This window comes from Struthio camelus, chromosome 3, assembly GCF_040807025.1.
Source record: "Struthio camelus isolate bStrCam1 chromosome 3, bStrCam1.hap1, whole genome shotgun sequence".
Lineage (NCBI taxonomy): Eukaryota > Metazoa > Chordata > Aves > Struthioniformes > Struthionidae > Struthio > Struthio camelus.
The window spans coordinates 84,767,976-84,912,154 of record NC_090944.1 but is presented as its reverse complement, the minus strand read 5'-3'; the positions used below and the strand labels follow the sequence as shown (position 1 = coordinate 84,912,154).

General features: G+C 43.5%; 1 protein-coding gene across 3 annotated transcripts; it reads right to left on the bottom strand.

Moving 5' to 3' along the window:
- Positions 1 to 48,731: 48,731 nt before the first annotated feature.
- Positions 48,732 to 130,377, bottom strand: FNDC1 (fibronectin type III domain containing 1). Of its 3 annotated transcripts, none has more exons than XM_068938828.1 (20): positions 130,170 to 130,377; positions 99,747 to 99,956; positions 97,501 to 97,599; positions 95,665 to 95,782; positions 93,668 to 93,855; positions 93,012 to 93,119; positions 89,519 to 89,707; positions 86,562 to 88,754; positions 83,499 to 83,614; positions 81,508 to 81,619; positions 78,122 to 78,502; positions 73,080 to 73,148; positions 71,470 to 71,631; positions 67,820 to 68,050; positions 65,699 to 65,807; positions 55,589 to 55,668; positions 53,477 to 53,506; positions 51,027 to 51,188; positions 49,836 to 49,958; positions 48,732 to 48,951 (listed from the first exon to the last, which is right to left on the bottom strand). In XM_068938828.1, the coding sequence occupies exons 1-20, from the start codon at positions 130,273 to 130,275 to the stop codon at positions 48,836 to 48,838; spliced, it is 4,902 nt and encodes a 1,633-aa protein (XP_068794929.1). In that variant the 5' UTR covers positions 130,276 to 130,377; the 3' UTR covers positions 48,732 to 48,835. The 3 variants fall into 3 exon arrangements, with proteins under 3 accessions (XP_068794929.1, XP_068794931.1, XP_068794930.1); XM_068938830.1 differs by having other exon boundaries at positions 73,080 to 73,145; positions 89,519 to 89,772; positions 130,170 to 130,373; XM_068938829.1 differs by having other exon boundaries at positions 73,080 to 73,145; positions 130,170 to 130,340.
- Between the last annotated feature and the right edge of the window lie 13,802 nt (positions 130,378 to 144,179).

Sequence of the window (144,179 nt, the reverse complement as noted above, 5' to 3'; positions counted from 1 at the left end):
ATAAGTTGCATCTGTGTTTTCATTAAAGGGAAAAGCCTCTGCTACTCAAGACTGAGTGTATCGACTTAGAAACCCTTCAAAGGCATGTCCATGCATGTAGTCTTGCTCTAGGCACCTCTGGTAACCATTTCAAGAGCAATGAAGCAGACTTTTTTCATCCCTCCATTGAGCTTCTTGCACGGGACACCTGTAAAGCTGGAGCAAATTAGCTGAGCCAGTATTTTCACTAGCTGAACAAGTCATGCCAAAGCCCATGCTGAACGTCTCAGCAGTGGAGGCAAATTGAAAGTTGCCACCCCAAGAAGGTGGGGCAGGTCTGGAGCCATGAGGCATTATCACTCCTATCACAAGAGAGAAAAATGGAAGAAGAAAGAAAGGGACCAGGAGGGAAAATGAAGGAAAACGATGACCCCCACAGTTGTCACATTCCCTCACCTCCTGTCCCCTCCCACCAGTGGCTAGAGACCAGGCACAGAGAAAATACGCAGTGGGACCCTGGCCCACCTGCCAGGTGTCTGTTACCCTCCATAAGTAGCCACAGACCCAGCTTTGACTCATACTAGGCCTAAAGCCAGCCCTGAGTCATACTTGTCCTACTTTGCTGTGTCCAAGAATCCAGAATTCCTTCATATAATCCTTCCTGGCCTTTTTGCATGAGCAGTTGCCCCTGACTGCAGGTTACAGCATCCAGTCGGTGTGAAGGCTTTATAGATACAACAAGGAGGCATGAAAGGAGGCATGGGAATCATGGAAACAGCTATATTCTGATGCTTCTCAGCAGTCTGTGTGTCCTGGGGGGCCAGGAGAGCTCAGCAGCGGAGGACAGACACCATAAACACCTCTCAATCACTTGCACTATGGAAATGAAGAATTCCTTTCTTTCCTGCAGTGGTTCCTATTCTGCCTGTCTGAGCACCTGCAATGGCAGTTTCAAAACACATTAATACAGATCACTGTCATTTTGCCACTCCTAATGGCAAACCATTCCTGTGCTACTAGGAGTGATAGCATTTAAAATCCCATACAACTGAGTCATTACCGCAACATAGATAAGGCTGTGAAGACTGTGTTCTAGTATCTGTGTAAGTTTATATCACAAGAAAACAGCCTTTAGAAGCATTATAAATTCCTATATTCCTACAACAAACAAAAGCTTCATTTATGCCTTATAATTTTATGGATCTGAAATTCCTTTACTATTAATCCTTCTATATTTTTCTATATGAGCAAAATTCTCAGAAGACTTTTTAAAAATGAGAGGAAACTGATTAAAGGCAAGCACTTCAGGCCAGACTCACATGTTAAAAGTGATTTTCTCAATTCCAGAACGTGGAAAGTTTTAAATACTCCGATGCAATCCATTCTGGTGTCTGAAGATGCCTGTTCATTTATGCAGCCCAAACTTTTTTACGCTAACAAAAAGCTTGGCAGCACCCTAAATTGGTCTAATTTGATGTTATTTCTTTCATGGCCTGCCAGCATGACATTTAAGGAGGCTGGCATCTCCATGATGGCACCTGTAGGTTGTCCTCCAGAGACAACTCAGCAGGTGACAAAAAATCATCACATCTAGTTCTCAGCTCATCACCATAGCTGGGGTTGAGAGGGGACTGCTCAGTAGCTATCATTGCCAAAGATACTAAAGGGATGCTTTGCAGGATTTGTTTGGGGTTTGTCCTTCTTTCATTAACTGTAATCTGAATTATCAGGGGAGATACTAATTAGTATTTATCCAGCCTCTTGGCAAACTTTACAACCCGTTTTGAACTGGCCCTGCCAGATAGCAGGACTTGGTGCAGCCAGTGTAAGGCCAGTGTGGGTCGGTCGCGGTTCTGCAGGCATATCCTCCGTTTGAGCTCAATAATGGAGCCTCATCTGCTCCTGCCTTGTCAAGTGACGCTGGGAAGGATGACTCCGGTTGCTTGACAGTGCTTGTCACCTGATACTTTACTTTTCTGGAGCCTCACGTGCTAGTCTCCCTCAGTCTCTGAGATTTTTGCAACCCCTCTGAGATTTTTGCAACCTGATACTGCTGACAACAGGGACAGTTGGAGGGAAAGCTGTGCCTTGTGTGCCCTACACAGGAGAGTGGTTTATACAGCCCTTTTTTGAAACAAGTATCCTTTTCATTCTGTGGTTCTTTGCATACGGACTGCAGGGTTTCATCATCAAAATGAACACATTTTTAATATCCAGTTAAGCCATGTCCGAGGCGTCTTTATACTCCCCTCCAGCTGCATATTTTCCCTCCATTATCTTTCTGGTATCAGCAAACGGAAAGGTTTAGAGATGACTGTGATTGCTCCTGATACACCAGCCAGCTTATTTTAGTGGCCTGCTCTAATTCTGTGGTTCAATGCTGGCAGCCAGACAGAGAGACAAAAAAAAAAAAAAAAAGAGTATCATTTCCAAGTGAATTCCCAAGAGTGCCTTCAATTAGAGGGTTGTTTTTTGACCTTTTGCAGGCTTCATTAAAGCCCCTATCACTTTTCCAGAAAAAACAATTTGAAAACAGATGGAAGTAAATGAAAAATTTATGGTTGCAATCCTGAATGGCTCAAAATGAGCAGTTTTGAACGATCTCTGCTGAGTACCCGTGTGCAATTAAAAGGATGCTTGTGAAGTGTTCATGCTGTGAAGTAAAAATACTTGCCTATAACCCACTGGCAACCGCCTCACGAGAGAAAAAACATATACTCTATTAACTCAGTTGGTATAGAGCTTTGCATGTAAACTATAAAGTGACTTAGAAAGGGGGAGCCTGTGGAGACTGGTGTTAATCAGTGATGATGCTAACCAGCAAAAATACAGGAAAGAATTATTTCCTAAAAAGGGCTTTATAAAATACTCAACAAAACTCTGAGAAAAAGTAGGAAACAGGTTTGGGAAAGGCTCAACAAATTTATCTCATGGGTATAAAAACTGAGAAGTGCTGGAGGTATAGGATAGCTGTCAGGTCACTAGCATAAGTCAATACTCAGAAGAGGTGACGTACAAAAATTAAATGGTGTTAGCTTAAAGAATATATGTGATACTACGTTATTTTTTGCTCCATATGAGACTCTGCCTAAATCCCTCTTTAGAGCTGGCTTAAGGCCTTTCTAATATCTGGAAGAGTTATTTTCCAACTAACAGTGCTGGAACGTTTTGTTGGAATTGCTCTGTATTTCCACCTGCTTGATGCAGTGTGCTGTGCGTGTTCCACATTCATGGTTAAACAGTGCTCTCATTATTGTATGGCCTGACAAGCAGTCATCGCTGAAAAAGAGCTACAGCCCAATCCTACTCCCTCACTTTTAGAGATGAACCCAAACCAATGAACCTGACAAAGCAGGGTTACATTTAGTTTAGATTCCTTTAATCTATTTTATATCTCTTCCCATCATATGCTCTATTCAATGGTTTCAAACATTGTTTAGATAATAGTCAGTGGCAGAAAGAATACAGATAATTTCGATCAGTTCGGCAGGCCAAAGACTTTTCTTTAAGCTACGTGAAATGTGATAGAATGAAAATGGTGACAGTCTGTTGCATTTTAGATAATTCACAGAAGAGCTTTCAGGTTTCAGAGCTGGAATAAAATACAGATTTACTCCTTGTTGTTGAAATCAGTGGCATCATGCTGATATAACACTGAATGAATACTGTGCAGAGTCAGGCCTCTAGTTCTCACTGAGCAAGCTCAGAAGCTATACTGCATAAATCATTCCCAGGATAATGCTTGATCACCCACCTATCCTTACACAAACTAATTGAGCCTTTGGCCACCAAAAAAAGAATGCCTCTTCTCTATAACAGTGTTATATAGAGAGAGGGAATAATGCTGGTGCTTTTGTCAATAAGACCACTTTTTGTAGACTCTTTGCCAGTAAGGCTTTCCGTTTTGTTTTAGTATGCAGACAAAAGGAATCTGACACTTCAGCATTGCAGCATATTCCTGATTCATGGGTATTTTCTTTTCAAATCATTGTCTCTGAAATTATTCTTATTCTTCTCTGTTTCAGATATGCTTGCAAATGACCACGTCCCCTGTTGGCATTTATACCACACATGAGAAGTCACTTGTTATCAATAGCACGGAGCGGGGACTCTGCTTTACCTCGTGTGGCAGGAGCCTGTACTGCAATGCTGAAGTTTGGGAATTCAAACCTTCCCAGTCACCCAGGGGGAGAATCACTACTAGCAGGTAAAATGGAAATGCACAGCCAAAACCAGCTCCGCTGTGACCCGAGGTGTCGCTTTCCTAGAGGGCTTGTGTGTCTAAATGGTTGTATACATGATATACACATCCTAGACCCATATATTTATAGGTCTGTTCCAGTTAAATGATGAAGCTCATGTCAGCCTGGTCAAACTATTTAGATACCCCCTCACACACACATACGTGGCCCTGTCTGTGATGTGTAGTCACAACCTATTTTGCTAACACAAAGGTGGAGAAAGTAGGTGAGTCTCAGCGACATAGGAAACCTGAGACTTTGATAGCCAGGAGCTGACATGGGAAAGCAGAAGAAACGTAAAAGAAAGAAAGAAGATTTTGCCTGAATCTGCAGCACAGATGTTACCCTGCTCTAAAATACACAACCACTTAATTGTGCTTATTCAAGTCTTCATTTGAAGTCCAGGAAACTTAAGGAATGATTTTAAAAAGTTCACCTCTGTATTCTCAGTTGCCTAAGAATTGATTTTGGAGGTCATTATAATACAAAAAGTCTATTATTTCCTATACCTTTTTATTCATCAGCACTGGTAATCTGTGGCTGGCTAGCGCAAAGGCTGTGCGTCTTGTCTGTTTAGCCTTTAGGTCTGTGAAAGGAGCATATGCTTAACTGTATGAAGAACATATGAATCAATTTCCTTGTAGCCAGCTGCTTTCTTTATTACTCTGGAAATATTCTTTCACAGTCATTAGTACCCACATGATGGAAAGCTCAGCTAACAATATGACTAAACAGTTCTTCATCTGGAATGAGATTAAAAGTGATGCTTTATTACGCCAGTCACTGTGTATTTATGCAGAGGGAGATGCAGTTACCAATGCTTCTATCATGACCAACATTAGATCGTACAGTCGCATAACTCTTGACATTTTCGGCTGTGTATATTTCTAAATGCCAGCTCTCTATGTAAATAAAAAAATCCAAGAACATGCCTTCCTATAGAAAAACACAGCTAACATTGGGATTTTTAAAGATCTTCACTTTCTTTCGATGTACGAGCGTTTGAAAATTATTGCCTGACCTATGACTTTTGCCATGTGCTTTTACAAACAGTTCTTAAGCAGATTTTAATAGTTACTTTTTTTAGAGAGGATAACAGAATATGTTTCAGAGTAGATCCTAACTTATTCCTCTGCTGCTTGTATGTGCCCAGTCAGACTAAACAGATACACACTGAGTTATGCATAAAAATAGTCGCTTCTTCCTGCAGGGCAATGAAAGGGAAGTGGGAAGGTGGAACTTTTGAACTTGCTTGTGACAGGCTAGATACTTGCAAAAGGAGGGTTCTTAGGCCAATAATTATCTTCTACTGCTTCTTAATATCAGCCAGTAGTCTCTCTTAAAAAAAAAAAATAGGAAACAAACAACAATAACAGCTATACACTTACAACTCATGACATCAGCAAATTCTGCTTCTCTGGAGATGTCCCAAGCAGTCTCCCAGCTCTGGATATCTTCAGAGCCCTTCTGCTTCCCTGCCTGGGTGCTGCTGCCCACACGGGGCTGCACAGGAGTGCACTGCACTCACCATTGGCCCCATGTGGCTGGTCCCCAGAAGAAGAGATCGAGACAGAATCAGCCAAAGTCGGCAAGATCCTTCTTTGCTGGGAGGAGACATGCAGCCACATAGACTTTCTGTTGTACCCCAGACTAAATTCCCAAGACCTTCTTCAGCAAATGGGTCCCTGCTCTCATGGGCTTGCCCTAGGGAAAAAAACTTGCAGCAGGGTAGAGCAGCCCTAGCAGGAGATCCCCGCTACTCTAAAGGGATCCTTCTTTAGGCTTAGCACTTCTCTCTCAAACTCTTTGTAGCTTATGCCTCATTAGGCCTATGTGAGTCAGAAGCCATCTGCCAGACAAGAAATTTGAGGGGAGAGATTAAAAGAGGCACCCAACTCTTAAGAAAGTACCAGGCCAGTATTAAAACTTGTGCTACTAAAGCACTCCCCATACCATTCCCTTTTCTCATTAGAGCAATATGTCTTTCAGTTTAAGAAGGGGCACTAGGCAACACAGAGCAAGAAAAGGAAACTGTTTGCTGTTAGGTGAAATTAGGAGTTGAAACTGGGAGCAGATGGAAGGAGTTTCCAGAGTGAACATGAATTGCTTCCTGTGAGAACCAGTCCCCCACTGGCCGCAGAGGGGTGCCTGTCGAGGAAGGCGAGGCACCCTCACCAGTTGCTGAAGCTAGCTCCAGCACTATTCCCTTCTGCAAGCTTAAGAAACTCTACCCAGTCTCTTCTCTTCAAGAAAAGCACATGTAGCCAGCAGAGATACATTTATTTAAAGAAATACTGTGTAAAGAGAAAGAAAACATTTGTTCTGTGCATCCAGACATCCACCTTTTTCTCTTTATATTAGCCAAGACTTTGGAGAAATACCTAAAAATGGAGAGTTATAAATGCATTAAGTCCAAGTGTGTATTAGCAAGCAGCACAAAGTTGTTAACACTTCATGCCAGTATTCCCCCGCTCTGTGCTTCTTCTGCATGATCCAGAAGCTTTGGGACAATTGCTGTAATTCATTTTTTTAAATAGATGACAGGTTACATGGCAATGATATTATACTCTTTATTGAATCCCTGAAACTGGCCCATTGCTTGCTCTTGATTCATTTAGTAACTCTTGTGTTGAACTGAAACAGATGGAATCAGCACAAATGTGATGTTGTTAACGTTCAGCACTTGGCGAATAAAAGTGCTTTGTTGCTAGGAGAGCAAATTCTAACAGCACATTTTTAAAATAGAAATTAATGTTTTACCCTTAGCATGTTGTGATCCAGTGTCTTGTGTCTCTAGAAATTAATTTCTCTCCTCAGAGCAAAAAATTCCACTCCTGGAGTCCAAACTTTCCTGACTGCTTAGGAGCTATGAGAGTACAGTATACAGGAAAAAATGAGGCTTATCCATAACCCAGTTATTTCTCAATGTTAAGAGAAGGATATTGATTGTCTCCACTTTGAAATACCTCTGCAAAAGCAAAAGGCCTTTGTTAGTTAGGAAACCATACTCTTTGTCTCTGATCTATGGCTATCTTGCTGGGATAATTAATAGTCCATAATCAAATACGGCCAACAACGCATACTTATATGAAGGACTGGAAGAAGTCATATTACTCCAGTCTAGAGCCACCTGGAAAATGACCATGAAGCATACATACAGACCAAACCTGATTCTGCTTTGCTCCAGAGCTGACTGCAGTGACAGGTGCTGACAAGACATGACAAAGACAGAAGGTGAGTGCTCTCTATGCACCAGCTATGTTCAAAAGAAATCAGATTATGCACTTACCTGTTCCTGAGATTTATCTCTGGAACTGGGGCTCTAACCCTAATAAAGAGGTGGCCGTGTGGCTATGCAGTCTAAAAAGAGTGCATGTGAGAGCAGTAGAAGGCTATGTGAACACCACCATTGTGATAAGTGACTCTCACCAAAAAGCGAAGGCAGTCACACAAATGCTTTCTGAAGTAAGTGTTTGACAGCAAGTTAACATATTTTGCAGAAGGGAAGGGTGCTAAAACTAGCTTCAGCCATGGCTGAGGGTGTATTACCTTCCTCAATAGGCACCCCTCTGCAGCCAAGGGGAACTGAATCTAACATGAAGCAATTCATGTTCATTCTGGTAACGTATTTGACAGCAAATTAAATGCAGAAGGAAAAAAAAATCTCCCTGAACACCCATTTGATAATCCCAGATGAGCACTGCAAACCAGTGGAGCTGTTTGCCCAAGAATTGCAACAGTGGTGTTAGTTGGCCACAGTCAACAGAGTATCCAGCTGAACCAGGCTTCAGCGTCAGCTGGCTGCTCAGCTGGGAAATCCACTGCTACCCGCTTTGCTGGGGCTGGTTTCACGCTGCTACACACTACTGCCTCAGGAGCATCTTACTACAGTGTGGATGAAAACTAGAGTCAAACCTTCTGCTGTACCCCTCAAACTGCACCCCTGCATCTCTGTTTTCTGGGATTTTTAACAAGGCAATTGTTCAACATGGGCAGATGACAAGTAAGTGAAATTGTTTATTGCAGCAGACAAAAAAAGAGCCCGGAGGTTTGCTCTGATCCAACCTCATGTGTGGCAGCCGCAGACTGCAGTGTGACTTCTTTGAACGTGAAGAAAGATTTCCACACATCACTTACCTTACCACAGAACCTTACCCACCAAAGCAGAGCAATGCAGGCATGGAAAAGGGCTTATTTCCAGAGCAAAGGTGGTCTGTTCCCTTTCTGTGGGTTAGCTACACTTTCCAGCTGAGAGGAGCAGCTGTACTTCACCCGGAATGCCAGCCCTGGGGGTGTACTAGCAATGGGACACCTGAAAAATAGGTACTTTGTCACTTAGTCTGTTTGGGACAGCAGTAGAAGTCTAGCTATGTTGTACTGCCTGGCTTGTGTCTGATATTGCTCATAAAACACCTTGTCAAGCGAGACAGCTCCTAAGCCCCTTTCTACATTCTCCCTTTGTCTCTGACTCTTTCTGTTTTCTTCCTTTCTTCAAAATTCCACAGGCTTAAACAGCACTAAGTCTGAACCTGACAAATCAGCCAGCATCCTTCCTGTCAAAACCTCCACGGATCCATTCACTTTGAAAGTGCAGGTGTTGTAATACGAATGGCTTGTCAGGGACTTGGACCCCACGTGAATGTTTCCATTATACTTTTACGAAACAAAGGATCCAGAACAAAAAATAAAATTACATGCTCTGCACAAGCCTGATAGGGGTGCTGGAGTTCTCTGCAGGACTGTAGAAAGAAGTTTTCAGTTTATTTACACTCATTAATGATGGGTTCAGTGCATCTGAGCAAATCAGCCAACAACAGGTCTCAGTTCTGAGATTGCCAAGGCCTGATTTAACAAAGAAATTTGCAGAATCCAGTCATGCACCGTAAAATACAACATCAGTCCTATAGGAAAGAAATAGAAGATAACACTTCCCAGACTATATAAGCAATCAGGATTTTCCTCCATTGAACCCCCTGAAAGCTATGAGTGCTTGAAGCCTCTGAAAAGATGAAGCCAACCTCACGGCTCTCAGATGTGCATACGGCCTTGTTCCTTGCCTCTGCCTCAGCTGCTTTGCTGGTGGCTTTTGATGCAAGGCAGTCACAGCCTTGGCTCAGAGCTGCTTAATTTTACCGCCCCAGGGCTGTGCAAAGCACAGCTTGCCAGTTGGTCCTGCTGGCCCTGCATGTGAAATTATCTTTTCTGCTCGGATAACCCACTTCAAATATAATAAAAATTTGTTTTTCCTCGAAGGTGGTCTCATTTATTGAATTCACCTCAAGGCAGGTTAAGTAATCTCATCAGGCAATGTGTTCTACATATAGGCATGTCAGTATCAAAATGCAGTCATATATGTCCCGATACTCTGCAGCTTCTCTCTGAGACTGTATCCAAGACTTCATAGGCTTTGTAAGAATAAATTGGCTCCATTTTTCTGAGACATTTTTCTTTCCTTTCATGGAGTTGCACAACTTGAGGCCTTGAGACAGCTTAATCACTTTTCTGACTCAAAGTACCTGTGTGGTCCTGTATTGTAAGTTGATAGGTGGCTTCAATAAGTTGAAAATGTTTTCTGCATTCGAAAAGACTTCTGGCCTTCCTTGAGCTGTTGCTTGCTTGCAGCATGAATCTTCTATGCTTCAGAGCTGTGCTGATGTCATCCAGTCAGATTTAAAAACGAAGGCAAAGGCCTCTTACATCTTCCATTTGATTGACAAGTCAAATTAAGCCACATCAGACCCCATAGGAGGGGCCCATGAGGCACTGATATGACTAACACTGGGGTGCCGTTGCACTCCCCAGGCACTTAATCCACAGGCTGAGGCTGTTTTTGAGGGTGAGCAGATTCGGCCAGGGAAGGAGATGGTGTCGGGCGCCACTTGAGAAAGGGATAGAGGGGAGGCAGGACATGGAGACAGAGGAAGGGAGAGCTATGCAAACCTCCGTGGGAAGATGAGGAGGTGTCTGCAGCCAGCAGCAAGAGAGAGGGTAGAAGAAAGCAGTATCTGAGACCCTGTGGGAGAAGAGAGGATGTCTGAGAAATGGGGGGTAAATTTGGTAAGCAGTATAAAGAACATTTCTTTTCCTTTCCAAGTATTGATTGCTTTTACAGTACAAAATTAACTAGTGTAGTCCAGGACAATTACAAGCTTCATTAAAGCCATGGAAGCTGTCTGACTGAAGAGCTGTCAAGCTTTTCTGTCTACGGCAAAGAGCAGGAGGTTGAAGAGCTCCTGCAAGCTACACTGCAGGCAGCTTTAGTGACCAACAGGGCTTTCCTCTGCCAGAGGGCTGGGCTGTATATGCTGGAGAGGGAGAGCCAGGAGAATACATGCCTGACGTGAGTCAGGTAACACTTCACGCATCACGGGGCTGGCAGACGTAGGAACCACTGAGTAGGCAGGCATTGCTGCTGCCCTGTGTCCTTGGGGGACCAGGGCTCCCCATGCTCCCTTAGGGATGTACAGAAAGATCACATTAGATGGGCTCAATGTATATAGCTGATTCTCATCCTAATGGAAACAGTTCTGAGCTTCAGACTTCCTGTAAATACTGAGGGTGGGTGGACAGTACGACCATCTGGGGCAATGCAAAGAAATACCCTTTAGGTATTTTTCAGCCTAGAAGAATATCTTCGTGGCTGGAGTGGGGTGAGGGGGTGGGAAGAAGGGAATGATCACACACTCCGTGCCAAGAATAACCGAGATATGCAAATAGATGGCTTTGCCTATCTAAATGAAAGCACAGTAGTTCAGCCAGTCTCAAATCTGCACCTGTCAGATAAAATGTTCATCAGTGTGTACCCAGCACAATATTTCCGATTGCTGGTGGTGCAGAGGACTTCTTGCAACCAGACTGCAAACCACCAGTTCTATATTCAGTCTCTACCAAATGTTTGACCAGTGCATACTTCCTCTTCTGTGAGACATGGAATTGGATTTGAAGAATATTTTAATGCTTGAAAAAAATCTGTACAGCCACGTTCTATTTAACAGTCTAGCTTCACATGGAAAATGTGTTGTTTTTTCCATTATGTTAATTTTTCACAGTTCTGCCTGCCAGTTGCAGCTCCTCGCTTTTAAGCTACTGAGGAGCCTCAGCATTTGTTCTTCTGGGCACCCACACCATTTGCAGATTCTTTAAAAGCAAGACCTACGAAATACTCTTTTTGTAAAATGACTGGCTGTCTTCTAGGGTTGGAGTCAATTAATGAAACAGGCCCTCAATGTACTGCTGACATGATGTTGCAAGAAGAGTAGATTGAGGGCTTGTCCATTCACTCTCAGGTTAGTGGAGTGTTCTCTCGTACCAACGTTAACAGCAGTATATTCCCCACCGCACTGGGTGGGGAGTGAAGTCAGTCCTTCTAATAAACGGCAAGCTGGAAAAACAGTCTCAAATATGGCTGCCAGCCTAGCTGCTTTTTAAAGATGCATTAGAATAAAGTCTCCTGATGTGGAAAACAAATCAAAGTTTTAACAAGGCAAAACTGCAAGGAAAATCTCCGAGCAAATCCCTGATGGCATTTTTCAGCTGGTAACTCTAGAACCTTAGGTTTTGTGGCTGGCAAGAGAAGAATTCAACAGATGTCTGGGAATTAAGCCCAGGTTATGTGAGAATGATTGTCACTCTCTGGCTATCCTGTCAAAGTTTGCCCATGGAACTTTTTGGGGGTATTGCTTTTGGTCGTTGGTGAGTCTCACATAGGAAATAGCACACCCTACCAATTGCTGCTAGTATTCAGGTAGGCAGTAAAGCCCAGACTGAAAGATTATCTCTTGCAAAGCTTCTCCAAATGAAGCTTGTCGTTTTCCCTGGACAGCTGAGTTGAAGGTTTCACCAAGTGATGCACACATTGAGCTCTGCATTTTCATTGCTTTTGAGGTGTTGTGAAACATGCCATCTTTTCATGGTAATGGCAAGATGCGGAAAGGAAGAAGTGGCCGGCACAATATGATGTATAAATGTGTTATTGGTATGATGTATAAATGTGTTATTGGTGACTAAGACGCAGTCTCTATTTCATCATTTGCTCTGGCAGTGTTGCCTATATGTCATGGGCCATACTCACCTCAGCAACAGAAGCAACTTGGAGACTAATGTGCTGGGAACGAAGACATAACCTCTAAGGTAGAGCAGGGCCCAAGAGCTGGGCTGGCAGACCCAGTCTGGGAGATGCATCAAATCAGTGGCTGTCTCAGCCCCCTGAGTCCCATCTAGGGCTGCACATTTCCATCCTTGGCGGATCCCCCCTGAGAAACCCAAAGAAGCAGAGATGGCAGAGCAATGCATGTTTGTGTAACCTTCTCGCCACCTGTACCTTGGTGGTACAGTGCCAATATGCATATGGCATAAACCAGTCAAGCCCTTCCTCAATGAACTGAATGAGCACCAAAACAGGAAGTGAACAGGAATGAATCATGCCACACTTTAGCGTATCTGTCCCTTGGCCTGGATATGAATACATCAATCAAGCTCTTTTCATACTCTTTTTTTTGTTTTTCCTTTTCATCAAGTTGGTCTTCCTCAGACATTTTGTCTCTCTCCATTTTCCCCCCTTTAGCCAGGTTAGTGACAACAGCACTAAGATAAATGTGTTTACAGATTGGAACTGGGCTGATATTTCAAATTCTTCTTCACTGCAAACAATTACATGACTTCACCCCCTGGCCACACAATAGAAAGACGAGGGGCTGCCAGCAGTGACGTCAGGCTGCGTGCAGGCAACGACAGCTCCCACCTCATTGCTGGCCCTGGGAGAGTTTGAACGCATCAAGGGATGCAGATGTTGCACGCCGCTTGCAAGCAGGAACTGTGCGGAGCAGGTTAGGCAGTAGGGCTGGGGGTAGGCTGCGTGTGTGCATGTCTGCCCTGAGTGCATCCAGCCTGGTGACTCTGGGCTGCTCCAGGTGCCTCTGGCAAATTTGCATCATACTTGGGTACCACAGCCTGACTTTTCTGTTCAGAGCATGTGCAATGTCTGCAATACCCTGACCTGAAGCACCTTAAGGTGTAATAAAGATTTTTGCCTGGTCCCTGAAGGACAGCCTTTCCAACTATTTCTAACCTCCAAAGTGAAGAAATGGTAGTGAACTCCCTTCTAAACAAACAGTTGTGGCAGGGAGCTCTGCGAGCATTTGGTATCCAGCAATAACAGGGTTTTCTTTCCTCCAGGTTTCAGACTTCGAGAGGGCAGAGGGGCAACTTAAGTTGTTTTATAGACACTTTCCTTATGACCGTGGAGAAAGGGAAAATGCCCAGGTCTATTTTCACTTCATAAATCCTTTGCTATTGCATGGCCTGAGGACATTGACAGTATCTTTGCGCTCGCCTTCTGCTCTCCTGAGGCACATCATTTTTGTGGCTTTTGGTTTTGACTGCTGAAGGCCTGGAGTTTGTTATAAGGTGTTGGGTAGTATGCTGTGGCTGCTGAGTGCAGTGCATGGTGTCTGCTGGCCCTCCCAAAACAAATAGCTCTGACATGACTGCCGGTGGACACCCAGGACAGGACCTAGCAGCCTAGGTGGTCTCTTTGTTTTTTCCTTCCCTTCTTGCACTCATTCATAGCCATGTGAGATGTGAGGACTGGTGGTATATTTCACTGTCTTCCTTTAGTGTGAACCGCCAGCCCTGGAGCAAGTCACTCATGCCCCCTCACTATATCCCAAAATGTGAGTTTCTGAATGTCTGCTTTGTAGTCTCAAACATCCATCTGTGGTCACTTCCTGGAGTGGAGTCACGAATCTTGGAGTGCCCATGAATTGGTCAGTGCAAGGCCAAATGCAGGTTTTAATGCGTATTACAGGAATGCAGAAAACAAAGCATACAAGTTTATCAGTGAAACAGGCCTCTGTATACTCTTTCTGATTAGTTCAAATGCTGAATGTGGTGTATGGGAGTAAGAAACAACAGCAGACAGCAGAAACCAAAAGCTCCCTGCATCTATGTACTAATAAAAATGCCAAATCTGAGATGCAGCTTTACACTTCCCTCCCTATTGGCTTCTGTTACAAGCTTTTAAGTACTAAGAGAAACACATGTGTTCCGCCTGATAAACTTCAGATTGTGCTAGCGATTTAAAGTTATCACAAACTGAGTAGTAGAGGGACATTGCAGAACATAGTTAAGTAAAGCATTATAAAAATTTTTTTCTACTTTGTTGCTTCCCCGCAACAAAGCCATTGCAAAAGCAGTAGAGAGAAAAGCTGAAACTTTGCACAAATAAAGAGAGAAACTAATCTAAGAAAAGCACTTGTGCCTGTAGTCAAAGAGCCTTTTCAGTGGACTGCAGTGGCTTTTCACAGATCCTCAACCCACCAATGTGCAGAATCATCAGCTCCACCCACGAGGTCAGCAGAAGTGCTTACAAGCCATTTCTGTATTAGGGAACACAGAGCTCTCATGTAAAAAAGATCAGAACCCAGCATGAAAATCCTTGATAGCACACTGTGATCAAAGTGGGTATCTATATAAAAATGTGCATAATTCCAAGTTGTTGTACATGTCAACAAATTATAGACACCCTGTTGATATTGTTTTTCCGGGCCCCTGTAACAAAATGTAGTTTAAAATTCAAAAGACCACTGTCATTTCCAATCGGATCTCCTCCAAGTTTTATTTCATACTAGAAGCATAAAGTGAGAAGGATTTAGCTCTGGCAGAGTGGAATTTCTTGAGGTTTGTATATTTATTTTTCTTCACTTTAGAGACCCAACTCCTAACAGCTTTACAGTTGGACCTTTTTGCATCATGAATACAAACGGGATTTGCCCCATAACATAACAAACTAAGCCAGACTACTTCTAATGTGAACATCATAAACTATTAAGAGATGAAGACCAGTTCTCAAAAGTATGTAGGTGACTTAGTGATGTCAGCTCCACAGGAAATAAACTTTAAAGTCATTGTTGAGAAATAGTTCTGTTTCCAGACCTAACTGCTATGTATGACTAGAAATCACGCACAAAGGAAATCTGTTGATCTCCATCTCACCAATCTAGATGAAAAAGCCATCCAAATCTACTGCTGTCTTTGCTGTTCCTGCTGCTGACTAGTTTGCAAGAAAATTTGAGATGAATACATTCAGCTTTTACTGTTTCTTTTGCCTTGTTGTATGCCAGAATACGTCATTTTCCGGGAAAAATCTCAGAGCCTAACTGAAGAATGTCAGACTTGAATTAGCAACTGCCATACAGCAAAGCTTTCACTAATCTGAATTCTCAAAGTGCTTGGACTAGTGATGTTTCATGCCACCAAGAGATGAACAATAGGGATAATTACATGTTTTAGTGTGGAATAGATCTTTGATGGGTGTCACCACTGTATAAGTTTAAGCTAGATCTTTCCTTGCTTTGCACTTAAAATTAAAGGACAGATATCAGTAATATATTGTACAAAAACAGCAGCTCTACCAAGAGTAGCTGCTTGCCTTCGTGTTGGCCTTGAGTAGTAACCAGAAAGAAGTTAAGCCACAAATGTTTGGAGAGAAAGAACTGAAATATTTCAGTCTGTCCATAGGACTGGTCTGAATTGTACCATTTTAACTAAATTGGACCAAGATCGCTGTTCCAAGGACAGACTAACACTGGTTTAAACCTGGCCTATGCCAGTATGGCTCCAGTAAAATTGCTGGCAGCCATGTAACCAAATATACATGCAAAACATTGTGTGAATTCAACTAAGTGTGACTGATATTGTTGGCCTATCTTATAATACGATTTTGTCAATGAGTTGACAGATCTTCAAATAAGACATTAGTAGACTACAAACCTCAGTGAGAAGGCATCATACTTCATCAGGGAAGAATCTTCCATCAAGATTCACCAAATAAAAACAAAATTCCAACTTGTCATTGTCCTATTTTCTGTATTACTTCCCGGGCACCAGTAGGTATTATACAGTCGTGTCAGGACCCTGCTTTGACATCACGTGAGCCTTCAGAAAGATGTAATTTGGCTTATTGAAGGGCCCATGAATAGTATAGCACTTTGAAAGGGAATAAACATTTCAGGATGACTGGAGTTTAGTGCAGATAAACTGGTCATAAGAGCAGTCATAAAAGCGAGGAACTTGTCTCCTGTGTTTTCATGTTCTCTAATCACAACACTTCTCAGGAACTGCGGACTCCTCTATAAGGCTGAGCTGCTTCCCCAAGGGTCTTTGCACAAGAAGGACTGATGTCCACATACTAGCCCCCACTTTTGGTGAACTAGCTGAGGGGAATGAGCTGGACTATGCTTGCTCTACAGCCTACAGGGAAGCTGAAAGACACCTCAGCTGGCTTCAACTCACCCATCCTAGGCATCTGCAAAGCAGTCTATGGGGAACTTTGTGCTGCAATTGCTATACTATTTCTGGTACTCAAGTCACTTTGTTCAAGGCAAGCTTCTGTATATATGCACCGTATTGTGGTCTGTAGTATAGATGTTTCCCTGGAAATCTAATTTCCTGACTTACGAGGACACAAATGGAAGGCAGGCTAAAACTGTTCTGAAACTTTGTCTCTGTCTATATTTAGTTCTGCACTAGCTCTGCAAAAACTCAGCTGAAACTTCAGTTACTCTCCACTGTCCCCCAAAGGAAAAGAAACCAAACCAAAGCCTTAAACTATCGTTCAAAATTTCAAAGGGTTTGGCCGGGCTTGGTCTTGCTTTTGAAATGTAATGATCTCCCAGTTGGCAATAGCTCAGTCATTGCTATCTTCTCCTCCAGGACTTTAGAAGGTTTAAAAAGAATCAAGAATATCCAATCAATTTCAAGACTTTTTAAATGTTTTTTCCAGAGTTAATTTCCTGTTCTCCTTTCATACAAAAAGCTACCTGGGCCAAGCACAGCACCTGATTGGACTGGTGTGCCTTTCCACATAATTGTAAAATATAATCAGACCAGCAGCTATTCAGGGAGGATTATTGTCAACCAAAAGGAAAGGTTTACCGTGGAGAGCATCCAAAAGAAATTTCCTTTTTCTCACTACATTTGTATATGGGATTAAAATCATATTCATCAGCACTTTTGCAAATGTTTTTTACAAGGCAGGGCATTATAACTGTCATTGCCCTGATATTTTCTGTTATTGTTTTAAATAGCTTGATCAATTACCAAGCATAATATGTTCCCCGTAATTCCATCTATGTTGTTAAGAAGGAGTGTGTTTTACCAAGGTTTTGAAATTTCTTGATTTGTTTGCCACAGGCCCCTGTTTGACACAGGCCCCTCCATTTTTGGGGTCACATTGATTCAGTTTCTTCTTCATCTACCCTCGCAAGCAGTCTGATCGTAACCAAGGCTCCTTTACTCATTGCCCCTTTAGCGCGCATAAGGGCTAACACTGCCTATAAAGACTTGTGAAAAATCAAGGTTTGGAAAGCAACAAAAGAACAGTGAGGTTCTACCTAAGGCTGCAGCACAATTTGTGCTCTGTGCAGTGCTTGTGCAGCAGGCAGTTCACATACAATGAGGTTGTCCCCCCCTGGCTCATTCTGGGTAGGGGTATCCGCCTTGAACAATGCCTTTAGGGATTGCTCCTGTTGAACAAGAACGACAGAACTGATCCTGTAATGGGCATAAAACTCAACACTTACCTGCTTCGCGAGATCTGCAGTACAGTCATTAACTTCCAGTTCTGACTGGTGATTGAATGTCATAAAAGGGGATGAATGCCTTATACCTCCCCTCTGCGTAACTGTGGTCCTCTCGCCCCTTGTCTCTGGCTCTTACCCTTCTCTCCAGTGCCTCTGAGCTCCCCTGGACATTCACAAGTACACTCTAGTCTCTCATATGCCCCATATGCCCCATGAGGGTTCTCTCAAATCCACCACAGGGCTGAACACCACACAGCTGCTCCATAGCTGGCAGGAAGGAGGTGACTCTTAGATAAAGGGTCTCACCTCATCCAAGTCACAAGCCACACTGGGCTCAGCACGCTCTACCTTCTCCCAGCTAAGGAGTGGTGCTGAAGGGGGAATGTTGCCATCTGGATCAAGGATTTCCATCACTGACGCTGATCCCTTATTGACATGGCTTTAAGGACATGCTGTGTGAGGGGAGAGGGTGGAATTAAGGGAGGCATCAAGGTAGTCCTGATTGCGCTCTGGAAACTCTGTTAAGGGACTCCTGTTTTACTTCTGGGTTGGATGCCCAAAGTTGGATGATATGAATACCCTCCACCTCTTCCCTGCTCTGGAGAACCTGGGTAACCCTCCTATAATACTCCTGTGCAACTACCCTGCCAGGTACTGTCAGCTGCAGCTAGGCCTACTTCAACTCTGGCTTTAGATTAAGTTGTGACTTTAAGTCCTGACCCAGAATTTATGTCCTCATTACATACAATCCCAGTATGCTCTTTCTATGCAAGAAATTCCCATAAGAGCTAAACTCTAGCATGAAAGAACTTTGCAGGTTGGAAAAGAGCATAGACTGACCTAATTGCCAGTCCTGACGAACAGCAGTTTAAATAGCCTTCCAGAGTAACGGACAGTTCTTTCTCCATACACTGGACTGCAGTTTCAGTAATGTAACTACCACCTCAGTTGCCACCACACAACTTCCACTACACATCCACTCCTTCCACACCACATCCACCACTGTTCATAAATTTGCGCAACAGGTAAAATAGTTCTTGTGTTATGTCTTCCAGACCCTTGGGAAACACTTCCTGGTCCTACTTCAAGAGTCCATTCCCCAAATTCAGTGATGACTTCTATATATAATGGTTAGGCAGGAAGAGTTTCATCAGTTAATCGAGCTCTGCTCCCTCACAGCTCCAGCCAAGAACCAGCTTTGCAGTATTAGCTATGAAGGAATCACCTCTGACTTGCTGTGCACTGAGGACTAAACATTATCTTATCTGCCCTCAGTCTTCCACAACGGCTCTTGCTCTCGTGTTTCAGTCCTCATTGTCTCTTGCTGAGAAGTCCTTTTACTGGCATAGGATCCTTAAGGGAGAGTGAACAGCAGCATATAAAACCAGTGCTGTCTGACATGCACATTTTCTGATTTGCAAGCAATTTCATCATTTTGGGATGTGTTTTCACCTTGCACTGGACTACAACCAGATTCCTGCGAGATGGAATCTCAAGGAAAGAAAAAGAAATTCAGTGCTTGGGAAAACTACACTTGGGAGTTTCAGAGCTTTATGTCTCCATTTTGGGACACTGTCCTCCTGTGGCAGTGGGTTGTTTCCTTACTCCTATCTCTGGGTACATCAGGGCCAGCAGCACACAGCAGGCCAAGATGCAACTCATGCATAGCAATGTGATGCAGTGTAATGACCAGATTATTCCTTTGAGGTTTGGATGAAATAGTGACAAGAAAAAAATGTAATGGTAACTGGACATGATCACTGAATCCATGAGCAATTTATTATTTGCTGGTGTCATATACAAACGTGACCTCATCCTGTTGACTGGTAGCTGTAAACAAAAACAGTAGGAAAATGCTTAGAGATGTTACAAGAGGCAGCAAAGAAGGTTGTCGGGACTAGGTGTGGCCATAAACAGCTCAGAATTTAACAGAAACCCCAACTACTGACTATAATTGCCTTCTCAAGTAGAAGTGGATTTGGCTCTCCCAGCATTTCAGCTACTTCTGGAGATATTTCTCTACTCCACAGACCTCAAGACCCTCCATTAGTTTGGTGAGTTTTCCTAACTGCACTTTTCATATGAAAATTAGATGTATTTTTGATCTATAAATGTGAATCTTGATGGCCATGAGGTAAGCAAGCACAGCCTGATAATATATCATAAGCATAAATTTGTATGAGTTCAGACAGCTTGGAAGCGGCCAAAGACAAATGCAAACCAGGCTCAGCTTCTGAATTGGCCTAGGGAACCACACTGGATCCAGCACTTGGCATCCAGTGTGCTGTGTGTGTTCAAACCAGGATACTGGACAGCAGGCTGGATGTGGAGGTCAGACCAGGCTTCCTATGAGCTTATTCAAAACCACCACACGTTCCTGTGGCCAGTGCCCCACATTGACATCCATCAAAACTGGGTAATCTGTAAAATCAAATGAGAAACGGTTAAAAGGAGATGTTTGATCCTTTTGTATCCTTCCTATTCCAAATGCTGGCCTAGTTAGATCCAAAGCTGGTCAAAACAAAGCAGTCATCAGATTGTTCTCATTTATCTGTAGCTGCTGTTAGCCCTTCAGGCCATTCTGCAAGCTCTTGCTGGGGCATGGGAATACCATAGTCCTGTACTCTCTGCCCCCTGTCATGTCCCACACCATTTTTAATCTGAGTAGAGTTTTACAAATGTATAGTTATAGCTTTGGACCTAGACTGACACAAGAACAAACCCTGTGTAGCCTTAGTGACAGCTACTGTTTCTCTACTCTCCTGCACCTCCGAAAATCAGAGGTAAGCCTCGACCCTTCTGTCTGGGTACTCTTGCTCGGTGTTCCCCTTTCTGCCCTGTAAATACCTGGGACAAAGTGGAAATGCAGCACACAATGATGTTCTAGCTGTAAAATAGGGCTAGAAATGTCTTTCTGATTCCCAGAGTGCAGGGGGCAGGATGCACTTCTCCTCTTTGGAGGAAGACCCAGAGCACGATGTTGTCCACTCTGCAGGGGCACTCAGCAAGGCCTTGTGTGACGGTGGAGGCCCCCTGCTGGCATGGGATCCTTGCTGTCCCCTCCATCCTGGTCACAGCCCCTCATCCCAGAGATACCTCTTGGGCAGCCACAGTGCAAGTGGCCACGGTGGTACGGTCCTGCAGGCAACAACCTTGAGGTCTTACTGTGGCTGGAAAGCAAGAAACTCTGTGGGAGAGGGAGCCTTGGACTGACTAGCCATGGCCATTTTTAAGCCCTCATATTCTTCCCTGCCTGTCTCCTGTTTTTCTGCCAAGCTTGCAGCTGCTCTTTCCGGTTGGTTGGAGGGACTCGGGGGAATGGGCCACACACAGAACAGACAAAAAGCTTCACTGAAAGGTTTCATAGTCAACAATGTCCTGTTTTCTGGAGCGCAGGAGCAAAAAGGCCACAGAAAAACTACTTCGCCCCCCACTAGCAGGAGGAGAGAGCCTCCAGCCAGCACCAGGTGAGCTGGCCAGGTGTCATGCTGCTAGCCACGGCTGACTGTCTCTAGGTCACAAGGCACATTTAATTCCTCTGTGCCTAGTGCAGCCAGCTGTGCTGCATCCAAAAATACACCCAAGTGCAGGGTTCCCATGCTCTGGCTGAGAGAAGCCTCTAAACGTGCTCCTCCCGCATCCCTGCAGAGCTCACCAGCCTCCCCACAAAGCCAGCTAGGGCCAGGAGTAACCCAAAACTTCTTCCAACCCTGTGCTGTGCTGGGCTCCCCTACTGCTACAAGGGTGGGATGGGAGGCTCTGGGCCTACGGGGCTCTGCCAGAGTCCGCAGTGCCAATGAGCCACAGGACAAGTCCAGCAGGTCATGCAGCCCAGGGAGTCCAGGCACCCCCGGTACACACTGGCAGGCGTGTGCTAATATTATATTTGAGGCCAGGTTACTTAATGTTCAATATCTGACTGAAATCCTCAAAGCCCTGTGCTTCACACATGCTTGCTTTTTCCCTCCCCCCTCTCTTTTTTCTTTTTAATCCAAATACCACAGGCCTAGCTAAGTATCAACTTACTGAGCACACAAGGACCACTGCTATAAAAATACCCTGATGTTGCTGAATCTCCGCAGGACTATTGTCAAAATGTTTGATGTGACATCATAAAACTTCCTGGCCAGACTGCTGAACACATTTGCTTGGTGTCTGTCTAGCTGGGCTGCAGCTGGTGCCCTGCCAGGTGGCAGAAAGCAGCACACCGTGTCCTGCTCGGACAGGAAAACACATACACTAGGAGAGCACAAGACTGCCTGCTGCGGTCCCTGGCAAGGTGCAGATCTTCAGGCTTTTCTTCTCCCTTTCTCTTGCCAGCAGCTGCAGAGGGAAGGCTTGTCAGCCTGCACTGCAGATGTCCTCTTTGCCGTGGGACTGGGATGCCCCATTCTCCACCCCGATCCTACAAGGAGACCCCAGGCCATTAGTTCCCATGGAGCCAGTCTGAGCCTCATCCAGCTTGAAAGCTGATAATGTGTTACTATATGTTGCATATCATTGTGTTGCCTATTAGCTGCTTACTGTATCTTTAACCACTTCTATTGCATGGCTGCTACTTGCTTTGCCATGTGCTTTGTTCAATTTACCTGCCTCTTGCTCATACAGGAACTGATCCCAAAGCCGCTAAGTCAATATGGATTTCAGTGATTTTTGAATCAAGTCCTCCCTGAGTATCTATCTTTCGCATTTTTTGTTCACTACATCACTTCATATTGTCTCCCCTCCAGCCACACGGTGCTCTCCTATCTTGACACTAACATGCTACTCTTACCTCTCTGGATCGCTGTAATTTACGTACTCCTTTCCTGTCTGCTTTCTCCATCTCCCCAACCCTCTGTTATTCTTCTGATCTCTAGATTTCTGTGGAAAAGGAATAGGAAGAGCAACAGGGGTATTGGTTCCTAGAGAAAAAGAGGGATTTTTACATTGTAGAAGTGATAGTCCAAAACAATTCTGTTAGAGATACAGTTACCAATCGGCTCACAGACAAAAGCATGATGTAAGCTCATATTGCTACGCTGACTGCAATATAGTTATGCCAGTTTACAACAGGTGAAGAGATTCAGTCCCCATAACCAATTGATCTGAGGCCCCAAGGTGGATCTGGTTTTCAGACTCCCTGTATAGTAAATAGAGGGCTGGGACTCTCAGGAATGGATCCTAAACTGTCAGTAAGTCAAACAAGGCATCCTGTTATGGTAGTATTTTCAGTGTTCAGTTTCCAGACTTAGACAACCTCCATCCACTGAGCACTGGAACAATTCCTAAGTATTAGATCTTTTCTATGTATAGGTCTCCTTTGAAAGATCAGATGGGGCTGAATCTTCAAGTAAAAGAAAAAAAAATCAAAACAAAAAACCAATAACTTTTTCCTTCAACCTATAGGTTGAACCTATTTATGCAACCATGAAAGAGCCATTGAATAAGATGGGAAGCAAGAAGAGACAGGAGCAACAGGATAAGCAAACAGTATAAATGTTTAAAGGAATCCACAAAGGAAATAGGACCTCAGGCCTCTTGTGCAAACCACAAGATCAGAGAAGTAACTCAGATATTTGTGCAAAGAAAGATAAGCATTAGCAATGATAAAGGATGTCTGATCAAAACATGATAGAAAGAATATCTAGAAGAGCTTTAAAACACACAGAATATCCTGTATTTAACAACTATGAATGGTCTAATGATCAGTATTTATGCTGCTAGGAAAGGGAGCAAGCTTAGTTATTTTTTAATGAAATAAAGTACTGTTCTTTGCTCTGCAGAGCTCGTTTGAAGAGTGTATTTGCTCTGAAGAGCTATCTGAAATAGTTTGTATGCAAGAGTTGCTTCTTAGTGGCCACATCAAGAGAAAATGAAAATGTTTTTCCAGTTGTCACCTCCTGTTCCCCAGTGGCAGTGCGTACATGCCCACCTTCACTTCTGCTGCCTATATGGAAGGATGAGGACTAGGTTTGCCCCCACCATCTCTGCACATTAAACTGTATAGTCAAGGTAGATAGGTCATTTTTGGTATCTGAATGAGCAAGGTGGCTGGCTCTCCTCTCCTTTTTTGAGCTTGTGTAAGTTGGTACTCATATACAGGTTTGGATGCACGCCATGCTTCTGACTTTCCATCCACTCTCTCCTGAATGTTGAAATACTTCTAGGGAAAAGTCTTCTGAGTTTAAAGAAAAAGATAATGATCTACAAAATTGTTGATTACTGTAAGGACTTAGCATCCTTTGGGTGATTTGGATGACCTGGATGAAGGAACAGAGTGCACTCTTAGCAAGATTGCTGAGGATACTAAACTGGGGGGGGAGTGGCTGACATACGTACCAGAAGGCTGTGCTGCCATTCAGAGGGACCTGGGCAGGCTGGAGAGCTGGGCGGAGAGGAACCTCCTGAAGTTGAACAAAGGCAAGGGCAGGGTCCTGCACCTGGGGAGGAATAACCCCATGCCCCAGGACAGGCTGGGGGCTGACCTGCTGGAAAGCAGCTCTGCAGAGAAGGACCTGGGAGTCCTGGTGGACAACGAGTTAAGCATGAGCCAGCAATGTGCCCTTGTGGCCAAGAAGGCCAAAAGGGTGCATTAGGCAGAGTGTTGCCAGCAGGTGGAGGGAGGTGATGCTGCCCCTCTCCTCAGCCCTGGGGAGGCCTCACCTGGAGTACTGTGTCCAGCTGCGGGCTCCCCAGTGCAAGAGAGGCATGGCGCTCCTGGAGAGAGTCCAGCGGAGGGCTACAAAGAGGAAGAGGGGACTGGAGCACCTCTCCTGTGAAGAAAGGCTGCGAGAGCTGGGCCTGTTGAGCCTGGAGAAGAGAAGATTGAGAGGGGATCTCATCAACGTGTACAAGTATCTGAAGGGAGGGTGTCAAGAGGATGGGGCCAGTCTCTTCTCCATGGTGCCCAGCGACAGGACAAGAGGCAACGGGCAGAAACTGAACCACAGGCATTTCTGTCTGGAACCTGAGGAAAAACTTCTTTCGTGTGAGGGTGACAGAGCACTGGCACAGGTTGCCCGGAGAGGTGGTGGAGTCTCCTTCCCTGGAGTTATTCAAAACCTGTCTGGACGTGATCCTGGGAAATATGCTCTAGAGGACCCTGCTTGAGCAGGGGAGTTGGACTAGATGATCTCCAGAGGTCCCTTCCAACCTCAGCCATTTGTGATTCTGTGATTTGAGTTTCTCCCACCATCTTGCAAAGATAGGCTTAGTCCTTCTGGCATGGAAATGCCTACATTTCAAGAGATTTCACTTTTGGTGATACAAGAATACACACCTCTGAACCAGTAGCACTTGATGAAATTCATTTTGTCATTATTGACCTTGCCACTGAAAGAGGGTGGGATATTGTGATAACGGCTGGGCATGCTCTCATTACCTGCTAATGCTGTATCTTGCTTTCCAAGTCACGAAGCTTACCAGACTTAACATGCTATCCTGTAAACATCCCTTTAAATTAAAACTTTTTTTTTTGTGGCAGGAAAAGTTAGTCTGGTATTTTTGATTGATGGCAGAACGCAGGCACCACCAAATTCAAGCCATAAATTCTCTGTGGCAGCCAAAACCATCAAGCCGTGGAGCTCTGCTCAGAAGGAGTTAGAGGAGAGACATTCTGGGAAACCAGCTTCAGAATGCCTGGAAGGAGCTGGGAGTGTGACACAACTCAGTTGAGGGCTTTCTGCCTCTCGTGAACTGTGCTCCAGAGTGAGAGAAATGGAGAACTGCTGTTTTTGATAAGCAGCAGCATAAAACTGTTAAAATGGCTTGTTTTAAATATCAGTCTATCTGAGCCGCAATCCCAAATCCAAGGAATCCTATCCTCTGATCAGTTCAGAAAGATTGTTTCACATCACCAAAATCCATTAGATGACCTTTCCACCCATCTCTGCACTGGAACTGCAGGCTGCTGGACCATGTCTTGGCAAATAAAATATCCTACGAATCCAGATAAGGCTGCTTTTCTCTCAAATTATACAGTGGCAAGGCAGCATAAGCAAGCTGAATGGACCATCTTTTAAGGCAGACTGATCTGGTCAGAAGCAAACTGGAACTGGTCAGTAGCAGAATGGGACTGTTCAGGACTATAATTATTTCCAGCTGTCTCTACTAAGGCACAGAGCCTCTGAAAGGAAGACGAGCACATATGGCTGTAGGTCAGCTCTTCCCACCCACACACCTTCTGCCAAGGAGAGGGAGACCGTTCAGGTAGGGAGTGTGGGTCCTCAGTGGGGCTGCACCCCTGCGAGAACTGCCAGCGCAGACAAAGCTCCCACTGTGCCCTGCCTCTTGCCATCCACCTCTCCAAAGAGCTGCCAGTATGCACAGCTTTCACATCAGGCAGTGTAAGAGGCTGAAGAGAAAAGTTTGGGGATTGCTGGAATATTTGGAGGATCTGGCATCCCAAGGATTCGCTTTCTAAACATTTTAAATGGCATTTCCTTTTGAAAGGTTTGGGAAGTTATTCGAGAAGAAAAAACATTTGGAAACATTTTTGAAAGGTCAAAATCAAAATAAACATTTGGAAAATAGGGAATCTGCTCACCCAGTCTGAAACATTCATTTCCTTGGATCTGCTGCTCAGGATTTTTTTTTTTTTTCCAGGACTTCAACATTTGTTCTTTTCTGGTCAGAAAAAAATGCCAGATCTTGACAGTTCTTATGGGGCAGAATGAACCTCTCCCATTTGGCCCTTCTGTGCATGCATCATTCATAGGAGAAAAGGGCCCTTGGACTGTAAACCACTTGAGTAATTTGCTTCCAGAAGGAAACCACCACAAGAGTAGAAAAATATGTTGAGAACAAAAGTCATTGTTTGATGTGATAAAGGAAATCAGTGTTGAAAACAGCTTCCACCGTACTCTGTTTTCTACAGCTTTGTTATTTAAAAACAAAGATCCCAGTCTCTGTCCTCCACAGGCTTGACCTAAGGTTTATCTTTCTCCTAGTCATGTATCACTTGAATTCTATAAATTTTACACTCCCTGCAGTTTCTCTAACCTCACTTGTCAGGTCCATGGGGTAGGGAAATATTTGTTACATGTACCACAAAGCACAGCAGGCTATTGCTCCCTGATGCAGGCACTATACCAGTACAGATAATAAATAAAGAAGAGCATGCCAAGCCATACAAGAATTAGAACTTTGAAGATTTTTCTCTTTCTGTTATTCTCATTGCAATTTTAATATAGTTATTTAGAAGTCAATATATTTCACCCTTGCTGCTCACTAAATATTCTTAGATCAGCAGAGACGTAGAGCTGCTGAACGTGGTTAAACCAAAAAGGAATAATAGAATTGTTTGCCAAGCAGATGTCGAGAACTATTACTAATTTATTGTTTTCCATCATTCCTCCCCAGTTAAGAAAAAATCGAATCATTGAAGTCTAAAGCTGGTAACAAACCTCAGAGCATTTGGATTCGAAAACAAGAGAGTAACTCTGTATCTGCAGTCATCCTGTAATTTGTCCTTTAGCCTTAACTTGCTTGTTTTCCTTGGCTTTATTCTTAAAACATCTCTATCTCAAAAGTTATCTTTTGAAGAGTGGGGATTTCTAAGGTATTGGATGTACCCTCTCTCTGACCCTGCGAAGGGAATGGTCTGAGAAGGCTGGGCCATCTTTGGGTCTGACACAAGCTGCTATCACTGAGTACAGGCTCACTTATCGTATGTTTATTCTCACAGTGCAGCTGAGGTCCCAAAAGAAGAGAAGTCATAACAAATACTATGGTCCCACTATTGTGCAAGTTTCCAGATTCCCGGCTATGCTCCTATGTATTTGTGGTGCTGCCATGCAAAACTTCAGGATTCTCAGACATACTGTTTTCCTATTTTTGTTTATTTTATGAATCTTTCTGAATATATTCTATGTGGTAGAGTTTCTGAGATGCACCGAATGCCTGGCATCCCTCCCCAGAGGCATGTATCCTTTGTCACCCATCCTGACAGTTGAAAGAAAGGGCCCTAAAAGCTATCACCCTGGCTCAGAACACATGAACTTTTATAAAATAATAAACACTAGGATCCTTCTGCTTGGCTGGCTTCTGGCTCCCTGAGGTGTTCAATTCAACAAGCCAAGATCCAATCCCCAAGCATGGTGGCTACAATCTTATTTAATTCTGAGGTAATAGCTAAGATTTAAAAATGGACTGATGAGAAGCCAGCCTCAGGCTTTGCAGTGATCTCACAGCAGCTGATAACAATGTGATACAAAATGTGATAAAAATAAATATGATACAAGATCATTGACAAGATCAGGTGACTGCAGCTTTCCAGAGCATGGTCTGGATACATGACATACACTGCAGCATCTCAAGTAGAGGCCTGTACTTAGGCAACTGAATCCCACCCCCAGAGAGCATGTAGGCACCAACATTGAGGTGTTTGCTTAGAGCTTAATCCCTCTCCTTCTTCATAATGAGCTGAATCTTTCCATTAAAGTGTCTACTTCTTTCCATTGACTGTAAGGGAAATCTCGTCAGCTGGGGCAGGTGTCGACAGCTGTGCTGCCAATGCTAGAGGATGCCCTTGCCTAAGGGCATGCCACAACCATTGCAGTACCAGCTCACCTGGTGAGCATTGAGAGATTATTTACATTTATGTGAAAAAAACCCTTTGGAAGTCTTGACTTCTATTCAATGGAAATGTTTTTAACCATTTCTGGTGGAAACAATGACCGTTTGTTCTAAAATAAATCAGCTTGATGGATTTCTCCAAAACTGACTAGCATATATTTCTTGCCCAGTTCAGATATGTAGCCAGTTAAACATTTTGTACACTGTGTTTTGTAACCTTTTGCACACTGTGGCTGATTCCTGATGTTGATGATACCAGCAAGCAGCATTCTCGGATGAAACACTGTGCTGCACAAAGCAATGGAGATTCTCCTGTGAAGCTCAGTATGGGCCAGACTGTACCTCTAATTCTTGTGGTCAAAGGTTTTCTGCAGGCATCACTTCTTTCCAAGCACACAGTCCTCCAACTGAGGTAGATCAGGTCACCATGGCGGAAATTCTACCAAATAACTGAGATCTCAAAGTAGGTCAGGAATCCCCTCAAATGCCATGCACTTGAGCAAGGATACTACAAGGAGATTTGAAAACGGCAGAGCTACTAAGAGTCTGAGGTGATTTTCAGGCATGGAACCATTTCTGGAGGAGGTCAGAGGAAGGCAAGGTGAGAACATTTCCCCAGACTACGTGGAAGTTCAGCTTGAAACTCGGTGAAAGTTCAGGTCTGTGCTTCCTTTATCCAAACCAGATTTCCTAGCTTCACTCTGTGTGTGCAGGACTATTTTTTAGCTATTATTTCCTACTTTTCCTAATACATTATGCAATTACTTAGAGGAATGCTTAGCTATTTTCAAAGTCCTGAGCTCTGTAGCAGAGGTGGATTTGCCAGGGAGGCTGAGACTTCGTCTGCCTCGACAGGCAATGCAGCACAGTCGGAGCAGATCTCTGATCTCTGGAGTGGGTTGGCACTGAGGTCCCAGCCTCACAGTACACCTGTCCCCCAGGGCTTTCTTCAGCCCACCTCTAGCCTGGACTGGATGCCCCTGAGGAGGTGGCACCTGTGACAAGCACTCCTGGGGAGCACCTCTCGCCCTGGTTTCACCTGACAGGAGCCCAGTTTGAGCACTCGTAGACCAATCAGCAATAGAAATCACTCCAGCTTCCACTTGGGGAGTGCAGAATTCACTCCAAAAGTGCAATCCTGCTCTAAACGAGGGGTGGTGTTGGCACACTGTGAAGTAGCAGTAATGCACGAACAGTAGAATAGCTCCTTCCTTCCCAGTTCCTCCCCCATCAAAGCAATACCTTGCCTTGAACTATAGTGCTCCTACCTACAACAATGTCCATTCAGGGGGGACCAGTGTGTACCATACAGGAAAAGATCCTACAAGGCCAGAAGCAGCTGCTATCAAGATATTTACTATAGGCAGCACCAATTACTTTTCCGATAAACCGCAGGTCCCCATGATGATCTAACTGGTCCAGAGCAGCTGGAGGAAATGAGCATGTAGGAAGTGCTTAATGAGGAGTTCACTATTAAGCCAGCATTATTAAGGAAGGAGGAGGGAGAGTGCTCCTTTCCAGTCACGTCTCCCCGGCCAGTGCTAACAAGCTGTTCAAGGATGCACCGGCTCATCTTGAACTAAGGTGTTGACAGCTACCTGTTGGGATATGAGTAACACCTGCTGGGCAATTGCTGTTGCAATCCAACTAGCTTTAAGCCTTTAAATACATAAATCGCTTTATCTCTACACTATGCTTAAAGTGAGTCGTTATTAGTTCAGGCTCATTTTGACTGTCATTCAGGTGATTATGCCCACTTGGAGTGACAGGTAGTGAGGAGGGAAACACTGAAAATGCCCTCTCTCTGTGATACAGTGGACAAATCAGGAGAGCCATGAGCACTGTGATGGTGGTGGATGCAGTGAGTACCATGTAACACAGATTAAACATTAAACTGCTCCGGGAGGACAGTGTGTCCTCCACATGCAGCATTTTAGCTTTCACATTTTGAGGGCAAGTCGTGCAACACTTAATGTTTTGCTTGGCGCCCTTTGCAGCTTTTGAAATTAAGATAACATCAGAGGTATTCTGTTTTTTAACCTAGCTTTTGTGATCTCAGAGGAAATCTTGTGAGATCAAAATGCTTCAACACAAGAACAGAAATGAAGAGAACTCTAAATTTGCCCTCAAAATATGCCATGATGGATATATGTTTTGGAGAGAGTGCAGCGTTGCCTATGAGTCAATAAATCTATTGAAGTTGCTCATGCGCATAAATGCTTGTAGAACTGGGCCCCCAAAAAAGACCTTTTGGATCAGCAAAGCCACAAACGATTAGAAGTCCAGTTAACAGTGCACAGATTTGGATGCTTATTATACTTATGTAAACCTTTTGGTTCTACAACGCTTGGCAGAAAATACAAGGATGAAGACAGCGGAAAGAATTGTAGCCCTTCTACTATTAGTCAGACCCCCGAAGAGCAGAGAGCATCATGGAGAAGAAAAACACTGGAAATGAAATTAACCAAACTTGACTGAAATGGCAATAAAGGCTTGTTTCAAATGGAAGGAGTAGGAGATATTACCAGAAATGGCTAGCCTTTCCAGGTCCATTCCAGCCAACCCTTTAACAAGTTTGCAACTTGAATATTTTGGTTTTCTGAAATGCAACATGTCACTGGTCCAGATCCTTGAACACAGTAAGCCCACTGTCAGTGTCCTGCTGTCCAGTGGCAGCTGTCTTCCCTGTCCCCCAGAACTCTGCAGCCAGCTGACCTAGAGCCAGTGGAGAAGTTTCACAGGCAGTTCCAAATCCATAAGTGCAAAGTCTGTAAAGAAGAAATCAGAGATCTAAACAGACAGCTCAGCTTGATAAAGGAATTTAATCATCTTCCTTTGACTCTCACTGACTTTGTAGGCAGCCTTTCACCACATCTCTATATTTCCACACGAGTTTCACATTACGCAATCGTGGATACAGCTCCAAATTGACAAGGGAGTCTGTACAGTCACATATCAGGGGACTTTCATCCCTCACAAGGGTGCATGCAGACCAGACAAAATTTTGCTTCTGAGGAAAGCTAGGAAGTGATACAGAGTCCTTAAACCCTAACTAATCTGGGAAGAACCCCAGCAAAACACTGGTGTGGTGCATTAGTCATATGGGTGTAGGAAAACGGAAGACAAGTTAAAAAAATTAGGCTGAGAATACTGCAGACTTTGATCTGGTGCCAGGTAGGAGGAGGTGCCTGCCCAGCGGGCTCCTAGTGTAAGGCTAGGAGCTAGTTTTAGCCATATGGATCAGAAAAATAGCAGTATCCCCTATTCTCAGTCCTTGAAGTTTTAGTACTTAGCAGTTAAAAAATACTTCACTTTTTGCGGTTCAGTGTACCTAAGTCACTTTTTTTAGTTGTTTTCTGCACCCCTCTGTTGCCCTCCTCTTCAGATCATGACAGGGAACAAAGCCCAAATACTGAAATTATGTGAGAAAAGCTGTTCAGCCTGGTCCAAGTTCTGCTCTCAGGGATAAATATAGGGATTGATCTAAGTGAGAGCAGAATTTGCACCATTCTTTCTGTCATTTCTGCCAAAGGAGGCAATAGAGAAGACCAAACAGCATCCTAGGCTGTATGAATGGGAGCACAGCTAGTATATTGAGGGAAGTGATTATCAGCACATCTTAGACCACATCTAGATACTGTGTCCAGCTTTGGGCTCCCCAATGCAAGAAAGACATTGATAACCTGGAGCAATTTCAGCAAAGGGTCACTAAGATGGTTGGGCTGGAGCACTTGCCTGTGCAGAGAGGCTGAGAGAGCTGGCTCTGTTCATCCTCGGGAAGCGACAGCTGCAGGGGGCCTAAGAGTAGTCTACCGGTTCCTATAGGGAGGTTATCGAGAAGACACAGCCAGGCTCTTCACCATGGTGCATGGCAGGAGGACATGAGACAGTGGGCATGAAACGACGCAAGGTTTTCAAGAGCTGGTGAGAAAAGCCCTGAGCAGCATGATCAGATGTCATTTATAGCTCATCCTGCTTTGAGTAGACTAAAGACCTCCTGAGGTCCCTTCCAACCTGACTTTCCCTATTATCCTATGAAGGGGGAGCCTGGTATTTCAAGCCACTCTCCAAGGCAGACCTCACCTCTTAACCCGCTGTGGGTTGCTTATTGCCTGTTATTTGCAAATTAGGATGAGGATAGAGTGTGTTCTGTCAATAGACTAACAGACAGACATATTGCTAAGACTTGGACATGGATAGAGTCTTTTGCTCCATGTCTGCACAGTGCCTGTACACTGAGGCAGTGCTCAACTCAAATACAACAGTAAAACTGTGGAAGTCTTGCTAGCGTTGTTTTCGTAATTACTGTTTTTAAAGCCATTCTGAATTGGGCTGCATAATACATCAATGATTAATAACTAATAATATCAGCTGCACCACCATCACTAGTAGTTGTGGCATAACAATAATATGGTCTTTCAGTGCCCATTTGTAAAGATATTTTTGGAAATAACTATCTATCAGAAAATTAGAGACTCATAGATGTTAGAGATATTAAAAGGCTTCTTAGATTGCCCACCACTTACTAATTAAATTAAATACTAAATTAAAAACCATTGACCCATATACATTAATTCATAATACTCCCTTTTTTCATTTAATAACTCCAACATGCGATTTCCTTTTGAGACATCTAGTTCTACAGAATTAGATTTTGGCAGAGTCAAGGTAACTGCTCATTATTAGTCTCTAGTCTAATTTTTTTTTCTGTCTATCTATCTTAAATGCAATTCAAAGTATCTCCTTTTAGAATTGCTACAGAGCTTTTCAAATCCCATCCCACACATTATGCTAGCTGTCCAATGTGTTAGCACGCTTGTGGAAACAGATATGAGGCCTGAGAGAAGTAGAGAAGTCTGAGAAGTAGAAATAGAATTACATATATATTATAAGGATTTCTGCACCCCTCTGTTGCCCTTATATATTATAAGGATTATAAGGAGACTAAGAAGCAGCTAGCATACATTTTATGGGAATATGAAACTGGCTTCAGATCCATGAATTTAAGACTGACTTTTTTCAGCCAGTTTAAGAGAGTCAGTTCTCACTCTCCTTGGGACACTTTTTTTTCATTAGAGTTTATACAAGACTCCAAAGAAGTTCTTCTGTTGATCGTATAGAGATATTTCTAGGATCCCTGCATTTATGAAACACAAAGCTGGCAAATTCTAGTAAACAAGTGAAGTCTAATAATACCCCCAAAGCCACGTGCCACAAAACCTGATCATACTTGTACTGAAAAGTCCACAGCAGCAGCAAAATGTCCTGACAAAGTCACTAGACAATGTCATGCTTTTGTTTCTGTCTTCTGAAGTCTTTTAAATAGTCTAGGTGTGAAGTGCTAAGCAAGTTATCTTCTATTCTGACCTTTGGAAACACCAGTAAGAATTCCCAGATGGCTTTTATGAGTCTTGGCAGAGAGAAGAGACTGCGTTGAAGCGCACTCAGCCTCAATCCAGTTGTCAGCAAGAGGAAGAGAATCAGGGCGCTGCAGTTGGTTGCATGATCTGTCATCCAGCAGAAGTAACAAATTGCTCTGCAGTGACCTTTTTTCCACTTATTCAAGACTGGTGCTTAAAACACTCCTGCCAGATGCAACACTCTACAGCAAGGCCTCCAAAATATGTGGCGGATTTTTTAAATTTGCCTCCACTCTTTTGTCAAATCTTATGATTTTGATAGTATATCAATTAGAATGCTCTTTTATAGGGGCGGGAGCATTGGAACATAATATGATCTGTTATGGTGAATGGCTTTCATCAAATTTAATGTCACTTCTCTTCTGCCACAGAGATGCTTTAAAATTGGCCTGGAAGGGGCATTAAGCTAATGGGGACCCAGATTTAGTTCATAATTGTCATGTTCCTGCCTGATCTAAAGAGTACGTTAACTGTGTTAATCTGTCTTGGACTGTGGTGAATTTAAAACCAAAAGATCAAAAAGAGGTTTCTGTGTACTTGCACGGCTCCGATAGCTGAGGCTAGATGCGAGTGCTTACAGAAATTGGCAATAGTAGTGATGGGCCCTGGGGAACCATATGCATTTATTTGGTCAGCCCCAAAAAACACCTCTCAGGAAAGAGCGAGGCATTCTGGAATGTCTTAAGTATGAAAAGCCAGCTGCTTCCACCGTTTCTCTGAAAAGCCAGGTAAATAAGCAAACACTGTCCAGCTCTGTGTCGACATCGATTTCATGCTAATGAACATCAGCTAAACTTCAGTGGAAGAGGAGAGGAAGGTGCCACAAGCCATTTGCATCTGATCATGAGCCCATACATCCCATATCAGTAGTTTTGTTGCTCCTTTTCCAGATGTTTCTCCTCTGGTCCCTTTCATCATATATGGCTTCTCTCTCAGTGGGAACAAACTTCTGACACAGACTAAGTCCAGTGTAACATAAGCTTTGGGACAGTGAATAGTTATAGAGTACATAAAATGTTGCCTTCTGACCACAAAAGTTTTTTTTCCTTTTAGGTTAAAATAAATACATGTCAGAAAAGACTTTAAAGACTCCGCTTTTGAGATCAGCCTGGTTCGTATGATGTAGAGAAGCAGGGATAGCATTGATTACTAGGGGAAAAATGATATCAGAGTCTTCTGGTCTAATGCTATTGTAATGCAGGACATAGGTGAATATGTTGGCCAGGGAACAGCTGAGACCTATGAAGTCATTCTTATGGTCATCAGCCATCTGACTTCCCTCCATGCACATGTTGTTATATTACTGGATAGCAACAAGGTACCTGGCCTGCCAAAGTGCTCTCAGTAAGGAAAATGTTCCTCACCCCTGCTCTGAAGAAAACATCACATTTCAAAAATGTATCCATGTCCAGCATAGCTCAGCATTTTCCTATCAGAGGATGCTGCCCTCAGTTCATGTCTTTCTAACTAGTGGATGCCTAGATGAGTCCTACTAGTGATGGCGCTACAGTAGGAGAAACCACTTACTTCAGAAAACTTACCCATGGTTTCTAGGAGATAAGGGAGACTGGATGTCTCAATTGTAAAGAGAATTGATTGTGCTTGAAAAGCAGTACCATCCTGCATGAGCAGTGCAAAGCAGCCATGAATTCATCCTAGGTAGCCACTGCCTGGATTCAGCATGTAGGTACCTGCCCTGGAAATGTTCTGACTCTATTAGGTCTCTGGGCTTTTCCCTCTTTGCCCTTTCTTCAACTTCCTGTGTTTGAGAACTCTTCAAAATGAGGGCGGGGGAGCAGTGCTCCCACCCTGGCACTGACAGGAGCTGTGTATTTTACAATGCCTTCTCAGCACAAGCCAGTGAAAACCTTCTCAGCAAAACTGCTGAACCAAGCTGATGACTTTTCATTTCTTGATGGATTTCTGTCCCTGTCCCCAACCTCTTGGAAATGGTAGGGCTCAGGAATTTAACTTTTTTTTTTCGGTTTAAAATTTCCAGGAACTTTTGTAGCATACTTTAGGAAAACAAACACATACACAAACAAAACCCCGAATATTCTCTTCAATATTTTAAAAGCTTTGTTTGTGGTGGGGAATAAAAGAGAAAAAATGTTTGCATATGAATAACACGTGGATTAGAACAAGGCTAAATATAAATTGGGTTAAGTATTTGTTCTTATCTCCAGCTCACTGCACTTTTGTCTTCCATCCAACTCAGCAGAACTTTTAGCCAGCTCAGATGTTTCCTCAGAGACCTATAAAAGCTGTACAGTCCAAAGTAAGCCCCATAAAATAAGTAAAACCTCCCAGTGTGAGGTTCTGCCTCCCTCCCACTCACCAATTACCTCTTCCTCCTCCCACTTACACACAAGTCAGCTTCCCACACACCGAATGCCAAGTTTTCTGCTACTCTTTCGTTCACATCAAACTCAGGAAAAGGAGAAGGGATTTTTTTTTTACCATCTTGTCCTTAGGCTCTGTGAGGTCCTTCTCATCTCCAGATCTCTCTTTGGGCAGCTGCAGTCTGCATTGGCCTGTCTTTATTTTCTTGCCCATAGAAGGAAACTCAAATCTCAAAACCCAAATTCAGCCATTTCTCATACGGGAACACATCTTATCCATACATATGTCTCCTTGTCTCTATGGCCACCACCCATGATGCTGATTTAGAAAGAAATGAACACCCTGGTTCCTGAAAGTAAAGTTCAGGTAAAGGTCTTGGCATTTGGCAGCTCTTTTACCTTGCTCCAACAGCACAAAGAAATTACAGTGAAACAAAGCCCCCAGTCTCAAATAACTCCCATATTTTCCTCTGGCATATCCCCATCCCTTCCCTAGCTTGTATCCCTCCTTCTTTGTTAGTGACGGGCCTGCAAAAAGTATCTTTGAACACCCATCAACATTTTCAAACAGTTTTTTACCCCTTCTATTTTTTGGAGGATGGGAAAATCACTTCTCCTCTCCATTTTCTTCCCCTGAGATTCTAGACTACAGCTCCTCAGTAGCTGCACCTGTTTGCGTAGAATCTCTGAAAGTACAATACAGTCTGTTTCAAAGGCCGTTTGCAAGGGCAAAATATCATATGCTGGTAACAATGCTGACATCTATTATATGGAGTTACCCTGCAGCTAGACCACATGAAGCATTCATCATATATATTATAAAAGGCATGTGACTGATGGACAGATTTTTCAGAAACAGTAAAGTCTCTTCTCTAGCTGGCTTTTCATCCCTCTACAGCTGCCTAGTTCCTCCTAGTTTCACAGAGATAAACTTGATAAGATAATGTGTTTGGTTGTGACCTATTTAAGGTTTCTATAAAAGTCTGAAAGCTCTGGAAGGCAAGTCTAAGCAAGCATGACCTGTTCAGATGTGGATGCACACACCACATTGAGACACTTTCTGGAGTTCAAGAGCAGGTTAAGCTGTCCATGTCGACATAGCCAAAGTTTGGAATATTCAAAAAGTGAGGGAGCCAAATGTAAGCCTGGCATGGCGCTTTTGGCTTCTGTGGATATTCCAGGTATTAAGATCCACATTTCCTGCCTAAGTGGAAGAATCTAAACTCGTCTGAGGTTTGACTGTCTCTGCCCAACCGTGTCTGTGCATTCTGGAATATATTATTTCCATTAGATGTGCTCAGATCTTGGAGGAGAACCATTTCCTAGTTCAACCTCATAAAACAGAAAGCAACATAACAGTAACCAGATAAATATTTCTCATAAAATAGGAAAACATAGCAACAATATGCATGTAAAGAAAGCCTAATAATAGTTATTGATGGGACTCCTAGAATTAGTCAAAAATAGGTGCAATGACACATGAATGCTTACACAGCACTGATCACTCTTTTCCAAAAGATAGACTTTTTTATGGTCACGTCCAATCCTAATAGTAATGAGCCTTGCAGGTGGAAGCACAACAGAGATGTGGGTGCTGACACGCCATGATGGTATATTGTCATAGCTGCTCTGCCTTCCTGGCAGCACTCTGAGGCAGAAACTCTAATGTGAGCCCAAACACAAACATTTAGCTTATCGTGACTGTAAATAGTTAGTTCTACAATTTTACGTATCACTTAAAACTCAAATCCATTAAATGTTCTTCTCCTGAGGCTGACAATTGATATGAAACTCCTCTCACTGCTGGGGCAGTGTTAATCATTGTGGACTAGAATTAACTCCTTCTTCACCACTGCAAGAGTAAAGCAATCGTTCATGACTCTACCTCCACCTTCCCCTGAAGAGTATAAACAGGTTGGCCCCAGAGGTTGTCTTTGGCTCTTCACAGGTGACAGTGGGTCTGCCAACTTGCAGAACCCCTTGAGACGGGGATGCCCTCCCACAGTTACTTTCCTGGGATTGAGTGCACGTTGGCCACTGAGGTAATGATGGGTAAGATCAACAGAATTAGTTTGCCTAGTTCATTCATTTGGGTGGTTACAATTAATATAAATTAACTAGCTTTGTCTGTTTACTAAGTAGTTACTGTTAGCATAACTTCTAGTGTAACTAGAAAATAAGTATTCCAGTTGAGCTAAGTTTCTGTTAATAAGAATCTTTGCTTTGTGCCACTGTAACTTGTGTAGTAAATTTTGATCTTTAACTGTGGAGTCATGCAGTAAATCTCCTTCTCCCCCTCCTCCCCTCCCTCGTGCCACACAAAACCGACATGGTCCGGGACTGTAAGGTAGTTGTTCGTCCCGCAACACCTGGGAATCTTTGAAGGATCACAGGAGGTGCGTCACATTTTGATCACTCAGCTGAACCAAACTCAAGCTGTTCAGGGTCACTGACAGAAGCAAGGGACATTGTACAACCTCTGGAGAGTGCCACAGCAGGTGGATCAGGGAAGGATTTCCAGATGTTTTCAGAATATTCCAAGTTCCTGCAGCTTGCTCATGGGTTTCTCAAAAGCAGCAGATGTCCCGGCATGTTCAGTAAGTCACTCTCCCACCGCTGGCACTTACCATATCTTTCCATTGTCTGAGGAGGATATTTTTCCCTCACTGTTGTCATTCTAAAGTAGGTTCAATTATTTTGTGAAATCTGTTGAAACACATTGCGATGGTTCTTCAGCATGACAGAAAACCCATGACCTCACTCTGACCTGCAACACAGACTCAGTCTTGGGCAGAACGTCTAAGCGTCGTAACACTTCCAGTGCATAAATAATCCACTTCTTGTTAGAAATATCATCAATTTATCCTGAAGAATCACTAACAAATTGCTATATAATACTATGTGCTCTATATCTGTTATATACCTCAGTGCCATACATTTTTCTCCTCAGATGCAATTCAAACCACTCTTATAAAGCTTTGAATAGCCTGATTTTGTCTCTAGATTTTAGGTGATGGTTCTTTGAAGCAATATTATTTCCAGTACAGATTAATGAAATGTGATGGGATGTAATATATCAGTTTGATATATACAATACTATAATACATTCCAGACATACACAGCAATTCAATAGTTGTGTGAATAAATGCCCTGTCAGTTACTCTGAGCAACATGCTCTTTCTTATTTCTTAGTCTTTGGACATCCGAAGAAAAACAGTCCCAACAGATTTGTTAGCACATACGATCCCAGAATAATTTTCAAAAGAAAATTTCGAAAGGAAGGGCAGATTTTTGTTTGGCACACATGATCTTAAACAATCTTAGCAATTTGCTAGCCAGCAGTCTGAAAATCTAGAAAAAGATTTTGACCTTAATGTGCTAAATGAGAGTTGAGGCAGCATTAAAGGCAACTAGGAAATGGCTGGTCAGTTAGGAGTTGAAGGCAGCTCAAAGCAGATCTGCCCTAACTTAGATCATTTCTGTGCAAAAAGCATGCGGGTAAGTTCGAAATCAGAAGTCTCACTGCTTCCAGCCAGAGAAAGATTCCCCATCACTTTGAAAGGTGGTGTCGTGCATGTCCGAAAGATAATTTCTGAGCCTTTGCAGACTCAGGACTAGCAAGTAGCGCCTGTCTGCTGGGAGCACTGGTGCGCTGAGTGCTGCAGCTCTGTAACGTGGCCGTTGACACCCTGTCCAGGCGCTCAGGCTGATGTGGTGTGGCAGTCAAGCAGATCAGTATGCAATTTTGAAAGATAAACATTCAGAGCTGGAAAGTACCAAAAAACAAGCTGCAAAGATGAACATAACCTACAGTGCTACTTGAAATTATTAATGAATGAATCCTGATTCTGGTTAGTTACTTTCCTGTTTTGTTTAGGTTATGCTGTCTAAAGGCTGTGTTGACAATGCTATTCATTTTGTTGCTCTTATTTTTTTCTCACTTTTAGCAGGAGAAAATGGTAACATATTTGTAGTTTGGAACCATTTTCTCTTTTTGTCCACTGCTGATTAGCAGTGTAAACTAAATGTGACCTTAACTGACTTGTATTTACATATATTGTTATTTGAGTGGAGAATACAGAAACAGATACTGTCTCTACTTTTCGCAGCCTGTGGATTTCCCTCATCCTGGTGCAGGTGCCTTTAGGCAACTCTGACTGTACTGGTGACCATGTCACAGCAGTTTGGGCTCTGGCCCCCACTTCCCCAGGGAAAGGGGCTCCCAGCGCCTGCCCAGGAGGCCTGGAGGGATGAGGAGAGTAGCTCTGCAGATCACCTCTGCCTTTCCCAAGGTCACATCCCCCCAAAAGCAGGGTACCCATACTCTTTGAGAAGCCATTTAAGGCAGCCCCTTTCCTCCTCACTGCAGCCAGTCTATGAAAATACTGACCCCTTCCACAGCCTGCCGGATTGATTCTGACTGTCCAGTCTGATGGCACGTGTAATGTCGGGGAAGGACATGCCAGAGTCCAGCCCATGAATTTGCAGCAAGCTTGGGATGCAATGCCAGTGCCTTTTCCCTGTAGGAAGATGCAGCAGCCAAAGACAGCACAGGAAGTAGTCCAGGAAAAGTCCAGCCTCATCCAGAAGTTTTTTAGACAGGGTCAGGCAGTACAGGGGCCAACATGAGGATGAAATACCTGATAAGCTGGAGGAGAGGCGAAGCTTCAATCCCAGATCCTCTCAGTCTTTTTGTCCCATTCATTTCATTCCCTCTTAGTGCCACAGACCATAGAGAAGGGTGAAATGCTGTGTCTGGGTGGTTTCAGGGTGCTTACAGAGTTGTAGTATTATCATCTCTGCTTATGCAGGAGGGTGACACATGGGCAAGGCAGGTGAAGCACCTGCTAGAAGACATTGAGTGGGACAAGCGGATCATGTCCATGGGTGCCAGAAGGGAATGCAACCCCTGTGAGCTCCTATGTGAAGCTCTGCATTTCTGCAGAGGCATTGGGCCCTACTTCTCAGTCCTTCACTGCGCTTCAAGAGAGAATCTCCAGTTATAGGAGGGCGAAACCTGATGAGGGGAAAAAGTCAAGGTTCCTGGTGGACAATCAGCAAAGGCTTTTGGAGATTTTATTACCAGCTTAAATAAATATAGCCCACGTTTTTAATGGATTAAGAGGACCTGCAGCTCAAAGAACTAAGATCAAAAAGGAGGAAGTGTGGGAAGTGATTAGATGGACAGAAACACTATTGTAATTGTATTCAAGAAGAGTTTGAAAGCACGTCTTCCCTCCTAGCTAGTAATGCTTTCATTGCTACTGCAGGATAAAGTGGCTCCTGCTTCCTGCAGTACTCCAGCAGAAACCATAGTAGGAAGAGTAGGACAAGCATCTGCTGAGGAAACACATCAGGAGCACATTGCATATTTGCAATTTATCTGTTTCTATTCATGACCTTCTGATGCATTAGACATCAACAGATTGCAAATTTTGCTTTGTGAGAGGTGGGATGTCTTTCCTAGTGACTCTCTCTAAGACCTTAGAATGGATTTTGCTGCTCCTGATTCAAAATCGTGCTCTTATTAAAAATAATTTTCTAGTTACGTGTGTGTAACACTAAGTGTGCAGCATCTGTGCTCCCACTACTCATCTCCTGCTGTAGGGACCTGCTGCAAGGCCTGGCCAAATAACATCTCCTGCCATCGAGAGGCTTACTGCACAAACGTGAGGGCATCGCCAATGCTCGCATGTGACTTGATACAGAGACGCAGCTGAGAGCTTGCACAAGTCACATTTGGAAGGCATGTGCGGGAACTATTCACTGCAAGAGGCCGAGCTCAGAAATTCCTCACAGAAGTCTAGGAGGCTACTGTCCTTCTCTCTCTTCCCCTCACACCCTCAGAAATGTTCACACTTTCATCTGGGAGCCAAATTGCAATTTCTATTAATAGAAGGAAAAAAAAGATTGCAATTTTTTTTGAATGAAAGTGCTGATTTCCAAAAGAAAATGCAACATTTTGATCCCATTCACAGAGCTAAAGGCCCAGGTTACCCTACTGCAAAGAAATGCTTTCTGGTGCACCTCTCCAGATTCCTTGAGAAACTCATCAGGTCACTAGTGCAATGCTAACATACACAGCTATGCTCAGCAACACCTAGATTTCCTCAGGGCTATCTATGAATTAATCTCACCTTTAGCACTGGCTGCAGCTCTGCTCACAGAGCTAAGTTCTCTTAACCTGTTCATTTTGAAATCTGAAAGTTGTACCCTCAAAAGCATCACCTGCTCTGTAAGTCTGGCGCCTGGCCTCCTTGTTCTGTGAAATGTAGGTGTGCAAGAGAGGGATCAATGCCCGGCCTTCAGTGCGATAGTGTTGGCCAAAGCCCTAACTCATGCTTGGGCAAATGACAATTGCCTTTTTACTTGTGAAATTGTTAAAGCTCAAGGAAGCTGGTGGATACAGGACTCCGCAGATGTGTAAAGCCTGTGAGGTGCAAGAGAGAAATATGTTCCCTCATAAGACACTACTGAGCCAAGAAAGAGATAGCTGGGCAAGTAAGCCAGGCAAAGGGCAATGTCAATGTCAACAGCCTCCTGGGCTATGTTGCCAGCACGTGGAAGGAGGTGATTTTTCCCCTTTACTCAGCCCTAGTGAGGCCACATCTGGAGTGATGGATTCAGTGCTGGGCTCCCCAGTACAAGAAACATGTGGACGCACTGGAGTGAGTCCAGCAAAGGGTCACAAAGATGATGAAGGGATTGGAGCATCTCTCGCAGGAGGAGAGGCTGAGAAAGCTGGGACTGTTCAGCCTGGAGAAGATTGAGAGGGGATCTGATCAATGTGTATAAATAGCTATCGGGATGGAGGCGGGAGAGGGGAGTAAAGAAGATGGAGCCAGCCTCTTCTTACCCAGTGAAACAAGAGGCAGAGGTCACAAATTGAAATACAGGGAATTCCATTTAAACATGAGGAAAAAAAGACATTTTTACAGTAAAGGTGCGTGAGCACTGGCACAGGTTGCCCAGAGAGGTAGTGGCGTCTCCATCCCTGGAAATATTCAAAACCTACCTGGATGCAGGCGTGAAGAGCCTGCTCTAGCTGACCCTGCTTTGTGCAGGGTTTGGACTGGATGATCTCCAGAGGTCCCTTCCAACCTCAGCAATTCTGTAATAATTTTTGTCCAATAAATAAGTCCAATATGAACATTTCTTGGAGTCTGAGCTTTGCTTCTATGATATTTTGTTTCTGATTTTGTCTAGCTGGCAGCATGATGTAGTGATTGAAATAAGTCAAAACTTGTACACTATGTCAGGTTAGAAGGAACCTTTGGAAGTCTGGTCCAACCCACGGCTCAAAGCAAGGTCAATATCAGATAAGGAAGAAGCTGCTCAGGACCCTGTCCAGTCAAGTTACGAGTATGTCCAGGGATGGTGTTTCCCCTACTTCTCTGGGCCCCTGTCCCAGTGCTTGACCAAACCCATGGCAAAAATGTTTTCCTAATACTTTACTGTAATTTCCCTTGCTGCAGTTTGCAATGTGTGCCTTGCCCTTCATCCTTTCCTTGTGTGCCTGTGAGAAAAGTTTGGCTCCATCTTCTTTATAACCCCTGTTTGTTAGGTTGCAGAAGATAGGAATTAGATTCCCCCTCCCCAAGCCTTCCCTTCCCCAGGCCAAACAAACCCACCACGCAGCCAGCTCGCAGTCCCTTCTTGCATGTCGTGTGCTCCCAGTCCTCGACAATTGCAGTGAACCTCTCCTTAATTCTCTCCTGTTCATCTCCTAGCGGAGGGCCCCACAAGACTCTGTGTGCAGGCTCACACGTGCTGAATAGAGGGAGATAATTGCTCTGCTGAACCCACTGTGTTCTTGCTAAGGTTACTCAGGATATGACTGGCAATCATCACCACAAGGGCATGCTGCTGGTGCTTCTTTAGTTCCCCAAGTGCTTCTTCTGCTGTTTAAACCTGGGTAAAAAAGCAACATAACTGGCGTTAAAGAGTAAGGGCAGCCGTTAGCATCTGAGGACCAGGCCCCAAGGCTGTTGCCATCGTCTTTGTCATTTGACTTCCTAATGTTGACATCGTGATTTTCACTCAGCTACAGCTCTGGTCTTATTCTGCTCCTAGTGTTTATTCCCCTCAAGGCAGTACTTTTCATTGACTGTTGTGGTGCAATTGGCACAGTGATGTGGTGCCAGTGCTGGGGGATGCTCCCTGCTTTATGGGCCGTAAAAGCACGATGAGAAAGAGAGCAGCAATACAAGGCATGGCTTTGTTTACAGATACCAGCTGAGGCTCCTGAGGCAGACTGGCAGCTCTCCAAGGGTGGGATTTTTTTAGACATTCACTGATGCCAGCCTTGCCTTGGGAAGTAGAGCAGGGCTCCTGCAGCATTGACCTCATTTTCTTCAGTGTTTACCTCATTCTCTTCTCTCAGAGGAACGCAGCTCTTCACAAGAATAATATCTATCTGCCTGGCTAGAAAAAAGGACATGAGGTTTGGGGCCAGAAAACCATGCAGCTTCTTCTAGGGAGGGAACCACAAGAAATGTTTTACATTGTTCAACGGACAGGGTGACCTCCTGTGAAGGCCTTCAGCTATCTTTCCAAATGACATCCAATGCTTCCTTCATCACTGAAGGGCTCTTCTGTTCGCATCCTGGGTCCCCACGCTGGGCTTTGGCTGTCCCAGAGAACCCTTGACATTTCTCATATGCTGGTGATTGTTACTGCTGCCTTTGAGGCAGAAATCCCAATTCTCATAAAAATATGGTACTGTCATCAGAGATTACCATCTGGAACTGACCGGGACCAGACAATGCTTCAAGTAACCCCTTTGCCTGCCTTTTTTCTCCCCACCCCTTCCCCTGTTGTGTTTTTCTCCCTTTATTTTTCAGCTTTTTATAATTCCCACACTGGGCCTTCATGTCCCACTGCCCTGGAGAGACTTGGACCACAGGCAGTGCAGACATAAGCTGTGTGTGGATTTTCTCTCTGTGGGGATCCTCCCTCTCCTCCATCCTGTTCCCTCAAGGATCATTCAGAAAAGACAACAGTGTCAGTGCAACACCAGGCAGAGCCTGCAAAGGGACACAGCGTTCTCTGAGCTGGCGCAGAGGACTTGGAGACGAGATGCAGATGTGGATTTGCCAGTGAGGGGGGTGTGGGAAGAGAGCTAGCAGAGAGATAGACCCATCCCTCTCCCATTAGCATCAGCCAGAGTGTTACAACGTCCCTTGCCACATAGCAGTCACAAGTCCGTGCAGCTATTTAGATTGAGACTGGGTTTACTTCCAACCAGACACACTGTTCCTCGCACTGCAGGGTGAAGTCTGATCCCGACTGCAACACAGCAGGAATAGCTCGCCCCAAGAAGAGCAGGGAAGGAAGAAGGAAAGGGGAAGGTGGCCCTATAGTCAGGGCATTGCCAGGGGCTTGAAGAGAGGCTCTAGATGGGAAGTGGCTTTCCCGATCCACATGGCTTTGGTTACCTCTCTAATCCTGCCACCTCTTAGACAAATAAAGCGCAGTGTGAAAATAGTATCATCTCTTTGAGAAACTGGCTATCGTGATTATGTGCTACCCTGCTCATGGGGCAGCAGATATAAATATGTTGTTCTGATAATCTCACACAGCACAGAGGACTTATCTGGACCCTGAAGTGAAGGGAACAGACTATATACCATAGCATTTCATGCATTCTCTGTTGTGTCTTACTTCACCCTGACTTCACCCTGGCTGGTTTAGTGTTCCAGAAGATCTACACTGGGTAGGAACAGTGCACGACGCCCTCCGGCCCCTACCCTCAACATGTCCCACTTGCTCCTCAGCTGAGGCTGGGGAAAGGAAATTACAGTCTCTGCTCTTTACGCATGGTGATATCCCTGTGCTGGGACTCGAATTCGGACACTAGAGTACTGGTTACTTCCAGCACACAAATGAAGGAAACATCTCTACAACTGAACAAAACAAAACCCACCTGTGGCCTCTGAAGGAGAAAATGCAGAATGCATTGGCTGTGGGGAAGGGAGTATCACCTTTAAACAGTAGGCCAAATTATCAGATAGAGCAACTGGGCCCTACTCTTGCAAGTCACTGACACAAGTCTCATTCACGCTACGTAAAGATTGGGCTGTGGGCCAAGCCATTACTTTGATTTAATAAAAGAAAAAATAAAATTTATATTGGATATCTCCTTTGGAATTGTAAAAAGTCATTGAATTATCACTGAAAAAGGTTGGAGGGGATCTCTGGAGGAGATCATGTTCAACTTATCCACAAAGACCCCCAAGCCCTTTTCTGCAGAACTGCTTTCTAGACAGATAGCCCCAGCCTGTACTGCTGCAAGGAGTTATTCTAGCTCACATGCTAGACTTTGCATTTTCTTTGTTGAATTTCATGAGGTTCTTGTCAGCCCATTTCTCCAGCCTGTCAAGGTCTGTCTGAATAGCAGCTCTGCCCCACAGTGCATCGCTCTGCCCCACAGTGCATCATCCACTCCTCACCTTTTGTCAAATTTGGTATCAGCTGCAAACTTTCTGGCAGTGCACTCCACCCCATCGTCCAGGTCATTAGAAGTACTGGCCCCAGTACTGATCCTGAGGGGAGGCCCTCGTATCCAGCTGTCTTTTGCACTTTGCACTATTGATCACAAGTCTTTGAGCCTGGCAACCCAGCTAGTTTTACATTCATCTTAAAGTCTAACTACCCAAGCCCTATCTCAGCAATTTAGCTACAAGGACGCTATGAGGGACAATGCCAGAAACCTCACAAAAGTCAAGGTAAATGATATGCACTGTTCTCCCCTTGTCCAAAGACTGGCCAGGAATGATTTGCTCTTGGTAAATCCATGCTAGTTGTTCATAAACACCTTCTAAAGGGGACAACGTACCTATATACATTCCCTCCCTTTAAAAAAGTTGGCACCCTCTCCTCTCCCAAGAAAAACTTTCTGATATCTAACAATTTGTCACTCCGTCAGATTACCTGACACAGATGACCGAAAAAGGATGAAATTAAGAATAAAATAGAAATGGAAACATGTATCATAGGTTTATTAGGGAAAAATATTATATTTCAAGACCATATATTTGGCACTGTATTGAAGCAAAAGTATTTGAGAACAATTACAATGTTCAAACCCAGATCACCGTGAAAAGTAAAAGGCTCTTTTAATTGCTTTAGTTCCTTTTCTCCCCCTACAATTTACAATAGCTACAGGAAGCAATTCAAAAGGCACTAGTCCTGTACTGCATGTAAACTGGAATGAGAGTGGTCAATGGACCAAGGACGGGACCTGTCCCCCAGCTATGCTGCTATTCCCCCAGACCATCAGAATGCTGGAATCTCAAAAGGTTGCTAAGGTGTTACAAGGGCATGGTAAGACCGTGGTAGTTACAGAATAAACCCTAACTGTTAAATTGCCCAGAAGGAATACTAAAATCCTGTATTACTGCAAACGTCCAAATGCCTAATTAAGATCACCATTATGCCCTTCAGCCAAGCCAGCTTTCACTTTCTGATTTGGATGGAAGAGATTTCTGTAGTATTTTAGAGGAAGTGTATCCCAATTCATCCCCAGGGTGGATCAAGGTCAAAGGAGTTTCCTGCTAGTTGAAGCTTGTATTGGTGGCTGGCATTTCTTTTTGGGGAGAAAATAAGTTAAAATCAGCTTCTAATTTGCAAGTTATTTGTTCCATGCCTTTGCACAGTGAAGGGAAAGATACTGACAAGGATTAAATAACATACCAGTAAGATGAGAATGGATCAAAGAAAAGTTGCACTAAACCTTTTAAACTGTAAAGGACAGAAAGTTTAGCTGATGCTGATAAACTGCTGGATAAATGTTTTTTGCTGGACTATACAGTGCCAGACTAACAAGGGTAGAGAAATGGACTCCCATTGAACATCCAGTCCAAAGGCTGCCAAGAAAGCTTGGCACAGGTCTTTGATCAGTATATCAAATGTTTGTTAGTTCAACAGTACTCACAAGAAGAATACAGCTCTTTCCATGGTTAATATATTGTGCATAGTAATATCTCAAAGAATTAACAGCACCTTTTACATAAAAATTCCAAACATATTTATCTAGTGAACAAGAAAATCTCAGCATCTTTAAGCAGTACTTCTGCAGATGTACAGTACTGTATTTATATAGATATATATATATATATAAAAAAAAGTGAATTTACATTGTGACCTGGTGTTTAGTCCAGCAATGGGCGAACCCATAGAGTAAGTCTTCAGGAGAATATATTGCCTTTGGTGGGTGGCATGACTGCATAGTGGAGCCCTGCAGCGCGGCGCCCAGCCGGGGCAGTGGCCAAGCCCACCGCTGGCAGCCGGGGGCGGAGTTGAGCATTCCTTTAAGCAAGCACAGCATGCTTAGGTCATTCCCGCAAGATATGAGAGACGTCCAAATTTTCAAGACTAATACAGTTTTAGTTTTCACAGGTTGCGTACGTTGCAACCACCTCTCGGTGCCTTAAAGACCCAGAGAAGCAAGGCAGGACACCAAACTTAAATCCTTTCTGTGCTCCCAAGTAGAGAAATCAAGCAGCACCACAGGTTTTGGCTGATAAAGTGGGGCCATATTTGGCTTGATGGAGCGTTCTTGAGCAGCTGGTCTTCACTGATTTGCTTCATTTAACTTTTTTTCTCTTTTTTTTCTCTTTTTTTCTCTTTTCCAAATCAGCTGCTCACAGTCCTCCAGTAGAGATCACCCGAAAAGCATGGTCAATGTGTCCTGCCTAGGACGAGAAAGCAGACTGCTACCATTTCCCTGGGATAGGCACGCCACACTCATACCAGCCCACGTAGTAGTAAGGTGTTGTGTGTCCAATGCGTCCAAACGATACAGGCTCCTGGCGGTACTGCCGGTAATACCCTATAGGGAGAAAAAAGGTCTATTTGCATTTAAAAACAAAGACAAAGTAACCTGACAGAAGTAACAGACACTGTGAGAGTCAATTCTACAGTCAAAACAAAAACTTGGGAACAGTCTGCCAGGGAGCTGCGTCTAAAGGAGATTTACTGGTCCTGGTATGTGTCCTAGATCTTTCTTGAATGATTTCACTCTGGCCCTTTATATTTCTTCCAGTTTTGACTGGTTTAACCACTCAAAATCTCTCGAACTATTGTATAATTCTGTGGCCTGCCAAAAAGCTTCTGCATTTCACAGCAAAAAGTGGCTATATTTCAGCAGCCATTTATGAAGCTTGTAAATCAGTTTAAATTCATGAAGGACTCCAGCACAAAAAAATGCCATCAGATCACATTATCTCATAAGGCTCAAGAGAGTATTGATAATCAGTTTATTGCAAAACAAAAAGGTAGCATTTCATGCAGTAAATACTGAGTTAAGCCCTTTGCCCCCTCTTCTGATAGCCGCCGCCTTCATCTGTTGAAAGAATGTAACTGCTTAAAGCATTAAGGAAGGCAGAGCATTCTTTTCTGCATAGTTTATGCACTGGAACATCTGAAACATTGATTATTATACCAGTAATATAAATTCTGTGTGCTCTGTATCTGTCTCCTAGACCAAGTAATACACAACTGGATTAACTCTCTCAAAACTCACAAGCTCCTGTGGTTTTGCAACCTATTAAACCGTATACAAGACTATCAACAGCCTACTGCATCAGTAGGACTCCTCAGAGAGGTGCCAGCAGCTGCCGAGAAGGAGCAAACCTCTGCACCCCACTCTCACACCCCCTAATTTAGACTGGGTGAAGGGCACCCAGCCAGCATCCCATTCTTGCGTTACTGTACCTCGGATGGTGGGCAGGGCTTCAACGTATGACTGAGGTCCCGTTCTCCCATCCATGTGTGAATCCACAAACTGGCAGTGGTCCTCACCCCTTCCCCAGCTGTCCCCGATGCTATAGAAGGTGTCTGAAACATCACGTGGACAGATTATTTTACTCATCATTACAGAGGGTCTTATTTTAGTTTGAGATGCTCTTCTATCGCCAGGAAAATAGATGTGGGAGAAAGCAGCTAAGTATTACAGCAACAAACAGCAATACATCAATGAGCAAACAGTGGCTGAAAAGAGGGAGAATGCGACCTTTGCTAAGAGGAATTAAGGAAAAGAGAAATGTTTTCTAGCTCAGCAAGGAATATTCCCCATTTTACAAGAGCATGGATGGAATACATTGCAGCACAGATGTCAGGTGGAAGGAATTTCAACCACACCAGTCATCTCAATGCGTAATGAGAAAGCAAAAACAGCTCCATATGCCAATGCTATTAATTTGACAGCAGTCTCAAATGAAAGCTCTAATAGATGGGCATGGGTTCTGCTGCCCTGTCTGTTTATTACATATTCAAACACTGTCTTCAAATAATACGAATGCTGTGCCATAAACATAACACACTAGCATGGCCTGAAAAGCCATGGAGATAATCTCAGTATTCTGAACATACAATAAGGAAAGCTTTTGTCATTATCTCTCAGGAAATATATCCTGGTAACAGCTACTGTTAACCCTTAGCAGTACTGCTCACCCAGTCAGTGTGATACCCATGTCCCTCTCTGCTGCTCTCCACTTCAATTGGTCCTGAGGATCTCTAGGGTATATTGCTCCATCCTACCACATGCAACCACAGCTCAATGGAGGGAGTGTGGGTCCTCCCAGGGAGATGTGTGGGGAGCACATCTTTGTTTTCACAGTATAAAGCACTTTGCTTTCTTAGTATATAAACGCACACAGGCTTTTCAAGTGAAACTTCCCACTGTCTTCTACTTAAAGAGCTCTGTCTGAAAGCTAATGCCAGGGGATAAGCACAATACTGCCAGAGCAAAAGCAGGGTGGCCAGGTTATCGCATCTGAGCTTCTCAAGGGAAGGACTACAAGATAACTGTCACATTCTTTCTTAGACTTAGAGAGCAGTGAAGAAAGTGAGAAATGGAGATGACATCACGTAATCATACTTCAGAAAAATAGTCTTGGTGCCTACCTTTCAGGTCATCACTGAGGTAAATCTTGTACCTTAAGGAGTTGCAAAGAACCACTCCTACAAATTTTCGGTACCAAGTTCGTTTCACATACTGCTTGCCACTGCAGTCTGAATAGGTGGGGTCATATTTAAAAGTGAATGGGATCCAGATAGGTTCACCACCTTGAAGAAAAGAATTAAATATTATCAACAGGTTTAAGCATTTTAGTCTGAGTTTTGTTGAGATTAACATTTCATAGTGTGTTTTAAAACAAATGTTACAGCATATTAATGCATGACCTTTTCATATCCAGATATCCAAGTTCAAGAACAAATACTAAAAAATTGTTTAGGCAAGGGACTTGATTAAACCCCTTCTAGGCAGTACTCAGTAATAATTGTTAAAATGGCAAAAAATATGGTTACATGTGCTGAGCTATAGTTTTAAGTAAACAAATAGTCTCATTGTTTTTAGCAGGACATCTCCTGTACCTAATAGTCAGTTTCCTTTTTGAACAGAGCCTGATCTTAGGTCAGATAGTGACATTATCTGAATAGCCACTTGTACTTTAACACTAAGTACAAACCTTAATCCTTTTACTAAAGAACAGATGTTAAAAAATCTGTAGGGAGTAACAGCCTGTGAAATAAAGTCTACTCTTGCTATTTTGTTAAAAATATGCAACGAGAAACCCACTTTTCTGTTTTGTTTTCTCACACTACATCAAAACAGATTAAATTACAATAAAAGACAAGAAAGACCTTTTTTGAGGTCCTCTGTCCAGAACATTATTGCAGAGGCAACTTTTAAATTATTCAGTGTTCTAACTGGCTTGCCTAAATGTTTGCTTTATACTAACCAAGGGAATATAACTTCTTCTGGAATGTCTCTTGTATTAATGTATATAGAGTGATACCAAAAGCTTTCACTGTGAAAACTGGTAGTTTTCTTGGAAGCTACTGACCAGAGCCTTGTTTTCACCGTGCTATTTTGAGGCAGTTTACAACTGAGAAGAACCTTTTCAAAGTGTAAATTCGTTTTTTGTGTTAGCAATTCTTCCTCCTTCTCACTAAGCACATGGATCCAATCCTGCAAACATGTGCATGTGAGAAGCACTGATCCAGACCAGTAATCCTCAAAACACCACTGAAACGGACACAAATGTAACTGAATTGACTTTATGAAATCAGTCACATGAGGAAAGGATTGCAGGATTTTCGCCATAGCTTTCTCTTTAGAATGAAGCCATTAACTATCTATTTCTAGAATGCAATACTATTGCTATGAATAGTCTTCTTTTGTTCACCACTTTTGATCAGCTCCTACAATCCTGAAGAATAAATCTAGTATCTCCTGTAAGAGCTGAGCTGAATTTTCAGATGCTCTTCGTTTCCACAGGTTCCCAGAGCTTTGTTACCTCTTTTTTATCTATCCTGTCTCCTCTACCATCACAACTACATGAAAACATTTCCTCTTTGTCCAGTTGAGGCAGAAACTAAAGATGCAAAGGCCAACACCTTCCAAAATGTCCCTTCCGTAAGCAGATCCACAAAATAACTGACAGTAAATAACTTGAAGGTGACAAGGGACATAGGAAGCTTTCTGCTCTCAGGGGTCTCCCATACTGACTGCCAGACACATCATGCTCTCCAATATCTGTATATCATCAGAGACATCTGGGAGGACACTGAAATAAGCTAACATACGTAATAAGAAATAGAAGGGAGGGAGACTGGACATTGTTTTCACGACCAGTGCAGTAAAAAAGTCTCAGAACTAACCAGTTGAACTTGTTAGGAAAGCTGACAGGGTGTAATAATTACGAAGCCTTTTTTCCTGCTTCTCTGAAGGAAAGCATGGATTGCCTGGGGTTACTGTACCAACGTCCATGTCAGTAAGGCTGCTCCTAGCACCAGGAGAAGAGCTCTCCCAATTATGGGCCGAATGCGCAATAAGCCAAGCAGGATACAAAGCTAGCAGGCCTGAAAATGCAAAGGAAGCTCAACAGCTTCACAGCGTATCCTTCTCATTCAGCTCAGTTACAGATCCTTGAATCCTTTTTTTATTTATAAAACGATGATTGTATTTATTTACAATCAGTGTAGATGAGCATAACAGTAAGAGAAAGGAAAGACTGATCACACTGTTCAAGCTATGCTCAGGCAATTAATGGTCACAGATACAGAAGCAATATAGTTTAGTGCTTATTGCTACGCAATAAAAGCTGTTGTACCAGGCACCAGACTTGCCAAAATCAAGTGCATAATCTAATGCATCTGTTCAAGATTTCTTTTCAGACCAGAAAAAGGAATCCTGAGATAGAAAATGTTTTGTGAATTAGCACAATAAATTTCTTTATCTTCTTACCTAAACCTGTGACTGAAATTGTCTGTAAATACGCTTCTAATATCTATACTGTTTTGCACAGGTTTAATAGACTTTATGAAAATAAAATCAGAATAAGACTTACCAGGCGGTCTGACAATGAGAAGGGGATTGTCTAGAAGAATGAAACAAATATAAGAGAAACATTTTAGTATTTTCTCATAAACCTCATTTTGTAATAGCAAATATATAATGACACTCAAGAAAACGTCAGTTGCAGAGTAACTGCCTTTGGCAACATTACGAATGTGAGAATTATGCGACTTGTGGATTTGCAAAGCTAAAGATTGTTTGCTATTCTAGTGTTTTTCTCCATTGATGAAGCTGGTTGCGGGGTTATATATTCATTCTGATACTGTAAAAAAATTATTGAGACTAGTACCAAAGTTCAAAGCAAGCTCTGAAGCCAATTGCTTCCTCTCAGAAGTTCCTCAAATCAGACAGACAGGTCCACTGCAGGACTCTGAATACACAGTGTAAGTAACACCTGCAGGCCTAATTTTCAGAGGGAAACGTAACCTACGTTTTGTGTGCAAATCTCAGTCTCAGACATCCATCATCTTTAGCATGGTTGTGTAGCGGTACTCATGAATGTGCAAAATCTATCATTTTAACCCCTTTTATCCTACTACTAGAACTTTAGTAAGAACCACCTGGATAGTTTAAGGACCATTGTCCAATAGGTAAATAGCTTCTGCTCACTTTAAACGTTCTTTTTTTTGGAAGAAAGAATAAAGGAATAAATGTGGAATAAGGATAACAACTCAATAGCCTCTAATGTGTAAAAATCTTTATATGCATTACATTACATCTGCTGACTGGCCATTATTGAACATAAAATACCTGAAGAAAAAACACTGTGATTATTTACTCTTTGGAAGGAAAAATTCCAGGGAGTTTTTACTGTTCGATGAAATAGAGCAAAGGCTTTCTTCTCTCTTCAGTACATTACCTAGCGTAAGAGCTAACATTTTCAGTAAGCTGCTTGATCCCATGATCACAAGCTGTTGTCAAGAAATATAGGCCAATAGTTAAAACACTGGCAAATATCTCTGCCAGCACAAGGACTGTGCTAGGAATGAGTAGATAATAGAGTCTTGTTCATTAGTTCAAACCTTTCAATTCCACTAGAAGAGCACTCTGAACGAGCCATTTCTCTCTCTCTTGATCTATTCCATCACTGCAACTACACCACTTGGTTTTAGATTTAGCAACTGCTTTTGTGCTTATGCCAGCTGGAAAGCCATTTCTGGCCACACGACAAACGAAAGATCACTACTGTAAATAAAACTTTAAATTTGATGGATTTAATCTGCTAAATAAAGCTCATAAGGTGGCTGATTTCAGATGGACAGATGCTTGAGCTTGTATTATTTCTTTTAAAAAATGTGAATATGTTATGTGGGAGCATTTATTTATTTTGCATCTTTTTTTCCTTTCTGTGAAGACTTACTTCTGTAGTTTTTAAAGGATCTTCTGAAGCGAGCACAATGCGATGAAATGAAACGAAACGAAATGAAATGGGCAAAGACAGAGACAGCATACACCAGTGTTGTCAGAGGGCAAAATTTGCAGTCCTTGAAGACAACGGACGTTTTGCTCAAGTACAGATTCAAGAATTTGCCCATCAACAGGGTCACTGGCCTTTGGCTCAATGGAAGAAGAAGAAGAAATGGATAAAGAAAGCTCATTTAACATGCTATTTTTAGTAGGGAGTGTTGCTCTTGAACATACTATTAGCCTGCGAAAGAGCAGTACGCTTTGTCAAAAAAAGAAAGGAGAACTTTGCCCGTCTGATGGAACAATTGTTTCCTGTATTCTTTCCAGAGACAACTGCTTCCAACTGTTCAGCTGTTCACAATTACGAAGCTAATTTACTAAACGTCTGGTCAATCTATAAAAGATGTTAAACTTCCCATTGCTTCTGTATTCTTGAACATTAGTAGTCTTTTGTATTTTCAATTTTACTTCCTGTTCCCCTGAAGCTCACTTTAATGTCACTTACCTTTTCACAGTGGCATTAGGAGTGCATATTACTTTCCTAGCTTTATTGAAAACAAATGATTAACACTAAAAAAAACTCAAAGCAGCAAATTCAGGATGATCATCATTATTACCATGCTGGTTTCAGTCTTTGCCCTGCCAAATCTACTATTAGGAAGTCAGCTTTGAGATGAAAATAAAAAGCAAAGCATACCAGATTCAGTGATAAATGCAACCGAAGAGCTAACAGGTCCATAACCAAAGGGATTCTTTGCTTGGACTTTAAAATAATAACTGAAACAAAAAGAGAAGGAAAATAAGATTGAAACATTGATTCCACAGCAATGGCTAGGTTATAAACAATATAAAAATCAGTAAGAATCAAACCAGCAGAATTCACTGAGTTCAGGTGTCCGTTGCATTAAATCAAGTTGGATAGTCAGGCAGGACAGCTGACTATTTCTGACAAATTTCACCTTTTTTGAATTTGCTCGCAGGCATATTTTTAGATCATTCTTATCATTTCCCTTCCAACAAATGTGCACAATTACATCCACTTTCTATGAAACAACCAAAAGGAATAGAATGAAAGAAAAAGTTGCAAGGAAATAAATTCTGATCTCAGGTATGGCAGTTTAAAACTAGACTAATTCCTTTGAAATCAGTGGCATAAGCTGCAGACTAAAACTGGATCAGATTTCTCTGACATCAGAACCAAAGCTTTTGACCTTTCTCTACAAACTCTAGGAGCATTAAAATCACAATTTTTGAGTAATATGAGAAAGCTACATATGTTGATTTATTGATTATTTGGGCCATGATTCACCACAGTATTTAAACCATATACTTAACTCAAAGTATATGACTAGCCACTAGAACATCATTCTCTGCTTGATAGAAGCAAGATTATTCTGACACTTAGAGAAGAAAATGCTTCAGCACACTTTTATTTCACTTCCACATATGATTTTTCAGTTGATGCTTACCCTGACATTTTTTTCCAGATTAATGTTTTGTTTCCATTTTATTTTTTTATCTAGACCAGCAGAAACCAACTAGAATTGAAGATCACTGTAAAATTTTCCAGCATAGCATTTTTGTAAGTGCCTGTGCTAAGGTTTTCCTTTCCTGCTTGCTCAAGTTCATTCTTGCAAAGAAATTAAGAGAAAAAAATGACCAGGCATCTCTAATATCCACACAGCTTTTGGATCTTGACTCAGCCTCTCATCCAAAACTAGACCTCTCCAGAAGTGTAGCGCCTGTGAATGCCGCGCATGACCCACGTAGCACTTTGCCTCCAGGGAAGAACGCCACTGAGCACTTGGATCACCTCCCACTGTACTTTCCCATCCAAATTGCAGGCCTGACACTGCTCAGCTTGGGAAACCAAGCAAGCTTGCAGGCTATGGCTAAATCCAGACAGGAAATGGCTTAGCTTATCAGGAATGCTGACTTCGACCTGCAATATCCAATGGCAGAAGGGGAACCCAGGAAAACCTACGTCAGACTTTACGCCTCTCCATCAGCCAGCTGTCCTCCACCAGAAAAGCTGGTCTTTGCTCCCTGACATCCCTGCCCATCCCTCCTCTTGGGCTGAAAACAGCTCGTTTAGTCTAAGCACCAGCTAAATAGTTATGAAACTATTCATACTGATAAACTGGAGGGGACCTGTAAGAACTAACCTGTTTTTTCATTAAAAGGAACGCCTTTTTTCATGCAAGGTGAACTGCTTTGCCTCAAACTGAAACTGATCCCTATGAAAACACTGAAAAGACGTGCAAGTAACATCAACTTCTTCAGCAGAAGGACAGCAGTCCTGTAAACACAGTTTTGCTGTGAAACAGGTGGGTTATCTCCAGAGCACAAGCCAAAGCACCTTCTTGTTCACTCCCTAAGCATCACAGGCTGGTGCAGTAGGCGAGTTCAACGCAGAAGCTACGGGGGAACTGGTATATTCTGAGCTCCACCAGGGGCATAAATGTCACCTCTCATCGGTGGCAGACTTGGAGCACGTACAGTCAGAGCCTTTGCAGGGTCCCGCTCCCATCCCTGCACAACGACAATAGGCATCTGAATCCCTGCTGCATCCCATGGCTGACATCAGAAAGCAAAGTGTTTTGCAATTCACTCCTGTTTTCTGCAGACAGTTCTGCCTATAATTAACAACTATATGATGATTGCAAAGGGCTCACAGCCTTTTTTTTTTTTAAGAAATACACACTGTGGCAGAAAGAAAACACATTAAAGAGTGGAATTAAGCAAGGTGGTGTTCTCTGCTCATTCCTAGCACAATCCTTTTGCTGGCAGGAATATTTGCAAGAGGTTAGACTATTGGTCTTGACTTCTTGACAGCAGTTGGTGAGTGTTTAGGGTGGCTGGAGCCTCTTGGGTGCTCCTGCAGTTCTGGCAGAGCAGAGCACAGCAGCCAATGGATTGCTTTAATTCGCTGGGCCTGCCCTTGCTCTCGAAGGACACCTGATTCAGTGGCACTGACACGCTCCATCCACATCACCCTCAGCTGGTCACACCTTTTCTACCTGGATCTGGGCAGGGATCTACATAAGGCTGAACCCAGGGACACAGCTGCTATTCCATGCACTGACTCCTGAAATGGCCATAGAGCAGCATAAAGCCACACTGACTTAGCCCAGTACTTGGTTTAACTAGCGCAAAAAAGCAGGAGAAAAAGTTTTCCAGCCTAGATCTTGTTTGTAATGATTCAAAGCATAATGACAACATCTGTATGGATGCCTGGCTTTTTGCTGCTTCCAAAGAGATAGTACTAATAATTAGACAGCACTTTTGCAACATAATGACATCTGTGTGAAACTTCCAACGCCCTTTATACACTTGTGTTAATTTTAGCTTCAAAACATTCCCATGAGATACAGAAGTCACATGATCCACATTTAATGTAGGAGAAAGCAGCCCAAGATGGCCAGCCTTATATTCAAAATGCATCTATTTAAGTGGTGAAAAAACATGCGGTTGTGTATCTAATATGTAATGCAGTAACTGATCAACTATGTAAACAGGGCAATTGTGCTTTCAGGTGCCCTACTACATAATACATAAAAGGCCATTCAGGACACATGATTATTCAAGTTGTCTGACTGACTGTCAGGAAAAAAACCAGTGATGAAATTATGAGTATATTTTTCTTCACCAAATGAGGAAAATTAGTTTCTAAGCCTTTTAATAGACAAGAAGTCTTCAGCAGTGACAGAAAGAGAGTCAGGTCTCATGACTTGCTGATCTGTGATTTAACTGTAGACCGTGGTATGACTGCTGTATTAAGAATGTCAATAATACATTGCAGTCATGCTATATTTTGTCTTCAGACATGACAAATAAAAAATCAACTGCCAAGCCCTTCCCAGATCCAGACATCTGATAGTTTCATTAGTCAGGATCTTTATTTATTTGCCTTATAGCTGCTGAATTTGCCAGGAAATATCACATCAATGTAACTTAGATGTCCTTCATGACTCAATAAAGAAGTACATGAAAGAACAGAATTTGTAAGGTATTAATTGATTGTGCTTTGGTAACACATTGCTTAACCAGAATTGTAATGAATTTTCACCTATAGGCATAAAAAAAATCACAATTGCAGCAAATGCAATACCACTCATTGTTCACTTTTATATAGACAAGAAGAAAAGCTTTTCTTCCTAAAAATAAATCTCCTTTGAGATGTCACATACCACTTCTACTGACATGTCAAGAAAGGACATAATAAACTGTAACATAAATATGAATATGTGCTACTTTTATTCATTTAGACTGTGACTAATCGTATCACCATACCTATCACTTCACAGCAAATTGAAAAATTTTATGACCTCATTCAAAGCATCTTCTTTCTTTTGGAAATAAATAGTTGGCACTCACAACTACAAAGTGAGATAATCACTCACCATACTAATTACGGAAGCAGCTGTTTTCAAAAAGTGTGTTAGCCACAAATCATTTTTTCCAGCCAATCAAAATGCATGCTTGCATGAAGACTCTCCCATACTTTCTCTAACAGCACGCTGAGGTGGCTAGATGCCAGCCAGCTGCGGTGTCCAAGATGCACAACTGCACAGAGGCAGCAACCTTATGGTGAATGTGCCTTGCTGACAGAGTACAAGCTGAAACATGGTTATCGCATGCAACATGCTGACGCTGCAGTACGCATGGCTTCTGGCGCAGAGCAGACTTGCCACCAGCTAGCTTGGGGTGCAAGTAGTACAAATCTGTGACTGCCCATCGTCCCTAGGCTGAGACTAACCCCATTTATTTCTGTGCTTGAAACACCGGAGAATCATACTATTGTATCAGTTTGCAAAGCAGAGAGCTCTCTGATCTAGAAAACTAATCTTTTTTATTTTGTTCCAGATTCATTTTAAGCCAGATCCATTGCCTAATCTGATTCATTGCCGAGTCACCCCATCTGCTAGTAGTACCACAAGGAGGCCTGGGGAAAAATGTGAAAGTGGGATCACTGCTTTTGAAGACACCCTTCATCAATGTTGGATTAAAGTGACTGTGGATTCACAGCCTAAGCAGCTATACAGGGTAGACAAATGGGAGTGGGCTACTCTGTGGGAAGAGGATCAGGGTGTCTGGTCAGAGGTTTCTGCAAGGGAGAACTGTGCCCCCTTGCTTGTCCTGCTGTCCAGAGGGGTAGAGCTGCTGGGTGATTTGCAAACAGACCCACACACTCCGCTCACCACTGCCTGCTCCAAACAGGAGCTACCAGTTTGAGAGCCTGCTCGCTGCTCAGTGGCAGCAGGGACAATCAGGGAGGTGTGTAAAAGGCTAAGGGCCGGATCATGCCTCCTCCACTGGGGCACAGGTTTCCCCTGCCCCAGGAAGGGGAGAGGAGAAATCGATGTGACAGCCTAGCACAGACGCATTTGCCCAGCAGTGAGGTCAGTGGATGAGAGGGGATAGAAGCTGTGAGGGGGAAGCAAGACGGACCGGCATGCACCTTCCACACAAGCATGTCGAGAGCACAGCAGGTGCTGAAATACTTCTAGGTGCAACCGTACAATCCCTCAAGGAGGGATACACATTAATCAGCTGCCTGCAGGCTGACAGGCTAATGCAAAGTATCCCTCTCCATCAAAGATGAGCTAGCACTACATACATCACAAACCTTTACAAATAAATATAATAGTGGGCACCAGAGCAGTGCTGGAAGAGGAGTTTCCTACACAGCAGTTGTGAGGCAGATGTGGGCCGTACAGCTCAACCACCTATACCAGACAAGGCCTCACACAAGTTAACATCTTACCTGTTTTGTGCTGTTCTGGTGACACAAAGCAACCAGTTGTGGCTCATGCTGCTTGTCGGACCTACAGTTGCTTTGCTTTAATGGAGATATAGAAAGGAAATAGAAATTCTCAATGCATCTGGCCCTCAGAGCCAGGAGATCAAGGCTCTGTTTGTAATTGTGAGCCCTGAGTGGATGTTCGAGACCCTCCTGTGAAAGGCTCTAAACAAGACTGAAATTAGCAGCAGGCAGTCTGGGATCAAAATGGCTCTGAAGGGAATGAAAATCAAGTGCAAAGGGATGAAGGTTTGATGAGGCATGGAGATATGGCAGTAAAGGAAAGCGTTTTAAATCACGAGACTACCTAATCACTCCCATTAGGCACTGCCACAGCTTTCCAGCAGAAAGGCAGGAAAAAGCCTAACCACCTTCAAGGGGGAGTTCGGAATGTTTATGAAAACGATTACAATGCTTGTGATTGCAGGAGATTGGATTTAGCTGTCGAAGAGGTGCTTTCCAGCCCTTGGCATCGCTCTTTTGTGATGGCTGAGAATTAAGTTTATGGAAGAGACATTGTCAAGGCTGTGATTTTTAAGGTTTAATAAGGTTTTATGGACTTTTCCATGTCCCAAGGAAGCAGCTCCTGCGCCCACTGAGGCTGACCAGGGTTTTGCTAATGGAAAAGCTTCTACTACTTAGACGGAGGCTAAAGCAGGCCTGAAAAGAAATCTTATCTTATATTTAGACTTCCGTTTTATTGTGTAAAACCTAAACATTAGGTAGATGAAAGCTCAGAGTGGGCAGAATCTTGAACTGTAATTTTGTGTAACGCTCTCCTCAAAGTGTTTTCCAGGATATGGTGACAGCTTCAGATCTGCTGGAGCTAGTTTCTGATGAGATGCTAACCCTTTTCTGATATGCCGTGCACACCACAAATGGTACCACCCGTCATATAGGACAGCCAGCAATCAATATAATCTGCGTACAGTAAATCCGACTTAATCAGAGATTTCTTGCAAAACGCAGTTCACGATGTAAACACATAATTTTTAGACTAACTTCAGACTCCAGGCCATATTTTCTTAATTAGTCATGGGGTTCTTTCCCAGTGGATAGGGAGTTATTTTTAAGATGAAAAATATGCAGTCAATTCAGTCTGTGGATTTGGAGAATGAAAATGAGATTGGCTGATATACACAATTTTTATGTTGAAAAGAACCCTCCTATTCCACCACGGACCCCACATGAAGCCTTTTATTTCCTTCAGCAAGAGCATAATAGAGGCCAATGGATTACACCATTCTTCAGAAAGATGCTAGGGAAATAATACGCTTAAATAGTGATTGAACTTCCCTGTTTTGAAACAGAGCCTTAAAATTAGGCAGGGGAGTCATAAAGTTCATGGATATGCCTTTTGCTGATCCTATAAAAATCCATTCAAATTCAGCCAAATTGTGAACTTCTGAAACTTGGAGTTCCCATACATCTCGGTAGACACATGACAGGTTTGCAGCTCAGTTCTTCTCTGATTCCCTCTGCACAGAGCATGGCTGGGACAGCAGCTGCAGGGCTCCAGTGGCACCTTCACTCCAATTGCTCTTTCTGGTGACCTGGAGCCCTTGAGATGCTGGCTATGGGAAAGCAGGAGCTATAGGAGGTGTTCAACACCGTCCTTAGGGGTTGCAGGAGAAGGAGACTTGACTGCAAGACTGTCAAGGGGTGAGGAGCTGGGTCTGGAAGGTGGAAACGGCAGACAAGTAAGTGATGGAGGAGCACAGGCAGGGAAAGGTGGGGCATATGGGCAATGCCTCCCTGGTCTGAGCAGAGGGCAAAGCGAGTAGTAGGAGGGTGGATGGGGAGCTATAGAAAACAGATGAAGCGAAAAACGCCTGGGGATGTAAGGAAGTCTTTCTCTTAGAGAAAGGATGTGCTGGAGGCACAAGGACATAGAAATACAAAGGCAGGAAGATCTGTACCCACCTCTCTCAGTATGTTGGAACAGAGTCTAGGATACCTCAGACCTCTTCCATCTCGTTACAACAGGTGAGACACACAGATAACTGTGGCTCACACCTCCCTCTATACTTTTATAAAAATGGCATTTTATAACAAAGGCACTAGCAGATCCAGAACATCTGACTGTAACTCCCTGCTATGCAAGTAATTGCTTTAACGCACTATGCACAACTCTTAAGGACTTGCGTTAAGAGGTCTAGAGTATTCATCTTCACTATACTTGCCTTTTTGTATCTCTTGGATACATAAGAAAAAGCCTCATGAAGTGTGTAACTAACAGCACTGTAGACAGAATGGAAGAGGATAAGATGGCACAAAGCTTTTCCTGTAACATCTTATTTCTAGTCCTTTAACTCTCTGCATGCATTATGTATGTTTATGCTGCCTCTACATAAACTTTTTACTTGCTAATTTAATGGGTCTTCGATGCTGAAGGTGCACTGTGGTGGATATTTCCCTTGTGCACCTGCCTAAGGAATTGCTGAAAACTGCTCCCGTACTGGCTCTCTCAAAGAGAAGTAATGTTGCCAGAACTCACTGGATGGAGGAAAATCTCTAGGAAGATGACCGGGGTAACGTGGGAGTACAGTGGAATTGTACCCTGGGACCAGCATGCTGCATCTGATGACAAGGCACAAATCAGAGCATCCATTCCTGGAGCAGGCACGCAGGGCCAGGACAAGGCAGGAGAGAAATGACCTCACTTAAATGATCTTTTCTTTTCAAAATGATCTATAGATAAGGGGCAACACTCCCTTCTTAAAATGCATTGTGGTGCCTGGATGTTTCAGGGCCACCAAGAGCAGTTGTAGGGGCAAGGCAGGTGCACCTGTGCTCCTTGAGTAAGACCTATCTGTTGTGCTCCTCTCTCCTCTGGCGCCCTGCTCCTGTCAGGCCACAACCAGGTGACCTATAAATGTGCCAGAAGAGGACATGTACAGGAGTGACTACCCCCATCTTTGCTTATACCATGAACTAAACTTCAACAGAGAAATCTGTCTGATGTGATCTGTACATATTTTCCTGTTGTATGTCAGCTACAGCCATACATCCCATACCCTTTACAAGGAGCACCAGAATCCCTGGGCATTCAGTGCCATAACTTAGGGTTTATCCGCACAGTAAAATTCGGACAGGACTGAAACATACAACAACAGGAGAGCATAATGTTACCTGTCCCAGCCACATTGCAACAGCCAAGAAGACTGCTTGGCTCTGCTTTAGCATAGACGCATACCATTAATGTGGAAGGGACCTCTGGGCATCTATAGTCCAACCTCCTCCTCAAAGGAGGGCTGACTTTGAAATTAGGTTGCTCAGGGCAAGGTCCAGCCAAGTTTTGAATATCTCTAAGGGTGGAGAGTCCACAGCCTCTCTGGGCAACCTATTCCAGTGCTGAACCACTTTCTTTTGTGCCTACATTGAGGACTGAACTATCAAAACGACACCAGCATGTGCTGCTGTTGTATCTTCATTTGCAGTTCAGATAGACTGTTATTACTTGATCTAGTGGAACCACTTTCAGCACCTTCCCACAACAGCCAACAAGGACATAACACTTTGCAACTGTTACCTGGTTAGCAGCACACTAACCGTGATGACGAACCTTGCACCCTAGTGCCATCTCTGGGAGCAGTATGTCCTCTACAGTGATTTCAGAAGTGACAATAATTGGGTATAACCACTTCAAAAAGCACTGTAATGTGATCAGAAAAAATGTGCCAGGTCATATTTGAGACCCAAATACTGCACTGCACTAACTCTTCATAAGCTTTGGTTAATTTTTTAAAATCTTAGTTTAAGAACAAGCTCAGATAGCTCTTCTCTATTTTCTAAGTTGAGGTTTATGATTAACTAGCAATTAACTAGATTTTTTTAATTATATGCATATTTAATTATATACAGCAGTTAAAACAAGTGAGACCTGAACTCTTAAACAACTGCTTTTAATCCACAGAACCTTCCCCTTATCTATAAATCATTTTGAAAAGAAAAGATCATTTAAGTGAGATCATTGCTCTCTCTTCTGCCTTGTCCTAGCCCTGCGTGTCTGCTCCAGGAATGGATGCTCTGATTTGTGCCTTGTCATCAGATGCAGCATGCTAGTCCCAGGGTACAATTCCACTGTACTCCCACGTTACCAAATGCATCAGCAACACCTGCTCGTAGTCTGTAACAGATGCTAGTCACCAGCATATGAAGAGGAATCGCCTAGTCCAAGACAGCACCAAGAGTGTTTCAGACTCAAAATTCAAGAGAAAAGTATGAAAGGACGCCGAGTAGCTGTCAAAATAAGTTATTTTAAAGTCTCTCCCTCTGTGCCCATTCATTTCCCACCTAAACACCGTGAATTATTCCCATATCATGTAACAAATGTATTCCTGTTTTGCCATTTCTGTGAGATTTTTGCAAGATAAAGTTCTAAAGCTCCTGCCAAGCTGAGTTTGAGCAACTGCCACTGCCTTATTATATACCTCCAAGCCTCCTCCTCCAGGACAGCTAATGTGAGCAGACAGCAAAAGCAAATCATTGAGTAGGAGGACCTCTTTTCACCAGCCCATAGGTGATTAAATCCTGGCTATGCAAGTATGTGGGAATGGCCGCATTACGTCACACCAAAGGTCTCCTGTTTCAGTGTCTTGTCTCCAGGAGTGGCTACTGACATGTGCTCAGGAAGAGAACGAGAACATGCTTCAGGCAGACTGTGGACTTCCCCAGGTAACCTCTATCCTAACAGGAAAATATGCCACAAAATGAAGTGCTCTAAGACAAGATTTTCTCTATTACTAGTACGTGTTTTCATATACCTTGTGTTTCTATATACTCTGTGACACATGTCACCTACTCTAGAGATAAGGTGGTAAAAATATCATATAATTAAAGTAGCCATGTCGTTTCATAAAACAAGATTTGCTGTCAAATACAATTAGTAAAATCTAGATCAGATGGAGAAATTTATACTAAGGCCAAGAAAAATAAGCAGTAATCAGTAAAATTTGTTTTACTTTCCTAGCAGAACTGAAAAATAATGGATCAAAAGCTTACCGTGTGTTTGGCTTCAGGTTCTCAATTGGCAAATGAGTAGTCCCTGCAGTCCTCGTTGACCATTTATTCTTCAAAAAGTCATCGTAGGATGCACTGTAAACCAGATAGCCTGTAAATGAGAAAGACAAACAGTTGTGGGGATTCTAAATTTAAACTGGTAATAGCATAACTCTTAGGTGTTGTAGATTTTATGGGTTAAAAGGAGTGAAAGCATCTTTGAATTCGAAAGTGATTGGATGCCTAACGTTCCTGGAAACACCCAGGCTAAAAGAACTACCTGTCATTAGCCAATACACAGACATAGCATATGTCAAGCGACTTCTCTCACTGTCACCCTTGAGTCCATAAATACTGCTCAACACCTCTATGCAAGTTACCAGAGGAGAGTTCGAAAAACCTGCTTCTGCCTTTCATTTTAAAATTGCTGCTACTATACTGCTTTCTCATCACTGTCAGTTAAATTAATCTACCTCAAACACTGTTTACATTGTGTTACATCTGCATTACAGTGTTTTCTCTCTGGATCCAGACCAGCACACCTGGCATGTTTCTTTTTAAAGTGTTCACTGAGATGGAAACAGATCTATCTCATTTTAAATGAGCTCTGGCCAAAATGAAAGATAAAGACTTGAGAAAGCCTATTAAGCTAGTAAGAAACTAAAACATGCAAGCAGTAACTTTGGGGCAAGGGAACAAAGATTTTGAACACCTGGAATACCTTCCTCCTGCACTCTGCTCACATGAGCTCATAGAGAGAATCCATTCTTCATTCTATCCCAAACTAAAGGAAAATGGTTAAAAGAACTGTGCAAGAAACATTCATTAATATATAAAAAGAAAAAGCCCCATCCAAGGTAGGAATCCAAAGGGAGGAGAGGCACATTCTACTTTATGAGTTGTTACTATCTATATTTTGCCTTTGACAAATTTGCAGTATTAGACTAAGAAATTTGTTACCATAACAGCAAGTATAGCTCAGAGCAAAGCACGATCATTGCAGCAGTTCAGATCAGAGGACGTACCAAGATGCCAATACTGGTTTAAAATACAGGGAAGGTTAAAAGATGACACACTGGACACCTTCACTGCTTTAAGTGACACACCGCAAAGAAACTAATATAGTTAGAGATACTGTGCCATTGCTGTCATCCGCAGAGGTAGACAAGATTCAACAAAAACTACATGCACCAAAGCAGTGGCCTTTTCCATTGCTCACTTTAGACCTTTCGGGTCGACTGACAAATATGGGTTGATTCATTCCTAAGGTATTTTGGCTATTTATTTACTCTAGGGGCTTTTCTCCAGTAATTTTTGAGATTCATTTTTGAAGTCGGACTGGGTTTCTTTGTGGCTCTCAAAAGCCCTAAAGTTCCACATTATTTCTTTGTGTACAGGAACAGTTCGGTTCTGGCCTGCATCACCGATAGTGCTAGTAGGGTATGCAGTTTTGGCAAACCGCAACAAACACTATTCTACCACGTTCCCACACGGCCCTTTCCTTCACTCGCAGCCCTCCTGGTTGGCATTCAGGAGGGAGCAAACATCAGCTTCAGAGATTCAGAAAAAAGCCTAACCAGAAACACATCTGCAGGCAGTTTACTCTCCTTAAGCCATACTCACAGCTGACAAGGCACAAATCAGCCCCAGTCACATAGTCGCATTAGCTCAGAGCAACCTGAATCCATGTATGAATGTGGCTCAAAAGGCACATTTGGAAGGTTGCTTTGATGGTGTTGATAGCTTTACCTGAGGGGCAGAAGTGCTCAGTCAAGCTAAGTGTTATCATATGTATCTGCAGGAAGTGGTGACTTCAGAATTGTTGGCACAAAAGCTGTGCCAAAAATGGAGCCCTTTGAAACATCTAGACCAGCATGAGCTGATATTACTGGCCCTGGTCTAGCCCTGACAAATCACAGAGAGACCTTTCTTGCTCCTCGGAAACTAGCTCACATCTCTTGAGAGAACTGTAATGGAGAGACAACTTCTCTGAGAGGTTAACTCAATTTAAGGCAAAGATCTTCATTTGACAAAACTTCCCTTTCCCCCATCCCCCAAACCCACTCAGGAAAACAGCCCCACATCTCCTGGTGCTGCAGCCACCAGCTGCCAGCTCTGCAGTACCTGTTACCATGTCTCCTTGAGCAGGTTTGGCCCAGTCCACAATGACAAAGGAGTGACAGCCTTCTACTGCCACAACGGTGATGTTGTGAGGGGCCTTCAGGGGACGTAGCTCTTTCTCTTTAAGGTCATTAGGAATGATTTCATCAAGGCTTTCCACTTGGAAATGCTCTAGAGCCTCTGTCAAGGAGCAGGGAGCTGCTGGGTCTTTATTTAGATAGGTCACATAAGGAGCTGGAAGAGATAAGGAAGGGTCGCATTTAGTTAGCAGTTTGTAGATACCAGCAGAGAAGTACACTGACAGACAATTTCTTGAAAAGGAGAGAATGAAGTTTCGCGATGCTTTTTAAAATTCCTCCCCCTCCAGCCTATTGAAATTACTTCACTAATACAAATCCCCTATTTTATTCTAAACAATAAAAATTAGACTTTCATTTCCTGAACTTCCAGTGTGTATATCTACAAATTCAATGAAGATTTTGATTTTCATTTTCTGATGCCGTTTAGAAACTTTTTGGAGTGTTCCTACAATTTCACATACCTATATGATTCCCTCTACTCTGAGCAACAGATAGGGACTTCCACAGCTTGGGGAGACACCATCTGATTAGTTGTGCACTAAAATGGCAGATTCCAGCTGAGATTTGGCAGGCAAAAACCCTACACAGGATGTATGTAGCATGAAGAAAGCCTGAAGTGTAATGGTTGGAGGCCATATGGCCACAGAGCCAGTACACTGGTCTCACTAGTGGTTTCAGGAGCACTTTGCTAACATGTGATGCTGAAACAGTGCCATGGGTGCTCTTCACAGCCTCAGTCTCTGGGCATACAGAAAGGGAGGGCAAGTGCTTCAGAGAATCACAGAACAGTGGAGGTTGGAAGGGACTTCTGGAGATCATCTAGTCCAACCCCCTGCCCAGAGCAGGGTCAGTTAGACCAGGCTGCTCAGGGCTGTATCCAGTAGAGTTCTGAATATCACCAAGGATGAAGACTCCACAGCCTCTCTGGGCAACCTGTTCCAGCATTCAACCACCTTCACAGTAAAGACGATTTCTCTTATGTTTAAATGGAATTTCCTGCATTTCAATTTGTGTTCGTTGCTTCTTGACCTGTCTCTAGGTATCACTGAGAAAAGTCTGGCTCCGTTCTCTTTAATCCCCCGTACGGTATTTACACACATTGTCAACATCGCCTTGAGCCGTCTCTTCTCCAGGCTGAACAGTCCCAGCTCTCCTACCCTCTCCTCATACGAGAGCTGCTCCAAGCCCTTAATCATCTGCATAGCCCTTAGCGGCTCCCCGCACCCCAGTCTAGCCCATTCGAATTTGGGCAGCTCTGGCTGCCCAACCTGAATATATTTTTTTGCACTTCAAGGTGGCAGTTCCTGAACTGGTCCCCGCAAAGTCCCAAGGGCTTCACTGTGCTATGCCAGTAAACATGACATAAGAGACAGTATGAAAGTACAAATAGCTTCAGAAAAATTGATTGGCATTGTGTGTGCATTCTTTACCCTTTCCTTCTCTTCTGCCCCTCTGAGCAGACTCTTGCACCTTGCCAAAGGAATTTAGAAAGCCAAACAAAGAGTTTGGTGTTCTCCAAGTAAATAAGCAATGTTCAAATCCTGGCAGCTTTAGATTGTGGCTGTGCCCTTGCTTGGCAAGCAGGAACTTTCTAATGCAGGTTATTTCTCTCCAAACAGAAATATGGGGCCTCAGAGATATGTTCAAGAGAGCACGGAAATCATTTACTGATCTCTGTAAGCAGAAACCACTGAAGTATGGCTCACATTCAGTTTGGCTGATGAGCTGGGAGAAGTGGGATGCCAATATTCAGATCTACCCCACAACTGTCCCAATCGCCCAAAGACAGAACGATCAGCTTTACGAGACGCAGGAGAGTGGTCTGATTGCAGAACCCTCCACACACTACCTCCTGCTTCTCTGGGAGGCTGGGCAAAAGTATCACCTTTCTCGGCCTTTCACAGGCCAAAACAGATCTCTGCAGGGGCCTTAGATCAATATCTAAGACCTTAGCCAGGTCTTAGTGGCTTTTTCTTAAAAGAAGCATCCTAAAGCTGGGGTGAAACAACACAGGACACAAGAAGAGTAATTCTGTCAGGTGAAGCCTGACTAGTTAATGAACTGATGTGGTTCCCTGGATATTAAGCGACGGGGATTCATGATGTGGGAGGCCCTTACCTTCCAGGCCTGTTCTTTCAATGTGTAACTTCTATTTTTAGAAGCTTTATACCGACCAGAATTGCACTTTGGTTCAGGAAAAGACTAAGCTTTTTATTGCCTTAAATGTCACCGTAATAGTCAAAGTAAGGACTTTAAAACTTGCCTTTGGAAATGTTTATTCGGGAAAAATAATGCAATTCGCTGAGATGATAATATTTTTTCCCTAGTGCCTTGAAATGTTTGTAAAAGCCAACATTTCTTGGTTTATCTTATTGGATTTCATGCCCTAAAGGGAGTTTTTCCAGATCTGGCAATGAAGTTAATTTTAGCCCTTCTGTCTAAATGAATCAAGAAGCACTGTCAATGGGAGAGCTGAACAGAAACATCAAAGCGTCTGGATAGCGGGAAACTGAAGATGCACTGGAAAAAAAATCAGCAAATATAAAACCAAATCTTTTACTCCAGCAGTAGACCACCACTCTGAGCCACATGAAGCTTGCGGATGTTGGAAATGAAGGCAACGCATGAAAGTTGTCAATAGTCAAAGTTGACTCTCAAGCCAATGAACTCACGCCCAAAACCCTGGTTCGGCCAGCAGACGACCTGACCCTTAGCTCAAGTGCCAGAAGTTTATAATGGGCTCCCAGGGGCCACCAGTCCAGGGTGAAGACTGGAATGCAGCTCCCTACTGCCTCAGATCCTTCTAGTCTGGCCCTGAGTTGCTGCTCTAATATAGAAGCAAAGCAGCTCTGAAGTGAGTAGTACAATGCCAACCTTCACACTTGAATGGCTCACATATAGAGGAGCCAGCCTTTTGGGTCTTGTTGATGCACTAGGGGTTCCTTCTAGAACTACAAAGCAAAGCTACAAATAGCAAAGTAAAATTTGTATCTATTAGTTTTACTTTTTGGAAAGCTCATATCCAAAATTTCACTCGTTCCTTGACTTTCCCATATGTCCTGCATGCAGCATACCAAGTTCTCCTTTGATCTATATGCTCATGTAAGGTGGGTGATATCACTGCAGTTGCCTGAGGCAGTAGAAATGAAATAGTTTCTTCAGAGAAAGACTCCCACCTATATGAAGATTTGCACTGAATGAACTACTGGTATGAATTTAAACTGAGGCAGTTCAGCTGAACTGAGCACCAAAGTAGATACTCTTGCTTCCTTATTGACCTAAGCTAAACCAAATACAATGCAGAACACAAAGCAGCACACTTACATTGAAAGAGTACAAAGGGGTTGCATTGCCTCAAAAAACTGGTGCAAGTCCACATGTAGACTTGTAAGCATCAAAGCTATGAAAAAAGTCCTGCTGTTTGCATTTCCCAGGAGGCAGTCCTTATAAGAATCACAGGTTATTTTGTTGGACATATTTGTGCAGTGGCCTCAGCTTAAGGACCAACCTTGCTAGAACATGAATTATTTGCAGCACAAGTAATAAGCTACATAAAACAAAGTATATGCTTACCAGTGAACCGTTTCTTCCCAGCAATATCATATTCTGACAAAGGGCTGGTACCAACAATACTAGTCTCTGGATAGACAATTTCTGATTCTGTTGTTGTAGAAGTAGTGGTGGTAGTGACAGTGGTGGTGGTTGGTGGCAAAGTGCTCTCAAAAAACTCATAATCTTCAGAGGAAACATAAAATGAAAACATTAGCTTGCTTCATGTTATTTTGGCTTAACTATGAGAATGGAAACATTTGCATCACAAGCCACAGTTCCACAAGAACGCCAAGCATTCTCTGACAGATGTGGCACACTCCTTATGGGTGTCTAGGTTAGCCTCTACTGTACCTCCGTCTTGCAAGCGTTTCTAACAGACTGATAGAAAGCAAGAACAAAGTCTTTGCCTTACAATACTAATGCCAGTTAGTATAGAGGTTTATGTAGACCTCACTCATACAGGTAGAGAGCCACAATAAACAAATGCATTCATACAGCAATATTCTGAACTCGCTGCTACTACCACCTCCTTTAACAACCCTCAAAGGAAGACAGCACAGTAGTTGAATCCCTGGCCACAGCCCTCAGATGCTGAAGGAGGAAAATTAAGTGAAAAAAAATCACTTTTTAAACAACCTTTGTGTTATTCCTCTGTAATCCTAGAGCTGATTCATACTGCTCTTGAACTTTCCTACAAACTAGAAGTATCTAATCTTGTACTTGCCACTAACGGTCCCATTAGGTCCATTAGGAGCCGTTAGGGAAGGTAAACTGGCACATGTGGACCTCTGGGCCATTTTCCCTCAGTTCATGCCAACTGAGCAGTGAGAAAGAAAAACCTACTGCAGTGCTAGGCCCTCTGCTACACAGCTGGCAGATCTTCAGTGGTTGGTCTAGGAGCTCTAATACAGACCACACTAGCAAACAGATGAAGATACACTGACACAGCGAAGTACCTAGTTCCATGAATCCACCAGTTTCTCAGGGTAAGCAGCCCTATATGGGACCTGGTATTCAGTCCCATTTTATCTGATGTTCTTCTTTGAAAAGCTAGTGCAATAAAAGATGGACAAAAACAGAATGAAGGGCAAAGAAGCATTTGGCATCCCTGCCATGTCCTCCCATAGGCTGTGAGGCTCTAGTCATTGCCTGGAGTGTTTCCTGCTTAAATATCTCTGTTTTCTGTAGGTGAAAACTGCTCCTATAGGGAGATCTAGCAAAAGTCCTGAGCACTGTGGATATTCTACTTACGTGGAGGTGTAACTAACATGGGATGTAGGAACTGCGCAGATTTTAGTCCATTTTCTCCTTTCTACCCCCAAATTCTAAATTTTGGCTTCAGTATCAAGCTAGTAGAATAAAAAATCACAAACGTCATTTCTAGGATATCTTTCTCTCAATGGCTTCACTCTCCTTTTCCATTAGCAGAGTAAGGTAAAGGGACCTTCACGTCAAGAAACAGTTGTCTTGGGTACCCCTGTTTTTCATATGTGACACACGACTCGAGAGAGTTATTCCAGCTCACCACTGCTTCTTAAACTCCTCTTCATCAACTGGCCGTCTATAACCCAATTTCAAAGAAAAAAAAAAAAAAATGCCACTTGCAAAAGACTTTTACAGCCAAACAGTACCGTCATCATATATCACATATGCCTCCGGAGTTGCTGTCACATCTGAATCCAGTCCTGAAAATATATCTGCTGAAGAAGAAAGAAAAAATATTAAAAGAATTCAATGGTATTATCCCCACCCTTCAAACAAATTACTTCTTGAATAAAGTTTAAAATAAAAATCTTTAGCCAGCTAATTTGTAAAGAAATAAGACAACTGCCAAGTTTCCAGATAACACAGTGACATTCCACTCTGTATATTCAGAACAGATGAGTAGCTAACTGCAACCAGCCAGGAGTTTTGCTAGAGGAAAATGGGTTCAGAGCTGCTACTCAACAGCTAGAGTAATGCACCTTCTGGGAACTTTGCCTTAGGCCACAGGGTTCTTGGAGAAAAGGCAGCACAGTCAGCATCCACCTAACACTCAGGTCAGGATTTCATACTGTTTTATAGTGTCAGGAGCAGCTTACGTGAGGAATTTATATGCACAAAATAGAACAAGCAATTCAAATAAACTGAAAACCTCTATTCAAATATTTTCTACAGACAAACAACCTACACAGCTGTGTAAGTTACTGACTACGTCTAGGCCTGCAAGTAGTGCAGCCCAAAGGGAACAGCTTTGCGAAACAAAGCAGAAGTTTTACTTTTTACTAGCTGCAATCTGATCCCACGGACTGAATGCCCATTATAGGTTTGGGCATGTACCCATGATCCTGAACTACATCTTTTGCTTTAGTTTCATCCAGAAGGAATCCAGTTTATGTGCACTCAAAATGCTCCACAATGTAAATGACCGCATGGCAAGCAGACATGACTGTGAGGTGCACATCAAAAGCACACTCCCGATCCACACCAAAAACTAATGCAAATGCACCTGCAGACTTCCCAGATGCCTATTCCTATGTATCATCTCATTATCTCTGCATGTCATGCATCCAGCCCCTGAAACACCTGCTCTGAGGTATGTCATCTGGTAAATCCTGGGTCTTCCCTGAACACTCTGAGAAAGGCATTTTTCTGTATGTTATTCAGGGAAGGTAGAGAGTACACAAAGCTCAGACTAGCCTCGAAAAACAATGCCAAGAAAACAAAAGTGTTTTGATGAAACCCACTGCAGGTGGAATCAAGTCTCCACTTAAATGTCGAGGTTGGGGAGAGGCCATGTGCAAATAAAGGTAAAATCAACCTCAGGATACTTTACAAAAACTGACAATCTTCCTGTAGCACTTTACATGAAAGAAGAAAATGTTACTTGTATTAAGGCTGTACCACAAACTTTACAAAATTTCAATTGCCAATTTCAAATAAATTACAAACATAATCTGAACCATACGTTTGCATTTTGTATTTTATATTTTTATTTAGAACTAACAATTAAGATACAAAGATTGATTTTTTTCTACTACAATAAGTTTCTTGAATAACACAGCAGTGATTTAAATGCCAAAATAAGCTTTGAAAACAGAGGAAATTAGTTAATTCTTGTCAGACTTTCATATAGCAAAATCTAACATTTTCCCATGACAGACTTCTGCAGCCACTGTTCAGGAGATCATTCTAGGCAGGAAATCCACTTGACTTCTGTAAGGGTAGTGAGTGACCTAGCAGATCCTTCTTTGAATCCAGCAGATCTTCTCACCACAGTTTGTCAGCACGAACCAATGTCTGCAATGCCTGCACTTCTGTTTGATTAGGTCCAAGTACTTACAGAGGCTCAGATGTGCAAGAAATCTGGAGGCCTCCTGGGCAGATTTCAACTCACTCACACCTATTGGCTTATAAACTTTTTGTCTACGTTCAGTCCAGCATAAATAATTTATCTTATCTATTATTGTGCTTGGTCATAATCTTCTATTTCCCCTTCTCTGTTCTTTTACATTAGCTATGGCATGATGATGATGGGGTACTTCCAAAAAAAACAGCTCTGTCATTATAATTTTCTCCTTTTACATCTGTTGAGGTTCTCCAACTTGCTTCAAGTACTCTTGCAGTAGCTCTTCAGTTAGCACTGCCTGTACTGATTATAGCTAAGTCTTGGCAAGATTGTTTGCTGTGCTCTCTTGACACCTGAAAGAACAGCACACTGGCGACTTATCACTTTATTTTATCACATGTGAGTAAGAAGTGGTTAGGAATCTACCATTTTTCCTTGTGAATTCATTAAAAAGTTTAGTTGGTTTCACTGATAAATCATGCTTGTGTTGCCAAACTCCTTCCTGAAAGCTGAAGACTGCTGAATCTAGTGAAATGCTGATAATAATTTCTACTGGGATGAGCAAGTATTCTGCCAGATAGTTAACGAATATGCCAAAGCTTAAGTAGAACATGTGGCGGTGTTTTTGGCACTTGCAGCCTCCGGCTGTTTGGGAGTCAAGCACTTAGTGACAACATATCAAGCTTTGGCAGAAGTATTTCCCTAACTGAACTGGAGTATTTTCTAGATTCAGATTGAGAGGAAAGAGATAAAAAAATATTTTTTGTAAACGGTCAAGAGAGAACTGCATGAAATGCTTTGGTAGTTCAAGTAGCAGTTGTTTGTCCCTCTTGAAATAGATACATTAAACAACGCAGCGCTCGTTAAATAAATAGCATAAGGGTGCCTTCTGTTCAAGCACGTTCCTCTGTGGAACAGGCAGGCTATTTTGCTGCATTTCTCAAATGCTGGGGCAGGTGACCACAATGCAAGTAAGGAGAAGAGACAATAACAACTCAATATTTACTCTTCAGAGAAATTTTAACAACTGCCGGGTAGGGATTAATATTGTTCAAGCTATTTAGCACATCAGCAGTGGAGAGCCAACATTATCTTGTCATTTCAGTCTTCCACTTTGATGGATCTGCAGAGATGCTGTTGAAGTGCTGGACAGTTTAAGAAGCAAAACCATTCTTACTGAGCAGGCAGCCTGTGTAAAAACTCATTTTCATTCATGCCTTTTACAAAGTTCAAAATTTCACCAAGACCAGCTGGCAGGGGGGAAAGAAAACAAATAGAACGTTTTTAAATGTTCATTAAATCACATCAAAAATCCCCAACCCACATCTCTGCTAAAAATGGTACTACAAGGCTTTTTATTGTTCAGCTTCTGGAGCCTACGTTCAGGTTTAGCCCAGAAACATTTCATGAACTGTATCACAGAAGCAAACATCTATGCTTGTTGAATAGGGAGCGACTCAGCAGTCAAAGGAGAAATTTAGTAGGCAAAGGATACAAACCCTACAGGTTTTGCATACCGGTTACAAAAAAAGAAAAAAAAAATTAGCTTTCACATTCCGGGAAAAGCCAGGTTTTCTGCAGACATTAATTGTTAAAATGGAGAAGGCCTTCCTCACCAGGGTAACAGTATAAGATTGCAAGTTTTTCTGATGCATTAGACTGAAGCAATGGCTTCAGGGTAGGACAAGGAGCAGTGTATACTAGCAAATTAGACGAAGATCTCAAACAAGTTGTCTGAGAAGTGCAACTCATCTTTGAGTGAGGAATATGTGAGGAAAGGCAGTAAAGAGAATAGGAAGATAATAAGAAGGAAAAAGAAATGCTCACCAGACAGAAAGCCAATTCCTTTAAAAGTAATTCAAGCTAAAATAAGGTAATGCTAAAAAGAAAAACTGGCACACAAAAATGATCTAAAGAGAGTCAGAAGTATATACAATGGGAATTCCTGAGGCTGATCAACGTCAAGATTGAGTCTGGCTGCCTTATTTAAAAACAGTACGGTGACTGAAAAGTTAAGCTGGCTGTATCCAATGAAATACTGCACAAAACATCTCTACCATATGATGCTACCAAAATACTCTTGTGTATGACACATACGTTTTAAGATCATTTAATAAGAAGGAAAACAAAAAAAATTCAGAGAAATATTTAATAACCATGTCATTTATATGTAAATGTTTATGTGCACACATAAACACATACATACATATCTATCCACATATATGTATGCATGTATATAAACATATACACTTTTATACATACAAACTGTAAAAAACTTGACATGAGGCTCATTGTTAGATAAATTCATACAGAAAATCATTGTAATTCCATCAGCAATAACATCTCTGACACACTACTTACCCAGTGCAGCTGGTAAGGCAATTTTCAGTGTTCTGCTTCTGAGATCCTCTCCAAAGGCACCACCCTTAGGCTCAGTGTGCATTGTTGAAGCCACATACTGCCATATCTTCCGCACTCTTTAAATTGATAGTTCAGCTTCCCAGGCCAAGATTATATGACCTGCTTGTAAATCTACTTTGACTTCAGAGGTACAGATGGATAGGGGAAAGGTGATGGGGTTTTAATTACCCATTAAAATCAGCCACTGCAGTCAGCACAACCCCCTCTTTAGGTTATGACCATATTTGTCCCTGCTTGTATTCCCCACTTCCAGGCTCAGTTGGGGACTACCTACAAATGGAAGGGACAGAAACGACAGCAGCACTCCCTGATGCAGTTTTGCAAAATAAGCAGCCAATTGGTTTGCAACGCAACATTCAGGTGATGAAAGGGTAAAACGTACTAGAAACAGGCTCAATACCCACTGACTCCAGTGGATTTATACTTGTTTACTTTGGATTTCAGTTCGACACCATGTCCTAAGCTTGTGTAACTCCAACAGGGAAAAGATGACATTCACCAACACAGTCTTATTTTCAGATGCGAAAGGAATTAATGTATAGCTCTCTGCCCTATCTATGCAGGCAGGGCTGTCTTTCCCCAGCTTCATCAGTGCTGTGCTACATTCCTGCCTGACAGTCTATATCTCCAAGAGCTGGCAAGAAAACAAGAATTTCATTTGCAAAGGCTTGTCCCACAGTATGTGGGATATCAACATACCTCCAAGCTCAAGTTTTTCATGGAAGTAAGCTGACATTTTCCAATGTAAAACCTTTTCCCTCCAAAATCCTTCTACAGCTGCTCTAATATCAGCTTCTAGGTTATCACATGGACCAAAATCTCTTTTCAAAGGCGGATTCTTTCCTTCCTTCCATTTCTGAAACTGTACTGTACAAACAATACAGCACAAACAAAAAAAAATCAAACAGCACAAAAGGAAATTACCTTCTGCATTGCACTCTGGCAGGCCATCAAACCCTAACATCAAGTTGCCCTCGTCATCATACTGTGCATAGGTGCCTGGAGGACAGGTTGGGGGTGGTTTCTCAGTGGGCGGTTCAGTTGTGGTTGGTTCAGGAGTGGTGGTGGTAGTCGTAGTAGTTGTTGTAGTAGTAGTAGTTGTTGTTGTGGTAGTTGTTGGGGGTATTGTTGTAGTAGTAGTAGTTGAGGGGGTGGTTGTTTTCTTAATCATTTCAAGACCAATCAGAGGTTTCCCTCCAAGGCTTATTATTGGTTTATCTTGCGCACTTGCTACAGGTTTACTAAATCTGCCATGACCAAACAAAGGTAATCCATCGGGACTCACCATCGGGGCACCTTTTTCATCTAGGAGAGAAGAATAAAACCAAAACAAATCTTATCATTAATCAATTTCAGGCTTACAGCATGGTATTTAACAATAGTAGATTCCACAAGGGCACTGAGAGTGTGGTCGCAGCCTCCTGTAACTAAGCTGACAGAGAAGGAGGTTGTTATCTTGGAAAGATCCATGTCTAGCGAAGTTGGAAAAGGTTCAGAAGAACCTCAGATAAACCACAAGGATGTTCACTTTTATCAGCAGTTTGGTAAACATTTATTGGGAAGATTGCAGGGAGATTTCACTTCAGAGTCACAGCGTGCAGCCTTCATTGAATCTAAATTAATCTCTTGATTGTTGATGAAAGGTATGATTAATCCATACTCTGCTTGCTAATGGTAAACATGTGCAAGTAAAAACTGGGAGGAGCTGGTAAGATGCTGTCACTGCAGAGAAACATATGCGCCAAGTTCTGGATATGGCAAGTATTTATGGTAATCAGCTTAACTGCAGGAACTGAATTTGCATTCAAGAGATCTATTTAGATGGACTGATATGCAACCAGCAGTGTTTTTACAGATCACATGTGTGATTTTTTTATTATTTGTGGTCAATTTCAGAAATAAAATTGCATATTTATAGTTGATACAGTGCTGTTGGTAGGTAATAATTATCTCTACATATAGAGAGATATACACAAGGGTCAATCCTTATTTTAGCTCCCTCCTGCAGTCCGTTCTCACGTTGATACAACTGAAATGGACTTTGGTGAATCTTGCTGCCTATGTGTGCAAGAGTCAGGTCCCACAACGCGTTGACTGCCCACTGGCAACCTGAGGTACAGCAACCCAAATAGCTTGCACGGCACTTGGGCATGCCTGGAGCATTCAACAGCTCAGAGGACTGGGCCCCAAGCAAGAAATATCCCCTCCATAAGACAAACATTGCAGGATGCCTTCTCCAGCCTCTGGGTGCTTCAGGACACAAACGTCTCAGCAGCTTCTGCAAGAGCTAAATACTTTGCTACTCACTCTCCCGCTCTCACTAGGAGTCCCGCTCTCCATTTTGATTACCATTTCTAGCTATACTTCCTGATTACACGTCCTATGACCAGCAAAAAAATATGTGAATAAAAGGTAAGAGGAGTTGCTAGTGCAAAGATTTTGCTCTGGCATTATTATAATCCAAAAGCAAATCCATAGCCAATATATGCTCCTGGAGCTCAGGTCTTCTTCCTCTGCAACTTTCTTTTCTGAAAACAGGCCACCTGCTGAGCCTAAGAGTCAAAATCAGCAGTGCGAGCAATCTGAACAGTAGACGAAGGCAAATCTACACTACGTAGACTACTCATCATGATTCTGAGTAGCTTGCTTTGTTTATATTCAGCTGCATTGTTGAGATCTGCTCCAAAGGGCAACTAAATTAACTGGGAATTATTTTCATCACTACTACTTGCTTTTATGAAAATGTCAAAAATGTTTTTGTTATAGAGATGCACCAGCACCCAGCACAAGGCCTGTATTGTAGTTAAGAATTGTGAAGGGAAACACAGGGAAACAATGGCCCGGATTGTTCATCTTTCCCATGTTGGCTGAAAATCGCTAATGCCTCAAGGATAATCACTCTTTGCAACCATCAGAGAGAGAATAATGAAGAGCTAAAGATTTGGTCAGGGCAAGCCCTAGGATGACATTTGTTTTGCTCCCTGCCCCTAAGATCAAATCTACTGTGGTACCGTACAAATACAAATAAAGACTACATTTACTGAAAATAAGTCCTTTTTTTCTATTGAAAAAAAGTAACACAATTGATCATTGAAAGGGCAGTGACATTTTCCAGGAATTTCTAATTCTGAGTAAGAATGGAATGATTTTAAAAAAAACATGATCAAGAAATGATGAGCTGAAGTCCTAAGAGTCATTAAAAATAACGGTATCCCCCTGAAGAATTTTATTTTCAAGGAATATCACTAGAGCCAAGAGAGGAATGAACGGTGGGGAATGAGTTGTAGAACTCCTTGCCTTCAGAAGTTGAACTTGAGAACAAGAATTTAACAAGAGGCATTAAATTTTATATGCTTACTAAGAATATTGTAATTTGGAAATAACTGATCATCAGAGCAACATTGAAAGGGACACTGGTCAGAAGAAAATCCAAATAATGGAGACCAAGATGGGATTTAAGGGAAAAACAGGGTACCCTACGGCTACCTAGCACAGCGATCTTACATATCCCTAGAGCCTCTTGTGCTAGGACAGCCTGTCAGTCAGCCACGATGTCAGGGCAGGTCCAGCACTGCGTAAGCTCCTGGCTCTACCATTTGCTGAGAGGAGGGAGCACATTTAAGAATTCAGACATTGTCACTGGCAGAGGGCTGGGCTCATTCTTCCCCCAGCAAACCTAGAAGGCTCTTAGGAAACTGCAACAAAGGGAGGTTGTAGCATGCAGCAGATACAGCAAACAGTCCTTGAAATACTTCCACCTCCTGGAACGAGTCAGTTCGAAGGCCCAGCTCCATGAATTACTTTCAGGCTTGCCCTTTGCTCCTGCAAAAGCATGAGCGCAGCTTTGTGCTCGGTGGCTGCAGGGCAGCTCCTGCCATCACAGCTGCCAGTGCAGCCCATTATTCCTGGCAGACTAGCTGCACCTTGACATCCAAAAGTCCTGGAGAAGTGTGGAGACACCAGGTCTGAACTACGGCAATGCAAGCACTATGCGGTTAACGTAGTGCAGTTAAACCAGGATGCGGCACATAACTTTTCAAACACTGGCCACCTGTGCAGCACAGGTGCAGTCTGTCCTTGCTCCTCTAAAGGTTCCCAGCATGCACCCATTTTCTAGCATCCCCCAGAGAGAAATATGGGAAACATGCAGAGTGGTCCCATGCCATGTGGCATAAGGATGCATCTGTGTAATCCTCCCTCTTATGGACTGGAACTGTACCCCCCACACCTACTCCCACTGCTCATCAGGATCTGTTACCATGCACACAAAACCATTGATTTTTTTCTTTAAGAAGGAAGCCACTACTTACCAACAATTGTACGTCCATCCCCTCCTAACTTCACTCGTAGAGGGTTTCCTTGGGAATCTTGGAGGTATTTTCCTTCAACATTTAACACTAGCCCTCGGTCAAGATCTACAATCTAAAAGCAATAGATAAACTCAAATTTAGCTAACATGAGAGAATGTGAAATGAAATTTCACAGCAACAGAAATCCTGGGGAAATATAGATTTTAAGTGTGATGTTCAGGAATAGCTACAACACCTACAGAGCAACTTTTAAACGTGAGTCACTAATTGGCTTAGGAATCTCTGAAAAATCACTGCGTAAGAAGGCAAATCACCAGGAACTAGGCTCCAGAGTTGCACAAGAACTGTATTCATGTCACCTACTATAGGAATCATGAGCAACGTAACAACTCTGTTTTCTTGGTCTACACAACTCCTAAGCTGGATTCTTGTAATACTGGTTTGAATATGAGCCTGAGTCCTTTTGAAAATGGGATTTAAGTCTATCAGTCAGAAAAAAGAAAAATTAAACTAGCCCATTTAGATTAAAACAGCAGTGAAAACAAAGTAACTAAGATTTTAACTGGAGCAGAAGACTGAGGAAAAGCCTCTGTCTCATAAATCAAACCTGTTTGAGAGCTCGGATTGAATTCAAGGTGGTAACTGCAGTTAAAATCCAGTTCCCACTCTACTTCAACCCAAAATAGCTGAACTGGATGCTGTTTTAACCAGAGTTAACATACGCTATGCCATAAAATAGAAAAACACAAAATGTGTTAAGTGTTGAGAGGACACTGGGAAGAAGACATAGTAGCAGTTTCAAGTTGGCACGAAGGACTTATATTTGACATTAGGAAAAACTCTGTAGCATGAGGAGAGTAAATCACAAGAGCAGATTGCCTGCTGTTGCGCAGGTCTGGCAGCATCCACCTCTGGAGGTCTCCGAGCCACAGCTGATGACATAGATGAAGATACAGACTGTCTTGTCTTACAGGATATTTGTCTTGCTTGGAGCAATGCCTTCCTCTCCAACCTCTACCACCCTGGGTAGGGAGAGAGGCCCTATGCCCCCCAGGGACCCTTTCAGCCCTCTTTCTGGAGCCTATTTAAATGGTTTTGGACATGCTTTTCAAAATCCCTCCCTTGAATATGCTGTCCTTTATGCACCTTTTAATGTTTCTCTACTGCAAGCTAGTAAATTAAAGTGTCCACAAAATGTCTTTACACAGCTCCGTTTATTTGTATCATGTAGTGTTTTACCATGCGAGTAGCTCCATCGACTTCAGTAAGGCTGGTCACAGTCTCATCCTGCTCAATGTTTGGACAAATGTGTAGGAAACATCAATTCCTTCCCTACATTGGCTGGTTATGAACTGATTAGGAAGGATTTTAAAAGATAAGATCTGGGCATTTAGGCACCCAGTAGGGTTTTCCCAGTAATGGTACCTGAACTCTTCTGAAAATATCACTAGGAACATATCTGTATGAACTACAAAACATTTAAAGATATCACCTTGAGGCCTGTCAATCCAGGGAACTTATTCTGAAATGTGACAAGATGGACATTTAAAGCATCAAGACACCTGTGGAGTAACTTTACATTTCTACGTTCCTGTTCATGAGTTTCTCCCGGGGACGTCAGTCTGGAATATGCATTCCACGATAACTATCCCAGCCAGTTTCCACCCATATTGTATGGCAGAAAAGTCCTGAGTAACTTGGGAGCACAAGTCCCATTGATTCTGAGGAAAAACACTTCACTAAATCTATCGGACTAATGCTAGAGTTGAAAATTCAAGCCATTATGCTTTAAATCAGCCATTTAAAATGTCCAAAGAATGAAGTGCTGTATTTGTCACTAGATTTAAATGGAACAGTGGAAACTGGAACACTAAGTGTAATCTCATTTTACACCTTCTTTGACTGAGGGCACTTTTGTCTCTTTTCATAAAGAACAGGTAAGTAAAATAAAAGGCCAAAGCATCTTGAATTTGCAGAGAAGGTCACCCTACCCACTTTGTTCCTTGAGGGCCATTGATTATTCTCTGTCCACTTGGTTTTCCATTATTACCAGGCAGTATTTTTCCATTTCCATTCTTTGTTGTAAGATTTGGCCTGCCATTATAACCTGAAATAGAGAAGAAAACACACTATTCTAAAAAAGGCTGTACATATGACAAATCACATTTTAAAACACAAAGAAACGCAATAACTCTTATGAATGGATTGTTAAATACAAGTCCCATGGAGGTATTTTACTTGTACTGGCTACAAAATGATGGCCATTAGTGATTTTTAACTTTGCGTAACACTTGCAAATAATTCAGCGTTTTGTCATCATGAAGTTTCTCAGAATTTGTGTTCAATATTCAAACATTAAACCCAACATATTATGTCATTGCTGAATCTCACTATGCATAAACGGCCAGATTCACCAGTATGCTTGGGCTGCCACGCACCGCAGTGAAGATGGAAACACGGCCTCCCTGGCTCTACTCAGATTGTCCACAGGACTACTTTATGTCACCCATACAGTGCAAAGCAGCCATGGTGAGTCCGGTTTGGAGACTATGAGGAACAGGAAACTGACGTTTAAAATTGAAAACAAAAATTATTAAAGTAGCAAACGTATTTAAATGGCTCCCAACATCATAACATTCCGGTGCCTTTTTCTGCAACATCCAATAGATAAGAAATCAGCTCCTATGCTAGAAAGTAGATATGCAAAACTCTCTGCCCAAGCCAGCTCTTCTAAAGACACCAGCACATAACGATCACCAGCTGTTGTCTCATCTCACATCACATTAAAATAAAGATCAAGCTCAATCTTAGATGAATTTCTGATGACAGAAGACAATTATCCAGTACGGATTTCAGGATTTTCAGTGCTAACTTGGTGATTAGTTCAGACTTCTCAAAAAACTTGTAAACTGATTTAGACCACCCTCAGCAAATCCAGGTTTGCCACCATGTCAGTTAACAGGAGATCTACTTCAGACTCAAGAAACATAGGCCAAATCCTTTGTTTCCACAAACATTTAAGCAGCAGAAAGGGGAAAATGTGATTGGAAGAGTCAAATAAGCCTGAATCTCCTCTTAGACTGTCCTCTCCACCATAGTAAATTGGAAGAAGCACCAGTTTCTATGAGTCTTCTTACTGATGCGGACCTAAATGAGAGCAGAAAAAGCCTGCACAGCACTCAGTAAATCAGGCATTTCACTTCTGCTTAGAGTAACTGTTATGACACTCTTGTATCTGTGCAACCAACACAAGAGTCTGAAATGATTTATTATGAAGAGGTTAAAACACTTGTGTTTTGTCTCTACCATGTTTATCCGGTATCTTCAATTCCGCTGGGATTTTGAATAAAACAGAGCAGCATTTCTAGGCACTATGTCTACCATCAATATTTAAGCATTTGCGGAGTGGGATGAGGAAAAAAAATGTCATTAAAAAGAACAACTTTCTTACCCTATCCTTATACAAACCTGTAGTGATGAACTGAAAGGAGAGGTGGTGGGAATTACCCCCACAGGGTTTTTTTTTTCCCCTCTAAAGGGAAAGGCTCTCTTTCTCTAACTGAAAAACAAGGCCCACCTCACATAGCTACACAGAAACACATTCAGCTCAGAGATGGAAAAGTAGTGGCACAGAGCTGCAGGCCCTCAAACTCAGAAAGGGCAGTTACTGCCACATCTTAGCTCACAGACTTGCCACCAGCAAATATATATGAAATGAATACATATGAAATAAACACTCCTTGGCTATTAACTACCCAATTCCATGGCTCATGGCACCTTTTCCAAAAATGAAGGGCAAGATTTTTAGAGGGATGAAGGACCTCAGTCTTCAGGGAGGAGGAACTGCCTACATCATTTCCATGCCATTGGTCAATGGAGTTCTGGGGACTTTGCCACGCCTGAAAGTCAGACATTACATTTAAACTTTCTGCCATAAATCCCATCCTCCATGATATTATTTAAGGTCCACTTCCGCTTGAAAGTTCTGCAAGAACTCTACACAACACCCAGTCTGACTAAAGCTAGTGCACAGCAAATAAAATAATCCAGTTGTATTTTTCACTGTATAGCAGTGAGATCACATTAAACAAGACATTCTTATCTACATACAGCATAATAGCATATACATTTAGCATATACATATATACATATAGCACTTACTAAAACACTTAGGCAACTCAATACAATTCTTGAATGTCCATGCACTAGAGGGAGAAAAAAAACATTCCTAGCTCTGGCAAAGCCACTGAGACTGTCTGGGATCACCTTAGTTGACAGAGAGAATCAGTATGTGACGCACCTCTACTGTAGGACCTGCAGTTCCACTATCCTCAGTCAGCAGATATTCTGCCAGAAAGCAAGCCTCTAACCTTTGGGAGCCATAAAGGTATCAGAAGGCCTGACTGTGATGTGAACGATCCTCACCAGGAATATGCAACCCTGAGGTGTCTATCCACTTTATCCACTCTACTTAGAAATAAGAGGAAAGTGCTTTAAAATTAGTTAAAGAAAATATTGCATGCCAGTACAGCGTAAGGAAATATCTTATTGCCTGGGGATGGGCAAGGCAGGACCACATAATCTGCTAAAGCCTTTTCAATAATCCATATAAGGAAGAACAATATACCTGAAAGGTAGTCATATTCAGAGTATAAATGTTCTTTCAATGCATATTCAGAGAAGTCATTACTCAATAAGGAACACAGCCCTCTTTCCATTATAGTCCCTAACTCTGTCATCTGATCTACTCAAATAGAACGCCTGAGGTTTAGAGAACTCTATGGGACATGGGATCCTGTGCAAGTCATGCTGCAGGATCCTGTGCAGATTAGACTGCAGGACACCACGGGTCCGGGGCACTGCTTACACATTACCCATTACTTTGCTTACACATTACCCTCAAGAAGTGGGCTCCCTAGGACCACCAAAATTAAAGCTAATATATTATAATAAATAACTTAAACTGCACTCTGAGGGAGGACTTTCCTTTTCATCTAGTGGCTGACATTAGAAAAACTCAGTATAATGAGATTACCGAAACAAAGACAACGTACCTTGCCTATAAGAAGGTCTAACAAACTGCCGTTGGGAAGGGCTCCGTAATCTGGAGTTTAAAAGTCTCTGGCGAGGGGACAAAGTAGAAGAAGAAATTGTTGGAGAAATAGCGTGAGCGGTTGTAGATGTAGAAGAACGTGGCCAAACAAAGCTTGGTTTAGACAGGGTATGTTTGTTAGGGGGGTGAGGAACCCGTGATGCTATAGCAGAGCTGCCTGGTGATTCAGGAGAAGATATTTTTAATGTTGGAGTTTTTTCCTTCTCTTCCTCTTCAGATCTTACTTTGTGAGGTAGAATAGTGTCCATTGATTTCCTTCTATTGCTAGTAGTGTCATCATATGTGTTTTTGCTACCTCTAGAAACAGAAGGTGACCATTTTGCTGCCAAAGATGATGTGGATTTCTCCTCTGATTCTTTCTGATCATACTCACTATAATAATCATCCTCTTCACTAGAACCTGAGTGATGAGATTTAGATGAAGAAGAGGAAGGAACTTTTTGAGGAAGTTCAAGTTTGGATATTTTTGATGGCAAGAGGCCATATGTTTTCTCTGTTCGGGGCACTGTTTTTGTAGCAACCCTTGAACGAGTAGGTAATGAAGGATGAGTTTGTCTCAAAGAAGGGGATGACAACTTTGGATTATATTGGTTGTCCTTTACCGCATCAGTGGCAGAACTGGAATCTGGCTGAGTAAGTTTTGATTTGTAGGAAGGTGCCTGAGAACCTGGCTGCTGTTGCTTTGATAGAGACAAACCTGAGCTTCCCTGAGAGAAAGAGGCAGGTAACCCCCTAGAAGTGGAGACCTCTTTAGGAGATACAGAACGGGTGCTTGCTCTGTCATTATCTTCTACATCTGCATCCTCATTTTCCTGCAACTCTTCATTACTCTGGGATGAGACAGGAGATGGGAGACGCCGGCCCCTAGAACGAAGTAAAGAAGGGCTAGTTTGCGCTCTCTGTGGAGGCTCTGAGCGGGAGCTCTTCTGCGATGGAAGATGAGAGGGCAATGTCTTTTTCGGCAAAGATAAACTTGACTTTGACTGAGCAAGGGTTTCTTTTACCTCTCGATGGTCCTGCTCCTCAGGCTTATGTTTGGAAAGGGGAGAATGCTTTTCTGGAGCAGCTGCTCTACTTAGATGTTCTTCTGAGTCAGAGTGGGGAGACTTTTCACCGTGTGGGTCTCTGAGGTGAGAATCAGAATCGACCTGAGGATTTCTGTTCTTAGAATAGATTGCTGAAGAAGACTGCCTAGAAGTGGATATAGAGGGATTGTGCGCAATGGCTGGAGATAATGATTTTTCATCTGGTGATCCCTCCCTAAAATTCTTATCATCATCCTTTCCATCAGATTTGGCACTGGTGAAGGAGCGAGAGTGAGGTGAGGTGTAACCAGAAACAGCAGACCTCGATGAGACCGCTACGGCAGCTAATTTCGAATCTTTCCACATGCGAGAACTGGAGGCTGAGGGAAGCCTTGTTTGCTGTGACCTAGAAGTGGACTGTTCTGCTCTGCTCTCTGCTTCTTCACTGTCATATTCATTATAACTATCACGACCAAGATCATTATTTTTGGCAGGCAGAGCATGGGAAGAGGTTTTAGGAGAAGGAATATTAGTGTTGCTTTGCCTTAGTTGCTTTGTTTCATGATCCGTGTACTTAGGAACAGAAGAGGCAGAAGAGCGTTGCGTTGAGGATGGTAACAGTGCTGGTGGCTCATGTTTACCTGGGCTTGTCTGTTCTGACCCCTCTGATGCATGAGTTTGAATAAGGGTCCTCCCGGAAGCAAGGACAGGGTGGATTGGCCGACTAGGAGGCAAAGGTCTAACAAAGCTCCTCTGATCTTGGGCTTTTGGTGGCATTGTTGGAGCTTCACGGGAGGAATCGTGATCGTCTGTCACTTCAGTGGATTGGAGATCAGGTTCCAGCTCGTCTGTCTTTCTAGAAGGTAACTGAGACTTACTCAGGACCCCTCCCCCAGTCAAGAGTTTATTCTTATATTCAGAAAGAAGACTCTTTTTATCACTAACACTAGGTGAATGAACAGACGAATGCTTAGAAGGAAGCGATGGCTGGATTTTCAAAGAAACAGTTGAAGATTGAGAAGGAGATGAATTGGCATTTCCAGATTTTTTAGCCTTTGAATTATCTTGAATATTCGTTTGTTGCTGAGCAATTGAATCCTCATAATCAGCTGGAAAAAAAAAGATAATCTTTATTCATAACAACAAAAGAAGCACAAAAATTGACCAAGAAGAGAAAACAGTGAGGTAGCAAGAACCACCTTACATATGAGAATACGGGACAATAACTGTTTCTGTATTGACTAGCTTTCATGGAATTATTATAACTTGCATAAAATAGAGCAATTAAAATAAAACATCTGAAGGTAGGGGCTGCAGCGCCGTATCAGTGGAACCAAATCCCTAGCAGAGCTCAGTCATGTTGACGGCTTGATGCTACATTATCCCATCTGAGGATGGGGCCCCCATTTTTAGTCACCTCAGTAAATTTTCTGTCCTCACAACAGCATCTTTTTTGCAAGAAGTAAGAGCAAGGAGTCTGAATAAAGTCTAAGAGAAGTAGGTGACTAACCTTGAAGAGTGGAAGTGGCCATGAATAGTGTAACTAAAGAAACAAAACATGGTTTTCTTTGGACTTTGAGGAACACAGAGCGCACACAACATTTTCATGCAGCACACCATGAAATAAGGTAGGACAATGCTTTATTTAAAATGTTGAAATATCCATTAAATGTTCTTTTAATTGTCAGAGTGATGAATGCTTACCTACAAGCATCTCTTTGGACAATGTAGTCAGGAAGAGCTATCAGAAATAGTGTTAAGGAAGCAAAGTTGCACTGGTTAGACGGAGCACAGAGGAAGCTAAGAAAAGTCAGTAAGAATGAACATAACTGGGACCAAGGCAAGACTGGACAAACAAGGCCATGATGCTTACCTGCTGGGATAGCAACACTGAAGGCTTTAGACTGAGGACCTTGTCCCCTCCTGTTTGCTGCACGAATTTTGAAAATATAGCGCTCTCCGGACTGCAGACCATCTATCATGGCTGACGTTGTAGCTCCAGAGTAGGTGATGGACTTTGCTCCAAATGGCTTGAGAGCCGGGGCGTATGAAAGAATGTATTCTGAAATGATTTGGCAGACGGTTGGAAGGAGGAAACTGAAAACAGTCCTGTTTCCAGCGGACAGACTGTATGGGTAGGATGAATTAGAACGTGCATTACTAAAATTAATACACTAGCAATGCACGTCAAGTCAACAGCTGGAGTGTAAAGACATAATATATATATATTGATAAGTTGAATAAACATTTGCTCATTTTAATTGACAAAAGCATACCATGTCAATGAGCTAAAGACTGAGACCTTAGCTATACCTTTCTAGTAATACATAGGCAACAGTCCCCATCAGCGTGAATAGTCACCACCAAGAGCCCCGACGATGGCCGTGCTTTCCAGACAGAAGGTGTGGGGGGACATGAGAAAGTTACAGCACCAGATATCAGGCAGTTTGGCTTGCTGCATTGGTAGACCACTTTTTGTTTCTGTACGCCAACTAATTAGGGAAAAAACGAGTCTTCTGAAAATATAAACTGTCCTAAATCAAAAATAATGTAGGAAACCTAGAAGAGAAAATGTATCAAAGACAGTAAAAATTTATGAACATCGCCAAGAAAATACAAATTGTCCTACTCATTTCATAAATACAGTCTGAAAGATGGTACAAACACCAAGTAGGGTGGATTACTATAGTAAGACTATCCATGTTATTATGACTGTTGGAGCGTGAACAGATTTTAGATTACCCAGGGAAATAAAAGTTTTGAACCTACTGATTGATTAGTTACAAAGATATTTACAATCAACAACACACAATCCAGAGAAAATTCTTCCAAAATATCACTTGCTCCAAAGATAGATAGTGCACAATTGTGTTCCTGACTGTAACTATGTCCACAGCAAACAAGAATGTTAAAGATATTTCTTTCCCACAGAAACTATTTGGAAGAAGCTCAAAATGGCATATTCACATAATTAACTTTCAAGACATCAGTATTAAAATCAGGTGGCATTTTCAACAGAGCATGACATAGTTCTAATTACACTATACTTTAAGACTCCAGTCATGCAAAGGCAGCTCTGCCAGCCCACTCTAGTAAGACTTTACCAGCTCTTATGGTCCATATACTCATTCCTCAGCTGTGCTGGAACCTGAGGGACATCCCCATAAAAACACCAAAGCATTTACTTTACACTGCAAAGTAAATTTCCCTGCAATCAAATATAAATATTTCCAGCTTAGCCTTTGTTTACAGGGGTTTCTGGATTGGGTTTTCAGTTGTAAACTACCGACCAGTAGGTAAAATTCATGCTTTGATGATTTGAGGTCCTTCCCTAAAAAGTACTTCCACCAGGAAATAATGGCACTGCATATTATCAAAGGGTAACAATAACACATTTGTCCAACAAAATTAAAATCTTCACTGTCAGACAAGCTGTGCTTATTAACTATATCGGGGGCATGCACCACTGCACAGAAAGCAAGGCAAGGCCTTGTTGCTACTTAAGATGCTCACCCTGCTCTGACATTTCAGCTTAGGACTACAGTGGTACCTATTAGCTTTCTATATTGAGGGAAGTTTCACCTTTATCAAAATAACTGTAAGCATAAAGAGGAGTCTTTCCATTATACTCTCAAAGGGATGTATCTTAGAGCATAGGTAAGATTTTAGTGATGTGCAGGCTTCCTTTTCTTTCGAACCTTCTGCAAGAGGCACTGCCATTAGCCACAAACAGGATTTTGAAAATAAATTCCAAGGGCTGCCATTTTCCTCTCTCTGAACAAAGAAAACTCTAGAACACAATAACAACATTAAAAAACAGGAAAATTATATTTCTTCTGAAAACCAGCCTGTATTCATTGCATTAAGAAATAAGCTAAGTGTAAGTCATCAAAACCAAGATGAAGAGTCACCAATTTTTTAACATGCAAATGCATTTACAGATCAGTAAGAAAAACCTAAAGTATCAGAAGGCATGCTGAGTTCTATTTTCTGTTTTGTATTTTTATTTTAAGATATAATGGCTATTCAGGATGGATATATGATGGGTACACTGGAGTAATTTTTATTTGCACAGGCTCTGGTGTTTTAATTCTGGCAGCTTTCAAATGGCTACCAGAGGGCAATTTAAGGGCAGGTTTGAAAAACAAATGGACAAAAAGGCAAAAATTCCTGATTACCACGTGTTATCAAATCTGACCATGAAGTGCTAATTCAGTGGTTTCATTTAGCCAGTATAAATATCATTCATGCCATTTATTTGGTTTAAAAATAAGACCTCTCCTGTTATACTTTATACTCAAAAAACCCCACAACAATATATTAGACACATATAAATGTTCAACCTTTGAATACCAAGTCTCTTTAAAATGATTGCTCTAGATGAATCATCTAAAAAACAACAGAAAAAATATGGACAAAGAGTTACAGATTGCTCAAAATTAGGAGCAGACTTTAAATTTCAGATAATGTCCCTGAATGACCCTACTTTAAGAAACAGTAATTCTTGGACCCAATTGCAGCTCCATTGAAGCAACTGGCAAAACTTCTACTGACTTCAAAGAGGAAAAAATTCCATCACCACCCTGACAAATACATAATACGGGTCTTTTATGCTGACACGGCACACTTCCCCCTTTACACCAATGGTCTTTTTTATCCTGAGATCCTACAGCGCTGATGAGGCACCTCCGGAAATTTGTGTGATCCAAGAACACAATCCTATCAATCGCAGGAGAATGGGAGCAATTAAACAACCTGCCTATTCATTTTTGGAAGGAAAAAGGAAAAAAAAAAGTCATGGAAGATTTTTCTAAATCCTGCGTAAGTAATCTGCTGTGGACAAATTAGCAAGATGGCTATACATGGTAGTGCTACAGTACATGGGGCTTATATGTGAAAAGTGTTGAAATCACTACTTGTATTTGTTTCTTAAGAGGCTTTCATTCTGTGATAAATTAGAAATCTGACAAAACAGAAACCTATTCACTTGCCTAGCACCTACCCAACTTTTCCTAACTTACTTCTTCGCCTAACTTTCATAAATCCTTTGTGAAACTTCCTTCTCGAGCTCCACTTCAACCTGCTAATTAACGGAAGGAGAGGGTAAGTACGCATGTGTGATATTCCAGGAAGCTCTGTGGCCCCCTAGGCACAAGGTGGTGGCTTCCCAACAGCACAGTGGAGAAGCTGAAGCTGGGCTGGAAACAAGAAACATCTTGGTCCAGTGTAAGTCTAACAACAAAGTCATGGCTTAGTCAGTAATGACGTGCGGACAAACCCCAGCTCGTTCCAGCTTGCTGCAGAGTGACAGTCTGGTTTCAAGATCAGCTCCCTGTGAGGGTTAAAAACTGACAGTGATAACTTACCTTTGACTTTTCCTTCACTTTCCGGAAGAGCATCCCAGGATGCTGCGACAGAGGTGGGTTTGCCTTTTAAGGGCCAAACATCCAAATTTTCAGGTGCACTGGCAGGAGCTGTGAAACAGCCACACGCAGAAGAGGCAATTAAGAAATGCTTACTCACGTGGCACATACTTCTCGCTTCTTCTCATTGCAGAACTTTCTATATGACCATTTAAAAAATAAAAACTGAAGTATACAAATGGCTCAGGTCCACGTGTGCCTATATCAGATCTCTGTACAAGGTCCCCATCGTGAAATTTTACTCTACGCTTTTGGGGACAGGCTGACTGGACAAGACTGCTACTGTGGCTTAGCTGAGTGGAAAGCTGCTGTAGTTTGGTTGTTACGGACCACTTCTCTTCACCACTTCTTGAGTCTTCTCAGTGGCAGAGGCACAATTTAGAAATTACCAGTATTTAGCCCCAGAAACACCCATACCGATCTCTCACTTGCTCTAACCCTACCACAACAGCAGCCCTGGATGTGCTAGAGGGCAACAGGCAGAAGCACTGAAGCTGTTTTTGTTTTTCTGCTTATCCTGACGGTGCCTCAAGCCAGTCCTATTTTGCAGCTTAAATCCTCAGAACTCGTATCACACCAAAGATCTGTTTAATACATACCCGCTTCCGGGGTCCGCTGGTAAACAGATACGCTCCATTTGCCTTCCTTTTCTCCTTCCAGGATTTGGACGGCAAATTCATACATGGTATCTGGCATCAGATTCTCCACTAGCGCCCGTCGGTGAGACACTTGCTTGTAATCCCACCTTGCTGATTCCCCCTTTTCCCGATAGCGAACATTATATTGCCTGGGATTAGAAACACAGGAGGTAAAAAGTCACACCTCAGAAATAACATTAGTAGAATCAGACAGAGGGCAGGTTGTTTTTGCCTTGGCTAACCTGCTGCAGAGGGAGCAGGGAACAGCAATAAGTGAAGCCTGTGGTACTTACTTTGCCAGGATAACTGATCTTTAAAAACAAAAACAGAAAACCCCTCAAAAGTGCCCAAACTGGCAGTGGCCATGTCAGAATTCACTCTTGGGAAGGGCAGGTGCTGTTTGTCCTGCTCTCCTCGGTGGGAACACTACGCTGGATGGCCCTGTAACGCCATGGTGGTAAAAGGGAATCGCCTCAGTGACGGCTGGCCACAGGACGGAGCAACCAGCAAGCGCCCCTCTGCAGCCAGCCCCACGAGCTGCAGTCCTCCCAGGGAGCTGGGACTGCAGGCACCACATTTCTGCCTAGTCCCCATCCAAGAGCTGTTAACCTCTGCAGAGGTAACCTAGCCTGCTGTGTATTTAGTCTCCCTTGTATACATAGACCTCCAGCTTTTCAGAGAAAGGTTATCTTTTCCCTGCATAGTACATGAGCAGTGCACAGCGATCCCAGATGCCTCCTGGGGGCTCTGGAAACTACCCAAATGCAAGCAGTGAAATACCACCACCACCACCACCACACCACCAAGTGCCTGTGCCTTTTAAGCAAACATTCATGTATTCTTCTAATTGAGTCTGACTGCATTCACCCTGCAGGACTGACCGCTCTTTCCAGCTTCTTACTGAAAACGCCCCCTCCCCTTCAGGGAGAAGCCACAGTTCCCTCCTAATCAAGCCAGGGTGTCCTGGGAGGCTCTATGCCGCCATCGTAACAGCAGCGTGGTGAGGAACATGGCTAGGGAGTGCAGAGCCCCCTCGCGCTTGGTTTCCCCCTGCTCCCAGAGCAGTGCCGGCAGCTTGGATCTCACTCGCCTCCCAGAAAATAACTTCCACAATGAAGCTAAGTGTCTAAAACTGCCATTACCCCTTCTGTGTCCCTCAGGGTGTCTCAGTCCAGGGTTAGACAGCCCTTCACTATTCCCAGGCTAAGCCATGCATTGCACTGCATTCAGATTTTTGGCACTTTCCATCCCTTTCCTCTGTTTATTTGGGTCTCCGCTTGCTGGGGCGTGCTTCTGTGAGCCAAGTGCTCCCATCCACCCTGGCCATGACATGCTCTGCCACGGCACATCTGCACTGGGGGCTTCTGGAGGCCAGTGGATGATGGGGACATTCATTGGGTCTCTCATGTCCCAGAGCATTTCCTCCTGGAGCCACAGGAGGGTCATCTCACAGCTGTCGTCTGTTCTGACAATCCAACCCAACACCTCACCTCTACTCTTCTGAGGCCTATGCCTTGTCCCCTGCCCCTTCTTTCCCCCCACACAAATGAAGATTTGAACTTCCTGTAGTGTGGTGCAGTGACAGCCATATACCAGTCACGTGAATAGCAAAAATATCCCTGATTGGTGCTGACAACTTTTTGGAAGGGATCTAAAAGCCTGTGGTCTAGCATTTACACAGACCTCTAAATACCAAAGACCAGGGTGAGGTTCAGGGGGGTGAAGAGGGTAAGCCGCCCCACATCTACCCACATCAGGTTTCTAACAGCTTCTCAGAAGCACCCGCAACCTGCCACTGTTACAGAAAGGGTCATGCAAAATTCCTATCTTTTATTATGTCCTCGGCTAAATCATTCCCATAACCAACTATTATTAAATAAAAGCAAACTAATGAGTAGTCAGTTAGAAGCAGTTCACCTTTGGTATGTGTTCAGAGAAGAAAGCACAGGGCTAATTACCTATTTGCTGCAACCCTCTTCTGTTTTTCATACAGTGGGTCCGTCCAAGCGACGAGCACAGATTGAGAGGACATAACTCGAACATTAATGTCTTGTGCCACCTCCACCTCTTCCTCTTCTGAAACAACAAAGTAAAATAGCAAGTCAATAACAAGAATATTGGAGATCTCAGTAAAACAGCAACTGTCTTCCACTGATGTTTTAAAAGGCACACAGCACAGATGCATAACAAAGACTATAGTAGTGGAAAACCAAGTACACTGATTACAGATAGTACCCCATGGCAACATCATTTTTTCTGTTGGGTATCTGCTTGTAAGACCAGAGTACTAACATATTGCACAGTCTTTAAAAACTCTTATCAATTCCAAAACTGCTACTTATAGCAAATACGTTAATAACATACTCACATGACTCATCTCTGGCAAATCCACTACTAGAGCTGCCTGGAGGGCAGATATTTTGCCTCATAAATAATTTTGAGATTTCTAATTTTGGCTTCATTTTGAAAGGGGGGTAAGACTAGAAACTGACCACTTCAAATGTGTTGTGTGAATTTAGCTTTTAAGTTTGTATGGTATATAGAGCAAACAAAAAAATTTAAAGCTCTAAAAGAAAAAAAATCATTAAAGTGGGCCATTTTGACATCTTTGGCACATATTTTTACAAAACTTTAAACTGAAGTTATGCTAATTTGATTTTCTGAAGTATTTTGATGAAACTCCATTTTCTATCTGTTTATTCAAGTTTTTTCCAGTCTGCTCTAGGGACTACTCTGTGAAGGAGATTTATTACTCTTCCTATTAATGTGAGAGTGACCATTCCCAAATATCCAAAGGCACAGGATACACAAATGCAACGTCCCAGTCCAAATCTTACAGAAGAATAATATTAGAAAAATGATGATGCCTCAGGAAAGGGATCAGTAAGCTCTGGAGTATGCAGCACCAGGACACCACCATTTTATGTACTGGAGAAGGGCTACATAAGCTGCAGCGTTTAGTATTTGTCACATAGCTGTTCTACTGTTTTCTGTAGGTTTGGGGATAAGGGAAAGCATTCCCTTCTGATTCAAAGCAGAAATCCCTGTGACTTGTACTGGAGCAGGCACAAGGTATAAACTTTGCTCTAGTTTCAGCTCAAATAAAAGTTCAAGCTATAGAGCCTGTGTCTTCCCTTTCATAGTCCATAGTATGCTCTCACAGTACACTTCATTGGCATCAAGTTAGCACTTGTTTGCTTTTTCTCTATCTATTTTTTCCATGGTATTTCTAAGTTTGGTTATACTAAATGAAAATACAGGTATTTTCCATCTCAGTCAAGATATGTGAAACACACTTTCGCACTGTAACGTTCTCACTGTAATGGGACGGGGTGAGAAGATGGCCCAGAAAGGGAGATGACTAAGGGTCACTGATCCTTTTAACCACAGCTACAGTATACAATACTTTTTTTCCAAAGCAAGTGACAACTTTTGCTGTCCAGGCTTAGCCTCATGCATATCAACCCCCCAGAAGATGGGGCAGAGACCTGACAACAAGGCACACGGTTCTGGAGACCCTGGCGTTGATCCTGACTGAGCCCTCTCCTACGGTCACTGCAGTGCATTAGGTTTGCCAATAGGAGGGGAGAAAAACAACAACAAAACACAACAAACAACCATGTTGCAGAGTTGTATAATTTTATTAAGTCCTGCTTGAGTTAGAGCAGCAATCGAAGACATCCAGCAGGCTCTGTGGCCCACAGAGAAAAATCTAGCAGGTCTTGCCCAGAGAATTTAGTCTAAAATCACAAAGTTAGCTCTGTGACGTGATGGCAGAGGTGAAAGAAACATACCTGTGACTCTCTTTTTAGTTAAAGATGACCTATAGACAGGTTGACTCCGTCCTTGGGAGTTCCTTGATGGCAGTGAAACCACATGAACTGATTCAGAGGCTGTACATATGAGAAAAAAAAAAAAAGGCTTTCCTGTAACTTTTTCACAGTGAAAAAATTATTTCTTTCAGGTAAAATTCTGCTTTATTCCCTTCTGAGACACAAAAGGAGAAGCTTCCCTGAAAAGTAAGTAAGTAATTTAAACTCACAGCATCTGTCGCAGAGATTTCAATTTGCACGTAGTAAGAACAATAAACCTGGTATTTTAGAAGCAGAAAAGTAAATTATTAACATGAAAAAACATTACAGGAGTCCAACATTCTAGGTTCGAGTTTCTCTCCTGACAATTTCTTAATTTATTTAAAAACCACTTGTTCTCCTTCTTGAAAAAAAAGTAGCATAAAAGCAATGAAAACAAGAAGTAGATGCTTAAAACCATATTACATAGTATTTCTCATCAAGATTAAGTACCTTACTGAACTCTAAGTCTCTGATAAGATCCCTGGACAGGCACTCCAACTCTGCACAACAGTAGTTTGCGCTGAGCATAAAATGGTGGGGGGGAGCTTCTTGCACACATACATGTCTCGACCCAGCCACCTCCACAGTGGGGTCCAGCCGGCCCCTTTAGGAACCAAGGAGGAGACAGCAGCTGAGCAGGACACCCTGGAGTCTGTCTCCTGGCACACAGTAACACGACAACAGCATCTCAGTGTCTGTACCACTCCAGGCCCATTCAGTTTTATGTCCAAAGACTCCCTTTATAGCTATTATCCAACGCACAGTGCATAGCACCTGGGGACAGCTGCTGCCTGAAGAAACACAGAGTGCAAGCTCCAGGAAAAGAAGCAAAAAATAGAAACAAGGCCACCATGGAGAGGCTCAGACCACTGCGGGTACTGGATTTCCAACACAAAATTTGCACAGATGTGGAAGGACTGGTGGCCACAGTGAGCCTATTTCCAGAGATGGTGGTGGCACAGAAAGATGAAAAAGTGAAGGAATACTAGAGAAGGGATGAGAAATGAGTAAGAGGTTTGTGTTAGGAAAGGGTATGCAACCATGGAATAACTGATAAAGGTGGCTGAGGAGTTCTCTCTCCTCTTGGGCAAATCGAGATAAAGATTCTTCTTATACAAAACCCAGAAAGCAGAAGAGGAAATAGATATTTACATGTTAAGCCAGGAATTCTGGCGGCCATGTGTAATTTTGGAATCATCATCAGTTTTGCAATCGAAGACCAGACCATCTGTGGGATGGGCTTCCAGTTTATATGAGAGATTTTGGGGGAAATAGGTTTAATCTTAAGTAAATGCATCCAAACAGCAAAGAAGAAGTTGAAGCTTCTAGGAAGAAGATCAAAATAACACTTATGAGCACACACCTATCACCCAGCGCAGGCTGGAGGAACTTAGGCAGCTAGACAGAGACAGGGCAGCCACTACACCAACATGTGGGGATGACATAAACAGTGCAGAGGGAAGTGCTCAGCCTCTAGGGAGTTAGCTGCAGTTAGCTTTAAATAAATGTCATCTAGGGCTCAAGTGCAAATCGTCACAGCATGGTAGAAGGATGGGAAACATAGAAGAGGCCAACTTGAATAACTCGGGAGCAACCTGGACCTCAGAAAGGAATTAGAAAGAACATGGACATCTGAATGCAATGCTTGAGTACAGAGTCCATGAAACTGTTTTACTGGCAAAGGTAGATACCTTCAATTACATTAATATTTTTTTCTCCGACCCGAAACAACTTATGGACATAGAGCCTAAGAATAGAACAAGAAGCAAAGGATTTAAGAAGGATCCCACTGTGTGCCAGGAGAATCTGACCTACGCCTCTTTTTCTCTGGTCATCTCCTTGTTATTAATATGAATAACATGCACACGGTCTCTCTCTAATGCAGAATCAAGTTCTGCTACACTTTTTGCCCTTGTCATCATATTTTTCCATTAGGAATATATTGCACTATGCAACAAGAGCAAGCATCTTCAATTATACGGGGGAAGCAATTTTGATGGCTACAATAACATGTGATCTATGATCACCAAGCAGCAACAGGAGATTAGAGATGTGCTTTTCGCTTGGAAAATATCCTTGTGAGATACTGTACATGAAACAAAAGATACAGAACCAATTGATTGGCTGATGGGCAAGGGCAGCCTGGCATCAGCTGAACTACGTGGTATCAAGGAAATTTGGCTTACCTAGCTTTCTCGCCTCCTGGTTTTGTCGCTCTTGCAGCAGTGGAGCATAGCTCATCCTTCGGCTGCTTTCTCCATACCCACGGAGGTAACCTTGTGATCTGCTGCGTGGACCCCTGAAGCCTGCTCCATAAGGTGGCCTCCATCGAAATGATAACCTGCCATCTGGGGACTGGGTACGTGGTCTCAGAGGCCTGTTTGGCATGTCCTTCTCTTCAGAAAAAAAAAAAAAAGCAAAAAACCACACAAAATCCATCATGATTATTATGAAGCATGTGGCATGTATGGCAGTCCACATAAGTCTGTTACAAGCTCATCTATAAAATAACATAAGAATAAAAAGCATAATTTTATAGCTTTTTAATTTTGCTAAAAACTCCAACTCCAATAAACAAGTTTTCCAAATGGGACATGCAACGCTCAACAGTGTCTTTTCCCGGGCAGACTGGTGCAAGACACTCAAAGTGAAAACATACCATAATACAAGGATGCCTGCCAGAAACTGTAGATGTCTTGCAGCTTTCCTGTTTCATCTTTTCCCTTTTTCTTAATCCCCTTTCCATAGTTCAGGCATACCAGTACATTACTTTTTTGGCAAGTGCTAAAGGTCGCTGTAAAATGAAGGACAGAACCACTCCACTATTTTTAAACTTCCATTTAGAAAACCATCTACATTAAAAGCAGGTTCTCGTCTCCTAAACCCATCACTAATGGTTCTGCTCACCAACAGCCTCATGTTTAACAGGCCTGTTCTGCACATGCTTCAACTCCTGACTTTTAAAGCTCAGAATCACAAGCTCCCATTATACAATCCCTTGAGCATCTAGTACTGCAACAGGTACCTTACACAGGTCATTTGTTTTTACATTTGGTGGCAAATTAGCAGCTCTCTTTTAAGAAGCAAGACTGATGCAAGGATTACTCAAGCAACTAATCTTACTCTGAATAGCTTTTCCAGTTTTTGTGCTGTTCTCCACCGTGTATGAACTGCATCATGCTCATATACAGTTTGCAAGTAGAGCAGGCAGAAACAGGAGGAGGAAGGGCACTCATTGCAACAGCTATGACTGAGATCTCCTAGACCCTTATGACAAACGGTAAGTTGAAAAGTGCCAAATCAGTTAACACTGACCAGCCACAAAGTCAGTAAGAAGAGCCATGGTGAAGTAGCAATTTCTTGCCTCCGTTATCTTTTACGCTTTGCTTTCAAAGGCAGGACTCCCTCGTTCTCTTCTAGCAATTCCATTCCCCAGGTGCAAGGTTGCATGGGCTGCCTGCACAGAGCTTACGCACCGTGTTGAAACCCTCTCGCTGGCTGCCTAGGCCAGTAATTGCAACTACAGCAATGTCTATGTTCAAGAGAATAACAAGAGTCTCAGATGTCTCAATGACATTTCGACAGTCAACAAAAGAAACCGTTGCAGTGACCTAGCTATGGTAAATGTCTCTGACAGGCCCTTTGCAACAAACTAACCAGAGTGGAGCAAGATCCTCTTTACAGCATCAGTTCAGGAGCTCATATTTATTCAGGACAGCACTTAAACATGTATTGACTTTAAGTATGCATTTCTGTCTGCATGCCCCTATGCATGCCAAAAGCAGGTTGTCTTCTAATGTTTCTGCTCAGTGACAGCAGACGTCTTCAACCAAGCTGTCCTTCACAGACACTAGGTCTTGATCTGCTGACAGGGTTCCACCTTCCTGCACCCTCCCAATAAATCTTCCTCTATTAAATTATCCTTTGGAAGGGACCATAGTGACTCTCAAAGATGTTTGTAGAGCTCCCCTTGAAATTCTAATGAAAAATGTTGAGTTTCAGTGCTGATGAGACATATAGCATAGGCAGAGAAACAGCACCCTCCCCGGGAACTCTGTTTTTCTACTGAAACACTAGACAGCAGCTCAGGGGGGCAAACCTTGTCTTTTTATTTTGCCTACAGAAAGACAGATCATTTCAAATGTGTGGACTTCGGCAGCTTCTCTCCTCTGGCTGCTCCCTGCTACGCCAGCAAAACAAAGTTTCTATAAACCCTGATTAATCAGCTACATAAGCCAGGTTTACAGATGCAAAAACATCTGGATGTTTTATAAACAATAAAATATGTTTTGATATACAATAAATATGGTTGCTTTTATGAGGTTTCCTTCCCACTTTTCAAGGAACATTCTCAATCATGCAGTCAAACCTTTATTGAAAAAACCACCTGCTCTCACACAGCTTCTTTTTCTTGCTCTGCTGAGCAGCTCCTTAATTCAGGTTTCAAAAGCCCATTAGTTACTGATCACGTAGGTGTCCAGCCTCTGTTTACAGTATCACCATTGGGAATTACAAAGATGCAAAATTCAAGCTGGAAGACCTCCAGAGGTCTCTTGTCCAACCTCCTGCTCAAAAAAGGACTAACACCAACACACAGTGAGACGAGCTCTGGCTGATTCTTCAAAACCTCTACGAATGGAGATCGCACAGCCTCTCTGTGGACCTGCTCCAGTGTTGCACCAGCATCCTAGGGTGATCGTTTTCCCTAATGGCCAACCCAAACCTCCCAAACTGCAACATGTGGGCATCCCCCCTTGTTGCCTTACCTACCACCACCAAGAAGAGTTGGCTCTGCTGTAACCCCTCTTCAAGTAGCTGTAGGCTGCTACAGGACCACCCCTTACCCTCCTCTGCCAGAACGGACAAGTCCAGCTCCCTCAGCCTCTCCTCTTTGGCCAGGTGCTCTAGCTGGCCACCATCTCTGTAGGTTTTGCTGGAGCCTCCCCAGACCCTCCATCCCTCTGGAACTAGGGGCCCAGTACCCCAGGTGCGGCTCCCAGCCCTGGGCAGAGGGAAATATTACCTCGACTGCTAGCCACACTTCCCCTAGTGCATGCAGTTTGCCTGGTTTGCAGCAAGAGCGCATCATTTAGGTTTTCTCTCTCAGTGGCTCTGTAACATAACCGAACACCGAGGAGTCCGCAGGATCAGTGTGGTAGGAAGCAAAGCTGCAGTCGATAAGCTCTGCTTTACCAAAGTTGCAGCTTTCCAATTGGAATTACAATAAAGAATTGTAGGGGTCAAAGGATACAAAAGGAACCAACCCAGCCAGAAAGCCATATGGAAAGTATTCAATTTAAAACAAATGTGGCTTTAGGCAAAGAGAAGTTTATCGGCTCTAACGCTGAATGAAAGGGATTGGCTGAGATTTTAAAAACAGATCTTTCTAAGGTTTTGATTACTTTACTCGTGGTAGCACCACACTTTACTGCACACTGTTCCTATTTCATTAGTTAGCTCACTTTTCTTGCTGCAGTTTGACCTCAGGTATCTGAAGGCATCCAGGATAAAGCTATCAGAGCATGGTTCAATTAAATAACTTTGCTGTAAGTGCTGATTCATCAAAAACAATATTTGTGTGTAAAATATGTGCCAGGCTTGACAAGAAAGGGATTTTTGGTTAAAAACAAAGAGAAACAGAGGGAACCTTGCCCACCTTGCTATAGCCTGGCAGTTGGCATGCTGATCTGGGGTATGGCTCAAGGCCCTGACCTCAGTCACGTAGAGGAACAAGGTGAAGTTGGGCCTACTTCATCTCATAGGGGCATCTGCAAGGTTGCTGTCCCAAAGGGCTCAGCTACATTGCAGAGCCAGGACTCTCGCTCTGCCAGGGCACTTACCACTCTGTAAGCCCCTCAGAGGACAGAAAGTCACTGCTTCCTGCTGTCACAGTCCATTTCTAGATGCACTCTCCTGTCCTAGACTTCCCCTATAGCATCAGTTCAAGAAAATAGCCTAGATTTTCAGAGGAAGGATAACCCTGGGATTGCAGCAGTTGAGTGGCAAGAAAAGCTCACTTCGTCCTAAGGCTTGATCCTGCAAGCCAGGCTCATTTGTCTTTAAAAAAACAAAAAAACAAAAAACCCCAAAACGTTGCCTGAAACAAGCAATACTAGTTAGGAGAGAAAATATAAATCTGATCCATCACTCCAAGTTATTCAGTCCTCAAACTAGCCCTTTCTGCGGGGATCCTGAACTTCCTAGGAACAATGGTCTTGAAAGCTCATAGTTAAACGAAGAAAGAATTAGATGATGCCGACACAGCAGGCCAAGCACTATGAGGACACCTCCTATAACCTCCCTCTGTCACTAGGATCCCACTATTCATTGCACATCCAGGTGCTGGATGTGGATCTGCACATGCTCAAGAGCCTACATGATACATTTCATGCCAGGCTGGGCTAAAGAAAGCACAGCCGCTTGAAAAATCAAGGCATCATTTCAATCTCACATCAAGGGAGACAAAGAAGAAAAGGGGTCAGGAAGAGGAGGAGTTGAAACAAGGGAGATAAAAGTCAGTGAAAGAACTACTGTAATAATATTAGAGGTGACATGGAAATAGGAACACAAATGGTAATCTGATGCAGACTGGAAGGAAGCATAGTGCTGAAACTGAGAAAAAAGGTAAAAGAAGTAGTATGAATGGAAACGAGGGAAGGATAAGACTACGCAGAGCTAGAGCTACTGGGAGGATGTTGGGCTTCATCCACTTCTAACAGGACCTTGCACTAATCTTCCAGCCTCCTCCAAACAGATGAATATGATAATTAAAATTGCCTCACTTAAGCACAAATATCCACCAGGCATACAAGTACACCAATCTCAGTAACAGTCATAGAAAGATGTGTAAATCAAACTCCATCCTCCTGGGGGAGAAAAGACACATCAGATTATATCGAGGATTTTGTAGGAATGATGGAAGAAGTGGTAGGTTTACCAAGGGGAAGACCGAACATGTAGAGAAACCCCAACACCTCGCTCACTACCTAGCTTAACCCACCCCTCACCTCGCAGGATGGACAAGTTGCACTGCTGCTCGCTCCCAATTTTAAAACCACAACTCCATTCAGCCCTGCTGGGTCCAACCCAGCCAATTGGGCATTCAGAAATGGACCAGGACAATCTTCACTTTTAGGGCCCCTCCACAGCGGGGAACATTTCCACCACTTCCCTGAGCTGCAGTCTGATCCTGCCAGTCATCTCTTCCTACCACAGATCTCTTGCAGTGGTCTGAACTTCAGCAGGCTGCTTGGATCCTTAGAGGAAGATGGCCTTAAAGGGTCCCAAGATAAGATTTCAGATCAGCATGAAAGCTGCACAGCTGCCAGTTATTACAGTGCCTGTGGTTTTCAGCAGTTATTCTCCTATCAAAGACATTAGATCTGATGCTTTTTAAAAGCATACAGGATTCCAGCTGTCTGTTCCCCATCTAACACCTACTCTGGCAGCCCAGGAAGTCAACTGGACTTCAGCAAATTCTGGATGGGGTCCCAGAACAGTAGCAATGAAAAGGCTGGCTCTTCAAATCCATTCGCCCCAACCTTTTTTCTTTCCTAATAAATACTGGGATCAACTACCAAGTGTTTAGCAGAACTGAAGGTTGATTCTTCCCTGCCTCCTCACTATTTGCCCCTTTAAATATGGCTAAGTTTTTCATTATTGGTTCCAAAACTGATTTAACAATTCTCAGGACTTGCTCTCCAGACAGTTTAAATCAACCTGGAAACATCTTTAGACCTCATCTAAAGAATTAACCTGCAGTTAGAATAAAACTAAATCCTTTTCTATATTCACAGTTGTGAGGAGGAGTTACTCCTTTCTGCTATCTTCAGTGTAGAAATCCAACATTAGCTATAGCTACAGGAATTTGTGTATAGTATCTTGGCCCCAAAAATGCAGGGCTGATTAAAGCCCTGGTACTGGATTTTCACAGTTGAAATATCCACTAGTAATGCCAAAGTTTCTGTTTGTGTCAGGACTGTGGGAGAACATTTTATAAATGATGTAAGTCCAGAGCATGAGGTCTGAGCTTAGGATAGAAAATACTCTAAACAACCACACAAGGAGGCAGCTTGCACTTGCCAAATCACACAGATTCTTCAGAGGGCCTCATCAATTATCTAGCAAAGGAAAAAGTAAGTTAGCTACAAAAGAAAAGGAAAGTACTGACCCTTCGTTATCAATCCATAATTGCGGGGAACATTTCCCAGCCAAACCCAACCAATCAAAACCTTTTAAGATATAAATTTAACAAGTTCTTGAAATCTGAGGCCACAATATCATGCACTGTCAATTCACCACCTCAATTCTAGATACTAATTATTTACTTTTTCCTTCTCTAGTCATCAAAAATTTTCCTGCATTTTCCTCCTATGTGTCACTACTTCAGGACTGGAAAACTGGATCCATAAAATGTGTTCTGCTGCAAAGAGAACATATATTTGACAAACAGTCCATAGACAACATTCATACACTCTATAAACATCTACCAACCTCTCTTCTCACTTCAGGTAGAAGTTTGGGAGACTAAGTACCGTAACCCAGTCATGGGAAAAGTAACAGCTTGAGAAGAGAAGTTGTATTTCCTTAGAGATAATGAGCACATCGGAAATTGATCAAATGTACTCATTCGAAAAGACCAAAAACGTCAACTGGCAAATGAAATCCTGGCATGGCTGACTGTACCAAAAATCATCATAGCCTACATGGCAACAGAAAGCTGCAGGGTTTTTTTTGTTTTATATATTTTTAAAGGAAGTTCTAGGCATCAAATGAGACAGACTGACTCTGTACCCTGGATCTGAGCCTAATGCTCCTGTACAAAAAAATTAATATGGAAAACTAAATAAAGAGGGTCAAACTGCTCAATTCATTCACCCTCCTCAAAGAGTAGATCCTTGTCTTACTTAAGGAGTCCTTAACTGCTCCCTAAGCACAATCAATTGTCCTCTGTGATAATAACTGTGCACCGCTGCCAATCTGCAAGAGCAATCCAGTTTCAGAGCCAAGTAACCTAGCTTAAGAACACCCTGCAGCTTGCCTCGCAAAAGCCACCATCAGGGCTAGAAAAGTAAAGTATCTCAGCCAGCTGCGGTTCCTAGATCTCTGAGCTATTTCTTTGGGACATGACACTACTGTATGCCATGAACCCTCACGACTGTTTGAGCTCTTCCACCATGGAGGAGGTGCCACAGAGCTACCAGCTGCACTTTTTTACCAAAAGAGATAGAGACTGAGTGAAAGGAGGAAAAGACACTATATTTTTATTCTTCAGGCGGCAACTCTGAAATCAGTTAATTCCGTTTATGAAGTAAATCCCTTTGTAGAACACTCACACTCTTAACACTTATTGGGTTGGCCTCCCCTAAACTGCAACTGCTGAAAAATGTATATTCAAAGACACTTTTAAGTTTATAGCACACGTGGCAAATGCAACCTAGGGAGCCTGTACAACTGCCCCTATTTTGCAGCTTGGGAAACAGAGACAGCATCGTCGCCCAGGGTGCAAAAAAAGTCAGGGATCCTAATGCTGCAGAAGGCACCAGGTTTGTAGCCTTCCAGTGGCATATCACTTTGTACACTCATTTTAAGGATTGAGACAATTCTGATGTGCCATTTTATTTTTTCATCCTGTCTGAAATAGATTATAAAACAAGGTATGTCTGAAAGAGGGAAAAGCTGAGTTTTAGCAGCAGAGCTAGATGTCTAAAGCTCTGCCTTCTTTTGTGCAGATCAAGGCTTTCAATCAAGTTGTTTGTTATTCATCAACAGCAAAAGCAAAATGGCATTTTACCATCACTCAGAGGCACAACAGAAATAGAATAGCCCACCTTTCTGGTCCAACCATTCACACAGAGGCGGCAGCTTTGTCCTCCACTTTCACGTATTCTCACTGTTACCTATCTTCACACACCTATCCCAAAGCCACATCAGCAGAAAAGCAAACAACAAAGAGGACAGACAAACATTGCAAGAGGATACTTGTTTTCCACCCCAAAATTAATGCACCATGTCACTTTGGAAAATTATTAACGGATTTTTATTTTATTTTTAGCTGACAGCTTGATCCGAGCTCTGTTGAGAAAATGGGAGCAATTCCACTGACTTCAGCGAGGGCTGGATCAGGGCCATCCTCAGAAGAATTCATTCTGCAAAGATATTTCCTGTAACTGGTGTGCCAGCTCAAACAGTGCTGATGTGGCCCTCTAAATCAAGATGTGCTGATTACTCTAACTACAGAAGACTCTGGATCTGATGATTTATTAAAGTTCAGTTGTAGCGCAAGCCATATCACTAGTTCCAGTGGGACTCTCCATGGCATTAAGGCAGTGAACATGTGTAAGAGTACAAGTATAGGATCAAAGAAAGAAGGACTGAAACAGGAGAAAAAATCCACCCTAAGGCTTACTGGGTAGGTAGGTCCCCTACCATTTAAAAAGTCCTGTCAACTTTGTCCCTATGTGGACTGCTCAGCTTTTTTAATGCCACTAATTCGTACATTCAGCATCAGATCTCCTCCTGGTAATAAGCCAATCAGTTAAGGCAGTGGAGGAAAGTTCCAAATAAATCCTTTGTTTCTCAGAGAAAAATTGTTCAACACGTTTCCACTCACTCTGCTTGGCCACAGAAAGCAGGGACTGGAACTCTTCAGTTCCTGCTTCGCACAATGGAAAGCGTGCCATAATTCACCAGGCCCAGGCCAGGAGTTTTGGGCAGAGTACCAGTAACCAATGGTAATATCTGATTTATGTGAAGCTATTCATTACAAATCTGTAGACGAGGCTACCTGGCATCCAATGTACATTCTTTAAATTGACAGTATTAACAGAAGTTTCCAATACTTTCTTTGAAGAGCCCTCTGAATGCTAAGTACAGTAGGACTAGGACTGATGGTGAGTTACTGATGGCTTAATATTACTTGACGCATTCTCCAGGGGCCTGCTGAAGTCAATGCAAAAGTTCTCTTCTGTGTCGGTGGCCTTTGAACGGAGCCCATAGGCTGGGCTGTCCTCCTCTTTCTGCTTGCTCATTCGATGCCTTCAGACGCTGCCCATTCAAGTTTCTCTAGTGACCAAACCACCACGGCTAGCTTCCTCCGATAAAAAGCCCCAGCAGCCTTAAATGGACCGTCAAGGCACACAAGAGCCCTGGCCCCAATCTGCAAGCGTCCATCCATGCAGGAGCATTGACCAGCATCTGTGTTTTCACTGATCCCAAAGAAAGGCAGGACTGCAGGGAAGGTGCCTTTGGGAACCCCTTGCAAGGGCAGAGCAGGCGATGTCAGCACACAAAGTGTCTGGACACCTCTGCAGAGGAGACGTCCTACTGAATCTAAGTATTTTCTGAGGAGTTACAAGCAGTCTTCTACCCTATCTAGCACATTTATATTCCTTAGATTTTTTGGTCAATACCATGAAATCAGAAAGTTCTTTAACTGATACAAAAATATCCTTCCTGTCTGACTTCTGGTGCTTTGATTCAATATTATTTACTGACAATAAATTCCACAGATACCTTATCTGCTGTATGAAATCCGAATTTGTCTCATGGGTCCCAAACATACAGCATTCCACTTGAACTGTTGGTCCTCCCCATTACAATGTGCAGGGGCAGGTAAATAGGAATGATTTAGTTACCCCCTACAATATCTGCTATTGCTGACTCTAAGACTCTTACATTTCTTTCCTTGGAAAGTTTCTGGGCAATTCCTTCTTTCTCTTCTGGAAATCCTCTGCCCAAAGATTAGAACTTGCCAGGCTTCTTTAGCATGGTCTGTATCTCAAGCTGAACATGATTATCTCATGATTAACCACTAGCTTCTCTCTGAGCTAGTACAACCAAGCGGGATCCCAAGCAACAAGCACAAAAGATGTAAAGATTTATTTTCTAAACAATGTCCTGCAGGGACCTGGAATCAGGTCACATGAGGGTACACAGAAGTCGCTCCTTCCCATTGACTTAGGGTTTAATTGTCTGTCTGCTCTCCCTGAAGACTTGCCTTTGGCATCCTGCTCCCAATCATGATCATTGCTCACCTAACTCTGCCAGTATATTTGTACAACCAAAAACTGTAAATTGTAAGAAGGAACCAGTGACCATGCTGCTAATCAGGCAGGTATATGCACTACAAAAAAAAAAAAAAAGTAGCAAAACAATAGTACACAGTCATTGCGACCGCGTACGAGGCAGAGATGACAGGCATCTGGTCTGCACGTTACTTGACAGGGTTTTCTCTTCTTCTAAGTCACCTTTAAGATAGCTGCCTTGTAAACTTGCTGCCTTGTAGATCAGACCGGTTGACTTGATCTGTCATTACAGGAGATGGAAAGCTTTATTTATATCAGTGTGGACATATGGGACATACCCCTTGGGAAGGTTTCATCAGCAAAGACCCTGAGACAAAAACAACTATATACCAAGCGCAGAAACACAGGAACGGATTAAAGCCTACTGCTATGGTGCACACTGCATGTTTACATGCAGAATGACAGCTACAAAAGGCACTGATCTCAGGTCATACAAATGGCCAGTGTGACAACAGGGTAAAAACAAGACAGTTGGCAGGGTCTGGATATGCAAGGGGAGAATGGAGACTCTGCTAAATTGTGCTTTGCCGCATGCATAAACCAAATGATGAAAAATATAGGGTAATGGTTTCTCCAGCTGGGCCAAGAGCAATAACAGCAAAAGTCATCCACGCTGAGCCATTCAGCTCCTAGATTCACTACTGCTATTATTTAACAAAAAGAACAGTTTGTTTTTCCCATCTTTCCCTTGCTATACTAATCTCAAAAGGTGCTGTAGAGAGAGGTATACCTTAAAAAAGCCCATTTGCCTTATTTCATATAATTATCTCAATGCAGTATATATCTTCAATTTATGATTCTCAGTTGGGGACTGAAACTTGTCTCAGGAGCACTTTAAAATATCCCTCACAACATGCATTTGAAGTCTTTGACTGAAGACTTCATCCAAAGCTCTTTGGTGCACTATGAGCTGAAACCTTGGTAGCACTCTGTGTACCCAGCGTTTTTGCAGCCTACTCCCACTTCAGAGGGACAGGGAAAGCAGCCAGTCATTGCAGCTTCAAGTCCATTGAGAGGATAAAAAGCTCACCTTGACAGTCCAGTAAAATTTAGCAGGAGGGTCCTGAGCTCTCCTGGCTGAATGGCATGCTTCCCCGGGGCTCCCTGCTGCAACCCACACAAAGCGCACTACCCTGGGCTCCGAAACATATGGTTTACATCAAGCCACCGTTTCAGTTTTTGGAGAACTAGAGTTGACAGTTTGACTCAGCTGTTTCTATGAGAATAAAACATGAAGCCTATTCCAGCACCAAGTCTATTGAAAATTTCCAAGTAAAAGACAGCAATAACGAAAGGGAGATGGATAGATATAGCAGAGACTATGAGAGCACGTAAAGTATTTAGAACTGTAACCCCCCTACAATAAAGTCTTCAATTGTTTAGAGAAAATGGAGCAACAGTTAGCGAAGAATATACTTTTATGTCATAAAACTTTAATTATTCTCCATTCCCCAATAAACAAAAAATGGAAAAGCCGAACATTTGGCAGACCCATTTCAGAAATGTTTTTAAGACCAGCTACTTCAAAAGCAACATTGGAAAGCAGCTTTTAAATCTGCCATTCAAGTATCCCTTGGTCTAGATACATCTACTCCATCCACCCAGCTATCTAATTCATGTTGATATTAGTCTATGTTTTTCATGCTAGAACTGGTCTTTCTAATCTTCCTTCTGGAGTCTTTCCAAGACATCTGTCAAGGTCCTAACAGCATTTGCTTGCTTACATTTGAAGTTCTTCATTTGGCAGAAATAACCTTTTTTCTGTTGTTTTCTGGAGAAAGATTGTTCTCTTTGACGTGGTTTAACCATATCAACTGAAAGTACGGGCAGAACAACTAACAGCACAAGGATCCCTCTTCCCCCACAGGACAAAGAGGGATAAATTCTGACTTTCTGAGGCTATTCCTCTCTGAGGCTATTCTGAGCCTATTCCTCAGGGCTCCAGTGAACAATCCTAGGCAAAAAGCACAATAGTGATAGTATGAAAAGCAGAATTCAGCTTAAAACCTTTAAACTTTGATTCTGCTAACAAAAAATGTCATATCTGTAACATTCTAGTGAGTTTAAATTGTACACATGGGTATTCTTGTAATCCTTGCTAACTGATTTTAAGCCTAACCTTTATCCATGCTTCAAAATGGAGGGGGCAAGGAGGGTCTGACCTCTGTGGTACTCCAGGGTTCACTCAAAGCTGGCTGATCTCACTGAAAGCCTTTCCTTATCATGCCCATCACAGGAAATTAGGCTGGTTAAAAGGTGAACTTATTAACTATCAGAAAAACAAGTTGAAAGTAAGACAATAGGAATGAAAACATATTTCTTTTACACCATTACTAAGACAAACATGAACAGCCTGAGCAGTCAATGGGCTTGACAAAGTCACTAATTCTAGTTGATTCCATGCACATAATTTCAGTCCCCTCGTCCTCAGTAATAAGGGAATATTTGTGCTTCTTCCCTGAGATGCAGCTGCGGTTTCCCAGTGCTGACACAGCACCACTCGGCAGGGCCTGTGGCTGTTTCAGTTGGTGGGTTCCCTGCGACTTTCAGACCCTTGTTAACGGGCAAGAAATTCACATTCCTTGGCTTCAGTTGATATTTAACTACAGAAATAGCACAAATATCAACTTATAATATCTTAAACCCTGTTTCTGAGATAAATCAGAGCCTAAGGGTGCTTTAAGTGGTGAGGCCTGAACTTAATTTGACTGCAATCAATCACAAACACGACAGAAGCACGGGACAAAGATAATAGAGCTTGTTTTCCTCTAGATAATCCTTGTATAGGCTGTTCTCTAGTCCTAGTCAGAAATTCAGTGAAGGCTATCAAACTGCCTGAGAGATAGGGAACATTAATCCACACTGAGCTCCTCTTGCCATGACAAGAGGTTGTCTGGAATGAAACTAGCCCCTTCAAAGCTCATGTCTTTCTACACTGCATATAAAGACTCTCATCTCCAATTCATTCTTGTTTTCGTATTCACTTTGTGTATTTACTCAGAAGTTTCTAAGTTTCTGACAGTTTAAAATTAAACACAGCATCTCAAAAACCTGCCAGGAAAGTACAGAGGAAACATAACATCGTCACAAAGCTAACAGCGCTACAGCCTTACAGTCTCACGGCTACAGTCTTATCTTCAAAATCACGGTCACCTGACCCACACTGCTATTTAATGGGTATTTTGCTGGCATATTCAGGCCTTGACCATACACTGTCCATGGAAGAGAAGAAGAGAGGGACACCACAGAACAGACATCTACTGAGCAATGCTAAATACTTGGAAACCACCTCTGTCCCAGGACACCCCTGAGTCACAGACTGTTGGAGGCTGGGGATGTTTTATCTATATGCGCTCACTAGCCATACACACTTCTCACAACCATCTCTAAAAAGTCTTTTACTGCATTGGCCCTGGATGCCCACTCTGCTCAGCACTGAAGAAGTCCATTACTATCACAAACAGTAACTCTTCTGAGTGAAAAGAGAACGTCTTTAAAGCCCATTTCGCATTTCTCTCCCTGTGTGCGTTTGGGCCACTCCAGCCAGCAAGAAGTAAGTTGATCACGCTGACTACATGCTACGGGGGCAAAAGAAGAAAAGAGTCCCTGAGAGACTCTAGAGGCAGCACGACCACACTGAGCTACCCCACGGCTCCAGAGCAAACCCAATGCAAATCCTGCACTGTGATGGATTAATCTCTCTGGTACAGTATATTGGCTCCCATGCTGACAGCTGACTCTTCTGCATATCAGTCTTTCAATGTGTTTCTAAGGGAAAGAATGTACCACTGCTACAAAAGCACGTGGTAAAATCCACCACAGCAGTAGGAAGAAATGATACCTTTTCCTAGCACTGCTGCTTTTAGATGAAGTTTCTCGTGGTTTCATCCTGAACACATGGAATATGAGAAAGCATTTGCTCAGACTGACTTGATCTCAATGGTCTGTTTCATCTTCTGTGATGCTGCCACCAAGGGAGAGATTTCTTTAGAGGTTTCCACACACACAAATACACACAGAGCTTGTTTTAAGTTGAAAATGAAGATGGCACTCCTCCTCCCACCCAGGAGCGCCCAGACTGAAAGGGTGGCCCAGCTGTGCACCAGGTCATCACCCCAGAGATGCCTTTCTCTCCAGCATGGATGCTAGCATGGAGCCTGCAGGATGCCACTTTGCCCAGTCTGGAAAGGAGGAGGTCTGAGGTAACCGCAGTGCAGACTACCCATGTTTATCCTCACCCCCATCGGTGTGGCTTGTAGGTGAGCTGGCATATTGTTCTCTAGGTGGGCTCAAAGGGTGCCCGCAGACAAGGCAGTAAAAAAGAAAGAGCATTGTTTGTAGGCTGTCATGCGTCCCCTTCACCACTGCTCCCACTCCATACCTCCCTGCAGTCTGAGCTAGCTTTGAAGTGGGTTGGCAGGGGACACAAGCCAGATGAAGATCATATGCTCTGTGACCCAAACCTGTGTCCTGCTTCCTGCAGGCATGGCCATAAATCTCCAAGGAGGAAAACACACCTACTAAAATTGCACTGCTCATTAGGAGGCTAACTAAACCGTAGCAGCATCTTTATGCTGTGCACCTGGACTCCTCAGGAACCTCAGTCTTCACTCCATTGCACTCCTTTCACATTAGTGAAATCTCATTAAAATCAGTGGTGTTACAGATGCAGTCAAGTGAAGAATGAGGCCCTGCTCATTTAAAGGCTGAAGAAAATATTGCACATAATTATCCTGATGGGAGATAGGGATTACGCTTCTGGAAATTCACAGCAAGCAGCACAGCCCTCTACTTCCACCAGCTTTTTCTCCAGTCCTGAGCAATGGCTACCTGCACCCCTAAACCACCAAGCTTTAAATGCTTAGTTCATCCCATTTAATGAAATATTTCTATTCAAACATGTAATTCCTTTTCAATAGCCCAGCTGTTGGCCTCAGTGACATTTCTGCAGCAAAGTCCCAAAGCAGGAGACAAAAGGTGCCCTTCTCAGTCCCAATTTGGTACGCTGCCAGGCCAGGAGCGAACTGACAACTCTCAGGCCCCTTCACCTTCACATTCCCACTCTCCAGAGCGTGTGAAAAAACAATTCATTTTGGGCGCTTTAACACCGACCAAATGGTTTACATTAGTTGTTTGTGGAAAAGCTAATAACTCTTAATAGGCAACAGTAACAACTAGCTAAAAACTCATGGCTTAAACTGTTCTTCAGGGACCCCAAACTGGGATTATCACAAAACTGGGATTATCACAAAAATAGGTCAGTGAGAAACTTATGAAGCAAAGATTAGCTTTGGATTGAAAGGCTTGACAATTTCAATAGTCTAGCTCTGATTTTGTTTCACTCTTTTATGAATATTGGAAACTTCACAAAATCATCCTCCTTAAGAGCTCTGGAGTATCTTCATGGGGCGGGGGGTGTACACCTCTCTCTAAAACTAGCTAAATGTATGCTAACCCTGCTCCCTTACCCTGTATAGTGGCAAAGATTTTTTAATCTACCAGAGATTCACATGTTTATGTAAAGTCTTTCCATTTCATTGCTAGCTGAAGCGCACGTTTAACTTTCCACTAGAAAGTGCCAAAAATTCCTCAGACTCACAAACTCAGAAAACAGGAATTCGAGCTTCATCATGCATTCAAGGAAGAAAGTTAAAACTCTCCATTTCTATTTCACATTTTAAACTGTTCATAAATCAGAAAAGACCGAGAGTTTCTCAAAGTGCAAGTTTGCTAACAATAAAATACTGGCTCTGTCAGCGCACCTTTAGTCCTCTCTCATTAGCAACTCTCAGAGATGAAGTTTATTCACAGGGATTTCAAAAAGTACATCTTAAAAGATCACAGTCACAGTTTCTTCCTCTCTACAAAAATGCAAATTAAAAACACTAAAATATCATTAACCTATCTACCATATAGTACTGTTTACAATTCATATCTTGAAATAATACCAAACCTGGTTCTTCTGAATTACAACAAATAATGTCAAATAAATAAAGTCAAAGATCTTTCAAAAAAGATATGAATAGCTTTGTACTCTGAAAAGGGAAGCTGGCTGCACATGTTCCAAGCGTCCCGAAGTTCAAACCTCATAAATACTACATGAAATACCTGTCAAGGAAACGGTCAGAACAATACCATCACCATTTTCAGTAACGCTGCACTAGCCTGAACTCAGACCAGAAATGTATAGGCATAGATCCTCACTACTGATAAATAACCTTTTCTTTTCATTTCATTTTCAGAAAGAAAACCTCTGCAGACAGATTCAAAGTGATGTCTTCATGCAAAGTCCAGGGCTGTATTCTACATCACTCTACATCTAATCCTACCATACTTCAGCAGATACGGCCAAGAAAAGAGCAGCAGCCACTTGCCTTCATTTCAAGTAAGTAACCAAGAGAGTAATCAGCACATTTGTTTACACATTGCAGTCTGTCAACTGTCAGCTGGGATAGTCAGCAAAGATTTTAACCAATTAATAGCCTTGAAAGGTGGCTGAACATGTGGCAAGATGTACCCATGGCTTTGTAGGTTTGTAAAAGTGAAAGCTTTGCCGTCCTCCTTGGTTTGGCCTTGGGATATCTAGAATTGAAAACAGAAATATCTACAAAGCAACTGATAATTTGGCCTCTCGTGTTGAGGTGTAGAGCTGCTCCCTTTTCCCTGTGCACCACAGAGCACCCCGACCAGTGCAATATCCAGTAAGTGGGACATCTTGAGAGGGAAAAAATCAACCCTTCATGTGAACAAAACCTCTGTACAAATCAGGAGACAAGTCTCAGGAAGGAAGAGGGTTGACCTTCAGCCTCCAACACGCCATAGGTATCGGCCTGCCTGAGCCATGGGTTACCCGTGTGCATGAACTGCTGTCTGCGGTTGCTAAATGGATCCATGTTTTAGCACCCAGAATGGGAAATGTGGAAGGAGGGGTAGGGTGGAAGGGGCACTGCTACTACAAGAAAACAGGGTATACTATATGTGCATTAAGAAACAGGGATAGAGAATAGAAGATATATTTTTCCTGACTTTAATACCCTTTATACAATCTTTTGTTGAATTTGCTTTTACAGTGAAGAAAGGCCTCTTCATTGCAGTAGTCATCATTAACAGGTTTGCCAACCAGTATCAGCTGTTTTTTATTTCCAGAACATAGAACTGTGACAGCCACACTGAATCCTGAGTGCAGCAATGCGGTGGCTTTGTAATAACATTCGTGCATCTGGTGAGATCTTGCCTACAGCACAATTCTTACCATAGTCCTCAGAAAAACAGTCATCAGCCACACTGATCAGATGGGAAGTAGGACAGATGTGGTTCTTTACCCTACTATTTAGGCTTTACCAATGAGGTCAGAAACTTACCAAAGGGAGTTAAGTGTTTCAGCTGAAAATTAATCATATAGTTCTGCACAATTAACTGTACTTTCTTTTTTTTTCCCTTAAAGAGCAAATATTTGGAGTCAGATTTCACTATCTCTACTCAGCCTTACTATGTCTTCTGTTACATATATCATCATTAACCTCAGGGGCTATATTAATAGATTAAGCATCCGTATACACGCATAGAAGTGGAAGGATCTGCTCTTTGCTCTCAATCTCAGTTTGTGAATGTTGACTGCTGTCTTGAAGGAGTACCACTGATATTGCTCGTTAAGTAAAAGCACCCCTGAGGCAGGTTAACCTAACCCATGACCCTGGGAAAGAAAAACAGAACAAAAGGAGCAGGGAAGAGCAAAAAGAATAACTGAGGAAAAAGATTTCAGAGAAACTGACAATTAATAGTTATTCTTACCCCTCCGTCAAACTAGAAAGAAAAGTTATGCCCACCACGCAGCTGATGACCCACAATTGTCTTGGGTGCAGAAAGGAAAATGTATTTCACTGTAATCTGCTACGTAAAGGAGCAGCAGAATTGCTGACCAACCATTGTCACCAGGCTTGAATCTGGCACAGGCACAATGAGAACACAGCTCTGAATGGCTCAACCGCAAAAATAAAAAAGCCAGTTAAATAACTACAACAAAACCCAACAACACAGTCTTTTTTTTCCTTTTTCTCTGGGAGTATTAACATATTAGGGATGAACAATGAGAAACATTATTTTACTGTTACTAGTTCTTTTATTGTCTTTGTTACTTGTGCCAACAAATTTGGAGTCAGCAGAATCTAAACCCAACTCAATGATCTTGCTTTTAGATTTTTTTTTTAAGACAATCAACTGTGCAAAGGTCTAAAGCTAATTCTTGGCTTTAGAGTCCTAAAATCCTAAAAACTTTTTCCTGTATTTTTAATCTCTGCTAGGACAAATCAGAGACCATGGGATTTGGACCTTCCCTGTGCTAGATACCACTGAAGCACTGTAAGGGAAAATACCAGGCCCAGAGATCTCACTTTGAAAGGAAGCTCTTCAAATTCAGCTTGGATGAACACAGCCTAACAGCTGCCATCTGACTGCTGTGAAGTGACCCTCTGACACTGAGCTGGCAACCAGGCAGTTCAGAGGCAACCAAGTTTTCAAAATGGCAAAATAAATCAAAGTAACACCCATCTGGCACTGCCTGCTTTGCTTGTTGGCTTGTGAGCTGTGAACATCTCTTCAAAACCCTAGCCAGCTCCTGTAATGAGTTCCTGTTGAAAATCAACTCTTATTTCTATAACAGTAACATCTTCTACCATCCCAAGGCTTCAACTAGACTGGTACGGCATGAAAGGATATGTTATTCAACATAATTATGGCCAGGCTGCATCTGGATGTCCTGCATGGCCAATGCTGGAGCAGCAGCCCTGCAATGACAGCAAAAACAACGCCCTAGCTGTGAGCCCTTTAACCAAGCCTGGCTGATACTGGCAGAGCTGAGAAGTTTGTACTGCTCTACAAGTAGCTAAGTAGTCTGTTACTGTCTTATGGGCTGGCCATCTGCTACCGTTCAACAGCACAAACATTTTGTTAAAGCAGCAAAACTTCCTGAAACCCAGTGATTTCCTTCTGTACAAAGGGGCCCCAAATTACTTCAAAACTCTTGCAGACATTTCAAAGTTTTGCTCTTTGCCCTATCATTTTTCATAAGGACTGCTAGTAACAATAATAATAATTAAAAAACAATAATATTTGTACAATGTAAGCAACCGAAAATGTATACTTACTGGAAGCCCCTCTTGCTGTGTGTGAAAACCAAATGGATCCTTTCTCATTGCCAACAATCTTACGAATGCTATGGCTAATTTCATACAGGCTCTTCTGTTTGGAATCGTAGGGTCTGTTTCTGCCATCCTTACTCACTGCAATTAGCAGCTTGTTCTGCAGGGCTCTGGTCTTAAAAAAAGCCTTCCTTCTCTCCAAGGAAAGCAGCACGTGGAATGGTGCCAACATGCTAAAAAGAATCCCCCCCCCCTCTAAAAACATACCTTCTTCATTCAGGAACATTTACATTAACTCAGTGCTACTCTGATGCTTCCCCTATCAGTCCCTGAGGTCCATCCATCACTTCAGCTCTTGCCTCAGTTCTCTCCACTCTCTCTGGGCATCCTTTGGGATGCCCAGGAACAAGGACAGTGGTTTATATGTAACTGCATATCAAGGAGATGTATGCAGAAAGTGTTGCCTACTGCAGCCAAAGAACTAGCATTAATCCTTTTAGTATGAAATCATATCTCAAGCTCAGCCTAGAGCAATCCTCACACCCAGGATAGTCTCTGCTCTGGGAGACAAGCAATCCCCAAACTGATTCGAACCCATCTGACTGCAAAGCAACTCCAGCACTCACAGCTAGGTTTCCTAAAAAAGAGTGAGGCCACCTTACAAAGGCTATTGGGATATAAACATTACTGTCAATGCCAAACTTTCTCAAGCAAAAGTCATTCTATTTTTTTCTTGTTTATGTCTTAAAATGTTACTCCCCTCTCTTTTAGGCAAGCCAGCCCTGCTAAGAGCTGGCTTGTCACCATTACAAAGGAATGATTTAAATAAATACAAAGCCATTTCTCTTTTAACTTTAGTAAAGTGGTGATCTGAAGTCTATTTCCATCCCTCCAAGGTTTCACACTGTCATTCCCATTCCCATGTCACATCATCAGCTGCAGGTTTCCATCCCAACCTACAGAGTGTGGCTCCAAACATGAGCAGGATCCTGCAATGTCTCATACTGCTCACCACCTCTCACTGAAAGTAATTTAAAGAGCTATTTTTGCAGTGGAAAGCTATCGTGTTTGCAGACGTATGTAGCACTTCTAAGGGCATGACAAGTCTTAAGTGTTGAGGAGCAGCTATCAGCATCAAAAGCCTTCCTTTGGGAACTTCTTGGTGGGCCATCAGGATGAGAACAGATACTCAGGTCTCTGCGGAGTCACCCATGTACATCAAGTATAACTTGCCCCATCTCCTCTACGTACATACACCTTTGGACTTGAAACCTGAGCAACAGGGTTCCAGCATCGCTGAAGTTGCTGTAACATCATACAATGTAGCAAGTATATAGATTGAAAATAAATCATTTCACTCATAAAACAAACAAGGAATAGAGAAGTCGAGCAAAAACAGCAGGAACCAAAGATCACTTTTTAAACAGTCCCAATTAGACTCTGAAGTTTACCGACTATAATAAATGAACAGTGTGAGGGCTGGGCTACAAGTACAATTCCATGCTCTCCAAATCTGTGCTATTAGCCTCTTTCACCAAAGAAACACGATCTGATCACTGAGCTGAATTTATCCCCACGTGTTCTGCTGTGTGGAACAGCCAAATTAACATCGCCAGATTTCAGAGAAGGAAATTAAGCTACGCGAGTCTGCAGACTCGATCCAGCAAAATAATATTCACGTGCTTCCTTCAACTATGTTCAGCAATTTCAGGAACTGCATGTGGGAGATAAACACGTGTGTAAGTGTTTGGAAAATCACAGCACAATACACAGGCAGTCTACAGAAGAGAGAAAACCAGAACTTGTTTCCAAAATTACCGAGGGGACCCTGAGCTCCCATGACTTTCTCCTCCTCAAGTGACGGTGAGCTCACTGCATTACAGGGATGACATGTGCAAGAACAGCAAAAAACTAGCAGTCTTTTATTGAGATTTGCTAAAAGCCTGCTGAGATACTACTGAGCATCTCTCAGAAGATTTTGGTCACATCCCCTTGTTTTGGAAAGTTCCAAGTAGAAGAAAACAGTGGCTTAGGTTGAACAGTACTCAGCCACCACACTGTGGAAAAAAGCTTTCACTCCATTTTTAAAAACAGGGAAACTGAAGCCCAGGAAAGGCAAGATGCCGCTCTGAAAGTTTGTCTCAGATCTAAGCAGGAAACTAAGTCTTCATATCCCCAGTCTACCTCCCCAGTAAGAAGACCTCAGATATTTATCAAATACGTGGATTAAAAATACATGCCACTTGAAACCAGGTTAGTCTCAGTCCAGCCAAGCCAGATAGAGCCTTTCCATCACTGCCATTTGCTCTTAAATTGCTTATAATACGTTTACTTTGGGATATCAGAAACGTCAAACTGATGACACCGCTATGACAGAAGTTGATACAAAGCTTAGCGGACATAGATCTTAACACTGACAACACAGGATCCAGAGGACCTGCTCCTACAAAGTGCTGCACGTCTCTTGCCAAGTCCTGAGACCTGTCTGCTTCAAACTGCTACAGCCTCTCAGTGCGTGAGCTGAGGGGCCATCTGCAAAGGATCCAGCACTAAAAAACATACAATTATGTCACCAAATTTGGCATGGCTTCAAAAGGTGATGAAAGGGAAAGACATTTAGACTATGTGAAAGTGCAGTTCAGTTGTTCCTATAGGGCCAGACTCTGATGTCATTATATATCTCAGCAGGGCTGCCATGTGAAGCAAGACACTATCCAGCAGGAAAAACAGCATCTAAATCTGGCCCTTCATCTATCTGCCCACAGTCTGCGTGCTGTAATGCTCTCAGAGCTGGCCCAAGGCTTCTCAGCAGTGCAGGAAAAATTAAATGCTGGCTTCCCAAGGCTGAAAAACATGAGGCCTGGCTACTTCTGCACAAGAAAGCAAGGACCAGAGGGAAAGGGTGCAGCCAGCAGAGACAACTGAGGGCAATTCCTGAGGATGTCAGGCTTGCCACCAGAGGGGCGGCAGGGCAGTTCGAGGGGGGATCCTCTCATTGCCCTCCACACCACGACAGCCCCCCTCCGCAGCAGGAACAGCCGGGACCTCTGGCTGCCGTGGCTGCCTGCTTCCCCCACGCTGTGGGCTGGTCCTGGATGCCACTGAGAACCACCAGCGATGGCGGTGTGATTTTTGCCACAGTTGCTGCTTCTGTGGCCAGAGTTTTAGGCAAACCAGTAGTTGCTGCATGCTACTAACTAAACTACTTTCCATTGCCTGTGTCCTTCCAAAGATGCCACTTTGACCGGAGGAAGAAAGGACTTCATTACGAAATACTAAAACAAATGATGTTGACAATTTATTTTCTCTTATTTTTGCCTTCTTTTTTGAGATGACTAGGGGAAACTAATGTTCCAGTTCCAGTAATTCTTCACTTTTCCCTAAAAGGAGCTTCGGTCAAAAAACTGTAGCCAACTATATAATAAATATGACGACAAATAACCATTTGAAGAGTTGCCTCTTATTTTATAGCAGATATATACATTCAAAAATGACCAACTCCTCCAGTGGAAAAGCAATCAGTTTAACACCAGAAGAACACAAGAGTCAGATTTACTGGAACAAGAACTGCTGTAAGATGACCAAAAGGACTTGATGACTGAGTAACACCAAAATAGCTGTAGCTGGAACAATGAAATATGAATACACACCACAGTTCTCAAAGGGTAATTTGCTCTGTTTAATGAAGAGCTGATTTGATGATCAAGTTACTCATTGAAGAGGGCTTATTTAAAATGTAGACTGCTCCAGACCACATTCTAATATGTCATAGTTAAATTTGGATATACCTTTTAGGTTCTCCTCCAATGCAAGGACGCTTGGATTGACTTCCTTATAACATAAGATTTAAGTACTTCATTTGATGTAACTAATGACATTCTTTTTGCTTAGGAAAAGCTCTTTTTATATAAGATACAATTTCTACATGATGAGAGTCTTTTCTTCCTTTCAGTAATCCCCCCACTAGTTAGGGCTATTTGCATTATAGACCAACTATGTGAAACGTAAGCACCTACACTGAAATGGAGCCACATACACAGACCAATTTTCAGAGGCACTGAAGTTTATTCAGACTCCTTTGGCACAAAGGCCACTCACCATCCTGGAACACCAAGCCCCGCAAGCCTCCCACAGGCTCTGGATTTTAAAGACAGTTTCCCTTCATTTGCGGTGGTTGTTTGCCTTCTGCTGTTGCTACACGCACACTGGAGATCTCATGCCACCAGCATTGCTGTTATTCCCAGAGCAATTCACTGCACTGTCCCAGACAATGTTTCATGGTGCTGAGCGCAGAACGAGGGGCAGTAGCAAGCATTCGCATAGCACCGAGCACCCCATGCACTCTTCCTACAAGCACAGGCACCAAGTCCAGCAAAGCGTCTGAACATATGGATAACTTTAGGCAGCTGAGGAGCCTCCCTGGCTTCAGTGGGACTACTAGCATGCTTAAATAACCTCCTGAATCAGGGCCAAAGAAAAGGGAAGGGAAATTCAAAATGTAGCACACTGTGAATGGAATTAGGCTGAGACACTTTGCTGCCAACACTCATGATCCTACTGCGAGCCCCACAAAGGCTGAAGTTTCCTCACCCTCAGAGTACAGGGATTACAGGGCCATCTCCATTTCAACCGTTTTTTAAAAGTGAGTGTCAGAGGTGCAGTGCCAAAAACTAAAAACATGGGGAGAGGGGTAGTGAGGAGATGGGGAGCACCAATGCCAGAGCCGACGTCTGTGTCGTGTATAGCACACGACATCTCTGCGGCTGTGTCAGCACACGCTGCCATCCCTTTTCCCCAAATGGGGGCCTGGAGGCAGCACACCCCAGCTCCTCTTTAGCCTGAGTTTCTTTCCCACACTAACCAGTGTGCAGGGGAGAGAGGGCAAAGGCAGCATATTTCCAGGTCAAACTCCAACACAGAGGTGTAACACAGCCAGGATGCACACCTACACACCTAGACTTGGCATGAGGAAAGAGCTCCCATGTCCCACAGCATAGAAATAATTTATGAAGAGCTAATAGTGGGCCAGAGGTTATGAGTTCAATGAGAGGGACGTATGGTGAATACTGCTCGTAAAACGTATGATATAACCTATAAGGATTTTAACCATCGTGAAAATGTTGTGAACTGTACGAAACACGCTCAAGCTTAAAGAAATGGACTACGTAAGGAATGCAGCGGGAATATACATTTGCAGAAAGCCTCAGGGGCAGAGGAAGATAGAAAGCCTCATTTTGTATCTCACAGAGCAATCCCAGGAAACTGGAGAGGAGGAACTGGAGTCCACAGAGTTATATTTGTCAGAAACCCAAAAGCTGCATGCCTTTTAAGAGAAGGATGTAGGAAGAGAGGTCTGAAGAGAGGCAGACATCAGAGAGAAAAGAAGTGGAGGGGACCCAGCTGCCCCACAGAGGTCTTGCTGGGGATGGGGGACATGTTAGTTGCTGGCACAACCTCCCCTTTCCCTAGATAAGCCGAGGTTGGGCAATGAAGGAGCCACCAGGTAAATACTGTTTGATGTGGCTCTTTGTGACACTGTTTTCTAGGATTGCAGTTAAGTGCTCAACTGAGTGGTCCACTATCAAAAAAGTTCCTTTTCATTATAAGCTTGTCTAACATTTAAAGAGGAACCAGGTCAATCTGACACTTTTCAGGTGCTTGTATGTCCCCAGAGAAAATGAATCCAATGAAGGAGGTGCCACAGACAAGCTCTGCAGGTGCATATAGCTAAAAACCAGCCTGAGAGTTGGGATCAGAGTTTCAGGAGTCAATCTAGCCAGATACAGAGGCAGCGCAAAAAACCTTTGCTGATTTAAATGCCCCTTTGGAAAGAGGCAGGCAGTGGAGATGCAGACGAACCTGTGCTTTTCCTCTAAATTCCTAGATATACAGGGTGCGAAAAAAAGACTCGGAAAACAGACAGCAGAGCAAAAGTTCTCAGCAGTTCTTATTTTTTAAATCTTGTACTTTTTAAGCCACTGTCTTGATTTTGGCAATGCTTATTTTGGCACTGCAGTTTGTGAACATTCAACACAGACAGTAGGCTTTTGGAGCCAACAGCACAGCAGAGTAAGCGACGGTATCGCAAATACATATAAACAAATGCAAACCTGACTCAGAGGCTTTATACTGGGTCACGCATAGAGAAGGACCTTCTGGGCTACCTCCCACTTCTTCATGGGACCCATCACTCCTCTATTACCCTGAAGACTTAAGACAAATCCCACCTCAGAACCTACCCCATCAGCTCAAACATAGCCAAAATACAGATTTTGAGCCCACATGAAAGCAAAGTACTTGGGCTCCTAATAAGGTAGAGAAAAGGGAACTCTCCAGCTTCAAACACTGTTTATTTAGTCGGGATTTCAATGTCTCACACCTGTGAAATTAAGCTCTCTTTCCTTAGCTGAGCAGAGGGAATAGGCAGCACAGGCTGCAGACGTTAAGCGATCTATGCTTTTGGGGAATAAAGAAAGCACTCAGAATTCCAAGTAAATAAAACTCCAACTGCACTCGAAAGTATAAAAACACTTTTGTAGCATAACACACCAGCAAAACTGTTTACAGTGCTGTGAGAAAGAATAGACAAGAGGTGTTTTGTGGGAGAGAAAAGCAGAATAGCAACTGCTGGTACCTGCCTAATCGAGATCTCTGCAGAGTCTGTAGTGCTGTGAGCGCCCTCTCAAGGCTGCACAGAAGAAAGAGTGAAGAATGTATGCAGCTTTACAGGGAAAATTGCAGCACTCCACTTTCTGAGAGGAAGATGAATCAAACGTCTGAAGCATTAATGTGTTAGTGGTCTATGGGAAGCATAGTTAAAAATCAGCTCACCCTCTCCACCCTTTAGGAGAAATTGCACAAAAACCAAGTGGTAAATGTTATGATACATGCATACACCTTGCTACAAATAGTTCATTTGTGCAGGCTAAACGGGATTTCAGTAATACTGAGTAATGAAGACGCACTACTCAAGTTGCAAGATAAGTGGATCTCAAGATTTCAAAAGCAGAAAAAGAAAAAGGTTCTGGTTTGACGGCAGCTTTTCGAATATTTGCCCTAACACTCAGAGTACCAAACACAGGCTGTCTTCGGTCAGGAAAAGGTTCCTGTCAGGGAGGACTGTGGGACTCCCAGTTATAAGTGAACTGTACCAGTGTAACTGTAAGAGATGCCTGGTGCCAGCACAGCCTGATGCCACCTTAGCCACATGGCAGAGGACTCTCCCAGTGAAGAAGACAGCTGGGTGACACAGAGCCCCAGATGCCAGCTGGAGAAACAGCTGGTCCTAAGAGACCACCAAAAAATTGAACCTGGTGCAAACAGGGCTTTGCTCCATTGATCTCAAGACAACAGACCACCCATTGATTACAGATACACAGCTTAGAGTAGACATGGAGTCCACTCCAGTTATCCTGAGACCTATAAGCCACATTTACCATTTCAGTGTCCTGCATGAGAAATGTCAATGTCACTCGAGCACTGCATGTGTCCAAGAGGGGAGCTCTACTTCTTGGGCGTGTGAATGCTCACTCAATGCACTAGGTCATGTAGACAAGATACCATTCCCTGTTCAGGCAGAGAGAAAAACATGCTATGTCCTGTTTCCCCCTCTCTCCTCTTGCAGCAGAGGAGCACCTCCTTCATATGTTGTCCCTTTTTACTACTGAGTCTCCACTTGCCTCCTATCCACCTTAAGACACCTGCTGACTTAGAAATACTACCGCTTTTCTCCATGCTCTACTCAATCCTCCTCTATTTTCTGTATAGCGCAGTTTCTGAAAGCATCTTCTTCACCGTACGTTCAGCCACCTTCAGTCCCTGTGCTGTCTCTGCTACTTAAAAGCTGGAATTACAGACTTGGCCAGCACAGGGGCTTTTATACCTCTGACACATCCAAAGACCGGTACAGAGCCATGCAGTTAAGAACATTACAGCATTGTCCTAAATAACCCAAGAAGATACATTCCTTAGAGCTGAATGAAGTGAAATTCCCTTGGAGACCCTTCTGCTTTCTCTGTTTATGTTACACAGTCTAGACAAGAAGGAGGAAAAATGAGAGTCAGTTCTGTTGTCAGTAAGGCTCTCAGTCTGAGTTCAGCCTCTTCTTGATGTTCCTCCCAAATTTCTCCCATTTGCCACAGATGATACTTGAATGTGCTTTGCATAAAAGCAACCCATGAGGGTTTCTACAGGAGGACAGCTTTCCGCCACTCACCCATCCGTACGCGCCGTACATCTTTCCACACGAAGGATCTGGCAGTAAGCAACAAAAATCTCTCTTGGCAATACACAGAAGGGATCTCCCCTCCAGACTGGCTCCAGTACAGTACCCATCTCTAACGCTTCCTTGGCCTGAGAGGCCTCCCATAGCAATCCTGGGCACAGGCGCCACACAGACTTTCCATTTTGATAAACAGAAGTAAAGTCAATGTCAAAGTCTGATGCTAGACCTCACAGGGCAAATCTTTTCTTTCCAGAAGGGCTCTTTCACTTCCTCGCTCAGACTCCCTTCCCTATCTCCCAGCCACAGAGCCCGGTGTCAACAGAGCAACAGGCAAAGGCTCTGAGGTGTCCAGCTGCAGGAAACGCACCCTGAATTTGGGACAGCTCACCCAGAGAGAGTGACTAGAAAGGTGAATCAGAAGAGATCATTTCAAACACAAATGGAAGATGAGAAAGCAGGGCCAAGGGCAGCAAAGGAGCTCAGTGCTAGCTTTCACCCTCTGAGGAAGGACTCCAGTGCCCACCACCCCTCTTGTCTGAGCTGCACTTCTTCAGGGTACGGTTTAGGGTTTAGTGACCTACAAACCACTCTCCAGACTGGAGAAGGAAAGTGTTCCCCATTCGGTGTAGCCTGCACACTGCCAGGGACAAGGAGCAAATGTGCAGCTCACATCAGAGTCCTGTACAGCTGCACCAGGGGTTAATAGCACAGTGTTCCCACTTGGGCAGGTTTTGGTGCATTTCAGCAGTTTGTAGCTGGGAAGCCTGCAGTGCTTTACACACAGCACTAAGCCAAGACATTTGTGTTTGTTCAGAAATTGGCTTGCTTTAACAGTACATTGGTGTGTGACTGTAAAGGAAGAGAGACTGTGTGGATGTTACATCCAACATTTTCAGTGAAGTTGCAAACTCCCCTGGAATCTCTCTAGACATTACACACTCAGACAAGCAAAAGCCTGCCTGTATTTGGCAAAAGCCCAACACTTTTCCTCAGAGGACACAATGTTTCTCAGGGATGCTGCCCATGCTATTAGCTCACAAGCTCCCCCTCTTCCCTTCCCTCCTTTTCCTCTCGCTTGCCAGAAGGCAACCCCAGGGACAGCAGATCCACTTCCCAGTCCACTTCCCACTACCGCAAAGCAACACCACTACAAACTCACTTTCAGGAAAAAAACCCCGGGCTTAACCCAGATGGGTACAGCGTGTCACAGAGAGACAGCATGGGGCATACTGGCACTCACTAGCAGGGCAGCGCTGCACTCAGCCTCCCATACGTGCACTCTGCCAGCACTCTGCAACTGTGCACCCCGCAGGTCAGGGCACCTTTAGCTGCCCTGGAAGGAGAGGGCCAGGGGCTTCATATTGGGCTCAGAGACCTTTTCCTTGTTCTAGGTCAGACAGATCTTTCCCATTTGGTTAGATGCACACTAAAATGCGCTCAGAGCTGTGGGTGACATTAAGTCTTGGGCTCTGCCGCCCAGCTGGGACTACCCAGGAGTGAGACATTGCCATCCTTTGCCAGCTCCTCTGTAGCTGCTGCACTAAGCTGGAGGTGGGATAGCCGCCACGTCCAGAGAAGCAGGTGTCCCCATACTGCCCTGGCAACTATGTCCCCAGCAACTACAGTCTGGTGCTGAAATGCCTCCATTACATCCCTCTGTATTCTTCTTCTAGCTGTGCTCTGGCGCAAAGACCTTGTGGGCATAAGCAGAAAAAGCTCTGGGGTTCAGCACTGCCTGTAGGCGCAAACGTTGCCAGAAGGGCTTTAGTTAAATGTACACCACTTCCACATGGGAGGCTGAAAAGGTCAGAGAAGGTCTGCCACCACGCACCCAAAACCCGATCTCAAGAGCAGCTTAAATCAAGGAGGTACTAAGAGTCTGGGAAATCCTGAGAACAGTTCCAGCCTCCCTCCGGCTGGCCAAGGATCTGATTCACAAGGCTCAGACACGTTCTCCCTTCTTCATGTGGAAATAAACAAAAGAAGAATCTTGCCTTGCTTTCAAAAGGGATGTTTAGCACAGGAGCTGCCCAACGTCAAACCCCTCAAACTAGTTAGGCTCTTCAGCTGGCCCCAAGCATCACAGAGGGACTGGCACCCAGGAATAAGGCATACAAGGGCTAAGTGCAAGAGGAAAGAAAGCCTTTAGCTCACGTTTGATCGGACGCATCCTTGCGGGCCAGAATCCCCCTATCCCCGGGGCTGTCCCCGCAGCCAGCAGAGCCGGGGAGCTGCTGGCAGATCTGAGGCGGGTCCAGCATGACAAACCCACAGGGATCCCTGGAGACCCTCAGTGCCAGGGCCCGGCCCCCAGGCTTCGGAGACGAAACTAATTCGGGTCTCCCTCCCTCGCTGCCTGCTCTCGGCCCCCGCTGCGGGGCACGGGGAGCGGCTGGGCCACCCGCCCCAGCCCCCGGGACACCTCCGGGCCCCATCGGAGGGGCGGCCACAAGCACAGGGAGCGGCAGGTGCCTCCGCCGCGGCACCTCCCGCTCCGCCGGGAAGGGGGCGGCTTGGCACGGTCCCGCACGGCTCGGCACGGCCCGGAACGGCTCGGCACGGCCGGGAACGGCACAGTCCCGCACGGCTCGGCACGGCCCGGAACGGCTCGGCACGGCCGGGAACGGCACAGTCCCGCACGGCTCGGCACGGCCCGGCTCGGCACGGGCGAGTGTCCCCCGATGGTGCGGCAGCGGCAGCCCGGGCCGGGCCGGGCGGCGACAGGGGGCGGCGCTGCTCAACGCGCCCGCTGCGCTCCCCGACGCCCTGCATCGCGTACCCCGCGCCCATCACCGCAGCACCCCACAACGCCCCCCCGACACGCTCCCCCAGCGCCCCCTCCTAGCACGCTGCCGCCCTAGCACAACAGCCCCGACAGCCCGCACAGCGCGCAGCCCCCAGCTCCCCCATAATAACACCCCCAACACCCCCGCCCCACACACACACACCCCACACACCCCCATCACGCACGCACACAGCCCGCAGCCCCCACGGCACACACCCCATAGCCCCCCCCCCCTCCCCAGCTCCGCGCAGGGGCACAGGTCGGCGGCGACACGCGTGTGCCGGCGCGCATTCACACGCGCGCGCGCGCACACGCCGCGGGGCACCTCCGCGCCCCGAGCCCGTCCCGCTCCGCGGGCGCGCACCGGCGCTGCCTACCTGGGGCGGCGGCGGGCAGCAGCGCGGCCACCACCACCACCACCACCAGCAGCAGCAGCCGCCGCAGCCGCAGCAGCGCGGCGCGGGGGACGGCGGGCGCCGCCATGGGGCCGGGGCGGCGGGAGCGGCGGGGCGCGGAGCTGCGTCCGTCTCGGCGGGGCTGCCCCGCTGCTTCCTGCGCGCCCCGCCGTCTCCTCCTCCTCCTCCTCCTCCCGGCGGCCGGCGGACTGCGGCGGGGCGGCCCCGCGGCCCCGCGCAGGCGGGGGCCGGCCCTCCGCCCCCCCGCGGCGCCCCCGGGCCGCCCGCCCCGCCGCCCCCCCTGCTCCATCGCCCGCCGAAACTACGCGGGAAACTTTGGGGCAAGGGCCCCTCGGATCGGGGCCGGCCACCCCCTCCTCATCTGTGGCCGCAGCGGGCTGGTGCCCCTTCGTGACCCTTCGTGCAAGGGGCGCGCGGAGGGGGGAAGCACCCGGCGGATGCATGGCCCCTACTGAAGCATCTTTGGGAGAAACATGGCTTTAGCTAGCATGGGTACAGCCACTTGTGCTAGCCTTTTGGCCTGCGGGCAGTCCCGGCGGCACTACTTGTGGCAGATGTCCTTAGCAGGTGTCTCAGTCCCGGTGGGATCAGGCTGTGGTTTATCTTCTGCCTTCTAACATACCTATGGCTCCAGCTCCTAGCAAGTTTTCTCTGCCGGTGCACACTCATCAGCCTTCCTCAGAAAATTTTGCCTTGGGGAGACCATGAGCTCAGAGCCTGTCCCTCTACATGCAGGAGGAGTTTCGGGCTCTTGCAGCGCGCGCTACAGATGCACCGCGCTGCTTTGCCTCTCGTCCCCTGCAACGCTGCGCCCTGCCAGCGGGCTCACAGCTGCAGTCAGCCCAGGGAGGGCGCGGGCAGGCCCAGCTGCCCACCACCTCCTTCTCCCACTCGTGGACAGCCACATTGGTTGGGCATCCATCCCTCCTGCTTGCACCTGTGCTTGTGCCCAGGCTTCGAAAGGGAACACGAGGCTGCGCGTGGGGCTGAGCTCCAGCCGGGGCCCGGACAACGGCACAGACCTCACTTCTGGGCCCCTGCACGACTACCCGGCATTACTGCCCCGTGGCCCTGCCTTCGCCAGCGGCGCTGCATCGGCCACCCTTCCTCTGGCCCTCGAGCGCCATGCCCACGGCAGCTGCCTCGCAGCAGCACCGCAATTACGCAGCTGTAACTACTGCTTCTCTCGCTGTGGGAGAGGGGCCCCAGGTTACCCTCTGCATCACCTCGCAACCAGACTTTAAATAATTGTACAGAAGTTTCTACACAGATTTGTCTGTCTTCATATCCCCTTTTGTTTCTTCCAAACTTAGGCCTTGCGCCTGGTTTGGTTTGGTTTTGTTTCTTATGCTGGAGGTCTGCGCTTTCAGATCCATAAGCCACTTCTCAGTCAGAGAGATTGTCTGATCCCTCCCACCACCTTTCGCTACATCACTGAAGGAGACCTATGTTTTCATAACAATTGATAATGGGTCTTCTGCTATGGAAACTAAGCCGAAAAACTGAAAATGGGCATTACAGCTCTTACCTGCTATGGAGGGAGAGGCAAGATACCACAGTTCCTGCTGACACTGGGAAAAGGGAACATCAAATTTTCTGGCAAAAAAACGAACAGACCAAACAAGCAAAAGCACAGTCCAAAGCAAAGTAAATAAAATGGATAGTCTTTACCCAGTAATGCCAACTCTGCACCTGCTTCTGCATGGATACCTGTCCCTGCATGCTTGTGCAGAGCCCCACACAGGAGCATATGGGTGACCAGGACAGACTCGGTCACAGAAACAAAGCTCTGAAGCCGCAGGCTACCTCCCTGCTACTGAAGGTGCCTGTTCCAGGGCCACCTGCCCCCCTTGCTGTTCCTGCCCTCCGGACCACACCACAAGGCTGCTCTGGCCCCATGCTGCTCAGAGGCTGCCCTATCCACAGGAGCGCCTGGGCTGCATCTCAGCACTTGGCACTAGGTCTCCTTTGGGCCACGGGTGGTGTTTGTTCGTGTTTTCAGTTCACAGCCTGAAATCAGGTAAAGGCTGGGTCACGGGCTAGCCCTGGAGAGCTTTTGTAACAGAACCCCATGCCATCCATAACCTGGTGATGGCATGGTAACAGCTGGCAACCTCTCAGGACCCAGGAACTGCTGGAGGACTCTGTGGGGCAGGGGGGAGCCAAACCTGCTGCCCTCTTATCCATGCTGGGTTTGGGACGGGGGTCCTGCAGAGCAGCCTCTGGGTTTTGTTTCAGAGCAAAGCAGTCACCTCTCAAAAGGGAGCCTGAGAGTGGACTGAGATTTATGCAGCATGCTCCATCTGGGCACTGTAGCTCAAAAGTGACATGGGGAAGCCAAATAGTGCAACAGCATAGGTACACCAGTACTGATAAGTAAAGGGAGCCAGTCCCAACCCCGAGTTATGGAGGTCTCTGGAAGAGCATCTTTCACCACTCCTGGAATATTTCCTCCCAGCACATGACTGCTACAGCATAGCAGATGCTTTTAAAAACAAGGCCGTGTACCAAGGGAAAGGAGACTCTAGATAACAGGGTTTCAGACAGTTTGAGGCAAGGTACATCTGAAACACTACACGTTTCAGACGTTGCTGCCTGTTGCAGCCTGCCAGCACTCAGCATTGGACTGAGCAGCATTAGTAACTTTTTCCTCTTCTCACATTTATTTCTTCACCTGAATTCTGCCCCGACTGCTTGGGAATTACTGCTTCGTTATCCCTTGGGTTGTCTTGGAAGCTGCTTTTCCAAACTTCATTGATTTACTACCTATTCCAGAGGGAAAGTAAACTCCACTGGCAAGACGTGAAAGCGAGAAAAAAAACAGACCAAACCAACTGAATAGTTGGGTCCAAAGCTTCAGCAAATATATCTGGCTAAAGATTGATTAGAGTCTGGGAGCTCAGTGTCCCAGAAGCCCAAATCCTGCCTAGCATGTGCAGCATGTGCCTTTCTGTGTGAGGAAGGTGTTTTTGGACAAAGTGGACATTTGGGAATTGCAGTGGGTGTAGAAGACACTGGACAGGACAGCTGTGCCAGTACAATCTGAAAGGGACACCTGAGCTTGCCCTGAAGAACCATGGTGTTTACTCGTTCTGTGGCAAGGTAGGAGGCATGGAGCCAGGCACAGCTGCTGCACGCCCCTACCGCACCCGAAAAACCCCCACACCCACCCCGACTGCTGTGGGTCCCTGCACGCAGCACAGCAGACCCTCCGTGTCATGCTGCCCCGTATATCGCTTGCAGGCATGGAGGGGGCCTGGCTGGCACAAGGGCAGGGCCTGGTCAGGACCTGAGCAGTCCAGCTTCCTACCAGCTGCTAGAACAGGGGGTGGGAGCTGAAACCACTCAGTGGGCTCAAGCCCACTTGCTGCTTTTAAAATGAAGTTCTGAAAAGGGCAAAGCACTACAGTTTCCAGCTGGATGGAAAATGATATTTAGATATTTTGTAAAGAGCAGTTTCGAGAACTTGCAGAGTTCACAAAACTGAAAGAGTTTATTTCTCCCTCAATTATTTCTTCATTGCTCACCCAGTACAAGTGTGCCCACTGGAAACAGAGGATTTAAGTATGTAGGAATGCAGCCATCTGTCTGGATGAAACTACCCACCCTGCTCACCTGTGCACACTGTGCAGCCTTAGAGGTTTTTCATTTAAAAGATATATGGAATTCCATCATGAATGTGAATAACTCGTGAATTAACCAAGATGCCATGTTTCAATGAGTATGGACTTGTTCCTATGGTAATGTGGAATTTGTTTTTCTTTTCTGCCTTGCTCTTGCCAGTGCAAAGAAAAATTGGAGCACTAACGACATTTTCTGCAGCACAACTGACATTAGTGTAACATCTAGGATTAAGCTGTAGCCCAAACTGAGACAAGCAGTACTTGGGATTACTAATACTTTCTCTCTTGTGTATGCAAATGATTATCTTTCAAGCCACATGAGGCCAGACAAAAAATCGTTGAGGAATCCCAGATCAGAGAACATGCTGCACACTGTGAAGTTACATTTTTAATTCCTAACAGCTCACTGGAAGAGATCTGTAGCTGGCATAATCTGGTGCAATTTCTGGTCTCTTTTTCTTTCATCCCCTTCAGAGCTCTGCTAATTACACCAAGTAATGAACTGGCTATCTGGATTTGGGAAACCAGCTTCTTCACTCTTGACTTCCAGAATGTTTGTCATTAATGCCAAGCAAGGAAAGATAGCGGCAGCCTCTGGGGTATAAATGGTAATTTCACCAGTTTGTAGAGGCGGGTTTATAAATAGAAGAGACGGACAGACAGAAGCATGTGAAAGAAATAGTTTAGTAAGCCAAATTGTCCAGATATTTAGAGGCAACCACAACAGCTCTGAACAGAGAGTTTGTCTCCTCTGCCATTCAGAGCTGAGGCTGCAGCTCACATGGATACACCCAAACTGGCTTCAGCACCAGCATCGACAGGGATATGTATAGGGCAGCATGAGCTGCAGCACAGGCCTGGGTCAGCACGCAGCAGCTAAGGCTGTAACTGCTGCAGCTGAATTGCGAAGAGCGTCAGAGAGAGCTAGCTTCCACACAAGCTTTGGATTCCCGTGAAGATACAGACCTAAGGACCTAAGCAGACTTTCACTAAGTTACAGTGACATTTGCTTTATTTATGCACAAGAAAGTAGGAATGCTGCATTAAATACTGCTAAAGGAGCTTCTGAACATTTATTTTAATGGTGATCATTGTCATCACAACTTGTTTAAATGATATTGAAAGCCTTATCCTGTAAACATTTTGCACCTGTTTTACATTAAACCTGTAAGAATTGCCAAGCATTATTTATATGCATAAGCCCAAGCACCTATTTTACTTCAAGATGAACAGAAAGATTTTAAGCATGTTAATGATGTGATGCTGTTGAGTTGAAGCATACAATTGTGCTTGAGGACAGCACAGAGAAGAAGAGACTGAAAGAGAGCCAAGTAATGCCTTCCAGTCACGTAAAACTCCTATGAGCACCTGGTAACTACCCTTCTTCCTTGCGGGTAGGTCTCTTTCAGCAAGAGCACATGCACGGGAGGCAGAAGTACAAACAGCTGCCTTACACCAAAGAAATGCTCACTTTTATTATAACAGCAAGGAAAATAAGATAATATGGAAAATATACTTGTGACAAATGATTAGTAGTTAATAATTTATTTGCTGAATATTGCCTCTTCTTCTGGTGGCCATTTGTCTGCAAACAGTTTCTGAAATGTATGTTAATTATTTCTATGTATATGTTTAGCTAACCTTCCCACTGAAACCAAAAGAAAGATTTCTATTGTTATAATAATGAAATGTTTGGGCCCATATTCGTGATGTTATTTGGCATATTTACCTAATTCTGATTCTAGGCACAGGCTAAAAAAATACTGTGAGAAGAAACTGAAAAGTTAAGTGTTTCTAAGTTAGAAATTACCAGTTGAATGCCAATGCAATCTGAATTCTTGTGGGCCCATCTGGTAGACTCATTTAAACAAAAATGAAAGAAGAGGTGATTATGTCCTTAAAGAATGTATCAAAGTGCCTGCAAAAAAAGAGCAACTAGGGTTGTTCAGGCAGCTGTAGACCTGGCATTTCTTGCTTCTTGAATCATTTGTGTCTGAAAGCATATCTTTTCAGTGTTGTATTCTGCACAGAAATGCCAATGCTTTGACTTTTAGGAGCAAAATATCCAGCACCACTTCTGATGTGTTCCTCTTCAGCAGCTCCTTGCTGCCATGAAGCCATGTCAAGGCACTTTGGCTTCCAGTCACATTGCACTAAATGCCATGGCCTGAGCAGCCACCTGCTCTCTCTAGCAGCCACCATGCTGCTAGCACATGCTGTGCAGGCACACTTTGGACCAGAAAGCAAACCCTGTGAAAATGGCACTTGAGGTAGCCGGTTAGGCCACTGGGCTACGAGTGTTTTGGTGAACATTGAGTTCATCACGCAGAGCAGAACAGCACAAGCGGAGCTGGAGGGCACCATGGCTCCATTCAGCCTAAAGTTTTATGGTCAGGGTGCACTGGGAGAGGTGGATCTCTACAGCTGAGCACTCAGGAAGGAACTGCACCCAGGGCTGCCACCTCCCCTGTTAGTGGCATAGGCAAAGAGCTATCCAGCAACAAAGCCATGGCCTCCAGCTGTTTGTGGATCTAACCTCTTGCTCTCCTTGCTTCTCCCAGCACATCTCAGGACCAAATGGAACATCTCATTTGACTCAAAAACAATGTAGGGACATTTTGTTTCAGCGTAAAAGATCAAAAAAGTATGCCTCTGTGGCTGATCTGAACAAATTTTTCATTTTAACGGAGAAACTGAAAAATAAATTATTCACACAGGCCTAATCCAAACTCCCATCGTGTGTCTAGAATAACAACTCTGCCTTCATAATATTTCCAGAAGATCATTACATTAGTCTACTTACTCTAAGATTCCTTCTTTTAGTCATTTTTCTCATTTTTTTATCAGTCTGCCTAGGGAAGAATGTCTCATTTATTACTACAATGGTATCATCCTCGTCCAAATCCTGATTCTCCTTCTTCTCCTTCCAGTACTCTGCCTACATACAGACTAATTATCTGACATGATGAGAGTGGGTGGTGGTAAGGAATCTCTGCTCCTCTCAATTAAACGACTTCAGCTTTTAGAATGAATTAATGTTTTCTGTTGTGTGTTTATGGAAAGGAAGATAGTGCTATATTACACTAAAATGTTATTTAGTCAGAACAGTGAGCATAAGAAAAGGATGGCATGATTCCCTGTTCTTAATCTTTTGGTCATTTTCTTTATGAGAGTGAGTTGATGTAATTCAGCCATGTAGTGTCATAACTTTTGTCACCTCACCAGATACCTTAACTAGTCAGCAGTAAAATACTAATCAGCACTAAACAGCAGTAAAATAGCAGAATACAAGTTCTGCTTATATAAGTCTGTAAATATTGCATTTAAAGCCTCAACAGCAAAATCTCTGTGCTCTACCACGGTATCACGAAACCTGAGCCTACCTCTGAGGCTGACAAATCAATCAAAAGGAAGGTGGGTAAATGCACTGAGCCCTGAAGCTTGTCAAACCTGGGTGCTGTTGAATGCCTGCAGCATGCAGTCCCCAGAGGTATGGGACCTCCACCAATGCGATATCTGGACAAAGATGTTCGAACTATGGGGAATACCTGAGAAAGACTTTAACTTCAAGGATGGGGCACCGTGAGAGAAGTAATTGTGGCTAACCAGATTCAGGACTGTTTCCTGGAGGAAAAGAGGCTCAGAGTCAACACAGAAAGGCACTGAGTCCTTAAGGCTTCATCTTGGCAAGCAGCTGTCTAATAAAAGATGTGTCAGCTTGGCCTTTCTTATCAAGGGTTCTTCCAAATTGAACATGATTGTGGCTGTTGCTAAAACAGGAAAAAGCTGCCTCATCTTTTTGCACAGAGCCCTCCACAACAGATCACTTAACCAAAAAGGCATGTGGAGTTTCAAAGCTGCACTTCCTGCATGGCTCTTTTGTCTCCATGCAGCAGCTGGTGGTAATGTGGAAATGCTGCACTGAAGAAAAGCTTCAAGCAAAACAGAGGTTGAGTCTTTACACTAAACCCTGACTTATGCCCATTTAACAAAATAAACTGATTTCCATCACAGCTCCAAGGGGAAAAGGGCTATTATCTGAGTAGCATGGATGGGACCCTGCAACACAGACAGGCTACCTGACCCCCATTTTCCCCCTTTCCCTCTTAAGTCCTGCCTCAGGGGCTACCACATTTTGCCAGAAACTGGGAGCTTTGAGCACAGTGTAGGTGCTGCCCCAAGTCTCCACTCTTCTGTGCTTGGTGACACCATGGGCACCAGCTTGGAGGAGCAATTACAGGGCAAATCCCACTCTGCCAGGCTGGAGATGGGGAGCTCCATTGCTGGGAGGAGTGAGCGCTCTCCAGGCTGGATACTTGTAGGGATTGTGAGAGGATCAGGCGTGCTTCATGCAATGAAAATTATCTCCCAACTCTAATAAATGTCTGCTGGACCCATATAAACTCTGCTGATTTAGAGATTTGACCAAACTTATTTTCTCTAACTCTCCCCCTTCTCCCCACCAAGGAACAAGCTACATGTCTATTCCTTATAAGTACTCTCTAAAATCTCAGGTTCCTGGAAACTAGGGAGTATGAAACCAACTTTATTTTTTATAGTGATATTCCTGCTTTGAGTTCTTTCTGTTAAAAAAGCAGCCTATTGTTGCATTTCTTTATTTTACAACAAAAAAACTAAGATTGATCAATGGTTTTGAGTTACTTTTTGCTTGATGGCTGTAACTGCTTTGGTCTCAAAGTGTTTTTTTAGGGATGTTGTTTACTCAACTTCAGTCCTACTTAGAACACTTGGAATTCAAATAAACTGCATTGCACTGCATTTTCTGGCAGACACTCAGTGCAATGAATTTCAAACTAATGTTTGATTTAGTTAGTTACAAGGCAGAGAGGTATCTTACTAGTCAAGACTAATTCTTCCACTTGCTACACAACATGGCCCTGCAAGTTTGCTGCCAGTCACATCACCGGAGTCACATTATCACTCTGTAATGGCACCCAGAAAACATGGTAAAGTGCACATGGTGATTTTCAGAGTTTGGAAGCTTTGAACCTGTGGTATTTAATGCCTGGAATTAATTGTGGGTGTATCTACTGACATCTGGAAGAAAGATAAAAGATTTTCAACCTTTAGGGTGATTCACAATGAATTAAAATATTTGGAGTTATTCATGGTTGCCGATCTTAAAGACAAAATTGCAAAAAGTGTTGACCAGACATGACTTTTCATTAACTAAATATAAAAGATCTGCCCCCCCGAAAATTTTGACTTTATATATATTTTCAATTCAAGGTTTCTTAAAGAGCTTTACAACATGTTACATGATGAATATAAAGCAAAAATATCAGTCACATATATTAAACCCGTGTGTGATCCATGCATAACCGAGGATATTTAACGCTAGGTTTAAACGGGGATCCTGACCAGGGATTCCTTCTATTCAGTTTGCCTATGTGACTTAGCTGGAGTACCCCTGGTTTTTCACACACTTAAAGCAAATCTTCTGCTGTACTTAATCCTTCAATGGTTGCATTTTCCCCTCCTTGTCAAAACGAGCCCTCCCAGGCAAACACCAAGGAGCCCGATTGCCTAAATCTTCATGTCAGCCTTAAGACTGGAAAAAATACTGCTGTTGTGCAAGTTGACCCCCAAAACATTGAAGGGTTGTGTCTGATTTCTTCATGAATGGTATTCGTCACCAGGGCTGTGAGGAACGCCAGCCTTTCTGCCCCAGGCTCTGGCTACTAGCTGGGTATTCGTGTTAAAGTGCTCCACAGCAAACTCTGTTGACATTCAACTGTTATGACTCATCGCCCGGTGAAGATGTCCCCAAACATGCAGTAACTATCACTATTGGATCTGTAGTTTCAGATAACCTCTAAGTGGAACGGAGTCGCAGGGATGATCTCACAGCTGCCACAGAGACAACTCAGAGGGCAGCGAGCTCTGTGGGCACAGGGGCTGCCAGATGGGTGCTGGAGGATACCACTGGCGCATTCAGCTCTGTCCAGTGAGCCAGGAAAAAGGAGGTGATGCTTCACTGGAGCGTGAGATCCCTGGACCTGAGAAAGGCACAGCTCTGCTGCTACTGCCTTAGGAGAAGGATTTTTCTAACAAGTAATAGCTCTGCATACTTTAAGCAGTAGTTTGGAAACATATCGTAAGGCCACCCTGGCAAAGCTCTTCTGCAGTTTTTGTTTCATTCAGGGTGTTTTATCCTTCAGCTTTGCATTAATGAAATTATTTCTTTACCTCAGTAATAATTTTCTGAGACACCTTCACTGGGAGTGTGGATTGTGAACTGTCGGGATCCATGTGTCATTAATGGAATTGCAGCTCAGACTGGCATGAGGGGGAGCTAGCGATGGCTTGAGTATGGTGCTGCTGCAGGAGTCACCTCTGTGTCTCAGAGATCTTCCCATTCTGCTAAGAATTGCAAGCAGACTGGATTTCAAGTAGTGTTTGCAAAAGGTCTTCTCCAATTCCTCTGTACACATTCTTCTCCAGCTTCTCCATTGTACCCACCTTCCTACCCTCTTCAGCGCTGTCGCTTTGTCCTACCAATTTTCCTCTCCCTACCCACATTTCCTCCCTTTTCAGCTTTCCTCTCTCCTCCTTAGGTGATACCATCTCACCATTTCCCCATCCTTATTGTCTTCTTTCTCCTGCCTTTCTCTCTCACACCTTTTTTCAGTGATCAGGTTTATTTCTCTAGTCCAAGGAAGAAGAAGTGGACAGAAGCCGTTGGGCTTTTCTTCTCATTGTTACTAATTCCAGCATCTCCCTACTCTGATTCACCCTTTTCCCATCAATACTACTTCATCTCATTTCTTCTTGCCCAGTCCTGGCATTGGTGTCCACTGATAGCTCTTTGATGCCCTCCCTTGGACTTTGACTTCTCCTTACACCATTACCTCCCAACCACATACTTTCTTCATTTTCCACAGTCTCTCTAAAATCTGACCTTTCTTCTCAGTTCACGTACTCTTCCTTAGCTCTTACCATTTCACAGCCCTCCTTCTTTCCAGTTTTTTAACTCTCTATTTTTGCCCTCTTGTGTCCTGGCACCCCCACTATGCTCCACTCAATCAAATACAGACTTCTCTTTTCATCTTCCAGTCCCTTCCCTAAATGACCATTCCCAGCCTCTGCCACCCTTGAACCTTTGTCATTGCCTTGCTTTCTCCCGTACAGACCTTCTGCATGTGAACAATTGCTGTGAACAGGAGGTACCTAGTCTCTGCTTAAGCCTCATCTCTTTCATAGAGCACTCAGACCTCAAGTTTCTGACCCTGACTAAACAGAATGACTCCTATTCCTTCCAATCTCCCTTCCTCTAGCCCCAGCCAGGAAAATGAAAGAATTGTACTATGGCCTGTACACATTGGGACACTCAGAAGAAACTATTAGAATTCATGAAAACTGTGAAGTGAAACTGTTTTAATAACATCAACTGCTTTACCAGACAAAGGTCACCTTCACTTTAAATGAGAACATCCGTATAGAGATGTAAAGTGATTTAACTAATCCCCTTCACATCTATACCTCTAGGTAATCTAGACACCTCCCCAAGCACCCACCTTTAGAAAAGCCCTCACTGCTTCAGGCTTATTTCTCAGCAGTTTCTGGTGCCTGGCTGTTGTAACCACAACCTCTTTCATTTTTCTGCCTGTAGGCACTTCTGGGCAGGCCTCATCTCTTTTCTCTTGCTGTACAATGGGCGGAGGAACAAGATATTAATCTTGGTGGGGCTCTGGTGGCACTAGAATTACTAAGATATAGCAGCTGCCCTTCAGAGTCAGTCCTGCACTGCGTGGCAGTACCCCCTCCAAACAGTACTGCAAGGGGAACTGGCATGAATTGTTCTGGCAGGAGGAGAGGAGACTGCCTGAAGGGAAAATGCTGCTGCAAGTAAGATGCAGAACTCAATATTTCCTCATACTTGGGATACTTGGCACAGATGTTATAAAAATAAAGAACAATCAACTCTTTTCTGAGGAACTGGGTACAGAGATAATTTTGATGCAAATTCTTTTCAGAAACCAAATTTCCCCTTGAGAAAGCTGGCATTTAAATGCATTTTAAGAGCTAAGAAAAATACTTAGTTTGTTCTCTGCTGTCAGACAGGAACACTGCATTTCAGATTTGTTTCAAGAATTTCCTAAGCGAGTGGATTTGTGATCTTAACCTCATTCTTATTTGTTCTTATTCTTATTTGATAACTGCCAATATTGCCTTGAGCCTATTGATTAATTTTAATGGACGAAAGACTCACTAGGCTGAATTTTTGGCAACCTCACGTGGCTGTTGCTATCTTGAGTGAGTAGCTGATGAATAACGGTGTAAAAGTGGAAGAACTGGATCTTCCTAATCAATTTTGCCAGTGCCTAGATGGTTAACTGAAGAAACATGTTGCATTCAACACAAACAGGAATTAGGAAAGCTCTGTCCACTATAATTACTCAAACTCTCTAAGACGGCAATTGAATAGGGAAGTATCACCTCTGTTTCAATTAATTCCTCAGCCAGAAGTCACTGGCAGATGGATGACTGCTCTTCGGAACAATCACTATACATTTCCTATATTCTTATACTTTTCCCTAGGCATCAGCCTTTGGCCATTGTGGAAGACAGGACATTGCTCTAGGTAAAATTGTGGTGTGACCCAGGACATCTGTGTGGTTGTGATGTGGTCTACCACTGCACAGAGCAGCACCTCTGGTCACCCAGTTTCAGTAGGAAGATCGCATATGGAGGAGGTATCAACCCACTCACTCCCTCGAGTCAGCTCCTTCACTCAGAGCCATTCTAGATACCCTCAAGGATCTCACAACAAAGATATCTGAATCCCAACTGCATCCCTCTGGGCTGTAAAAAAGCACCACAGATAAGGGCTGTTCTGACTGATCCCCGCCTCACTCATTTAGAGACGACAGTTTCCCTTCTTCCTTGTGCCTTGACTAACATTGAGGAAAACTTAAGGAGATACTCGCTTTTAATCAAGTACTGCTCAGTACGAAATCTTAGTCCAGAGTAAGTCTGGACTTAGCAGCTAGCCAGAGCTAGCCAACTTCCAGTTAGTTACCTAAACTTAATCTGGCATGACTCTGAGTGGACTAAAGTAACATTGTGTATCTTAGCAGAAAGCACTTTGAAAACTCTTTTGTGTAGAGACAATCGCAGTGTAGCAGCCAAATGACAGGTCACCACAGGCACCTCAGTCCATCCTCTGTTGCTCTGTCGTGGTCTCACAGAGTTGATTCAAGTTCAATGTTTGAGACACTTATCCCTGAGGCACTGCGTGGTTTGGGTCACTTGCTTGCAATTAACAAGTTAAAGCCGCAGTACGAGACTGCTCTCAGCCGCAAGGCAGCGGTGGGTTGTGCAGACAGAACCTTCTCATGGGCTGGTGTGAGACCTGGCATTGCCAACAGCCACACCAACCAACCAGTCATCACTGCTCACTACAGCATTGCTACTGGCCATGCAGGAATCAAACTGTCTAGCTTCTGACCCACAGACACGCAGGGATTATACTCCGTGCCTTCAGGAACTGAGGCAGAAACATGAGACAAATCCTCTCTGCCCATTCATTATTTTCCCAGTAATCCGGAAGAAAGTCAGTAGCATCCCTTGGAACAAAGATTCTGGATTTTGATGTGTCTTAGGTGATGATATTTTGGCTTAATTAGATTGCGCTGGAACCAGATAGACTGGGACCATTTAAGACTCCCGAATCTGAGGTTTTATGGCCTGAGGAGCTGTCATGCACATCCAGAATGATTTCCTCTGCAAAAAAAGGGAGGAGAGAAGAGAAATTTCAAACCCTTGTACCCAAAGGATTTTGTAAAAATTATCTTTTTATTCTAGTTTGTTTACAAGGCATAAGCTCCACCTTCTGGTGAATGGCTAAGTTGCACGGAAAGACAGCACTAGGTTAAGTAAAAATGGTGAAATATTTACAACACAATAGTATTCAGGTAGAAAAATACTTTTAATAACTTGAAATATTTTAGGAGAATGCACTGATCTCCATCAAATTGTCAAAAAGGGGTTTCAGAACGCTTGGCAGTGTTTCATTTCAAGTATTTTTACTGTGTTTCATTCCATTTTCCTCATGTGGTGTAAACAGTCATGCTATGAAATAAACTTTATGTTTTAACTATTCCTAAGCAAAATAGTTTGGAATACCTTATTGCACAAAATCTTTCAGTATTTTGGTTTTTCATCTTGTTGAAGTGAACAAAAACACAGTTTGAAATGTGAAAGTTTCTCTGAGGACAAGGAATGCTTCCCAGACAATACTGCAGAGCCTTGAAGTTTTGTGCTGAAAACAACTGGGCTGCTCATTGCTAACTACCTTTATTCTTTCCCACACCCTGGAATAGAT

Excerpts from the sequence above, each read along its gene's own strand:
- FNDC1 (XM_068938828.1), bottom strand. The coding sequence starts at position 130,275 with ATGGCGGCGCCCGCCGTCCCCCGCGCCGCGCTGCTGCGGCTGCGGCGG. Across the intron at positions 95,783-97,500 it reads AACTAAAAAGAGAGTCACAG|AAGAGGAAGAGGTGGAGGTG; the intron begins GTATGTTTCTTT and ends TTGTTGTTTCAG. Across the intron at positions 83,615-86,561 it reads TAGACCTTCTTATAGGCAAG|GTTATAATGGCAGGCCAAAT; the intron begins GTACGTTGTCTT and ends TCTCTATTTCAG.